Raw genomic sequence first — 144179 nt, 5'->3', positions numbered from 1 at the left:
AGTCAAGAAAGAGCTCTACAAACATGTGGTTTATAGCATTAGCCCTTCTGCTTCTCACTGTACTTGGCATTCTTGCTCCGTGGGGAAGCTGATCATGAATAGTTTTCATCAGTAAAATGAGACCAGGAGGAATGGGAACAAGAATAATAGAATCTAGGGCACTGAGTCACGGAGCATAAGATGAAACCAAAAAAGTTAGCTGCTGATTTGCCACCTCCTGACTTGTTTCAAAAAGCAGAAGTATTACTGATCCACATTTTTTAAAAGAGAGTAAAATGTATACTCTCAATTACATCAGTTGGCAGTAGCCCAATTAATATGTCCGCTCTGCTGACATCTACTATAAGCAGTTGAAAAACTTTCTCTCTCTGAAAAATATTGAGCTTATCAGAATGAATTTTCATCACGGTGCTCAAAGAACCTGTTAGACAAGGTGAAAACCAAATCTAGGCTGATCTGCTCCTCCCTTGATATGTGCACCATGCTCTCATCAATTCTAATGAGAACTGTGACACCTCTGATAGCTTGACTTCACTTTGAATTTATCATTACAAGTCATATAGTCAAGATCAGTGTTTTCTCTGTGAAAGAACGATTTTATAAATTCTGTGTAATGAGCTTTTAACTTGAAAGAGAGGACCTGAGTATAGCTCCAATCATGATTTTAGAGCAAATATCCAAGGAGACCAGCAGCTTTGCCTAGAATCTCCATTAGCTGCCAAGGGATTTGTCTTGTTTTTGCCTGTTTGCAGTAATGAAGATGTGAGCAATTAAAGTTTTATTAACACTTTTTAAAATCTAAAAAAAGTTTTAAGTAAGTCCTATTTTCTTTTCAGAATCCCAGCCAGAGTTTTATACAGCCCTATTCTAGTAGGGCATTATAAATAGCAGAGCTTTAAAAGTCTTATAAGCTCTGTTCTAACATAGCTTGGAGCGATTTCTGTCAGAACTGAACCTAATTGGATATGCCAGATGTTCTCTGAGCATTTTCTCAAGCACAATTTAACCAGGTAAGAAGAAAACCTGTGGCCAGCAGCAGCTTTTCAATTGAAATAGATACTGGAGGCAAGCAGGAAATTCAGTGTAGTGGTTGGTAGAAATCCAGGCAAATGGCATTTACCTACATATAATTTGTGGAAAATAGAATTTAACATGTTCTCACTGCCCAGCCTTGTATATCCCAAACAGATGAGTTTTAAGATAGCATTCATCACCTATAAGGAAGATACCAGTTGGTGACCCTGTCCAGTATGACTATGTATTGCTCCTCCATTCTCACCACACAGGCAGTCATCATTTCAAGGGGCCAACTTAATTTACCTCAGCCTGTGCAGCGCCATGTTACTGTGCAAAACAGCACCAGCTGATGTTTGAGCACAAAGGGAAAATATTTTTCTAACAACAGAAAAAAGCAAGAAATAAGTGATGCAGTGAAAAAAGTTGAGCTTTGCTGTTTTTTCTTTTTTTTTTTTTTCCATTACAGTTTTTCCTCAAGAGCCGAGGAATCAGATTTTTGCTGATGCAGAGATAATGGGCTTAGAGTGTGAGGTAAATAGATTAAGGTATTTCAGTAAAAGATTGTCTTAGAGGCAAGAAGGAGGCATGATGATTCTCTTAGTTCATGTTCATAGCTGAGGAAAGCAGGGGCAGACATCTTGTGGTGAAACTGAATAACTTTTCACAGCACTCAGGAGATTGAGCCTCACTTTACACATTAGAGACTACACTGGTAAGGTATGATGAGAGCACAGGGATAAAAAAAAAAGTAAAAAAAAAAAGTTAAAAAAAAAGTAAAAAAAAAAGTAAAAAAAAAGTAAAAAAAAAAAGTAAAAAAAAAAAAAAAGTAAAAGACCAGATTCAGCCGTGGAACAAGTAAGCATGAAACTGCATCATTTAAAAGTAGTTAGGTCTGTTTACAAACAGATAGATAACTCATCTTCATGTTCCTGAACCCTGCACCCACATTTCTACTTGCAGGGCTTTGCTGCAGAGCTCCCTAGCCGAGGCAGAGCAGAAAGGCCCTCTTCAACAGCAGACGTTCGACAACAGTTTTAGCAGGCCTTCAGTATGGACTGGAATTGCTGTGAGACTTTTAATGTTTTTAATGACACTGGAGAACTAGAGCTGTGATCATTTTGAAGTTTGTGAAATAGATTTTCTTGCTTAATCTTTTTTTCCCCCAATGCAATAAAGGAATGTGAAGCCAAGCAGACTGCTGCCTAAGTAGCGCTAGCAGGAGTATCTTTGCACCTGTATATTGGTGTAACTATGGAGAGCAGAAAAAGGTTGTTTTATACCCTTCCTAAACTGTTAAGCAATTCTACAGAGGTCCAAGAACATACATCTTGCTGTAGTAAAGACAGAGACATTTGGGCTTTTTGGGGTGGTGCTGGAGATGAACAGGATAAAACCCTGTGGTAAGGTTGGAAACTCATACTATACTGTCTAGCCTTAGTAACAGGGTGTTGGTGGGAAATCCAAGTCTCAATCCTGTGTAATTTATTACTTACTGATAGACTAGTATGTGGTTGTAGCACAGAAAGAGCAATCTTCAAGAAAGGAGATTGGATAGAGATAGGAGGCAGTAGTATACAGGCATGCATTTACGGATGGATACTGGCCAGAGGTAATTCAAATTTAGAACTCTAATAATTTTTGTATGTATCCTGAGGGCTATAAACTACTTTAGCAAGTAATTCAGCACAAGAGGTGCTGCTCAGCACATCAAAGCAATTGATGCCTTGCTCTCATATAAACACCAGGTGGTTCAAACTGAATTTTCCACAACCAAATACTCCGCATCTCCATCTGCTTCAAAGCTGTCCAAAGGCTCAGAGCCTTATGTACACAGAAAGGGTGGAGCACATCTGGTCCAGGCATGGACCTCCTGATTTAATTTCCACTGAAAAGAACCTAATTGCAAGCCCCCAAACTGTTCTGCTAGACAAACCAGTGGTGGAGACAATTAGGAAATTTGCTTTGAAACCTCCCTGCTGGCCCAAAATAACAAAGCTGAGAGAAAGGCCTCTGAGGTTGTCTGCTGGATATATTTTTAAACTGGTGAGAGTCTGTGTCTTACTTGTGCAAACAGAATCCTGGAGGTCACACAAAATACTCTGCAATGTAACTCAGTGCTATCCAGAGCACAATGACTGCAATATCTCTTTTGTTTGAACCCTCAGGCAAATGCCTCACAGTCTCAAAATAAACCTGACTTCAAGGTACCTCTGAAGATTTTTTAGGCAACATTTTCTCTGTTGCAATTTAAAGCAGAGTACAGCAAAATGTGTAATCCTAAAAGATGTGCTGCTTTCTCTACCTGGAAATGACCAGCTTAGTACATTGAGCTGGAAGGGGCCAGACCATATTTCTTACCCCTTTCTCTTGTTTCTTCAGGATTTAGTTATTGCACTGCATTTTGTGTCATGTTGTAGCCTTCCATTGCACTCACCAGTAGGCTGTCAGGACAGTACATTATTACACATGCTGCCTCTGGAAAAAGATAGTAGTAGAGACGGGTAGAATTTCCCAGCAGGAACAAATTCTCATTATTTGAATATGGAAAATTTAAAACAAAGTAAACTGCTAGAAGTGAAAACAAATGTAGCAGAAGGAATGTTCCAGTGTGTAAGGTGTGTCCCTCCCTGAATAGCTAGCCTCACAGCCCTTTCTTCTTGGTGCATTCATCCCTATCTTTCTTCCCAGATACCCTTTCTTCTTGTCGGAGGAAAAAAAGGAAGGGAAGCTACTATTAATTTCTTGTACAGGTAGAGGTAGGATCAATGGCAAAGACCAGTACCAGACACCTAATTGTCTATCTGCTGGCCACAGATGGAATGAGCCCATGGGAAGTCCAGCACAACCTATGTAAGTAAGACTAGAGGTTAGTGGAACACTAAGGATGAGGTACATCTTCTCTAACTTTAACCACCTAGAGGCAACCAGGAGTTTAACTTAAGCTTGTTATTGAGCCTCCCTCTGTAATCAATGGGGAAAGGAAGAAAGGGGAAGAGATGTTTCCAGGGGATAATATGCATGTTATAGGAAAGGAAGATGGAAGGAATCATCATTTAGCGACACCTAGCTCTCCAAAGCCTGTTCAGTGTACATAAGCAATGTTAGACTTGATGCCTAAGTTAAATTAAGCGAGATAATTTTTACCCTAACTCTTGTTAATGTCTTCAAGACCCCTTTCAAATTTTCTGTAGTGAAATAATGAATAGCCAAATATCTTTCTTCACCCTCTTGTCAGAGACTGCAGACTGGAAGGGGAACATGTACTTCAGCTATCTGAACAGGCTGGAGAAATGGCCTGACTTGAACCTCATGAAATTCAACAGAAGCAAATGTAAGGTCTTGCATCTGGGATGGAATAACCCCGTGAACCATTACAGTCTGGGAGGTGACTGGGAAGCAGCTCTGCGGAAAAGGACCTGGTGGTCCTGGTGGACGAGGTGAACATAAGCCAGCAATATGTCCTCATGAAAAAGGCCAGTAGTATCCTAGGCTATATTAGTAGCAGCGTATCCAGTAGGCCCAGGGAAGTGATCTTTCCCCTCTATTCAGAACTTGTGAGATGCATTTGGAGTGCTGTGCCCAGTTTTGTGCTGCCCAGTACAAGAAAGACATGGACAATCCGGAGCAAGTCCATCAGAGGCTATCAAGCTGGTCAGGGGCTGAAGCACCCAACACATGAGGAAAGGCTGAGAGAGCTGGAGAAGAGACTGCTCAGGGGAGACCTCATTTCTGTCTACAACTACCTGATCAGAGGGCAGAGAGAAAATGAAGCCAGACTCTTCTCAGAGGTGCACAGCAATAGGACAAAAGACAACAGACAAAAGTTGGAACACAGGAATTCCAGACTAGATATTAGAAAAAAAATTACCATGAGGAAGGTCAAACGCTGGAACAGGCACCTCCATCCTTAGAGCAAAGAAACAAAAGAGTCATAATAATATTTCAGAGCTAATCTCAATACAGATAAATGAAGATAGGAATTTGCTTTTAAGCTAAGAAAATAGGCAATATTGGTCAATATTTTTTTCAGCTTCTGTCCCAATGCTGGACATGCCAACTTTTTGCATGTTTTTTATGTAAAACAAAAAAAAAATATTATCACAGGTAACTACGAATAGGGATACTCCAAGTGTTAAAATGTTAAAAGGAACCAAAACAAAGTAAGTGATAGAAAAAGGAAATTGAAACCTGATACATTAGGAATGAAACAAAGAAGGTTTCTAGTCATAACTAAAATCCCTCCTCATCAACAACTGGTTGAAGGTGTGATCCTTTAGAGGTACATTTCTTTTGTTTTCAAGAAAATCTATTTACAAAAGCCCTGGAATTAATGACATCACACTGTATTGTACAGCCTTATTGCAACTTTCAGCTAATAGTATATATTTGACAAAGTAAAACCTATAAAAAATGAGTTTAATAACATATACCTGTCACTTCTCTAAAACAATGACTTTTCAGTAAATAAAAAAGTAGACATACTAATATTTATGAAGAAGCAGCCACACAAATTTGACAGTCTTTTATCACATTGTTCCTGAAAAAGCCTGTTCAGTCATCCTGTTTTAAAAAATTATATTGAAATACAACATTCTGTTTCCTTTCAGACGCATGATGAAGTGATTCTGTTGAACATTTTTTGTACCCTATCATGAAGTATGTCATAATTTTCCTGCACACCTCTGAACAAGGATAAATATCTAATTATATGTAGGAAACATTTTAAAATATGATATCTAATAAAGAAAGCAGAACAGATGTACTTCCTGCAGTAGCTGCTCTTTACCACTTTCTAAGATACAGGGAGAATGTCCTGCAATTTCAGTGTGTAAACACACCAAGCAGTCATGATTTAGAGAGATTCAAGCAAGATGAATGTTTCTGTGCAGGATGACATGTTTGGAAGTTCAGCAAAAAGCTGTTTAGGTGTTAGTGGTTATCTTAATTGTCTGTTCTGTTTAACTCCGTAGATATACCATAAATCTGATTAAAGGATCCTTTCCCACGGACTTTAGTACACTTTGGCACAGGTCTTCTGTCTTTGCAAGGATTCTAGGAAAGCTGAGAGACCAATGTAAAAATACCAGCTTTTGAATTAAAATGTAGTAACAGCAAACTGTGACCCATGCTTTCTTACAGAGAGCTGAGAAGTTGGGGATGATATCAAAGCAAAAAAACAGAAAGTGTTATTGTTCTGCCTGGACATAATAGTGTGGGTTTATGTTAAAATTGTAGGAGTTTTGAAATAGTGTTGAAAAAAGTCTTCTCTCTCCCACTTCAAGCTGACTCCACTGACATTTTTTTAATGCAGAGGAGTAACCTCTACACGTTAGGAGGGAGTTTTTCAAATTTGTTACAGAAACTAGATGCCCAGCTCCCACGGTATTTCAGAGCATTCAGCATGTAATTCCCTTGGGAACTCTTGAAAATCCCAGCCTGATTTTTGGAAGTTCTATATCTTTCATGGAAAAGCCAAACTAAAGGCAGGGTTTGGCATAGCTACTACCATAAAAGTGACCCAGCTCCTTCAACGACTGCACAGTACATCCCAGAGATGCTGGGAATGGAGAAGAAACAAAAGTTATTTCAAATGAAAATTATTGCACATAATAGTAATCCTGTGCATTGGAAGAATTTGCAAAAGCAATAGCAAAAACAACCGTGCCTTTCTTGCTTAACCTATTGCCAGTATTCTCCACATTTATGTCAAGCAATCATTGAGATTAGGCCACTCTGGCTAATACAGTCTTCTTACATTTTGCATTTATGGCCAAGTGATGCAGTCCAGGAAAAGGTAGCACAGAAAAAATAATGTTTTCTATGAGAGAAAGAGACAACTAATTTACAGGTCAGCAGAACCTTCATGTGTTGAGCCCTGTGTGTGATGACAGTTGTGCAGTGCCAGGAAAGATATTGCATTGGAAAGATGCTGTTTACCTAACTTAAACCAGTCTGGAATTATGGGGTTTCCCACCACCTTCCTGTCACCTAACTATGAATTACCCTTTCATCGTGCGCAATGGTGTCTGAAATGCCATGTTTTATGTCCAATGTGAAATGCTTCTTTGTTGTTGTTTCTTTTAAGTTGGGGACACAGTCAGAGAAGACAGTTTGAGAGGTAGTGGAAGAAGCGGCTAATCCAGGAACCTTCAACAGGAGATGAAGAGTGGCACCACATTTGAGAAAGGGCTACTATGCAGCTTAGACCTGTGGTAACTCCCCTGTTTGTGACAGAGTGAAAGGCACAATGGTTAGTGTGTTTTAAAAGCCATTATCTTGCAGATCTTAGCTGCTCTTCCCCTTGGTTATTTCTTGGGATGGTCAAGAAGACCTGTGAAGATAACACTGATGGAAAATCCAGGCATTTGCAGGCATCAGCAGCTGCAGAGGGGGTCTCAGAAGCTGAGAGTTCATCTGGTGAAAAAGGCAGTAGGGGAGTAAAAAATGGTGAAACAGCTGAAGTAACCTAACATGGGATGACATTAGAAACTGAGTGTGCTACCACCTAACTTCCTCATCTGAAAAATTGGTGCCAGTCTGAACTGTCAGTCTAGGCACTTTCTCTGGGCAAAAGAGAGAGACTGGCACCTCCACAGGGTAACTCCTAGTTATTTTAGATACTTTTCTTAAAATGATTAGAATTGCTGCAATGATTAACTGAGATTAGCTGCCTGAGTCCAGCTGAGATGAATCCTTCCCTTATTCATGTGCAGAAACAGGAAAGGCAGCTTTGTGATTACGTTCTGCAATATGTGTTGGCAGGGCAGTCTTGCCGGACAGCCTCTCAGTGAAGTTCAGAGCTTCCTCCCAAACATATGTTTAAGAAGATAACATTTTTATGCAGGTCTTGCCATCTGAGGAAAGAAAATGACAAACAGCTCCCCCAAATGTGTGGTCTCTTCTGCAAAAATCACTCTGACAAACAAATCACCTGTTAAAATGAAAACTCCCACTTGACAGTGAGCACTTTATGGTGTTGGCGGTGTTTTAACAGACTGTGAGAAGAGCATTAGATGAATATGCAAAGCAAATTTTGCTCGGTCTGCCTGTCAACAAGTCAGAAGGGCCTAACAAGAACAGAAAGGCTGCTTTAGTTAGGAGAGGGATAGACAGGAAATCCTTCACACAGAATGCAAAACACCAGCCAGCCTGTGCAGATAAAAAGCTGTTTGTTTGGATATTACTTTCAGCAGAGAGACAAACCCTAGCATAGTCAGGCTAGACTCCGTGAACACTGAGTTCAGGGAGGACAGATTCTTTGCAGTTACATGGATAACTTGGTGACTCTGTTTTTTTCTGGGGAAAAAAAGAGTCCAGGCAATGTAATCAGATCAGGGCCAGTGTCTGCCTGGAAGACCCCTGGAACAGGGGTGGGAGCGATTAACCAAATTCTGATCTGATTACTTCTAGTTCCCTTGAATCATTCTTTTCTTCCAAATCAGATCTCCTTTCCTCTCGGATGGAATTTCCTGAATTTCCATTTAGAGCACGTGGACAGTGTCAGGAAGCAGTGAGGGATGGCTGCTCCACAGGTGAAGGTGAGCCAAGAGCCAAGCATGATAGCCAGGCTGGCAGGAGCTGGGACCTCACCAGCAAGGAGCCAAGATGCTGGGCCAGCAACACAGGATCAGGATCGGGTCCAAAGACAATGATCAGGTCCTGGCACAGTCCGGTTACAACCCTGAACATCCTCAGTGTCGAGGCAGGTCCAAGGTCCAGCTGGGAAGCTGAGCCAGCAGGTCCATGTCAGAATTAAGGAGGCCTGAGACCAGTTGCAGACAAGCCACTGCACAGCAGTGCAGCCTCCACCTGGGAGCAGCTCCTAGGGGACAAGAGGGGCAGGCCCTTGCTTCAAGCTTTCTTTCTGCACAACAGACGAGCAAGGTTCACAGGTGAAATCCTCAGAGGAGAAACACAAACAAATGCACACTCTTTGCAAAACTCCAAAGCAGGTTATTCTTCACTTTGTTAATACCCTATATGTATTTTCCACAGTATCTGGAACAGTCTTTGGGCACTGACCCATCGGTGAGCACACACTCAATTTTAAGCATGGGTATATATCTTAGTGACATACATACCTTAAGGTTTTATCTAGGTTTCAAGTCTCAAAACCATTATGCTTAGAGCTCCTAAAACAAAGCTTGGTCTCTTGCATGGATCCCAGGTATGCAGACTGATGAAACTGGAAGTGAAGCCAGAAAACTAAAAAAAGTAGCTTGCCCATCATTACAATTTGCATTAATAACCTTTCCATCCAGTCTCTGAACAAATGGTAGGTAAGGTGCTGCCTTGTTCAGGACCACTGATGTATTAAACAGATTTGGTTTGAAATGTTTGTTAGAGGAATTACATTGCAGGCTTTCTAGTTGATTCCACAGAGGCCTTAAGCTTCTATATTTTTAAGCATGCAAATACCTCTTTCTTTATTCTATAATTTATTTGAGTATTCTTACTAAAAGTTTTAATATTTCTTCCTCTCTGAAATACCTGAGTACAGCCTGAAGACTGTAGCACAGTTAGCAAAATGGATTAACTGAGACTTTCCAACATTTTCCCCACTCTGAAGAACATTACTTGCAACAGGCATAACTGACTGAAACAGCATGAAAGCCACAATCAGATCCAAATCCTGCCAGCTTCTTCAGGCCCACAGTGTCTCTATGCTTATTTGACTGCAATTATGGGACTTTCTCCTATAAAAATGCCATTGTTTTTCAAATTCCCTTTTGACTAGACTTTATAGAATGTTATTACTGTTATTGACATTTTGCTACAGAGAAGCCTTATATAAAAAACAGGTCTTCCTGTCACTTCCACTCCAGTGCAGTTTTTCAGTCAATCTGGAACATGTAGGAATGTGAAGTATGAATTAAGTTGCACCTATCATAAATATTGGCCCAAGAAGATGATACTCTAGCACCTAAGGGTAAAGTCTAGACCCCTCAAAAAACTGGAATTAATCTAATATAGAATGGCTGCTTTTGAGTGCAGCACAAAAGCAGGATTGCATTTACTCTTGAAATTTGGGGAACTGCAAATAAGCAGGCACAACTACTATAAAGGCTGGGACATTTATTCCCTAGTCATAAGACAGAGACTTATACAGTGAAAATACATTCAGTTTTCTACTTAGCCAAGAAAAAGATGACTCAAAATGCTTGGATTCAGCTGCTAAAGACTGACATGCTTTTCACTAAAACTTAATTGCTACCTTATTGGTATTCAATAGGAGTACAAATGTGATGGGCCATATGCTGAGCTGATGAAAATGAGGTACAGCTCCAGTGACTTGACCATAACTATTTACACTCAGAACTTTGGACCACTTTCTTTTTGTTATTTATAAAAATATTAAGCATTGGAGCTCTTACTACTGCAAGCCTTTCTGTTACTAGTACCTATGCCAGCTGAGCAACATTAAATAACAGCCCTTGCTAGCTTAATTATGCAAAATACAGTGTTGGGTACTGCTAGCTGAAAATGAGAATCATGATTATGTAGGTCTTTATATAGGATGATGATGCTATGCATTTTGAAACAAGCTTTTTATACATCTTGCTCCTTGCAAAGCATTCTGCTTTGACTGTAAAATGCATTAACCTTAACTGTTCACATTAACCATTTGTGTTAGATAGACAGATCATTATTTTATGTTATTACCCTAACAGCCATTCAAGGCAGAAATGGCACAGGTGCTTTATTCTGTATTATAATAATCTTACCATTCCAGATGTCAAAATCAATCATCCATGTGTACTCTGGATGATTGCAGCTGATTGACTCAGGTAGGGATTTTGAAAATGCACTCAAGAGCTCAGGCAAAAATAGATTTTGATGACATGTTACTGAGTTATAAAGTTCTTTCACAGCATTCAGGATGCTGTGTAAATACCTTAGAATAATACATATTCAAATCAAGTGCAAATACTCAAGCAATATTTAAGTTCTACCCTACAGATAGTAAGCAGATTCATTTGAAAAAATAAATAAACTAGAAATTATTATTTGGAGAAAACAAAATCTTTAGGCAGAGTTTAGGCTGGCAGCAGAATCCATAAGACCGATTCAAGTAACTATAGTACAGTATGAATTACTACATGCATCAGGGAAATTTTGGTGGCTAATGCTGAAGGCTAAAGAGGGTCTTGGGAGTAGCTTGTATAGGGCTTACATTCCCCATCCTCACCTGCACATGCTGGCTCAAGAGCATATGGTGCTTTTTATCCACTCTGCACCTGCTTCCACTTTTATACACCCACACAAGATAAATGCAAATTCTGATTCAAGTCTGACCCAAAACTTTTGCCTCCCATCCAGACATTCTGATCTGCATTTTCTCATCTGGCAACAGGGACTGGATAGGAAATGGACTGTACCATACAAATCTGTAGGCACTCCTGAAAGATGATTTTTGGGTTTATGTTTTTGAATAAAATAATACAGATTTCCTCCCAGGGTTTTCAAAACAACTAGGATAACAGCATGAGCAGTGAGATTAAAAGAAATAAGGACTGCAGAAGAGTCATATAATGAATAATTCTGTGAGCTACCCCAAAATACAAGAGCACCAGCACTGGTGCTAATGAGCTGAAAGACTAGATTTCATAAAGTGCAACCATGGACATTCTGTCTCTGATCTTGTAGAAAATGATTCCTCTCCTCCCTTCCCCTCCCCTCCTCTCCCCTCCTCTCTTCTCCCTCTGGACCTTTGTCTAGCATTAGACTCAATACAAAGTTTGCAATACATGGTATTGTACAAAGATCCTGCTAAGCAAGCTATAGCTTCAGTGAAGCACACAAAGTTTTAAGTTACTAAACTATGTGAAGAGTATCAAATGGAAAACAAAACAAATTCTTTTAGCCCACTGATGGATTTGTGCATTTCCTTCCTGATTGCTGCTGCAGTGTTGAATTGCAAATTCTGCTTATTTGTTTTCACATTTAGATCTTTCTGTGGTTTCACTATACATTAGGTTTTGCACAGATTGAGAGAAATGTTGCACTTGCATCTTTTAACAGCTTAAATTTTGTGTTGTAAGAGTACCTAAAACCAGAAAAGATTGTTGTGACGTGGCTCTGAGACCAATGAGACGTCTTATTGCATTAGAAGGTTAGAATTTTGCAACCAAGTCCATGTGGGCAGAGGTCTGTTTATTTTAGGCTCTCTGTGGACATTAGGTTTGGTACCTAACTGCTTCGTCTCAGCAAGATCTAGAATAAAACCAAAATGAAAGCACAAAGACCTAATCTTTATGGTATTAGGCAGGTAAACTGCCATCTTAAGGTCACCTCAGATACAAGTGCAATGTTAGTCTTCCACTACCGTATATACCCAAAGATTGATGTTTTCATAATATTTCTTGACCCACATTCCCACTTGGAAATAGCTTGTAAACTACTGTTTAAACTAGTAAAAGGCCTAAATTATTTTAGTATGGTTTTCTAAGGAAATAAGGCTTATGGAATCATATTTTGTGTTTGGTGCTCCCATTAAAGGATGGTTTTCCACGCTATTAGACACCAAAAATTTTCCTAGGAGTGGTGGGAAAGCAGGGAAGGGATGAGGAGAAACAGACATGGGAAACTGCAGTTCTTGTTTCTTATGTTTTCATTGATAGGCAGTCTTCTTAGATAGCAGTGTCCATCCTAAATGAGATGACTATAATGCTTGTGCCTTTGAAGAGTTAATGAGAAAAAAATGAAAATGAAAAATACCTTGTCATGTGTCCCTTTGGGAACTTAATAATTAAGGCTGCCATGGGAACATATCCACGTTTCTCTCTCCACCTCCAAATCATACTGGAGTTGTTAAATTCTCTAGAAATTACAAGCTGAGGTGAAGAAAGTGTCACCACAGCCCAGGTCAAAGCAAGACTACTCAGACCCTTAAAGCCAGTTTCTGATGCCTCAGGAAAGCAAATTGTGATGTGCAATTTGGAGGAAAGTAACTGCCTTTCTGTCAAGCTATATCCCAGATATCTGCCTAGAATGGTTTCTGTCCTAGGAAAGCTTGAAGCTACTGAAGGAAATCATTCAAACATCACATCACATTTGAGTATTTATCTTTTTACACAGCTAGTTTTTTTCAGTCAGTCACTAGTTTTCAGGCCAAGTATAGTTCACTGAAGAACGATACACACTTCAGTCCATTCTTACTCACTCATGATCCAGACCCTCTGGAGTTTCCTCAAAATACTATGTGGAAACTGTGCTATGTGCCACCTCACAACCTATGTTTATCTCTTTGTGTGGTACAAGGGTACTTAGCACAGTCAATAATATTTAAGACTTTTCTATAATACTTAGCAATTACATGCCATGGGGCTCTATGCACAGTAGCTTTGCTGCTGCCAGTCATTGGCAGAAAGACCACACTCTGTTAGCACATATTTACTTCATTGCAAACAGCATGGGGAAGCTTGTTTCTTTCATGATCTGTGTGACAGCTGTCACTGCCTAAAGCACAGCTACAACAATATCCTCAGCCTAAGGAAGACTTATGTTTCTTTCTTTTGCAATGGCTCACCTGAGTGTCTGCAGAGACACTGAGCTACTTAGTTTAAAAACCGTGGCTACTACTGTCACACTACTGTACCCCATTCACTCCCTGCAAAAGGAGCCCTGAACTGTGGGAGTGTGCAGGACACCTACTGCAATAAAGAAACTCTCTCATGCAACTCTCCAGACAGTATGGAAAGAGGCTACTGAGCAGGAGACATACAGGCTTCTCCCTCCTCTACCCCACAGAGATGGAGTCCTGATACAGCTAGGCAATGCAATGCTACAGACTCCCTCACTCAGCATGCCACATACAGCTGGTCAGTGGATGCTTTGATTTGTCCCCTCACACAGCACCCTGTACTCTCCCTAGGTACTGTGTACACTCCTGGCCAGCTGCCCAGACTCAGCAGTGTCTCCTGTTAGAGAAGAAATCTGGGAGGCCTTCAACTGGCCTTTCGTAGACCATGGGAGATCTGCACAACTAGTATCCTTGAGTGAAAGATGGTTTCTTAAGACAATGACTCAAAAAGTAGTTTTCTCTGTTTCTTTGCTCTACACGCACTCTGCCTCCCTCAAAGGGGCAGCATTAGTAATGCAACAGATTCATTGTATTCCATTTTAGAAAAGCATCTGTGCTGCTTTCCTGCCAATGGAATTGCCAGCAAAACTTGCCAGCTTCCAATTTCATAGCAGTTCTTAACATTTTCAAACACCAATGAACACCCATTCATAAACTCGAGAAATACTCAGTTCCTCTTCAGGGTACCCATACCAGGCAGTAATTCCCTGTCTATAAGTACCAATGTATAGGAGACACAGAAAGACAAAGGGGGACAGTGTCAATATGGGAAAAGCCATACTATATATAAAGGAGCAATAAATAACACTCCCCCCTTTATGGTAACTTTAACTCAGTTCCTTGACCATTGCAATGAAAGAAAACATCCTTTAAATGCATCACTTATGCCCATTTTCTTTCTCACTTGTCTGTTCTTTTCACTTGGGTGGCATTAGTAAGCTGTCTCCAGCTTCTAAGTGCTGGCTGGGCTCACACCCTCTCTCTACTACTTTCCTTAGCTACAGGCATCCCAGCTCGAGAGATGCTCGCTTCTCTTCTCTCCCCATGCGGACGAAAAAACTCCCTTGCTGTCCTTTGTGCACCTCTTGGAGCGAAGAGATGTTTTGGCAGATTGCTGCGAGGAAGGGGAATGAACGCTTCCAAAACGATCCCCTTCCCTGGATGTACCGTCCCCTGTCCACCAGGAGATGGTGGCAGAGAGCCCCTTCCCTGCGGAGCAGCTTGCTGCTCTGTATTTTGTCAAAAGCAAAATCAGCTCAGCATCAAGCGGACACTCCTTAGCCTTTCTGGTTGCAATTGCGCCCCATTTCTGTGACACTTGTAATCCCAAGACAGTGAATTTCTGGGGTGAAATGGTCTCAGTCACAGCTGTCACAACGCCACTCCAGCTCACAGCCAAACTTGCTGGAGCTCTGAGCCACAGCAGTTTGTAGATGTATGAGAGAAAATACATTTAATTACATGTATTGCATTATAATGGATAAACATCTTTCTTATTGACTGATTCTGTAAGACAGTTTGAGAGACAGAAGGAATTAATTTTAAGTGACTGGTCCATTAATTTCTTGTTATCCTGGTTCTGTTAAATGAAACGTGGATGTTAATATTTGCTAGTGAATGCACATTCAAAAATTACCCTCAGCAGGATTTAGCAGATCCCAACAGCCACTATTAAACTACAGTTACCAGATAAAACACTTATTTGTTCATGTTGCAGAAATGTCTGAGGGTGTATGCATGGGTACGTGTGTGCTTTTTTATATGCGTATAAGTAAATAAAATATGTAAATGAATCCCATTGTCCATTTTAGACATGTTCACTGAATTTGTCTTATTTTGAAAAAAATGAGAGTTCATAAGATTTGAACACATGAAACAATTAACAATAGTAGCAATTCAAAATAACAGCTAAGCATTCTCCATATCTTAAAAAAGCTGAAGCCAAAGTGAGCATTTAATTGCTTTCAATCTCAAAATCTCTGGTCACTTGCACTCCAAGGAGATTACCAGTTGAATGCATACAAAAATCTCCTTTTCCAAAAAAATTTAAATTAAGATTTAGATTTAGATTAGCCCAAGGAGCAAAGCTGTGCACATAAGAAAATCCAGAGGTATTATCATGAAAACAATATGTAAAATGTGGCAACATTCTGCTTTTCATAAAATAGTACAAAAAACTTTGTTAACCAGCTAGTTATCATTTAGGTTTTTCCTAAAGTGTTTTCTCACTCAGATTGTCCATTCCTTCTTTTTAAGCTACTACCTTAAATCCATTCAATCATATGATTGAATTTTTAAAATATATAGTAATGCAATTGGCATTAAAGGGAAAATCATGTTCAGAATAAAAATGTTAATTAGATCTAAAAACGGAATTATACTGCACACTGGTTATTTCAAAGGGATTTTGAATCATTAAAGGGTTATTGTCAACGTAACACTGATGTGATTAAAATGAATAAATATGTCCTGTTGTACTTCACTCAGCATCAACCCACTAAGTAAATCCTAAGCTATTGCAGTAGCTCTAAACCAGCCTGTTTTCTGAAAGTAGTTGTTAAAACACTCTCTGTGATGAAATTACCCACTTCTGTTCCAGAGATAATAGTAATATTGCTCTAGATAATTGGAATACTGACTCCGAACAAGCTATCAATAAATGAAGGTGTTGCTCTGATTCAGCAAAGCACTTACGAGGTTGAGAAATTGCACGAGCTTCAAGTTAAGTTCATTCTCAACCATTTTGCTTTCATGGGGACAAGTTACTCAATCTCTTGCAGGGCTGATCCCTAAAACTCTTAACTGTGCTTAATTGGGACATGGATTTTGTATCACTGAACTCAATTATTTCTCCAAAGAAATCCTGGAATTATCCCTGGTACTACTGAGATGACAGAAGTTGCTGTGTTTCCAAATGCTCACATAAACTGCTAATTCTCTTCAGGCAGACCCAGGGTCTGGCTGTAATGGGCAGTAGGGACCTGAATGGATCTCGGTCTTTCGAATGGGCAACACAAAAGCTGCTGGGGGGCAACAGGTACCTGCAGAGACTTGTGTGAAGGTAGAATATATCACCAGCTGGAGCGCAGTGTCTCATTCCCTAGACTACAAGGGGAATTAGAAAAAAGGCTAGACATTTCACTTGTGAATCACTAAAGTTAGCTGAGAAGAATCCCACTTCGCGGCTCTAACTTAGGCTGTACAGTGATTTCTCTTCACGCAGAGCAAAGGCCTGGGGTAGTAGACCATCTGAACTGCACACTACTCTTGTGAATAGAGGCTGTACTACACAAATATCCAAATCAGGCATCTATACTGGAGGATCTGAAAACAGCCCTTTGCCAGCGCATTGCCTCCATAACATGAGTCTTCTAACTCATATTATGAGACAACCACTATCAGATCCACTCTCTGCACTGAGCAGTCTCGCTGGAGGCAGGCCAGCGCTCTCAGGGGAGTCCTGTTGTTCCTTGTTGGCCTTCAGTCAGACAGCAGCTAATTAAGAAAGCAACTGACTGTTTACTGCTGCGGTCTCAACATATGCACTCAGGGCCGAGAGTTACCATCTTACCATAAGCAGAGCCCTAAAAACCAAATAATGGAGAGGATCCTTCTTCAAAAAATCCTGCACGTAGTCTACATGGACTTTTAGCAGGCATTTTAAGGTAGGTCCTACACTAAAAATACTGTTTTGCTTTGGGTTGGGTTTTTTTTCCAGATTTTGCTGTATTTCACTACAGCAACAAGGAAGAGTTTTCTTCTAATTTCAACATACTTCTAAATTTCTAAAACAGGGAGACTCCAGCATGTTTGGAAATACTCTGCTCCCTTTTCAGCTACTGCTGCAAGAGCAATACCAAACTTGCAAAGCAAGTTTAACAATGTCAGGTGCAACAACCTGTCTGTCATTGGGCTGCATCAGTGCCTGAATGTGCTGTGGCTGGTACTCTTACAGCTTCACAAAATAGAAAGGTGCCAGAGCATCTGAGGGAAAAATGGTCATAAGAGATAAAAAGTAGCCGCGCAGCATGTAAATTAATAATTCTCGTATCCACTGCTAAATGAAGGCCACCTCCTCCTACTCAGGTAACATCTCTTCCCTGAAAGAGCACTTATGTGTTTCTGAAGAAGTGGGAAAAAGGGCAGGAAGCTTCTTCTAGAGATACTTTGAAGAATGGAAGGGGAGTAAAAAAGTCACTGGATGGTTTTGTAAGGAAGGTCAAGCTTAGAAGAGCAGATCCGCAGCTGATAGCCACTGGCAAAGCCTGCTGCTGTCAAGGGAATTAGTACATCCACAAAAAAGTAAAGGTGACTGAAGTGCTCCTGAGTGACCAGAAGCAGATGCCTGAAAGTGTGTAAGAAGAGGCTGAGCAGATACAATACCTCCTTTAAGTATCACCCTATATCCAGCATTTTGCATTTATCTTCTGGTAATTTGTCCAGCCTTCCCTTGAACCCATGTAAATTTTTAACACACAGCTACACTGATAATCTAAAAAAATAGTGTGGGAAGGAGACTGAAGCAAAACCAGTACAATAGGCCTAACTGCATATGCAAACTGTAGCCATATATGGATGATGCAGAATCATAAAACAATCAGGGTCATAGATGAAGGCATGCTGCAGTTTTACTTCAAGCATATTAACATTTAATAACATTTATTGAATTATGCCTTTGCTATACTGTAATATATACTGTGCTAAAACTCAGTGAGTAATCCACTGACAGTCCCTTGTAATAATGTTCCTAAAGAACTTCTGAAAAGCAGCTACTGCAAAATTCATTAGAAATGTAAGGCAAGGGAAGAAGCTAATTTATACAAGGGCAGCTTCTCCATCTTCATGCCACTGCACTTAACAGGGGAATGGGCATCTCAAAGATAAGCAAATGATAAGGAAAATGTTCCAGGAAAGACAAAAAGAAAAAATGGGTGGTCATAACTTACGTTTAGACACATAAACTAGAAACAGGAGAAGTTGTTCAGGCCACTGGTTTGTTTCCAAGAACAAATCAGAAAAAAAAGGCCTATTATGGCAAGGGCCTAGTGTGTATATTAATAAAAAAGAAGCCAAGAGGAGTGTAAGAGATGTAAATGAAGAAAGGAGATTAAAATACTTCATAGAAACTGAAGACTCAAAGGCAATATCAACTTTAGCACATACTTTGGTGTAAGAGGAGTAGCTCAGTGCAAGGAAGCAATTAGTGCTTGTCTTCTGTATCTACACCAGGTGGTGCAGAGCTTTTACTTCCAATCAGCTTTGGTCTGGTCCCCTGGCTGTGGTCTGAAGTTGTCCAAAGGACCAGTCATTGATCCAGGCTCTTATTTCCTTGTTAAGGGTTGGAGTGCACTTGATGCACACCTGGAAAACAGCTCCAGGTTTAATTTTCTTCAAAAGAAATCTAGTTTGCACACACCCAACCACTCTACAGAACAAATCAATCAATGCACAGCTGGGGACAAATGTGAGAGTTTGCTACAAAACCTCACTATTATATCAAAGCAGAACGTAACGTAGACGCAGCCATAGATCTCTGTAACTTGCTCCAGCAAATGTCAAGTAATATAATATAATCTGCTTGTCTTTAGATCAGAAGAATTAGTATGGAACCTCTGGATTAATTGGAGATTGAAACATAACTTTCTGGTGTGAGCATCACTTTCTTGTTATTTTGTGGGAATGGAAAATATTCATGTGAGAATGAGGAGTTTGACAGGGGGACTGTGGAAATGCTACTTTCTATTTCAGCTACTACGGCATTCAAATAAAATTCACAATAAAACTAATTAAACTCTACTATTTCACACCGATTTGTGGACAGACATCAAATTATACATAAACCATTCTGGATAAAAACTTGACCTGCCAAAAAGTTTCTTTAAAAGCAGAATAAATGGAATCTGCAAGGACTGCATAATTCTGTAGTCATTGTTCTCCTTGCTGAGAAGATTTAGTGGTTATTCCCTACACGTCATCAATTTTGTCTGTCACATTAAAAAAGAAATAAATCACTTTTCAGACACATGAGAACTTCCCCTAAGCTGAACTTTCTGTCTCTACAAAGTGTTCTTAGCTTGAAAACGAAATCCAGACTGTGATCCATTCCTCCTGGCACTGAGTCCACAGAGCAGGTTTTGTTTCACTTGTTCTGGGCCACCTCAGGAAAGCTGTTGTGTATCATTAAAATAATGAATGAATAAAATAATAAATGTCAAATTCTAAGTAGAGTTTGCAGAATTTCAGTTTCCTTGTTGGAGACAGCACATCAAAGTCCAAGCTTGTGACTTCCTTGCTCATTCATATGAGTTTGGGATCAGGGTGTATTATTAGACTTGTGGAATCATTTTGCCCATTGTATTCACTGTGTTTAGGTTATATAAGAGTCCATCAATGTTGGTCTTAACCAATCTACAGCACTGGTCTACAATAGGGATTCAAAGGCACACATGCCTGATTTCATAATTGCTGCTATTATTTGAATAATCAGTCCTACATAGCTATAGTTCAAATTATATATTCAAAATTTCTTCGTTGTTATCTGCAAAGCACCAGAAATAAAACTAATTTATAAGCAGCAGATGAGAACATTGCCTGGAAAATAGCAGGATAGGAAAGATGCATCAGCAAGTGGAATTCATTGCTTTGTTTCCTCTCTGATTCAGGATGGTAGAATGTGCTGAGAAACTGATGCCAAAGTGACAGAAAGTGGAAAATGACAAAGCAGAAAGTCTTTATTTCAATATTATATTTTTCTTATCACTTACTCTATGCAAAAGTAGGTGTTTTCAAATTTTAAAGATCATTCTTGGTCAACATGTTCTCCAACTATCTATTTATGAATGTAAGATAATCTTTCAGTTTAACTAACATACTATGCAAACAGTCAGTATCCCTCACCATCAAACTTTTGTATTAAGAAATATAAGCTAACAGATAAGTGGGGAATAAAATATTCTAGGAAAAATTAAAAAGTCTGTGATGCTACTTCTTACTAGTCATCACAGATACTGCTGACTAAAAGAGAACTGTATGAAAATGTTGAACAAAGACAATTCAAACAGGTAACAATTGCAAACTACAGCAAACCTTGCATTCTTTCCTGGAAAGAAAATGAATTCCTGAAAAGCAAAAAAGAATTTAGTTTTTGAGAAATGAAATCTTTCAGCAATCAGAAAGACTTTGTTTCAGAAACACTACAGTAAAGCCTCATAGGAATTCTTCTGTTACAAGTGTCCTTATTTTCCTTCAGTCAGAATCCCAAGCATGATTCCATTTTCCAGCATGTATCTTGTGGGTACTCCCAGTGTAAGCTGAGAATATTCATCAAAATGGGACACCATAGTTCACAACTGGGGCTTTATTTGAATCAAGGAGCCCCACCTGTACAAGAAAACATGTCATGAGGCACCCAAACAACAGGTCCTGTAAGGTACCTCTGAAGTATTCTCAGATTTTTTTTTTTTTAATTTCTGAATTTTTTTCTAATCCTCTCATGGGTGAAAAAATCCCTAATAAGAACATTGGCATAGAATAAGAGACAACAAAGTTAAAGGTTCTCAAGAGGTCATTTGGTCTGCAGTATCAAGTAGACACACATCAGCTCCAGAGAAGTTCAACTAACATGTTTTTTGTAGTTCCCAGTTGTGTGGATTAACAACGGTGTTTAAAGAGACATAACAAAGTCAAAGGTATACAAAATACTACTTTCACTGATAAATCTTCACTTTTCTGCTGTTGTGAGAGCAGTATCTTGAACTCTGGTATCTTTCAGAGTCTTGAAACCTGAATGCTTCAAGACCTGGATTTTTTCTACATGCACACTACAAATCTTCCTGTCAGTTTTGGCCAGGATGGAGAAGACATCTGCTGTGGGATGTGTCTCATGGTGGAGGAAAAAAGATGGAAGATCTGTAAAAGGATGTGGTTATTCAACCTTTGAATGTCAAATATTATCCTCTCCATCACTTTTGACTGACCTCATCCATTCACTTGTACTAAAGTTCAAAAACTTCTGAAAAATAAACAGAGCTGCAGCCTGTGAAAAGATACATGTTTCCGTGTGCTGGTAAAATCTGGTGAAGAGTAACCTCTGTTCACTTTTTAAAGAAATAGTAAATACCTCTAGTAGTGGAATTCCAACATCAAACTCATAGTAACTTGCTGTACATGATCACATCAATCTGAAAAAGACAAGACCTACTCAAGAGCTACCCATCTATGAGTCTTTCTCCAGACTCATATCTTGGCAAAGTAACTAAATAAAGAATAATTGCCAAGCTGCAACAATATGCAACAGCAGCCTGTGTGTTGGATGCCCTAGAGAGAGAGTTCAGGTAAAGGCACAGGACAGAGAGGACTCACGGTAGTCTAAAAAGTAAACTTTTCATGGTCATGGAGATCTCTATGTCCACCTTGCTGGGCTCCTTGGCTCCTTCTATCTCAGCATTTGGGTACTCCTAACTTGTCCATAAAACAGCAAAAACAGAGAACCCAGAATGCAGAAGTTTTGCTTTTTCTGCAGAAGAACTCAATGGGGTTTGAAAGAGAACTGTTCCTCCACCCTGAAATTTTTGCAACGAGGAACCTATAGGGATTGTTATTCTCCCTTCTTCGATCCCGTAGCATGAGACCATGAACTGCTGTGAGACTAACTATGCTATCAACATTCAGTATTGTATCCCGTACTGTGCTGATGGAATCATTGTCCTCACTGAAGTTTCCGAATCCCCCCTCCTCAAAAGTGATCTTGGATGGAAAGGAGATGGTTCAAAGGAAACCAAAGCAAGACTGAGGTGATCCAGTCTAGAAAAAAGAAAAGTGTTTTGCAGAACTGAATGCACTGGTGATACAGTTTTCACCTTCCATTGATGATGCACAGTCTTCATCACCTAAGTGTAAAATATTACAGGCCTCACTAAGGATCAACCAGAGCATGGCATTCATATCTAAAAGACCTCTCTTTCATCATCATCTTGTTTGGAAATCATGCTGTCTTCCCAGATAGGGATCTGATCACAGTGAGCAGTCATAAAAATCATCAAAACAATTAAATATGCCTATTTTTAGGAAAAGACCTTCTTTAAGACTTTCTGTCATAAAAGAAACGTGGAATATAAATACGCTCTATTTCCAGAGACCCATGGCCTAAAAGGATATTAATAAACCTAAATAGTAAAAAACCAACAGGATAGAAGTTTCAGAGACTCTGCAAAACATCTATTACACATGGAAGATATCTAGATATCTTCCGTGATGTGGCAATATAAACTCCTTAGATAGAAAGCAAATATTTTTTCCCTCATTTGGGGTCTTTTTCCACAAAATCATGTCATCTTAGTGGTTTAAAAGGCAGGAGGGGAAAATAAGAAAAATAATCATGGGTCTGTAATAAAAGACCTATGAGAAAAGATTGAAAGAACTGAGAATTTTTAGTCTACAGTAGAGAAGACTGAGAGCATGCTAATTATCTACACATATGTGGAAGCCCATTGCAAAGACAAAAAGAATAATCTGTTCTCCACATTTCTAGTGAATGAGGAAAGAATTAGTGGGAAGCAAGGAAGATTCATTGAGACAATAGGAAAGAATGGCTAACAGCAAGACTGGTGGAACACCTGAACAGGTTGCCTAGGAGACACTTCCATCAGTTATTAGGCAAATAACTCTTAGGAATACAGGGTAGGGGAAGGAAGTAGATGAATCCTCAAGGCTCCTTCCAACCCCTTTTGCCACGCTACTATGATGGCAATCCACTTTTCTCCACAACAGAGAAGACCTGAAGATTTTGGCCACCCTCAGCAAACCACTCTTCCATGTTTGATTGTCACCAGTACTGTCATTGCTGACATTAAAACTACTTCAAAAATTGCTGCTATTCCAAAATTTGCATCTGCTCCTATGCCAGAGCTCTGGAATGCTTCAGAAACTGAGGAGGTGTCTTTATCATAACCAGCAACATCACAGTCACAACAGGAATCAGCTTGCTCAATTAGTCTTAATGTGCTGTATTTGCTTTCCTAATTTAATAGCCTTGCAACCTTTCCTGCAGCAGTCGTTAGCTGCAGCAAGTTCATCAGCTCCTTCATTAGTGCTGAATGGCAGAGTGAGCTGGCAACATACAGAGGCTACTCAAAAGACCTAATTTCCTGAGTGTCACTAATGCTTATTAGTATAGATAGCATTGCTTCCCTACAAAGTCACTCTGCCCTTTGGTGGGATTGGAACTGGGTTACTAAATGACAATTGTTCAAACTGCTATAATTCCAAAGATGGGAAATTCAGTGAAGGAAGGAAAAAAAAGTAAAAAAACAGGGATTTTAATAATATGTCGCTTTCTTCCATAGCAATAGAAGAAAGTCTGGGAATATGCATAAATCTCCAAAGTCTCAAAGGTTCTAATAATGGCCGCTTTTGAAGCTTCCGATTAATATTATTCTAATTCAGTTCCCAATAAGGAATGCTTGAAAGAATTACAAAATAAACCACTTTGCTAAGTTAAAACATCTAAAGCAATTGCACAGGCAAGATTAATCTAGAAGAAAGCACTCATCATCTTCTCTGGACCAATTGGGCATTGGTCATCTAAAATGAGGTTTCCCATGGTTAACTGCTGATTTATTAACCCTAATTGTTCAACATGTAGACATAAGAGAATATATAGAACTAAAATCATGGAACTGTGGAAGTTCACAACTCTGATGTGTGCAAAGGTTTTAAACAAGATATTTTATAAACATAGACCATTTGCTAAAATGTTCTATAGAAGAATAAAAATAGAAAGCAGGTGAACTGTAAAATTTATACTGAGCTGGTTGTTGTTATCCCTGGAAGATGTATGAAGCTCATAGAGACAGTACCCTGAAACTAAGTCCGTAGTTTAACAAGTGAAGCCTGCATAATGCAGCCCCTCCAGCAGAAGAATCACTCCAGCTGTCTGTCAGCCCCCGGGCATTACATATAACACACCAAAAAAAAAAAAAAGAATTAGTTTTCAACCAGATCAGTTCCCCGTCTGCTTCACTGCAACTGCATGAAGGGCAGGATTAATTATTTCAGCACATTTACAGCAACTTTACAACAGCCTAACTCTGCAAAGCAAGGTAAGCCACTTAAAGCCATGTTCTACCTCACTTGTTTGAGCTGAATATCTTATGAGTAGTCAAGGAGAGAGCAGTCATGGATAGAAGTACTTGTAACCTGAACAGAAGTAGAGTATGGCCTTCTTTGCCCTTTTTGCTTCAGTCCTTAGGCTAGAATAAGAAAAGTTCTCTATTCTGTGGGGGTATCTGTGGGCTATCTGCATCTGTGAGGCACTGACAGTCTGAGGCAGCGAGGGAAATCATCAGTCCCAGTGCAAAATGACTGCAGTCAAACCTGATGGCTTGATAAAGTGAAATATGTAGGACGAACCTGAATGGAGGTTTGGATATTGTTTTAAGAGGAACTCTGCTACACCACAATCAACTCAAAGTAGGTGCCAACTAATAGGATTCCTGTGCATTCTAGACCTACGTAAGGATCTTTACAGGTGGCATCTGCCTGAAAAAAAGCAGATTTTGTGCTTGTCCGAAAATATCTTTAGCTAGGACAAGTCACTTTCCAAAATATACTTCCTGTGGTGTAAGTATGGAGGTTGACCACCCTGTCCAGTAAAATCCTATGAACACACAAACATAGGTGCACACACACACCACCACAACCAAAAACAGAATTATTTCAGGATCAAAGTATTTATTAGCTTTTCTTTCTGTACATATGGAAAACAGACACTCTGAAGAGAACACCAGATATAATAGCAACAATTACCTATGCACTGTTCAAGAATACTCTCAAAGACACTCAAGCTCTGGATACAGTTGCTCCCTACTTTTTTCTGTCATGTTTACTCAGTTCCTTTACCTTGATGCATACAGGTATCTGTGTATTGACCAAAAAGAGTGGTTGTGAAGAAAGTTACCAATTTCTGCTCTTGTAAATTATCTTTACATACTTCAGGTAAGGGTAGTTGATGATGAACATATGAACACAATGCTCTTACTGGCCTTTTACTAATTTTATTGGAGTCCTAGAAAAAGATGTATTTATATGCATATGGAAGTGGCTTGCAGAGAACTGAAAAACTGGAGGTGATGGTTAAATTATGGTGAGGATGATGGTCTGAAAGACTTTTTCTACAAAAAGAATTTTCATTTTTAACTATTCAAGTCACAAAGGAGAAACACTTCCAGGTCTTGTTTTCCCTTAGAGTCTCAATGAAGAGTTTAAAAAATGTCAGGGCTAAGACATGACACAAAGCAAGAAACTCAAACTGATCAAATAAAAGAAATGAGATCATTATTCAGACTGCTTGAAACACTTCAGTTGTACAATTTGTTGGTGTTTGATTAGAGTTAGTTTACATTTATTTAATTAAATTATCCACAAGAAATACAATCTGCGTGAATCACTCAACGCTCCTACTCTTTTAACTAAATGCTCGATTAATCTTTCAGCAAAGCTATAAAAGATTTCTGCTCCTGATATTTCTAAGATAAAAAAATGAAGCAGGAAAAAAGCTGGGAAGTGCTCCTCATTCTCCAACCATGAGGCTTTTTATGGTTCTTTGTTCTTTCAAACAGTGTGCACTTTGTTTGTTTGTTTGTTTGTTTGTTTTATTTTGAAGAGACCTGATAAACATTATTATCCTTTGCAGATCACCTCTAGTGAAACAGTAGGTACATGCTGACTTGCAAAACCAAAGCCAGCTGAATCTGGATCGAGACCAGAGCACTATATTGTTTTACATTTTTGCACAGCCACCCAGGATGGTATTTTGCCTGTCTGGACTGAGTGCCAGATGCCAATGCTATTTTGACAATTAACCCTTCTAAAGCAATGGATACAGAAATTCTGCTCAGACATTTGATAAAAATATTATACTGTCTCAGGGTCAAGCTAAAGCTATGGGCCTCAAATACATCTCAGTTTTGTGTCACAGGATAAGTGCGAGTGAAGGAAATAAAAGGAGATTCCATCAGGGATCATGTTTAGACTATCCTTTGCCATCTGCTAATACCCTGCAAAGCACTCACACAAGTCACTGTTTGCAAATAGAGGAAGAAACTACTATTTGTTGCAGTTGTGGTACAGTATGTGGTACCCATGACATGGGTACAATTCACCTCTACTCACTTCAGAGTGGTTCATAAGAACAGTGGCTTTTATTAGAAAAGCTTATAAGGGATTCAGTGTGAATAATCTCTAGAATAAAATCAAGCACTTTTCTGTGTTACAGGTCTCTGGGCTAGGGTAAGTTCACAAAGTTGGGCTTTTCTGTACTATTCTGAAAGAAAAGTGATGCTGACTTGCATTCTCCATGTAAAAAGTACATGAGAATTGAGCCAAAATGTACCCACAGGTATCTTCCAAGGCATCCATTTTTTGGTGTTTGTCAGCGTCTTCAGCAAGAGCAGGGATGGGAGGTAAAAGGACTAAGTCAAAACCAGTACAGCCAATCTACGCACAAAAATTCATTCAGAAGCATGCCATAAGGCCCAGCAGACAGGTGTGTCTGAGAGGCTTTGATCATGTGGGTCCTCATGCTGTTACTAGCAATTGATTTATACCGAGTGAAGATGCAGACAAACTAAATGCTAGTATAGCTAATCTTCCATTTTAAACCCATGTATTACTGGGCTTGTACTTCTTTGCTTAACTTCTCTTGTATTCTACATTTTTCATGTTTTTCTGTTCCATCTCTATGGTACTGACATAGAATACAGATTGCCAGGAGCTGACATCAATCTTCTGATAAGCTGTGGTATTGTACCAGTAAGACACATCAAGAGGGGAAATAAATTTACAATGACATTTTTATGTTTAGCAGCCAGAAAAAGAGGCAGAGAGGCAGAGAAGTCAGTTCACTGCACTACGGAGTATTTGCTGGTCGGCAGACTGAATTCCTTAATGATATTCTTATTAAGTTCTTGCTGCCAAGTGCTGTTTGCTTTTGCTGTCAGAACTGTCTGCATTAATAATGAGTAACTACTTGGAAGCTACTTATGTAAAGCATTGTTTTCATTTCACTACCATAGACAGCATCTCCTGTCTATGGCAGGAGAGAGCACCTTATGAATGAATTCATGGAACAATCCCTCTTAATGCACTTAGGCTAGGACAATGTCTCTATGGACACAGTCATATTGGTTTGGCCTACAGCATCTCCAGGACAAAGGCCTCTAGACCTAATGCACTTTTCATCTCAGTTGTCTTATATCATATTTCACTATGTTTGCAACTGAATTAACTCTGCTGTGAAGATAGTCTATTAGCAGTACTTACGAGAGAAGTGAGCTGAGGTAGTCATGGGAGACCTTCCAGACAAATGAAAACATGCTGAGTAAGCCAATGAGCTACTATAATATGGTCCCAGAGGTAAAAGCCTCTTGGCAAAAGGGGAAGGCTCGCAACACATGAAGTGAGGTTTCTGGGTAGTCTTGTAAAAAGTACACTGTTACCAGCACAAATAAAACAAAGGAAAATGTCTCTCTCTTTTTGTGCACTGCAGTTTTTGTCTTCCTGCTTTTGTCTCAGCATGTATTGCTGCTTTTATTTCCCCCGGTCAATACCAGCTCTATAGGCAGAACATATATATGTAATTTAGACTGAATGAATGAGAAGGAAATTTCTGCCCATGCAGCTGATCTGCTTGCAGAGGTTTGTTACTCTGATGATTTGTTCTATGAGAGCTAGTGCTCTCATAGAGGGCTAATGTTGGAAAGTTGCCATCATTAAAACTCACTATTGGTGAATGCTCTTTTATGGAGGTGAAATCTCGTAACTGTTCATGAATCACTAATACATCTAACCCCAGTAGGTTCAGACGCAGATTTAGCTCTAGGTGACTAAATCGTTCTTGAAAACAGCAATCAAGGGTCTTATTAAGGCTGAACAGTACATACGACAGTTATAGTCCTTCTCATCTGTAACAAGATATTTATGAAGATACAAGTTTAAAAGAGTAAAAAAAGTTATGTAATGATAATTAGCATTGAAAAGGGAGAAAAGCTAAAGGAGAGACCTACAAACCACAAAAAGGAGAATATGTCAATTCTGTCATGGGGTAGTAAACACCATATAGCAGAAGTGCAAAAGGGTAGACTAGAGCCTTGCTGAAACAGAGCTACCAGTACTTACTTACGCCCAACTATGAAATCACACTTGGGTCACTCTGGCACATTGGCTCCAGTGTGCTTGTGTTACCTGCATGTTAGGTAGTTGTACTCCTGCAGGATAAAGACAAGTGTGATTGAAAGCAGCTTAGAAAAAGGCATGGACAAAATGAAGCCATGAACTCCAAACATCTTTTCATAGTGTATATAGAGCAGACTTGCACCCTTCCTAGGATTTGACTTTACTGGAAAGGAGCACAATAATACAGATTTGGTAACTAACATAGCAGAAAAACTACATCAAAATTACAAACTGAAGCCTAGAATACATTTAAAGCTTTACCAGTTTTAACTATAGTTGTGAGAGGGTGTGTGATTTTTTTTGGCAGGTTAGTTCTATCTGACAAACATTTCATGCAGTCCAGAATACACCCTTCAGCTTTTTATAAGCCCAACAATAAGTATCACTCTACTATTCTATCTTGGTGGGTGGGTGACTAGGGAAGCCAGACACTTTTTTTCTGGCACAATTACAACAGGAAAAATTGTCAAGTATAGACAAAGTCTTAGGATGACTGTTCTTCAACCTGCAAGAGGACCTTATTTACCTCTCAAATTACCTTTTTTCTTCAAGGAGTCATTGCATAGTGTGATAACCAGGCTACTCCTAACAAACCATGCCTGCTGTGATGAATCTCCTTGTCAGGGAGCAGAAAGATCTCTCTGCACCCTAAGGAAAAGGAAGCAGGAAGCCAAGCATCATAACACAGTGAGCAGGTACGAGGGCCTGGCCAGCAAGGGCTGAGTCTCACAGTACTCAAGCGAGGTGAGCAGAGCGGGTCTGGTGATGGTAGTCAGCTTAGGCTGAGAGCCTAGATCATCAGTCAAGTCCACAGGCAGGACTGAGATCAAGCACGGAAGTCAAGTCCATGAGTCAGGATCAGGGTATGGATCAATGGGGTCCATGGCCAGGGACAGGTATGGCTGCAGTGCAGCTGCAATGCAGCTCAGGTAGAGAACAAGGATGAGAGTCTCTGCTTAAAAGCAGCTCCCAAGAGAAGGAGTGGGGAACTTTACCTGTAGCTTTTCTTCGTAAGAGCTCTTCTCAGCAAGATGGCCTTGAATGCACTCTTGGCCCTAAGCCCAGGCAAGCAAACCCCAAGGAGGCTGGGGGGGATATGCTTAGGATCCCAACACTCCTTTGGACTTCCAATGTCAGCATTCAGCGTGTGTTCTCCTTCCAAATGGTGATGAACTCTTGGAAGAAATAAGAACAGAACCATGCTTAGAGACAAGGCTGTAATATACTTTAAAAGTAATGATGAATCTGAGTGTTTCATTTGCTCTATGGTCAAAAAAAGCATGTGGCTGTAAGGCGCCTTGTAACCCACTTAGGATACTCCATCTAAGAAAAATGGGAAAATAAATTGCCATTTGGTTGTGTTTAAAAATGAATGGAGATTTTTGCTGCTCCAGTGACATTTGGAAGCTATGTCTGTCCTATTTCTCAGTGATAGATGGAAAAAGAATATTCATTCACACAATCAAAATGAGACAAGCCTTTATTCTTGGTTTTGAAAGCAAATAGACTCCTTGTAAATGAAAAATGTTGAATCGGAATGTGAGAGAGAGACATAGACAGGCAGATAGATATGCTTTGTGTAAATAGAGAATAACAGCTGAACTAGCAAATCAATTCAGATGCAATAACTCATGAAAGACTGAGATAACAGCCTTGTTATGAAGTTCATTACAGAGTCTGTATAGTCATATAAAGTAGTCAACACTTCAGGCTTATAGAGACCACCTCTGCTATTTAAATTATGTCATGCTGATTTTGCTAGCTGTTGTGCAACCACATATAAAAATAGTCCTTACCTCAAAGAATTCACTAAGACTCCAACCTGCAGCACTAGCATATTTTAGGTTGCTCCTTTGTTTTCCTCTGTTTCAGGAAACAAGGGAGAATATACTTTTGATCTAGTCCCAGGGCAATGATTGGTGCAAGAGAGGGAAGGGCCAGGCAGAATGAAAGATGTTCAGAAGAGACCAAGTTCTTCTGGAACCTGGTAGTCATTTTGACAGCTAGAGCTGTTAAGGGCCCAAAAATTGCCTAAAAATTAAGCTCAGCTGAGACTAATAGACATCTGACCTCCAAAGCTGAACCTATACTCCTGTGCCTGGAATTCTTTATGTAATGTACAAGGAGAGTCAGCTAGCTCAGGGTAAAATCCATCTGAACCATGAACTATTAGCTGTTTCCTGTAGTCTTTGCATCATGTAAGTCACGCTCTCAGCAGATTCAGGACTCTCAAGGGGTCCCCCTACACCACACTGACTCATTTACTCTAATGCTATAGCGTGGATGAAGGCTCCACTCACAATTTTCATCTCACTGGGCCTCGTTCAATCTTGCAACACAATTATAGCTAAAGTGGGGGTCACAAGGAATATAAGAGGTTTCCAAGACATGCTTATGTACCAATTGCAGATATAGCTGTTAGCAAGCAGGATACAATTAGCATCCAGCTTATACAATTTTCAGTTGAATGTCCATGAAACTACGAAATTCTGGATTTAGTGGGTTTAATTTTCTTTAATGTTTGTTTTGAACAACAAGAGGAAGTCCTGCATAGAAGTGATGCAGTTTCCCTCAGGACAGCCAGACAAGAATCTGCTTCGACATTCATGGACCCTCTGTTCCCAACCCCTAATTCAGGTTAGAGTGTGACACTGACACCAGTTCATCTGATCACTAAACATGTGGGTTAGCACTGAATTTATAACACATCACTCTTACGGATTTACTCTTTTGAAATTTACTTTCCTTGCTTTTAACTTATACCTCAAGGAATTCACCTGATTTCTTGTGTAAGGCTCCTTACTGACTTGGTAGTGACCCATGCTCATAAAAGGCATGTTTTGTATGTGCCGCTCCTACTAACCTCACGAGGAGTGGAAAGACTGTTAAAAAGTGTATTCTGGAAGAGGGATACCATATTAAATATTGAAACATATGACTCTGGACTGCAACTCTTCAGCTCTTGCCTTCCCTCTTCTTGCAGGATTGGATGAAGACAGTGGAAACTGCTAACTTAAATAAAAATGATTTTTGTATCCAAACTAAGCAGTAAGTAGGCAGATTATAAATAGGACTTTCTTAATTTTACTAGGTTGAAGTAGAATTATATAACTGTATGATAACTTCTGCTGATGGAGATTTTAAATAACATTACACCAGGTCTTATTTGGAAAACTGGATGGCCAGATGATAACTACCCTATTTTCATTTCTAAGTTATTGACAGAGGAGGCACAGCTATTACAATCTAGTAGAGATCAACACCTCATCAGGCTCAAAAGGAAATTAAACTAGTGGAGTCTAAAGAAACTCAAGCATGAACATTTTTTCAGTGACTTGTATTAATTTTCCCAAAGGCTTTACTCACCTTCTTGAAATTGTAAACTGGGAAGATCTTCTTTTTCATCAAGCTAACGGAAACACCATATATATCAAAAGGATTTAAAAAACAAGTCTTATTTCTAGTGATTAATTTCAAATGATAAACCTGAACAGGCTAAAGGTGAAGTATTTAAATGGGTACTTTGAAGATGCGAGCTGTAGAGTGAGTGCTTGCTGTGGCTTTCCTGCAGAGATGCATAAATTCTGTACTGGTTACTTCATTCTGTACTGGTTACTTCACTATATTCAGAACTCTGCCCTCCCATGCTATCTTGTAGTATAAAAAGGAAAGCTGTTTGAGGAAGGGAGTATCTGTGTCTCTGGGGAAAATGAACTCCTGAAAAGCTGAAGAATAAAGTAACAGCTATTAAAAAAAAAATAAAAATCATCTGAAGCAGAAGCAATACCCAACGACAGGCTCAGTCCTGAAAATTGAAAGCTGTGTACTAAGTCATTGAAAATACTAATTATATAACACAAAGAGGCATTACACCAAAACACATTTTCCTGTTCTCCTTTTAGCCTGCCTTTTTCCCCCCTATTTAACTAACAAATATCCATGCCCTTGTGAGTTTCCAAGCCAAGTGGACCAACAGATGGGAAAGAAGCATTTACAAGAGCAGTGAGCCTTGTCTCATAAGCATACGGAAAGGCTAACCAGACTCCTTTCGCTGGCCACATATTTTAGCCATGTTCACAACGCATGTCTGCATGTAGCCTCCAGCTGGAATGCCTCATCCAAGACCACATGCTTTACCAGCTCCTCTAAGTGGTCTGGTTATACCCACTCCACACACAACACAGAACGTGCTGGGGTGTGATGCCTATCCTAAAAACCCAATCAATATCCCAAATCTTTCTAGTGCTCCTCTCCTCTCACTTGTTTGCACGTTTGGGCTCTGTATCTCATTCTTACACAAAGAGCCCTGCTTTAGTCTCATGTTTGCCCAACACCTTAGCTTAGTAATGTGTGGGGAGGAAGAAAACCTGAGCCAGCTGTCAAACGCAAATCTCTAGGCTATTGGCCTTCCTGACTGCTTCTCTATGGCATCCCCAGGACCTTCACTTAGCAGCCCCCAGCTGAAGCTTTGAGCACTTGAACACATAGGATTTATCAAGACTGTCTGTGGGATGTATTAGATGGCATGTGAAAGCTGGGAAATAGCAAAGTTTTTGTGCTGTTGTATCAGTTATTTCACTCTAACAGTAATTTTGTGTGTGGTCTGAGATCAACACAGTCAGGAAGGCGAGCAATTTACTTTTAGGGATTCTCCAGCTCCCAGCGAAGGACAGTTGTCCTATAGACAGCATCGTCACTAAACATAGGCTGCAACAGAGATAGCAATTACTTCTAAAAAGAGAGGTTTCTTTGTCCCTGGTAGTAAACTGCAATTATTTCTCAAAGTGCATGACCATGTTGAAGGGCATCATTTTAGAAGTCCTTGACAGCTGGGTTTTGAGTACAGTTTTTGTCGAGCCATAGCTATTTCTATTCAGAGACCATACAGAGTACTTTCGACCATAAATGTATAAACATAGCCTCTATTAAAGCTAGACTAATATGAAGAGTGTTTACAGGGCAGCCTGTAGATGTATTATAGATTTTATAGTGTCTCAAGATTAATTTAGGTGTTAAAAATCCTAGTATATATAGCTTTACAGGTTGAAATAAATAATAAAGATGCTCAGGAATTTCCTTAGAATAGGACACTAACTTCTAGACAGAGTTTTCTGATGTAGTCTGCAGGTATGCTCATTTTGTTCTTTAAAAAATGAAAACGGGAAGCAATGTCTTTCAAATGCATTGTTTTGTTTTGAAATGTCCGTTGACATGCAGTAAAACCATATAGAAGTCAAATGAATGGCCTGACAGATGGAATATAAAACTGGTTTTTACTTGCACTTGCTCTCTGGTTGGCTGGGTTTTGGAAATAAAGACCGCATGATATGCATGAGTAATCAGAGTCTCTACAGACAAGTTCATTTTGCGTGAGAGTGGGTGCTGTGCAATTGGACTCACTGAGCCAAGGAATGCTACCAAAATGTCATTCATGTGGATGACACCCTTCCTTCCCTTCTCCTACATGGAGTACCGGGTGTGGGCAGAAAAATAGTTCTCAACTTTACTTTAGATCTCTATCACCTGGCATTGTTCTCACACTTCTGAGAGAAATATGACTAATTAAAGCTTTTGCTTTAAGATATTTAGGCATAGCTTTCTAGTTTCAACACATTGGGTTCTTCTCCTTTCCCCTTTCCATATAACTCTCAATTTTCTCCTGTACATTTCTCTGCTTCTGGGGCCACATTTAGTTCTCCCAGGATGCTGGCACTGCCTGCTTTCCTCTCAAGTTTTGCCAGGATCATTAGTAACTCCAGGAACAGCAGAACTAATGAAACCTTGTTTCCAAAGAATTTGTGTCTTATGGTTGGATTGTTTCATATCTTATAAATTGTGAGCTATGATTAAAATATTTCTCACAGTCACAGTGTTCGTATATCTTTCTCTTGCATAGATTCTTTGTCGCTTAATAAGACGAGCATAACCTATACCTTTTTCATGCACCTACTTCCAATAAATGTATAGGGAACTTAACATCCTGAGATTTATGCTATTTCAGATCAAACAAGCCAATGATTACAAAATTACTGGGGGACCAGACAGCTAGGGGAGCAAGAAGACAGACAGACATACAGATACACAGGCACATGTACATATATGTATACAGGCATGTACACAGCTAAAAAAATCACAGCCTTCACCCGCACAGAGATTAGAGCAAAATGTCTAACAACTCATTTTTCTGATATTGCTGATTCTATTCAGGGATCTAGTTTAAGCTATCCTGGCAAAAGACTTATTTTGCTAATATATTCTATGTAACCTGCCAGAAGTGAATCCAGTATAGTTCGCTTGGGGAGTCATTTTGTGTATATCGTGGACAAACTCAAGCATCCGTTGAAATTGCCAGTACCTTGAATCAACACTTCAATTTTCCTTTTAACAGGCACTAGTTTGAGATCTCACTCGCACCTAGTCACCATATCACAGAGAGAGAGGTTTCCAGACTTTTTTGATCTATCTCTCTCCCCCCACAAACCTCAGATGTAAGTTTATTGATAATACACTCACTTTTTCTCTGTATCTTTTGTAAAATCCTTCAAAGCAATCCACATGTTGAAACTTTGGGATCTGACAGTACTTCTCAGCTGTGTTTCAGGTGTATGTTCTGGCTTTGTCTTCAGCCGATTCCTGCCTTAATTCACCATTTGCTCCAAACTATTGCTTCTATAATAAAAAGACATGATTGAATAAGCCAGTAAGAACATATGGTACTCTCCAGGGTTGGCCTAATTGGCTTAGCTTAACTGCCAAGTATGAAGCCCGTGATAATGTAAACTGATTCATTTATAAAACATTCCCATGGAGGCACTGGAATAAAAGAACAAGATAACTTTCTGATAATTATTTTCACGCTAACAGTACAAATGCTGTATGCATTAGACCTTCATTGTCTTTCATTCGTTGCTTTCAATAAGCACTACAGCAATGACTATTAAATCTTTAGTTCCAATGGCAAGCAAAAGGTATACATTTGCACCTAAGAATTACCAGGAATATTTTTATGAATAAGTTTCATACTCCAAAGTTCACAGTGCTTTTATATGATTTGGAATCTATGGATGCACTCCTTTCACCAGCAATGAATTTATATTCTGTATAACAAAAAAATGTAGGGTTTTTTTTTGTTGTTAGGTTTGTTAGTTTGCTTGTTGAGCTACAACACAATTTGCAAATTTGTTTAACAAGTATTCACTTGGGGAATTTATTGTTTATATAAGACCATAAATTAAATTTAGAAGGCAGGAAGGAAAGTTTATTTGGTTAAATCTCATTACCTTCTGGAAAACCTGTCTGGAAATTCCTAGTTCTCTTTACTTCAAAACAGAAATTTGATACTGTAATATTACTGTGACCAGAGGCTATAATTCTAAGGCCTGTAATTGAAGAAGAGAATAAGATTACACAGAAGCATGTTCATTAGTGTCTTTATTCACATGAATATTTCTATTGAGATGACTATAGTCAACTCATATAAAGGTACTTGTATTTGTATGGTTTGCATCTATCCAGCTGTATCTAGGATGAGAAAAACAGTATAACACAAGGACCAACAGCAAAGGAAAATATTTGGGTCTGTGCTTTTGTTTGCTTCGTGATAATACAAATGTCTCCAGTTCATTTTGCATTAGAAGGTAAGGTCTTCTTTACTCCATTTTGTGTAATTTTCCCTGAAAGACACTCTCAGTGAATGGTGAATTGTAGCAATTATAACATTACAAAGATCAAAGAGGTGAAACTTGCACAATGAAAGGCAAAGACACATCTGGCAGTCTGATTGAATGCTATATTTATTTGTGTGGTTATGCCAAATTTAATGCCAGTACTGTGTAGCAGTAGCTACGTTTTTGAACAGAGCTAATTAACCTTGGTGCTGCACTCCACTAACATACCTATTCTGTTTCCAGTACTTAAGTTAGGATGTTCAGAGTTAGCTTGGCTATTTCTCTATGGCAATGCATCGTGCTGCATGTAAGCATAAGCTTTGTGCTGGTTATACCCTCACATGATAATACTTCCAGATGAGGAAGGAACCTCTGTGGGATTCCCTTCACACACATCTCCTCTCACACACCTCTCTTCCATCCAGCAGGAAAAATACTTTCCTGTGGGGGAGAAAGAAAGCATCTGGTACTGGTGAAGTCTCAGATCTGAAGAAACACACAGGCCCATCTGAGCATAGGCCCTGTATTTCCCTGACTCATTTGACCCTCTGCAGTTCGGGCCCTATACACCAATGAGCCTGGACACACTGAGCTATTTAGCAAGAGGCTCTTCTCTTTGTAACTGTTCCATATCCTTCTTCCTAAGGCCACAGAGCTTCATAGGCATGGACCACATAAACTTAATAATGCTTCTATATTACATGTCCAGATATATGTGAGTGTTTCCCCCAGATCAATCATCTTACCTCTCTGTCATTCACGCTAGAGCTAGGGAGACTTGTGGAAAGCCAATACAAGCTTCCTGCATAAGCCACTATTAGTTTTTTTTAACCAAGAGTCCTCAGACACTAAATCACACACATGCTTCATGCGTATACATGCTTAGCCCATCGCAAAATAGGTTTATTCTTGTTCACTTTCTGGGACGGTGATATCCTGGGGAATAGAGACATATTTATGACTGCTGTGCACCATCATACAAAGAAGGCACAAGCCAGCTATTAATTCCAACATGATCTGGGCTGAATCCAACCTTAAATAAAGCTATTCAAAGTCACTGATTTCCCAAGTGTTGTAGGGTGGAACTATGCCAATTAAAAACCTCCAAAGGACTTGGGGAATGTATTAAATGTAAAACAGCAGTGAATGATTAACTTACTTGCTGACCTACTCTAACAAGCTTGCTTCTTTGATGGACAATATAAGAACTTTGGGGGGGCTGTGGTTTCGACTACTCCCAGCTTAAAGTTTCTATAATCAGTAACTTAGCCACAGTCTTCGCTACTTCACTCTGGCCCAACTACCAGAGAATCTTGTATGTCAGCTTCTGCACTTTCAGAATAGAAATAGCATCTCTAAATCTCTTTCCAGCTTTGAAAATATACAGGGTTATCTTCTGTTACCTCAGAGGAAAAACGCATTATCAAGAACAAGTACTTTATGTAGATAATGTTACCAGCCAATCTATGCAAGCTGTTTGATTTACGTTTTTTTTTTCTCTACTAAGTAAATAAATTTCAAAACTAGAGGATAAAGTAAGATTTCCAAGTAGTTTTGTGGTTTCAATGTTCTTGCTGTAAAAAGGAGCATCAGCTTCTACAGAATGAAGTAATCTTGGACTATTCACACATGATTCCTATAGAAAACTGACTACTGTAGGGACTGTACAGATTTTTGAAATACAATTATTTGCTTATACATTATCATTTAATTCTTTGTAAATAGCTGAATAAATCATTAAATAATGCACTAGATGCACCTAATGTCTGCAAACGCGTATTTAAGTAGTTATTCTCATAATATGCTTTGACATTTGTTTGTTTGCTCACATTCACTGGAAGATCTGTCTCTGACTTTGTATGCTTTCAAGGTCTTGGATTGTCTCAATTCTGCATTCATGCGATACCTAGGACAGTTGTGATCCAGTCCTATTTGAAATTGTTTACCACCATCACCATCCAAATGATAAATAATAACTCTTTGAACTTAGCAGGGTTTTTTTTCCTTTTGAGATGCTAATGTTGAAAGAATTGACTCTGTTCCCAGAACTGCATGTTCTCTTTTCATTAGTCTTAGAAAACAACAACAACAAAAAAACTTCTAACTTTCCCTGAGGAGAAACACTGACAGTTTTAACTCATACTTTTTTGCATGCTTTCCCTCCTCACCATGATCTGTTGCTAAAAGTAGAGCTGGCCAAAAAAATTCATATTTCAAACTTTTTTGAAAAAATCTTTTTCACATTTTTTACTATCTGTACATACACTAATGCCATTAGTTTTCCAAGATCATCTAGGGCTATATATGTACTGTTGTGCCTATGCAGTAGGCAAATGTTACTCCATAGAATCAACTGTAGATTTACTAGAGGACGATAATGGTACCAGAAAATTCCTTTCACATAAGTATCATTAGCTGCAGGATGCAGCTGAATTGTGAGGTAAGGCATGCATGACTGTGCATCCTGGCTACATTCAGCCTTGACCAACTCAGAGGCCAAAGTCACAAGAGATGACAGTAGTGGGGTAACAGGTGTCTGTTGATATGGCTGTTTTTTCTTTGTGCATTTTTCAGTGCTTTGCATATCATTTTCTTATCTCATACACAGTAGCTCTTTCTGCTTGGGTCTCAGAGCCCAGGGTCCATTTCTGTTTCCCAGATCACACGGTGGAATGCCAGGAACAGAAAGACATGATCTTCTTACCTGTACTTCCACATGGCAGAAGTCTCCCTCATATGGCATAATGTGGGGATCATGTGCAAATAATGCAGCAGATCTTTTTTTCCTCTGATTTGGGAAAAACAGCTGGCTAATTGCACAACTCTGATCATGTAAGGCATCAAAGAAATATACATTGCAGGGGTACTGTTAATTCTAAGTTCATACTGGTCATTCAGGTAGACAAGCCTGCACATGCACATTTTTTAAGATTTTACAGGCTGTGGTTTAGTGAAAAATCAAATGCTCTCGTAAAGCATTTTGAGAACTAATGATGAAAAGTGCAATATGGGAGCCAGGGCATATTGCCTGCAAAGCAGCCCCAAGAGGATTGCCATTAGCAGAGGTCACTCATCGGCCTGGCTAAGATAATGACTTGAAGGCAGAAGGATGCCTGCTTCTTGATGCATAACACACTCGTAAGAGTCAGCACTCAAGACCATACGATCCCTCAGTCTTTCTCCCAACACATTAGGCAGCCACTACATACCAGCACCTCTGTTATTGATGCCAGTCCTTGGCACGAGATTGTGAATGTGACCAGCTGTATCCTGAAATAAGTATCCCTACTGTTGGCCAACATGTGCCTGGAGAACTCTGTAGTACTTACGATGTACATGCCTATAGTTACTGAGATATGACAGACAAGCTCACCCTCCTGCAGCCTCTGTTAATTTAGACATGCTCTGGGTACACTGGAGAGAGACAGGGATGCAGCAGCTGGCCCTGGTGTCAAGGATGACAAACAGCCAGCCCTGTGGAAAGCATGGTCATGCTGCCTCTCACAGGGTCCAACTCTCCTCTGTCATGAAGCTCCACAGTGCCTCCTGCTCCCTTTTTTCTCCTTTTCCCATCTTCACACATCGCAGCCTGTCTCAACCAGTTTCTGCAGAAAGATTAATCTGAACATCATGCCAGGCAAGGTGCCTCATGAAGGCAGCTTGCCAGAGCTGTGGATTGTGCAGCCTAATTTAAGGCAGAGCAGCTATTAAAAATATCTTGCCTACCCCTAAAGGCTTGTAGAATATGTGTTGTGCTTGTGGATGCCATTATATACCAATATGCTCTGCCACCCAATTTAAGCAAAATTCAGACTGAAAACACTCAGAGTTTAAGCCGCAGGGCTCACCTCAAAAATGGATAGAGTAATATTCCAGTAATATTATCTAGCTTTCATACAGCACTGTTCACATGTAGCTTTTTGATGGCCAAATTTTCTCCTGGTATAAAATTGTTACTATTCGAGTGATTACTTCTCAGATAAATTTGGTGCTTGATTGTGTTTCAAATGATTATATTTTTATTGATATATTTTTCTCCACACAGACATAAGCAGTGAAATAAACATACAAGTAAAGTATGTCAAGTGCAAATCAAAGGAAACAAAAGTCAAAGGAAAGGAGTGGCCTTGTTATTAAAGCACAGGATTAGGCGTTAGGAAAACTCAATTTTCAAGGCTTCCTGTATAAAGTCAGATAATTTAACCTCTCTGGGCCATAGTGTGATACTCTTAGTCATGTTGAACTGGACCTCACTGCATATTTCCTTTGAAGGCTTACACATTTGCCCAACTTCTCATGTGTTTTGACTCCTCATAATAAAGAGGAGTTAACTCTGGTTAACTATGCGGGTCTTTGCTTGATTGAGGTCATAGTTTCTTCAGTGTAAACAGCTCTATCTCTACCTTGAAATGAAATGATTAAAACTAGTCATTTAATTCAACAACACTTGTTCCTGCAGGCTTATCCTGAGGCGGGTGGATGTGAGAAAGAACATCCTGATTCAGCAACTGCATGAAGGTCGTACTACTGACTGGGAAGACTGCGTTACGCAGGAAGCTTTCTGTTAAGTAGTTGTACTTTACAGAAAGAAAAAAACATGTTTTGACATGCAGGAAATCTAGACAAATATAAGCCTGCAGCTTTTAACAAGCCACAAGAACTTCACATGGAAATTGCAGTAGAAATGTAAAATTAATAAACAATTAGAAAGGTCTGAGGGGGAAAAAAAATCCCTCAAACTTTCCATTTAACCCTAATAGAAAGGTGTGTGGAGAGCTGGAAAAAACAGAACATTTCAGATGAGGCAAATGCAGCTTTCGTAAAACACCAAGCACCATACGTCAGGTGGGTGCGCAGGAGCCCCAAAAACCCGGCCGCCACGGGAGGCCACCGGTGGCAGCAGGCCCTGAAAGACTGAGGTGGGGGCACGGAAACGCTGCAGGGGCCTTTCTTTTTCCTGGGGCAAATTCTGGGCAAGCCGAGCGGCCTCTAGCCAAGGGCCCCTCGCTTCTGATTTTGAAGGGACTACGCGAGGGCAGAGGTAGGACCGGCGGACACGCCACCACCAGCAGCGACAACAGCAGCTGCAACTGCAGCGGCGCGCAGCGGCCTGCGCATGCGCCGTGCTAGGCCGCGCCCTGCCGCTACCGCTCCGGCCGCCGTTGGCCGCCGACCGCGGAGGAAGGGGAGGGCCGCGCCGCGCCGCGCAGGGAGGCGCCGCTGCGCGTGCGCGGGCGGTTCCCGGGCAGGCCGGGGGGGGGGGGGGGGGGAGCCGCGCCGCCCCGCCCCGCCGCCCCGCCCCGCCCCGCCGTGCCGTGCCGTGCGGTGGGTGGCCGGCCGCACGGGCGAGCCCGGTGGCGTGCTCGGCTGTGCAGGCGCCCGGCGCTGCGTGCCGTTCCCGCCGGGCATGGTGAGCAAGGGGCCGCTACTGCGCCTGTTGACCGCCATCAACCGGAGGAGGATGAAGCTGCTCATGGGGCTCGCCTTCATCGCCTATGTCGCCTGTGAGTGAACGAGCGAGCGGGTGGGGGGTCGGCCCGGCCATTCGTCCCCCGCTGGGGGGGGGCGCCCCCGGCCCCTTTCGGCGGCCTGCGCCCTGTTGCGAAGCGCCGCAGGGCGGCTGCTGCGGCCTCGCGGGGAAGGGGGCTCGGAGGGGAGGGCGGTTGGGTGGTGTCCCGTTCCGCCCCCCCCCCCCCAGCTTCTCTGGGCGCCCCCGGAGAGGCTGAGGGATTTCTCCTTTTCCGCCGCCTCTCCGCCCCCCCAAAACTTTCCCAAGTCCGGCGGGCGGCTAGGCCGTGGGTGCCCGCGGGCAGCGGGGGGTGCGCGGGGGATCCGGGCGAGAGCGGGGCTCCGGGCGGGTGCGCTGATCCCGCTCACGCGCCTGTGCCTTGACCCCCTCCGAGAAGGCTTTGGTGGGGGAAGACGGACGGGGCTCCATTCTCTCCCCCCCCCTCCCCAGTGGCGGTTGGGGCGACCGTTAGGGGAGCCCGGCCGGTGGCGCGGGCGGGCAGCGGTGCCCGGGGCGGCGGAGCGCGCCGTGTTGGCGGTGCGGGCGGATTACTCAGCGTTTGACCGTCCGGGCGGGCTGTAAATGTGGTCGGGCTTCGCGGTGCGTGACTGGGAGCCGATGTGCAGTGGAGAGGGAAGCCTTGGTCTGCAGGCGCCCGCCGGTGTGAAGCCAGCCCCTCGGCCTTTCCCCGTGGCGCTGGTTGCAGCTCACTCAAACGAAGCAGACTTCCAAAAATAACAGGAAGTTGGGTGGCACCAGAATGAGGGGGCGATCAGATACCGGGCCGTGGTGCCCCATGCAAGAAGGCCGGCTCTGAATGCAAATGCGGCCTCTGACAGCTTTGTGCCAGGCCAAAGGCACAGAGTTACATTTCCCTTTTCTTCAGCTGCGTGTACTGAGCTGTGTGTGTGCTCAGCATTGTGCAGAAGTATTACACATGAATGAGAGGACATGCTGCAGAAAGAGACTTTCCGGGGCTTGCTGAGACTGCTGCAGGCAACCAGCCTTCAAATAGAGCCCCAGGGCTGAGTAGGGGCTGCTTTGCAGGGCATGTGTGCTGGGAATATGTCTCGTGGTTGAGTACGTTGCCTGGGCAAATAGTCTGAGGGGGAGCTGTCTGAATGAGATGTGGCTCAAGAAGTATTTCTGCAGCCACTCCTTAGACCACTCTTTGTCTATGTTGATCTTAATGTAGTAGCTGTATGAGGTAAAGACTGAAAGGAAGTTTTTCAGGACAGGCCTCATGTCTTGTTTTTGTAGAGCTTTCTGGTTTCCTTTGGGGAATTTTTTTTAATTTATTTATTTACTGAGCACATAGTTGGAATCTAAGAGCCTGAGGACAGGTCTAAAGGTACTTGGGTGCATCTTAAAATAACCATTGACAGGGATATTTGTTATGTGACTTTTTAGATATGAATCAAATAGGGAGAGTCTCAGACTTACAGTGTTGTCATTCCTCTTCACTTTCTTGTCCAGATTCATTCTGTTGCGTCTTTTTTCATGTCAGTTTATTTTATGTTAGCCTGTTCTTTATTTTCAGACTTATGTAGGTTTTATGGAGGCAATGAGCACATGAAGAGAAGGGATCTTTGAAGGTTCGTCAGCTTAGCTGAAGACAAACAACTCTTTTGATGCTCAGAAAGACATATAAGTGAGCTGGCTTTGGGGAGTGCATATGCAGGGTTTGTTTAGGATCTTCCCTTTGCATTTGGGAGGAAAAAAAAGGTGTGACTATAGTACTGATTTTGGAAGATGGGTGGTGTTTCCTATCCTGGGAACACAACACAGGAATTTGCTTTACAACCGTATGTTACTGTGTTTGCAAGACCTCATTAGATATTGCTGTTGTTGAAATTAAATGCTAGCTGTAACTCCTCAGAGAATCTTAGATTTGTCCAAGTGGCTTCAGACTCCATGCATACTAAAGCAGGGATGCCTTAATATCTGTTTTTATTTTGAAAGGGTTTTATATTTTGCCGAAAAGGGAACTTAGTACTGAAAACGCTGTTATTGGGGTGGTGTGAAAATACAAGAGTTGAGTGGCAATTGACATCGCCGTGAAGACCTGGTTATTGATTAGATTCTATAGATAGCAGTTGATGTTTGCTTTCTAATCTTGTGGACAGAGATTAGCCTTAAGGGAGGAAAAAGATGGTATAAGAACTTTTGCTGTCTGAGCTGTAAGTATTAGAAGTCTTCTCACTGTTTGTTTCTGGCAGTTATTTAAGATTCAAAAAAATGGGAGGGAAAGAGGGACTGCAGTCAATGTGGCAAAGAGTAGCCTGAAAAGAGAGTAGGTTGGTATCTGATAAAGTATTTTTTTTTGTAAATCTGTCATGTCTAGTTGTGTTTTTCAGTCTTTTGTCTAGCTGTGTAGTGGAATCATCAGTTACAGTTCTGATATCTTCAGTATAGTATGACATGCTGGCAGATGGCACTGCTCTAATAGATTCTAGAGAAACTATTTTTTGTTGTATTTTCTATGGAAGTGATTGTGATCCCATCCCCCTATCCTGAAACTGTACTCCTTGCAATATTACTGAATCATCACTGTGCTCTGCAGTCAGATAATACCAGACTAAAATAGCACAGAATTTGAGAAAACTGAGCTGCTGGTGTAGGTGTATGTGCTGGCACTTTCTTTCTTTCTCAAGTACTCTCCAAATGACTAAGAGTTTTCAGGGTATACACCTCCCTTCCATGAATTTCCATTCAGTGTTAGTACATGGGGAATCAGATTTGGAGCACAGTATGTTATAAAGAACAAAATGCTTAGCAAAGTATTCCATATTAATTTTTATGAGCTAGGAGACAGCACTTTTTGGTAGTGCCATTTTGTGAGCTTAGCCCTGAGAGAATGTTTAGAGCATCTGATCTTTTAGCAAAGTGTCTTATTTCATAAAAGCTTCTGCCTTTGAATGCAAATTTGACACAAACACGCCTAAAGAACTTCTCTATGAGAGTTAGCAAACTAGAGGAAGAGCTTACTAAAGGCAACTGAAAGGCACTCTGCTATCTCACTCTGAAGAGTCACTGAGTGGGTCTTTTAGTAGTTTCACAGTGCAAAGTGATGAATGGCTAGGCTGGCTTTGGTGTCCCTACACTGCCTGTCCATCCCTCCACCACCTTTCCAAGCACTTACGTGGCTGTGCTGTACACTAGGTACAGGAGCTGGTCTGGATTAAAATCATCTGGCACAAAGGTGTTGGGGTCCTTCTTGGGTTGTAAAACCAGTTTGCAGTGTGGGTATTCAAAAAGCTGTTCTGGCTGAGCAGAGGAGATGGTGCAGTGGGGAAATGAGCAGCAGCATTGTCACCACATAGTTTTCAGGTTCTACAACTTGTGTCTCATCTAAGGAATCTTGTTGATTTTGGTTAAAGTCCTACTCTGACACATTCAGGCACTTACTAAAGATATCTGGAACTCTTTTTATGGACTTCATTGATTTCCCTAGTCCCACTTATAGTAAGAAGGGTCCTTGTTTTCTGTCTGGGTTTGAATTATGTCATATTTGGTGCCTGATTTTTTGTAAAGTTAATTTCTATTAATATAAAAAAGAATCATTGCCCCCTTGAAACAAACTGCTCTGCACAGTTTGTAAGAACAGAGAATCCAAAAGGAATAATTCTCTGTAACAGACAGTTAAAAGCTGCTGTAACTTATGCAAATGTTCCCCTGCAAAACTGAACAGTTTAACGAAGGATGCGGTTCCGTTTACCTAATCCGTTGGTCTTTGGCAAAAGGTGATTTTGTTCCCCATCAGCCCAGTGATGAATCTGGAGATCATGTAGCTAGTGAGCTATCTGAATTATTCAGTATAATATTACTCATTTGGTTGGGGGGTGGGAGGGAGAGAAGCCCCATTAGATTGCTTGACTCAAGTGCAGTGCCATCTCCATCTATGAATGCTGCATGGCTCTACTGTGTTAGATATAATGGGAAGCTATGCCCAAAGGTTGAATTTTCATTGCCCTTTTAAAGGGAGAAAATCTTGTGCTAGATCTTTTCTCTAACTCCCCACAAGACACTGCAGGAGTGCTTGTGCTGAGTGAAGGAGGGGTTGAGAACTTAGAGGTGGCCTGGAACCAATCCTTTCATTCACAGGCTGTGCTTGCGTCATCTTGAAGCCATTGTGAAAATACAATTTAAGAACATGAGGTGATTGTAAACACAACTGAAGTGGATTTAATTGTTTTTTGTTGTTCATAGGAAGAGTAATGTAGGCAGACTACAAAGCAGTAACAAATTAAGTACGCACTGGAAAAGATCTAGTGTCATCACAACATGATTAACTTATTTACATGCAGACTGAGACTTAAAAGCATCTACCTTTTTGTGAGATATGTCCATATATAGATGTCTTAAATTCCTTTCTTTTGCAAAATTGTAAATATTCATTCAGCTTTATACAGGCATGTTGAGGACTGTCTTTGTAGAATCAGGACCTTATTTAAGTTGTCGGAAATACATCTGTAAAATGTTGTAGCCAGCATTTAAAGACCAGAGCTTGTCAATCTGCATGGTTTGCTTTAATCTTGATGCTGCTTTAAATAATCTAGTGATGTCTTGGTATAACAAGGGAGTTGCATGTTCTTAGTGAATATAAAGAGCTCTATTTCTGGTAAAGTAGAACAGTTCTCTCTGCTCATTTGTGGATCAGATAATTCTCTGGAAGTATGTCAGTATCTTTTTCTTTCTCCAGGGTGTAAAAAACAATGAATGGAAGGGTGTTGTCATGAGATCTAGGATTAAGGCCTCACTACTTTTACAAAATAAATTACAGGACGGTTACTAACACAACTTAAAAACATGTCAAAATAATAAGATTAAGGTACATCTTGGAGTCTAGTAGCTTGACTTCTCCCAGCATTGTTAGTTTCGGTAATTGTTACCTTGTGTATTGTAAGGTTAGCCATTTGTTTTTGTCCGATTTCCATCAGCTAGGAAGAAGGTAATGTACTCTTTTCAAAATATCAAAGTGGCAGTAAGCTTTTAGATTTCGATCTCACCAGTTTCTTGCATTTTTAATGTCTCATATGCGTTTAAAATGAAGGTGAAATGCTACTTACCATTGTGTTTTTGGTAATTTGAAACTTTTACTTTCACTTTTCATAATTGAAAAAGTAGCTATGAGTTTGGCCCTCTCCTGTTGCTTCAGGCTAGCTGTCTGAAAGTTATTTATCACTGCTTTTGAGAATAGCAGAGCCATTCTTCCTTCTGCAGCTGCTTTACAACTAGCTAGCAGGATTGGCCAAGGAAGAGGTAGGAATGGTCTGATGTGACATCGTGCTTGGCTGCTTTTTGTGTCAGCATGCCAGGGATTCTCCACCAAAAAAAACAAACCCAAAACATTTGCTTGCTGACTTCATGTCTTGCAGAGCTGCCTTTCATATGTGGGTTTATGCAAATCAGTTTACTGTCTTCAGCTCCCTTGCTTCCAGTTCCCTTGCTCATCAGGCTTCCAACTAGCCATGGCCATGTAGCTCATGAACATTTGGTAGACCTTCAAAAGCAGTTCTGAATTTAAGTCAGAAATAAATGGGCTTTAACCATGCCTTGTTAGCCACAGGGTTTTTTTTTTCTTACTTTCTAGACAAATTCACCCTCACAGTTTACAGTGTATCTCTGCTTAGTATTTGTCTTTACTGTGGTCTGTGCAGGAAGTGGTGCTGTCATTTTTTCACTCCAGGACGAATACTGTTGGAGCTTTCATCTTCTTCCCTCCCTGCCCTTAAGCAAAGGGAAAATGTTTGCCCTTTCATTTTCACTGCTTGTTTCCTTTCTTAAAGGCTGATTGACCAGAGTGGAGTTTAGCTTGAACTGGTGGTTTTCAACCTCTTGTCCTTGGACCCCGGGTCAGGGGAGGTGGGATTTACCGTGTGAACTTACCTGAGGGGATTTGTGAAAGGTAACTGGGAAAGGTGAGTTTGTTTTCAGTAGACTTAAATGTGTACTGCAGGGGTCTGTACTGTAACTGAGAAAACTTTAGTAGTCAACAAATTTTTTTAAAAAATGCTGAAAATAATCAACTTGAGTCATGACCCCTCATTTGATTGCTATCCCTCATTTGAGTCATGCCACCTCAGTTGACTGCTCAGGTTCTGAGATTTGACATGTGTGCTGGGGTATAGTCGTTATCTTGGGCGTGTAGAGTATTCCTGTGCCTTTCTAAGTTTCTGGAAAAATGTTCCTCAACTCTTCTACCTAGGTCAGGGAAACAAAGGGAAGACTGAGAGCTAAATTAAGCAGATAGTGCTTCAAAAATGGAAATCCCTTAAAAAAAAAAAAAAAGGAAATGCTTTCGAGAAATCTGGGATGCTGTGTAGACTGGGGAAGGCATGGTTTGTGTAAAACTGAGTGTAATATGTTTCAGTTGCTGGAGATAACAATACTGCTGCTTTCTTTTTGCTTCACTCAAAATAGGGAGATTTGTGCCCAGCAGCCTGTACTGGTCTGTTCGCTTAGAAGGTGCGAGAAGCCTAGGTGACTAATGTTATGTTATTGATACCTGAGGCTGGGTCGTGAGCTCAAAATACTCAGCTGGTGTAAATCCATTTGCTTCCTTTAGTCTGCATTGTATAGTTTTACAGCAGTCAACAGACTTTTGTTCGCTTTTTAATTGGTTGTGTCTGGCTTATATAATGTTACTGATGTTTAAGTATTTAAGTATTAAATATTTAAAACAGCCTTCCAAGCATTTGAAATATACTAAATATATGTACATGTATCTTTACTAGATGTGCCATAATTGCATTTATTTAATCATACTTCAGTCTTGTATAACACTTATCCCTAAATCTGCCATGCTTTTACCAAGGAATTCAATGGCAGGGTTTCTACTCCGGTGCATTTCATAAAAATACTGCCACAATTTTGAGCAGCATCTTTTCAGATTGAAAAGCATGTTGGGTAGAGACTTTAACACCTTTTTAGGAAATACAAATACAAACATGGGAATACAAAAGGAATACAGAATTCCTAAATTTCTGCCAGGAAGGGGCCATTCCTTAAGTTGTTCCTAAGTTACGATTAATAATTATATGTTGTTGTATCCAATAGCTTTACAATATATTCTCATCAATATAATACTTTTCTAAAGCAAATTTAAAGAAATACTGGGATTACAGTTAGGGTGCAGTTGAGGTTTTATTGTTCTGAAATGCAGACTATAAAATACAGTTCCAAATGCACTGACCAAATAATCACTTCCTTTATTACATATCTAATTGAGATATGCGAAAGAATCAAATGCTTGTTTTAATGCATCAGTAACGCTAATCAACATTGTATGAGCTCCTTTTGCATGCTTTTCCATTCTGCCAAGTTTTTCTCTGAAGAGGAAAAGCTTATTTTTATCAAGAGACTGATGCTGCTGAGTGACTGTGAGAGTCTAATTTAAGGAAAAAACCTCTTTGAATGTCTTTGCATCTCTCTGAAATAAGAGATTTGGCTGGAATGATTCACTCTGAATATTCAGATGTGAAGGTTCTGCTCTATAATTTCATTTGTTTCTGCTTGCTGTTTCCACTGATGGTGAAATCCCTTTCTAGCCAATATCATCTTGTCCTCTCCTGTTTGGAAGACTGGAAGAGATAAGGAGGGCAATAAAGGGAAAAAAAGCCCCACATTTTCAGCTAAAATTACTTGAGCAAAACTTTGTAAGGAAGTTTCAAAGCTAAATATTTTAAAAAGGCATGCAACATAGCCATTGGGAAAGAAAATGTTTTTAAAAGAGATTGCATCCATTGTTACACATAGTACAATTGGATCTCCACAGGCATCACAGTCTTGCTTTTTAAAACGTGTTTTAAAATTTATGTGACGCTGAAACCAGTATCTTCAGTGAAGATGTGAGATTGAGTGGTTATTACCGTATGTGCCTTGTGATAAACCATGACTTGGTTTTAATGTCATTTGAAGAAATCTAGACATGAGGGATCATCCTGGGATAACAGACTTCCTTTGAAATTGTTTTTTTTCCCCCACCATCGGATGCCAATAGCATTATTTTTCTGGTTCTCCAGGCTATTATGGATGATTTAGGGCATGCAAGGTTCACAAGTAGTGTAGTAATCTGTGTTTTATAAAAACCTATGCAGTAAGCATTATGAGAGATGACAGACTCAAAGAAAACAAACCAAAACATGCACTCTGTTCCTGTGTTCTCAAGATCTAAAAGGATAACATTTCTTGCCATGAAGTGCAACTGGTCAGAACCAAAGCTCTGACTATGATGGATAAGGAAATGTCCATCTAACTGTGGATGCTCTTTAACAAATTGTATGGGATTTCTGTTTTTCCTTCTTATGTGTGTGACTTGAAATATTTTGGTTTTTAATTCAGGCCAGCCCCTGCCTTAATGGAGTATCCAAAGAACAAATAGCTCTTCGAATGCTCCCTGGAACTTTTTGGAATGTAGCCTGATCATTATACTGTTCCATGTCCATCTTAATTTCAGATGTGGTTTTCTCTTGGAAAATTAAACAAGAGCTTAAATTCTCAGCAATGCAAGTTTATTGAATGGAAAGAGAACCAATCTTTACTCATATGTGACTGTCTTTTGTTGAGGATAGTTTCAAGAAATCTCGGGGAAATTACAACAATTTTACTGTAAGGTTGTGCTTGCCAAATGGTTATAGTTTTATTTCTCAGGGACAGGAGAAAGAAGAAGGATTGGGATTTTCTGAAAACCATGAGGCATTGGTGTTTAGTTTTAGAAATTTAAATACCTCTTTAATAACAAAACTGTGATTAAAGCTTTAAGAAGCAAATATCCTCTTTTCTAAGTTATCGCTTCCTCCAAGTCATGGCATTCTTCTTCTTTGGAAACTGTCACTTTAAAGTGTAGTATCTATGGGAGTGATTAATGCCTCTGGTGTATTTTTAATCTTCACAATACTTGTAATTAATTCTTGCAAAAGTCCTACCAAAAAAGTGATTGTTGCCATTATTTTAGGGAAGGGAAGCAGAAGGAAAAGAGAGAAAAATCCCAGATCAGATGGAACTAATGCAGAACTACATTTTTCTCCTACAGGCCATTAAACTAGGCTTTCATGTGTTTCAGAACAATCCAGATGTTCTGATCTCTTTCCTAAAGGCAACTTAATATGTATTACCTTAATCAGTCATTGGATGAAGTTTACAAATAGTCCTTTTAGAGAATAAGCAGAACTTTTATTTTCTTCCTCTTGTAGGTGGGTGTTTAGTTACAAAGTCATGCTGCCCTCTGTCTAGTCCAATTAATCGTTAATTGTTTTCTTCACTTGCACACTTTCTGTGTGTGTGTGTGTGTGTGTGTGTGTGTGTGTGTGTGTGTGGTTGTGGGGGCATCCCTAAGGCTTGAGAATGGGTATAGGACTCTTGTCTTTAATGAATACCTTTTGGCTTAAAAGGTATGGTGTGGGGATTTTCTTTATTTAAAGACTGGCTTTTAAATTTGTGGGGTGCTCAGTTATGTTAGGGTTTGCTAAAATTGGATCCGTTAGGAGTGTAAGGCTTTGGAAAGCTGTGTTTGTGTATAGCACCTGATTCATGACCTTGCTGGTGTGGAAGTATATTTGACCATCCACATTTCTGTAACTTTTGGTGCTTGAATTTGGTAGGCGTGAAGGAGTTTTATGGTGCCTGTGAAGATTTTTGACTCGGGTTTAGACTTGTAGTTCTGCATCATTCTGCTTGTGGATTTGAGCTCAGGTGTTTTAATATGATGGTATTTTCTTCATTCAGAGAACTTCTTTGCCTGAATGTCCGACCTCCCTTGCTGTAACCTTTATGTAACAATTGTGATGTGTACTGTAGTGCAAAACCATACCTCTGATCCCTTCAGCCTTGGCATAAACTGTACGTGAATGCACACTAGCCAAAGAGAACTTCTTTAGAAACATGCATTCAGAGTTCTTTGTAAGAGTCTTATGTTCAAGGGAGTTTTTGCAGCACCTCTCTCCATCTGTGAAATACTTCACAATTCTTGAAATCTCTCCATGTGGAATTTCCTTTATGTAGTTCATTTTGCAGTTTCATTCTTTTTTGCAGTGTTACAAAAATACTCAAGCTTTCTAGAAATTTAATGGAAGGTCTTTTACTTAGCTATACTTAGCTATGGAACTGTGGTATTAAGCATAGTGTAATGTTTTTGGAAGCATATGAATGTTTTTCTGAGTGCCCCTTCCTTGCTGGGGACACTGAGCACACAAGTAATGTTTTTTCTTTAGGAAGCCGGTTTCTTGTATGCAGTGTGGTTGCACTGTCTTTGCCGCAACACAGCGGGCACAACCGGTGCAGCTGGAGACTCTTGTTTTTTGTCAATTCCTGCTTCACCAACTAAGCCCAGATGTTTCCTGCCGCTACATAAACAATATGGTACCTTTTTGTGCAGGTTTTTATAGCTCAGAAAAATAACCTATTATCAGTATATCTGAGTAATGTATAACTTGATAATTCTATACCCATGGTTGTCAGTTAAATGGTTGTAATTCACTATGAAAAATAGGAGTTTTTTGTTAACCTTATCATAAATATAAAATTATAAAATCCTAGACAGACAGTCAATTACTTTAACCTAGTGCTCAACACTATATCCGTTTTCCCCACTGAGAATTTATTTTGGTGTTTCTGATAAATGTTAAATCCAGTGTCTTATATTAATTTAGATTTTATTGATCAGCTATTCCTAATATAAAACTTCCCTCTGTCCCCTCCAAAGGCGACAGAGGTTTTCTGATACCATCATTGATCTAGTGCCCTCCTGCAGTTTGTTTGATAGTCTGTCATGAATCCATTTGAGTTACTCTTTGAATTACCCTGCAGTATTAGAAGTTAAAAACAGTTCAGTTACTTTTCCATCCCCAAATGGATAGAACAGTAACTGAATTATTGCATTCTTACCTGTGTCCCCCACACTTCTCTTGTTTTGTTTATTCTGTTGCCCAGAAGGTGCTGTGACTGTTGCTGTGTTTTTTTGCTTTCTTGTTTCACTGATACCTCATCATATACTTGAGATCAATAAATAATAATCCTAAAAATACATATATAAAGCCTGAATCTAGGTAAACTAAAATATTAATTTGTCAAACTACTTAAATAGCTGCTGCTTGAGGGCTGAAACATAGCTTATGAAAACTGAGGTCACTTCAGAAGCTTCGTGCTCTATGTAAATATAACTGCATGCAGGCTACCCCTCCTCCTTAAGGCCTAGCGGAATTTGTATGCTTAGACTGAGCATTATCTCTTAAAGAGCAAGTATAGAATGATTTTCTGGAGATATTCTGGGTGCATTTTCGGTGTTGTTTATTGTTGAAGAGTTCCTTACATAACCGTTCTGTGTTAACCTTACTCATCTTGAAGATCTGAGATTGTCAGCTCTCTAGTGTAGCCTGCCTTATGACTTGGAGCCTTCTCATCTTTTCACTTTAGACTACATTCCATCTCCTAGTTAAAAGAAGTAGTGTTCTGATAGTCTTAGTGTAATCTTTTAAACCCTGAACAGCTTCAGAAGATTTTTTTAAAAAGAGTAGATTCAGCAGATAAGTCTTTTCAGAAATAGCTGATACTTGTCCACTGTGCTTTATACTGTGGTTTATCTGCCTAAAAACTATTTTCCATACAAAAATAAATGAGCTTTGTTTGCTTAGTGAGGCATTTGGTTATATTGCTTAGATCCCTTTTGAGTCTGCATCACAATATAAAGTGAGAGAGCTTAAAACTTTTAATGCAGGACTGTTGTGTCACCTCTTTGCACTGGTTCAGCTACTACAAGTAGTGGCCAATCTTTTTATCCTTGTCATTCTGCAGTCTCCAGTTCTTGTGGTTCACGTCTGCACAACTTTTTTTCTAATATCCCTAATAAACAAGTCGAGAAGTCTGGCTTGGTTAATCTGCATTCTGTGACAAATTATGGTTGAAAGAATTCTTGTATGTCTTGTATTATGCAATATAGTGTTGGAATAATAATCAAGTAAATGCATCCACTGACCTGTTTGCTCAGATTATTCCAGGTATAATGTGAAATGTTTTAGTCCATTTTAATTGAATGATTCTATTTTCCACCTTTTTTTGTAGTCTCAAGTAATTTCATGGGAGGTCCTCCCATATTTGTTAACTGTGTTCTGATCACTTGGTTTATATACATGTAATACATGTAACTTTCTTAGATAATTTGTGATGAACAAATTTAATACTGTTTTAAGTTCCTGCTGATGATAATAGAAAAAAAGACTTTGTGTACTATTATATGACACTAAAATGTTCTCTCTCTCCTTATTTTACAGCTGTATGGGGAAACTTTGTCAATATGAGGTATTGTATATTATTTTTGATATTGAATATCTTTAGCTGAAATAAAGTTAACTGTTACATTTCTCATCACTGTGTATCACCATATATCAAGTAGGGAGAAAACAGAACAGCAGCTCACGCTGTTGGGGTGGTTGCTAAGCCGCTGATACTGCTTTTTGAATAAAAGGTGTTCAGTCTCAGAAAGAGTAGTGTCTGTGCTGCACATCTGGCCCAGGATCTAACACATTTTAGCATCTTCTGTTCTTTGCACAGAATCATCTTCTGAGCTGGGAGATGTTTTCAGGCAACTTGTTTAGCCTAGCTGGGCACATGGGCTTGGATTCTGCTTTCCCTCAGCACAGACCTGACGATTTCTTAGTGACAATATAGGCTTAAACATTTAAGAGTAGCGGGTTCTCCACTGCTTGCCATAATTGCACTTCTGTGCTTAGAAACAGTGGTGTGCTTATAAGGTTTTTCCCTTCCAGAATTAGCTGGGAAAGAATCCAGTGGTTTAACTGTTGAAAAGCAAAAAATCTTGCAGTGTGCCCCCCCCAGAATTTTTGCCCTTAGAAGTAGGAAAGCCTAATATACACAAGCAACTTCTAAAGGTTTCCACAGTATTGCTGCTTGCACAACTGTTTGTCCTCTGGGAAAACTCATGGGGAAGAAGTGATTAAAATAGAATGTGAGGAGAATATGGAGACAGTCTGTTACCTACAACAAAGTCTTTGCCCAAAAGGACAAAATATTCCACCATGCTGTTTTACTAGAAAAGGATTTAGTTACTCTGCTGCCATGCTTAGTGGCATAGAGTAGAGGAAGACTGAAGCAAAGCGAGAAAATCAGTGAATTTTCTGGGCACTCTGATTCACCCAGGACAGTTTATCCTGGAATCTGTTCCTACCCTTAGCTGTGCACTTCATTCCTCTTGGAGTTTCCCACACTTGCTGCAAAGAGTGATCAGCTGTTAACAAAACAGCTGCTGAACTGCTGCAGTTTGCAGATGGAGATATCATTTGGGTTACCATGTTATAGTGACCAGCAAACTATGGCAGCTGAGCAACTGTTACATGAGCAGCTGAGCATTTCCAGAGGAAGGGCAAGAACCTCAGAGAGGGGTTTGAGGAGGACAGGTGTGTGAGGTGAGTGATGGGCTCCAATATGTTGGTTCCCTGATAAGCTCTCCTTACGCAGAGATTTTAGCATTAGTTACATGTGCCTGCTTATTTGAGGAGTATTTTAGGGGGCTGTGGGGAAAATGTTTTGTTTGTCTCTGTTAGGAGCAAAAGGTTATTAAAAACTAAACTGTCTAGTGCCAGTCCTTAAACTCCAGGATTTATGAATAAATAATAGTAGGAACCATTTCTGAGAAGACCTTTTAATAATCTGAGGGGATTTCTAAATGTTCCTTAATCCTATAGCAAAGAGGAATGGTTATGTATTCCACAGATAATTCCTGAAAGCTTTTTGAAGCTTTCAGTTTTTTGGGGAAATGTGAAGAATTTACAAGAATTATGTAATACCGTTTCCTCATAATAAACTCATACTGTGTTAACTGGAGGGTTTTTTATTTGCCACTATTACAATAAATAACAATATGTTATGAAAAGGTGGTCTGGGTCTGTGTGGCTCAGCCTAGGAGTTTACTGCACTCCTTACTGATGAGACAAAATGAATCTGTTCAATGAGATTTTTGGCTCAGTAATGTAGACTGGACTAATTTTAGTAGGAGAGTTTCACAGAGGGATATGAAGGGAATCGTTGCTGTAGCTTCTAACAGTGTTGCATATATGTATACACACATATATCTACTTAACAAAGAGCCTTCTGTTTCTTTAGGTGTAATGACTTCTGGTCCCAAGTAAAGGAGCTCTGTTTTATTTGAAAGAACTCTGTTTTATGCTGGATGCCCATGAATCCTCTAGTATGCAGAAACTTACTACTGTAAGGCTTGATAAAGAATTCCCCTTTCTGAGAGAGGGTGTAATTGGGAAAAAAAAGAATTATGGAAACTTGAGGAAAATCACATAGACTAACTGCAAGACATAAAATGAAAAAAATACATATTCTACATTTGTTGACGCTTACTCAAAGGATGTAAACTGCTAATTGCTTAAGATATTTTACACAATTGAATGCTAAATAAGATCAAGCAGATCTGTGCAAGACTGTTTTCATAGGTCACCTTGACATCCTTCACAGTATAGGCTTGGCTTCACTTCATAGAATTAGCATTCATGTGAGAAGTCACTATTGCCCTTCAGATGGTCACTTAAGACAAGCTTCAGTATGTTTTTTTCCTTGTTTTTATAAAAGTTCAAAGTCAAAGCTTAACAGATTTGTCCTTCTCTCTTTTAGATTGAAATTACAGTTGTGGCAATACGGGAAAATGTTTTATTAGCATACTTGTAGCATACAGTAAAAACAGACCCTCAAAAACACATCTTGGGCACTTTCATAGTATAGTTAAATGGAAAAGTGTTTCTGCTAACCCTGTCCTTGGTGGAATAATTAGACACTTTTCTACAATAAAGTGAGTTTTCTCTGTAAAATGAACATCATCTTGAGTGTTACTGCTTTTTCTTGTGGCCTTGGCTCAGTGTTTGCCATACTCTGGGACAAGACTGTAGTTGATTTCAGTGGAGATTGGTCATCCACTTTGATTTACTCTCACTATGTCTATGAAATCAGACTAACTTGTGTTGTTCAAAAGATACTGTTTTAACAAGGAAAATATATTGCAGGTGCATTGTAGTGAATATTGCTTTGTTGTGGATTATTTTTTTTCTTTCCTCTCCAACAGGTCTCTTCAAGAAAATGGGGATCAGAAGGTGGAAAGTAAAATAGAGGAGGTGAGTTTGCCACTTGTTGCAGTCTGTTCTGTTTTGAAGTTTCCATTTCACTCATTTCCTACTGAAATAGATTATTTAACACTTTTCATTACTGTTCATTTTACTAAAACCATTCAAAGCATTAGATTTGTGTCAATACTGCTTTTCATTATAGTGACGTTTCTGATACTGATCAGTGACTCTCCTCCTTTTATATTTTTCCCTTTAAACATTTCTTAGAAGCTGTAACTGTAGAGGTACTCTCTTGCTGCAGAGACTTTGTAGTAGTCACAGTCCTCCCAAGAGTTGACCTTCGTTACTGAACGTAGGACTTAACGTACAAATTCTTTCTTCATCCTTCTAAAATGTTAAGGAGGCATCAGCTTCAGTAGAAATTTGACACTCCCCAAACATGTTTTCCTTTGTTCTTAACTCCTGAACTAATATATTAGCTGTGTTTGTAGGTTTAAACCACCAATGCTTTAAGCACAAGTGCTTGCAATTTCTAAAGCAGACGTGGGTATTGAACACACTAGTGGTTTTGAATTTCTATACCAGTTACCAGTACCTCTGAGTTTCCACTTCAACCTCTGTTTCTTGTGAAATATTGTAAGTGTTTGCAAACAGGACTTTCTTCAGGTGCTTATAGAATTCCAGTGTAACAACAATGAAAGGAAGAATTCAGCAGATACAAATGTCTTTGAGGTCAGGACTACCCCCCCTTTGTGTGTGTGTGTGTGTGTGTGTGTGTGTGTGTGTGTGTGTGTGTGTGTGTGACCATATTCATTTTGAGATGTGTAGCCTACCTAGAGTTTGTATTCTAAAAGATTTATATAGCAACCATTCCTCCAGGCACAGTCAGAAGCCCAGTGTAAGCAATGGAAAGACTGTGTTCTTAGTTCATGTCTTTGCATTCCTGTTTGTTTTTTTTTATTTTGCTAAATACCTGCAACAGGCATTCTGAAAATCCCAGTTGTTTAAGAGTGGTGAAATGCTTAAAAATCGATGGATAGCTCAGAGTTACTGTAAGATCTCTGAGAAGTCAAGCTTTTCAGGATCTTGTTTAAAGCTTTAGTAGTGCGATAACTTGAACAGTCAGAACCAGTAGGACTATTTGAGGGACTATTTGCTGTTCCACAGAGCTGTATGTTTAGTGAATATAAATAACAATACTATATTTCCTCTTAACACAAATATGCAGCTTATTTCATTTCATGAATTTCTGAACTGTCTAGTTCTAACCAGCAGTATTTGTACGAAACAGATATCAAGTGATACCTACTGACAGCTTTAGACTCATATATGGCCCTAAATGTTACATTTCGTGACAGGCTTTTAGTGAACTTAACAAGAGTTTGGGAACTTGTTTCTGTTGTTAGAATTTTGGGTCCTGTGGTAAAGAACTTGAAATTGATGCTGACTTCACTGATTCTCTCTTTCAAAGCTATGAAAATGCAAATAGAAATATTGATTGGTAGGTGAACTGTATTGTCTAGAAAATCTTTTAATAATAATTTCTAAAAGCCAAAATGTGTTTTGCAACATAATTTGTGGTATGTTTTAGTTTTTTTAAAGATAACATTTCTTTAAATTTTCATACCATGTTCTGAGAGAATTATAGCCATTGCACCGGAGCTAATGCCTCTTTCTCTGTATCCACTGAAGTATGTGTATATGCTGTCCATTTAAGTAACTGAGGTTTTACTGATTGTCCTGTTGTGCTGTAGTTCAGTATTATAGACTGTCTTAAACCACCTTGGGCAAGTCACTCATGCTTGCGTTTTGCTAAATAGGAGCCATAACCTTGGATGTTCTTATCCACATTTTGAGCAACTGCATTAGCTCTGGAGGTGCTTTGTTTTCACTGATAAGCTAAGGGAATTCACACTGTAGCTGATTTGCTTTTGGTAAAATAGCTGATCTATATTTTGGTAAAAAAAGTAGTTGAAGGATTTTTTTTTGGCATAAAGGCATAAGCTTTTTGGAGTGTCTTCAGTGAAGCTCTTCATATGAGAAGTATGACTATTTGCTCTAAAGTAACTTCTTTTATGCATGTTTTGTGATGTAAATCTTGCTCTTCAAAGATTAAATATTATTCCTTTGTTTTAGGCTGTTGCACCTCTAAGGGAGAAAATCAAAGATCTAGAGAAAAGGTAAGTTTCTTCTGCTAAGTTTGGAAACTGGTCAAAAAGCAGTTTCTGTTTTGTAGCAGACAGTCCTGTAGCTTTGCACTTGAGATGTGTGCATGTTTTGTGTATGCCCTTGATGCTTTTGGGAACTGGGGCCTTGAATGCCAAGAGACATTAATGCATGTCTAAAATGTTCAGGCTGAATAATCCCATTGAAGTAATTGGGAGTGCTTGATTTTTGTGAAGTTCAAATGCTGTGGAGGAATTAGCTGGTTTAAGTCCTGTTGGTGCAGCGATTACTGTGGTTTGGTAAGTCTAGCTCAGATGTGTACTAAAACTTATTTATTTTCAGTTTCTTGAGGCTGAAACCAGTATGTTTTACCTTGTATTCCCCGTGCTTGTGATCAATTACCATGGTTCAGGTAATGTAGAATGATTTGATTGTGAATCTTAGTCTGTACGCATGCTCTGGATGAGTACAAGTAACAGGCTGTCTTCTCTCAGGGTCTGTAAGAGAAGGTTATAATCTTGAATTCAACTAGATATGATTGAGAAAAGCAGACAAGCTTTTGGGTGAATAGCAAATCCGAAGTTAAACACAAATGTTAAATATGGAGAGCTGCTGTGCCATAGTTCCTCAAGCACTTTAAGTTGGCATAATTGCTTTTTAAAAAAAAAAAAGAAAGAAAAAGAAAAGGGCAGCGAGACGGGGAGAGACTGACCCATCACTCCTTGGCTGCTTGTGTCCACCCTGCGACATCCTTTTCTCGTGTTTATGCCAGCAGGCCCGTTTGTGTAGCTGATAGAATACTGGATGAAGAAACTAAGGCATTTCAATCTTTCTTCACAAACAGCTCCTTCCCACCCCAGCCTGGCTGCCTTGCAGCCATGTCGGTTCTCCAGTCCCAGTTTTCACTTGGACGGATGCTTTTCACAACAAAGAAGGGGCGGGAACAGAAGTGGGAATTGGCAATTGTGACAAGGAAATGGCTACTTTTGACAGTGATGCTATTTCATAGATGATGCTGTTGATGTCCCAGACGAACAGCTAGTAGGGAATCCTGTTTTACAAAGGGCTGAATCTTGCCTTGTCCAAGCAGTGCCGATAAGCCTGTGTGGTTACATATGGCATATTGGTGGTTAATGTGCTGCTCCCCTCGAAGGGGCAGAATCGCGTTCCTATCAGCCAGAGGAACGCTCAACACCCAGTGTTTTGAATTTTGTTTTGCCAGTTTTTCAATGAGCAGTTGCCTTTCCACTGTCCATCCCTATGGTCTTACTAAAAAAAAAAAAAATAAAGTCTGTGTTGATTTTTTTTTTTTTTTTTTTTTTTTTTTAACAGTTGACTTGGAAGATTCACTGACCTGCCACGTGCAGTTTGTTTTAGGAATAATACTGATATAATTGCTGATCTCTTGATGTAAGCATGAGCTTCATGCATGAGCTTCATGGATCAAACTAGGCAATTTATTGACAACATGAAACAAATTACAGACTGAATCACCTGTATTGGTTGCATGTCATACTACCATACCAATTATAATGCAGAAATTGTAGAGTAATGACTTTGTGTTCAGATGAAATTGTTGATGCCTTGTCTTTGTTCAGTTAACTTATTTAATCTTTACTGATAGCCCAGTAGTTCAAGTACTTCTTTCTGTCACTCGCAGAGAACCTTTGTGTTAGCGTATCCTGATTGGCTTTATTATTGTTGTTGTTGTTACTGCTTTTTTTCAAATGAGCATGAAGTTTTTGGGTTGGAACTGTTAAGTTAAACTCTTCTTAGGAGGCATCTAAACGCTGTTTTCGTTTTGAATAGTGTGCCATATCAATGAGTTGTTTCAAATGTCTGTAGCAAGTCTCTAGTAATGAGAGGAAAGAAATAAAATATATTTTACCTCTGTGTGAGCTGATATGGAATTATAACCTATCAAAAGAGTGGGCATTGCTTATTGTTGTTGGGGTTTTTCTAAACAGTGTAGCTGTTTACCTCTGCTGGTCTGATCATGTATGAGATGTTGCTGGTAGTGAATTTTGAATTCAATGTCTGTGTAAAATGACAGTAAATAACTACTTACTATTAGATGCCTAAAGGCTGATCCTGCTTGTTTAAAAAAAAAAAATCTTCTTTAATGATGATGTTTTTTTACCTCTTAAGCTGATAAAATCTGAAAGCGAGCCATGCCCATGTTTTGGGGAAGCAGGAAAGACAAGAATTCTTTAAGCTAGTTTCCTGACAAAGGGTTATTTAAGTCGAGCTAAAGTTGGAAGTTGGATCAAAGTGAGCATTAGGCCAAGATGGTTGCCAGCACATGAGCATTCAGCTGGATTGATTTCAAAATCCTGCCCATTGCCTCTAAGCTAGCCTTGGTGTAAGGTTGGGGCAGGAATGGTTGGGAGTCTGTTTGGCAGCAGTTGGGTTTCATGCTGGGTTAATGTGACCATGTAAGCATGACCTTAAAAATGGAGGAGATTGACTTTTATCTTGCATCTTGTCATTTGGCACTTAACTCTTTTACTCTTCATAAGCTTAAAATTTCGGAGTGTTTTTAACTCCGAAATTTTGCTATGGGTGAATTTGCCTTTCTCTCACAGGAAGGCTGTGTTTCATATGCCTGTATTATGCATATGCACAGCTGTTTCTCATTGCTTCAGCTTGGTTCACAGAAATAAGGTTGCCATTTGTGACCCGTGTAGTGCTATAAGATACACGTGAAGGAAACGCCTTACTTCAGTCTTCCTGTATGGGTAATGTTGGAAGATTCTGCTGCCATATTTCCCCTGTGCAGGAAGCTGAAAATGGCATTCATTCTGGGATGAAAAGTAAAAGGTGTCACAGATATGGAAGCACATGTACTCTGCCTGTGAAGAATTCCTCTTGAGTCAGGAATGCAGGTTAAAAGCAGAGGAGGCCTGATACTTCAGGACCAGAGGTGCAGAGCCAGTTCAGTCCTGGTCTGTTTGTGAGTAGATGAATGTGTATGTAGTCTCAGTGTGAACTCTTGGCTTATAGGCCTCCCACTTGCTACACCCAATTGCACATCTAGGCATGTGGACTAACTGGAGGACAAGAGTAACCGTAGCTAGAGTTCCTTCAATGTCATATTGATGTTTAGTTAAGGATCACCAGAGATAGTGAAATACTGTCAAGACTAAAATGCTATTTACCTTAAAAAAACCAAAAAATAAAACAACACAAAAAAAGTCTTCCCTCTCCATGGAGGTGGTTGTTGCCATATACAGTAGGCATGCAAGTGGGGGAGAGAAAAAGTGATGTAATTCTGTGTGCATAAAAGCATTCAAGCTACTGAGCATTAATTTTAAGCTTGAAAGCACCTAAGTTTCATATGTCACATTTTATTTTAGGATTTATATTTATTTATTTTGTTTCTGATTAAACACTCTTAAAGAAGAAGGTGCAAAAAATTAAGGTGAAAGTAGCTTGAAGACCATCAAAACAATGGCAGTCTAGCCAGTTCTGTGAAGCAAGTTATGATTAGCTGTCATACTGAATAAGCTGTCTGGCAAGATGATTGAACTAGCTTAAAAACAGTTTCTTCAACTTTCTGGTTTTAAATTTTACATTGCTTAAACTTCAAGGAGATTTGTTTGAAATCAGTGGTATAAGTTAACCCAGTTTTTTTTGCTTTTCCAGAGCTTTTAAGAAGGTTGTTTGCTCTTTAAAAAGTTGTCCATCTATTGCTTATTTTTTATTCTCTTGTGATGCTATGCCTAACACTATTACTTCTGCTCTCAAAAGACAGAAGCCCGATGATTTTTTACTAGAAAATCTGTTAGGCAAAATTTTTTAAAACATTTTTTATTACTGGGGGAAGTGCTTTGATTAAGCATACACAATTTCTTATGCTGGCCCAGATTCTTCTTTAGAAAAATGAAGTAAACATATCCTTAAAAGAACTTTCAGAATCTGAGATTGTCAAAGTCATTTTTGACATTTCAAAGACAGATATATGAAAGAAAAAGCATTCTTAAGAAAAAGCAAAGTTGAAACTTAACACATTTTCTTCTTCTTTGTTTTGGAATGTTCTGTAGTTTCACCCAGAAATATCCACCGGTGAAATTTTTATCAGAAAAGGATCGCAAAAGAATACTGGTAAGTTGGTATTTAATCAGGGCTTGTGCTTGGGAAATAAAAGAACTGTGTGGAATGTAATCGGGGATAGAGGATTCATTAAAGACATGAGCAGGAATAAATTTCCGTGAACCTTGTATGGGCTGCCCTGGCTCGGGGGAACTGCTCCTCTTACACTGTGTCAATGTGCTGAAAATATAGCATATAGGTAATAGCCTTGGGCTCTGGGTTGGAGGTGTGACTCACTGATTAAGCTATTGTCGTCTGCTTGTAATATCTTTAAATTGCAATTCCAAAGGTCTGTGCTTCCAGCTGGCTTAAGCTTGTTGAGACTGGGAATTTTTTAGGCACATCTTGAAACTGCAGAAAGCTTATATGACTGATCTGGACAAAACCTAATGATGAGGCTGGAAAAGTAGCTGCCCTGCAGCACTGTTAAGATGCAACTGTAAGTCAGACTGAGGGAGTGTTGCTCCATCTGTTATCTTCTGTGGGATTTCCAAGCACCATGGACATTTTAGGGTGGCAGAAGAGGGCACGTTAGGTCAGGAGGAGGGTTAGTCCAAGGCATTCTTAGGCTGAGCTGTGCTGCTATGTCAGCTTTTAAGTTGTATTTTTGCACTTTTCAAATTAGCTGAGTGCTCAGATTCTACTTGTTCTCTCTGTCTTGGAGACAATATTGTCCCCAGGTTTCCAAGAGGTAGAGGAAAGTAAAGCTGCTTAAGATGTGTAAACATGTAGTTTAAATTTCTGCCTCTTCAGTAGAGGGTGAAGTCTAGGACAAATCCCTGCTAAAGTGCCTATAGCTCTAACTTGTCTGGTGTTCTCTTTTGGCTTGACTTGTCAAAATTTAGAAGAAAAACACTGAGAAGTTGCAGATAGCATATGATTTCCCTTTTATGTTTCCACAGGAGAAGTGGATTGCAAATAAAAGCAAATTTGTCCTCAGTGCTATACAAAACTTCATAAGAAAATAAGTGTTATCAAATTTCACTAGTTTAGTTTTGCAGTGTTATTCTGTCATTTTTATGACAGTCTGAAGGAGATAAACTTGTAGACTACTTCCAACCTTGTTGAAACTGGAAGGTGCACTGAAATAAAAAAGCATAGTCAGGCTTAACTGAAAATTCCTCAATAGTGTGCTCAAACATGCAAGTGTAATAATGTTACCTTAATGTCATGATTTCTGTGTAAAAAAAATAGAAGGTATTGACCATAAAAATATCAGTGCAAGCTCTTCTTGGGTTGTGGAGCTTTTAATACTAAAACTCTCCACTTTGGATATTTTGTTGATGTAGCTAGGAGTCTATTTCTTCAACTGTGGTTGCCAGTAGTTGGAATAAGAGTGTTTCCTGCTAGCCTGGGTATGAACAACTTTGACATCTCTGTACTTTAGAGAGGTGAAATTACCAAAGAGAAAGTTGGCCAAAAGGATGAGTGAGTTGTATTGTCACTTCTTATCTGTTGTGGTTGGTGACCAGTTCAATGCAAACTCGGACTGGTCTTCACAAGCTTCCTGCCCAAGTGGGCAGTTGCAGACTGTTACATCATCATAGTCATCATTATGTAGGAAGAAAAATGTTCTAAATGTTCTTTTGAGTAGTAGAAGACACAGCATCATAGTCATCATTATGTAGGAAGAAAAATGTTCTTTCGAGTAGTAGGAGATAACATTTGGAGGGCTTGTGTAGGCCTTGCATGACACTTGGAAATATGTCAGGAGTAAACATAGGAGCTGGCGAGGCAAGTGAACTTTTGCTGATTTCCTTCCCTTTTTTTTTTTTTTTTTTTTTTTTTTTTTTTTTTTTTTTGCCAATGGTGTGTGTTTTCCTGGAATCTGTTCTAATTTCTGCTTTTCTCTGAATGCAGTTTTTTAGTTTATTACAACCTGGGGGTAGGCACAACACAGACCTGAGCAGACAGCAGTTCTAACTGTTACCTTTGCTTATAGCTCCTCTATTTGCAGGTGTTTACCAGGAGGGGAGGTATTTCAGCTAAGACTAGGTTCTCTGGCACATTCATCCAAGAGAGCTCAAGTTTATTGAATTCCATCCTGCAGAGCATGATTGCTCACTTTTCTGAAGTGACTAGGCAACATTTTCTTATGCAAAGTTATGTTAATATTGTGGATAATAGTTTTGGCATAGGATCAGTCTGTTGTGTGTTTTCTCTGACTTGAATACAGTAAACCAGTGAAAGCATAAAATGAAAAATTTAATATAATTTCCATATGGGACACTAGATGTCTCCAATCTGACTGCACATAGCAGAATTGAACAAGTCTGGTAGTTACAAAAATTTTTAAATGCCTTGGGTAGAGGAAATTATTCAGTAAAGTTTATGGCTTTCAGTAGTTGCTGAAGTTAGCAAGCGCTTTGGCTCTATTACATAATTAAATGTTTTGTATTAATGAGGTCCTTTAAAAAAAATCTGTTTAAGCTTCAGGTGCAGCTCTCCAATTCTGATATGCAAGTGGTTTGTGTACAGTATATGATTTTGGAGATTAATATGTCATTGTGATTTGCAGAAAGTTGTGTTTAGAAATAAAGTGTGTTAACCTTGCCTTTATGAGTGATTACAGGTAGGTTATATAGAAAGCTTCAGTGATAATCATCTCTTCTTTTTTAATGAAGCCTTGAGTAATGATTAAAAAAAAATAATTTACACAGCTGTTTACTTTTCCAGGGGAAATTCAGCTCCTTTTCCAAGTAGTTCTTTGTCTAATACCTGTGGAAATGATACATTAATAAATCTAACATAATTTTTTATCATTAAAAATTCTTACCAATAAAGCAATTGGAAACTTTTCTGCAAATAAAACTGGTTTGTATGGTTTTTTCTTAAATATAACATAGACAGATGCTTCAAGCACTGCTTGGGTTTTTGTTGTTGTTGTTTGTTTCTGTTTTTTCAAAAAAAATTGGAAGATTGGGGATCAAGACATCTTCAGCATGTTTTACTAAACCAGAGACCTATTGGGAAGATGCAGTTTGTCTTCTCTGGAATCCTGGAAATAGAAATAGAAGTAGGGAATTTTATTGGCCCTGAGTTGAAGGAATAGATTGAGGTCATCTACTGGTAATTTTTGTCCTGGTCAGCACAAAAAGACCTATGGAATGTTTAACAAGGCTGCAGCTCCCTTTCAAATCGGGATAAACTTCTGGCAAGAGCTTTTCCATACAGATTATTTTTTCCTTTGTAAGTGGTGGCACCTGGCAAAGGACTGCCCTCCCTCAGTTAGTACCCTTCTCCTTGTCTGTTCTCAGCATTCTGCCAGGTACCTTGCTGTTCTTCACTCCTGCCTGTTGCAGTACAATAGGAGCCCTGAGACTATTACTTCCCTTTAAAGAGCACTTCCCATAAATGCACTTTCCTCTTCAGGTTTGTCAAGGATCTGAATTATATATTGAATCCACTACAGTGAAGCGCAGACAAACCTAAAACAATACTAAATAAACTAAGTAAATGCTTTTCTAAAATTTACTAACACTTAGAATGAGAAGGGGAAACGTGGGCATGGGGTTTTTTTTGTTTGTTTTAGAAGAAAATAGATATGGCTGTCTTCTTTTCCTTTTCAGTTTACCTTTTTGATAGCTTTCTATTTCCTTTGTTTTTTTTTCTGGATTAAAAAAAAAAAATCTGTTAATCTCATTTTTTCAATAGTGGGTTGAGGAAGTGGGTAGGATAGGCTTTGACTAATCCAAAGTGAAAGGATTTCAGCCATCTGCATCATTCTACACACAGCATTTTGTCATCGTAGCACACTTGTTAGATTACTTAGATTCCTTTTTGACGAATTCACCAAGTCTGTTTGTTGTTTGGTTATTTCTGACAGAAAGTGAAGAACAGAGATAATAGCTGAATCACTTTTTCAAAATGTAAATTTATTCATGCAGTCATGTAATACCTGATGCCACACTGGGCTTTTACAAGTTCGTTCATTCTTTGAGAGTAGTTACCTATTATTTCTTTGTGTGTTCTTGAAAATAGCTTATGAATTGCAGAGATGTCTGTTAGGATGTGTCACACAACTTGCAGTTCCACTACCAGATTGACTGTTCCAGTAATGAGTTCAGTAATATTTCTATTTTTACTCTTAAAACTGATCTACAGGAAGGGAAAAAATAAAGAACTTACTCCCTTCTCTTACATCTACTATGGAACAAGAGTGCGAGTCTTTAAATATTTAATTTCTGCTTATTTCTTTATAATAAAACATTATAAAGTTTTAAAACAGGCAGATGTTGGGTGTTGGAGCTAATGGTGTCAGAGGCTGAAATTTAGGATGTGGGTTATGGATACAGTAAAAGAGAGAAGAAATAGTTTCGGTTTTAGCAAATATTTAAAATGGGAGGTCTTCAAAGACTCGCTTTCGCTTAAGAATACCCTTCCTTCCTTCTCTGAAGGATGAAAGAATTCATAGTATGTACTTACAACACTAAAGATGTTTTCCATTAAAACCAGGGAAGGCTGGATTTGACATCCTTGATGTCTTAGAGCTTATACAAAAATAACCTGGCATTCTGTTGTCATCTTCCTGAGAAATAGGAATGGAAGAGAATCCTTTTTGGGTCTTTTCATGTTTTGCTGTGACATAAACAGGCACAATCCAATTTGAAGGAAAAAGGAAAATAATATAATTTTAAAAAGATCTTGTTGATGTGAATAATTAGCTGAAGTTCTAGGCTGACAGTGATGAAACATGTCAAGCATCTCTCTTGAAATTTTAAATTCCCTAAATATTGTGTAAGAAATTTAAACGTGGAAATGGAGTTGTTTCCCCTGCGGTAAGCAAAGATCTGAAAGCTACTGTTCTTCTGTCTTCATGTTTGTGGACTTTGTCTGGTGTTTCTGTAAAAAGAAAAAAAAATTTATACCAACTGTCCTAACGCAGATAACTGGAGGAGCAGGGTTTGTGGGTTCTCATCTTACTGACAAACTAATGATGGATGGCCATGAGGTTACAGTTGTGGACAACTTCTTTACGGGCAGGAAAAGAAATGTGGAGCACTGGATTGGTCATGAGAACTTCGAACTGATAAATCACGATGTCGTTGAGCCCCTGTACATTGAAGGTAAGTAGTCTATGCTTTGGTATCTGCACTTTGTTATGCTTTACCCTCTAAGTATGTTTGTAAAGAAATCCAATTTATGCACAGACATGTGGATTGATCCATCCAGTACCTGTATGCTCTGTTTATTATTAGCTTGATTTCCGTGACCATCACAGGGTGAGAGGTTCTGAGTGCTTTTGTCTTTGAAACAATTCTTTCTTTGTGGTTAGTCAGATAGGAGGAAGGAAATCTTAAGAACTTTGTAATGTGACAATGATTTTGTGGGAACACGGAGGTGATGATAGGTTCCATCTGTCTCCATCCAATGTCTCACGTCCCTGTGTGCACACTCACTCACTCTGTGGCCTAGATGCGTAATGGGCTGAGAATCTCAATTCAGCGTGCAGTTGCACCAGCCTGCATACCTCCTGCAACTCTGTATGGTCAGCTGAGAGAAAAATAAGGTGTTTGAGAGGGCAGGTCAGCTCACTTTTCTTAGCTGGCTTATTTTTCTTCTATGGAAAACAATGCTCCTATTTGAGGTACAGGCATTCTACAGCAGCCTGTAGAATAGGAAGACAACAGTACTGAATTCTCCCAGTTTTCAGAAAAAGAAAGATAAACCATCCCGATTGGAAAAAGTAGAAACAACTCAACATCTAATCTACCATAAGCCTCAGAATTTTATGCTGAATTGCAAGACAGCATTAATAAAGACATATTTACAAGATACATATATATTTATATATAGGCTTCTGAAATAAATCAGCATGTACTGGATCAATGAAAATGTTATTCCGGTCACACTGGAGTTGTGGTGGTTTTGCCTCATTCCTTTAGAACTTTGTAGAAATGTAGTTGTTTCATTTTTAAAAGGAAAAATAAATCTCAGGCTGTATTTTTTTTCCTTCTTGATGTATTCTAATGGATTGAATTTTAAAAGAAAAGATCTCTAGCAATTTTATCTCTTGCGATATTGCTCGTGATGAATCTTGTCAGTACCACTGAAACAGTTCTGCAGACACGTGCTCCTCCTCTGTTCTGACAGTGCGTTGGTTCTGTTACTTTACTTCAAACTTCTGCTTCCACTGATGGTGTAATGGGACTAGGATCTGAGTAATTGGTTCTCTGTTCGCTGCAGGTGCTGGTAGCTTATACCTCAGCCAGTTCTGTCTGTCAGTTTTCCTAATCTTTTCCCTGAAATACCTTCTTTCTAACTGATTGTATTTGGGGCCTCTTCAGAGAACTACCAGTTTTGCTAATGCTGTTGTCCAATTACTGGGCAGTAATGAATAGGAATTTCAAGATGCTTATGCTAAGTCTTCCATGCTCTATGTAATTAAGACACCAACTGCCCATTTCATGCTGATTATAAATTACACTGTGAGATTCAGTGGGCAGTTTACTGAGTTTATTCTCATCCTACAACGGTATAAATTAAAGATGGCATGGTTAAATAGAGACATAAAATTAACTTTGATATTCTGATATAGGGACATGATAAAATTTTATTTTGGTTTTAAAAACAGTGGTGAGTTTATAGTCCAGCATAGGAAAGAGGCTAGAAGGACAGGCTTAAAGAAAAAAAGATGAAACAATGAGGATGGTTATTTTAACAGATTCACGAGTGTCCTCCCCCCCCCCCCCCTTTTGGCATATGGATCATTACATCTTTTCTTAGTTGCAGTTAGAACTAACTTTTAGAATCTTTTTACTTGTGAATAGGACTTTGAATAAATGGGGTCATGACAAAAAGAGGTTTAAAAAATAGGTTTTATCTGAAGAATTCAGATTTATTTGCTCTCATGTTTGAACAAGGTCATATCAGAATATTTAGCACTTAAATTTCAGAGAGGGTAATTAGTGGTTTATTTAGTAAGAAACCTCGTTTCTCATCTAGACAGAAGAATGTGTGCGCTTTCGTTATTGAAAGTGAATTTAGTCTCAAGATGCATATCTTTCACTAAATTTCTTGATGCATTTTTTAGCTTCACAGTGATGCTATGCACGGTCTGTCCTGTTTAAATCTTTCTTTGATTCATGACATGTGGTGGCAAACTGCATTCTTGGATCTAGATCTGATTGGCCCGAGACAGTGGTAAATCACCTAAACACATGCATTTTGTTTCTTGATCCTATTATAACTATAGTGCTGAGTGACTTCCTCTTCCTCCAGTAGGATTTCCTTTAGTTTAGCATTTGGGGAAGATGATGTTGGTAGAAAATTCACAAGAACACATAGCTTTCACTGAGGCGTTTTTCAAGAAGAAAAACAAGGTCTCTGATTTCTTTAATTGAGTGAAAGGAATTTTAGGAATCTTGGAAGGCAGCAAATAGTCAAAAAAGTCTGAAAATAAAATTTGCACAACTTCTTATAACATTTGCGTAAAGCTTGTTTTATCATACTTGAGCCCTGTGTTCTTAAAGTACCTGGTATTTTTAAAGATATTTGTGTTTTAGCCTAACCTTCATGTTGACTTCTAGTACACTAATAAATGAGTTTTTTTGTTCTGAAAAGACAATTTTTTTCCCTAAATGGTGGTCTATAAAGAAAAGGGTCTCTTAAGACTCTTTTCTGAATTTTGTGGTGAAAAGTATAGAGCATCCGTCTTTGTATGCTTATTTTCTACCTCTCATTCTTTACATTCTTTAAGATTAGAAATCCAAAAGATGTTTACTTGAGAGAGCTGCTGCGAACATTGCTGTAAACTTTAGCATACAGACCCACAGGTACTACTCAGAAAACACATGGGTATAGATGCCTGCACCAGTGTCACCGTGGTCTACACACTCTGTGGTAATAGAATTGCATTAAAAACCACCAAATGAAATTTTAGACTAAATGTATGTAGGAGAGAAAAAGTGCACTTCATTAGTTTACATGGTCACTGAGGATTAGTGCTGTCTTTGTTTATACCCAAATTTGTTAGTTATGACCACATGAGAGAGTTGACTGTGTGCCTGTGGGGATCTGTCCCGTTCTGTCCCATTTTGTTCTATTTAATATTATTCGTAATTTCACTCAGCGGCCAAGTCTGTACTTCTATGCTAAAATGTCAGTTTACTTGCGTACTAAACTTATGCAAAAAAAAAAAAAAATGCAGATTTCAAGGTGAAGCCGTAAGATGGCAGTCATACCACAAGGTGGACTCTTAAAAGCAATTAATGCTTCTCAGTCTTAAGCTTGAGGGCTGCTTATCAACTGCCATTGCAACATGCACCTTCTTGTCCACGATAGCTACAGCAGTTGAATAACTCTGCCAGAAAACTTCAGGTAGGTATGCACAGCCCATATCCTACCACTCCTGCCTTTTCTTCCTGCTTCTTTAGCAACCTTTATAAAAGATTGTTTGTAAGGCTTCCAAAGTGATGTATGCACATTCCCTTTTCCTTTTGCCATCTCTTGGATTTGAAAGATGTATCCTCCTCAGCTGGACAATGGGCTAGACATAGAATAGGGAAAATGTGATTTTGAATATACACAACTTCTTATAATAAATGTGACCACAAAGAAACTATTGAAATGGATGGTGTGAAATACTTAGACCTTGTAGTGCTTTATAAGTAGTAAATCGTTGTCAAAGACTTGAAAGGACTCTGTAATGCAGTGCTTATGTTTACAATTTTTTGAGAGTGAATACTGTTACAATAATAATAGAGTAGTTGAAATGAATCAGCGGTCCCTTAATGTTTGGGAAGCATTTCCCTCTTCTTTGGAATCAAGGAATAGTATGCAAAAAATAGCTGTTGCAGTCCCTTTGGCCTCATACATCTGTATGTTAGAGACACACTTCGTGTTTGGGGTGTTTTGGTTGTTTTTTACCACCCTCTTCATGAACCTGAAACGAAAACAGGCCTGAAGATGCCACAGGAGTTCTAGTGCTTTATCAAAATGACTCAGTTGAACTGATTTCATTCTGCTTATCACAGATGCATGGTGTATTTTGAGTGCCTCATCGTTACATCGAGCAAATAATAAAGCTCAGAAAGACTCTCTTCCCTAGAAAAGATGTTCACTGTAGTCCTCAAGGATTATGTTTTTAGTCATAAGTTTCATTTAGAGATTTTTTTTTCTTTCTCTAGGTATATCACACTTGCCACTGTTTTTGAACCATAGGAGCACAGTTGCAGAGTACAAATTTTGTTGATGGCCTCCAACACTTCACTGCTTTAAACATGGAGCTTTCAGTAAAATATCAGTAGGACATTGCTAAAATTGCAATCTGTGTCAGCTGAATGCAAATTAGGCAATTTCTTTTTGCTAAGGGTAATGAATAATTCCATTCTGACATTCAAAGATAGACTCTTTAAAACACATGTGAATGCGCTGCCTATATTATGTAATATGAATAAAATGAGAAGAACAGTGTTTGCATGTGTTAGGTAAGGAGGAACTACTTTATCACTTGTTTTCTGAGGTAAGTTGTAAGAATTGATATGATCAGTTACATAAAGCTAGTCTGTTCTGTTCTTTATTTCTTGATTCCAGCAGTCCAGTTTCTGGCAAGACAGTTCTTAAATGTCAACTCTGTTTTCAGTAACTGTTGTGAATACAAAGGTGGTTTGGGTTTTATGTTGGGCTCTTGCAACTTTCACTGAAGAGGTTTCCAAATGATGAGATAAGAATACATTTTGCAGTCTGAGAAGTGTTAAAGGTGAGCACATGGCATACATAGTGGTAAGGAGATTGGCATTTAGAGTTTTCAGAATCTATGAAGTCATTATTAACATGCACATACATGTATAAAATAACATTATTTACAAAACTGTAATAGATCATTGGCTTGACTGGGACTAGCTGCTTTTATTCTTAAGGGCTTTGCTGGTTTTGTGGGTCTGAGTTGACTCTTTTTAAATACAGCTTTTAATTTATTATGTGAGTGCCTTCAGTATGTTGCTCTTTTGGACAGCTGTTTTTGTAGAATTTTGAGACATTAATGTCCATTTAACTGATCCAGAATTTCATAAGCTGTTTTTATAAAAAAGATCATTGCTGCTTTTGAGTACCTCCATCCCTGATCTTCATGCCCCTCGTCTTCATTCTGTATGCCAAATACTTGCTTGACTCAACTTGATGGCTTTTAACTTGTGCACTTAGGGTACAGTCATGGCAAGGGAGAAGGCAGCATATGCCACTTGATGTCGTTTGTCCAGAGCCAGGTGCAGTGGTGCCCAGGTCTGTGGTGAGGCTCTCGAAACCCCCAGGAAAAACAATATGACAAACCTTTAGAAAGTTGCAGTTTGCCTGAAGTTATCAGTAGAATAGATCGGAGAGTGAATCATTCTGGGATATCACAGAGCAGTGTTTAGTAAAATATTACTGTTTTGGCTTCTGGAAGGCTGCTCTTTCACAGGAAGAGGGGTTGTAAGCTGGTTTCTTTTTTTGCGGGGGGGAGTATTTTGGGAGGCAGTGTTGCTTTTAGTCATAAAGAAAACTTTTTTTTTGTTGTTTGTTTGATTGTCTTTAATCTTCAGGTAGATGCAGAATGTTTCTGGTCAGTACAAAGACCACAGTGGTAGAGAGGAGGATGAATGACAGCCTGCCACAGCCAGTACTTAATACTCTGCAGTAAAAACATAAAGTTGGCACAGATTTAATATCCTGGGCTAAGATAGAGTGCCATAGGATCATTTTCTGCTTCATGCTTGTACAGTAAATACATGGCTCTAACCAGCTCTGTCAGCTTTGTTTTTAACATTCAGAAAATAATACTGTAGAAGCTGATTATGAATTTGTATTTCAAGTCATTTATTTCCATAAATAGTTCAGTGCAGTAGAAATGGCTAGCTTCACTGTGTCAGCTGCCCTGGTCTGACCAACAGTAAGGGAACTGGTGTAGCTGTTCTTTACAAGAAAGCCCCATCTGTGTAAGCTGTAACAGGTTGCTTGTACACTCCTGATCAAAGCTTTCCTGCTTAATAATTATTTGCTAGCTGGTGATGGATGCAGGTACTTACTGGACGTAGTGACCTCCTCAGTCTGTTGTGGTCCTATAACACATGCTGAAGTTAGAATTTGAAGATGAAGGTCATTCCTAGCTTTATCTTAGGAAAGGTGCTATATACTACCCTTAATATTCATTTTGGAAGCACCCAGCATGCACACACTGATACATCTGGAAAATAAAGATAGGTGATGCCAAGAAGGGTGGTTTTACTGCAACATGTTGCAAATGTGAGTGGTTATGTTAGTCTTACTCTTTTAGCATTAAGGAAAACTCAAGACTGAACAGGATTTAGGTATTAGATTCTGTATCTACTAAATGATAGTGTCCTTTAAGCTTTTTCAGATTAAAAAATGGACACAACTGAAATTCATTTTAGTTGTTGATCTCTAAAGATTATCTCCAAAACTTTATTGATGCTGATTATAGATTTATTTATTCAAAGATGGAATTGCAAATAACAGGTAACTAAAAGGTTAGAGATTTTGTTGCATCTCATCACATGACCTTGTCTTTTTCACAGTGTAATTGGTGGCTTGGTTATTAATGCCAGCTTCTAGCTCTGCTTTTTGAAATTGATTTGTTTTTTTGCTTTTTTCAGCGTAAGCTGTAACTTGCAAAATTTACTTTTTTTTTTGTTAAATGATCACTTATGAGTGGCAACTTAATGTTTTCCCACAGTAGGTGTTATACAGATTCTCCATTCTAATCTGTAAAAAAAACTAAATCGACACAAATACAAACATAAAAACTCAAGCTTTGTCTCAGTTTGACTAAAGACTTTGGTTAGAATAGTGCATTTTCTGTACACAAGATAAACTTATGCTTTGTTGTGGTCCTGTTCAGCTGACACACTTGCAACTAAGTCATTTCTATTTGCAGTGTCTGGCTCTGCTTGAGAAAAATCTGTGTGTAGAAGTTTTAAACTTGCCTTTAGATTTTTGGTGCCAAAAAGTAACTTGCCTTTAGGTTTTTGGTGTCAAACTAACTAGAACATAGTAAACATATTTGCTTAAATTTAAAACTTTCCTGGATAACATTTCTTTATTTTATGACCAATCTCACTTCCCCTGCTTGGTAAGATTCTTGTTGTCATGTTCACAGTGGCTTACAGAGTTCTAGCCCCCAATATGAGTCAGCAGTAAAATTCTGGAAGTTTATGTGCTTTTTTTCTTCTGTTATGGTCCCTATTTATATACTTAAGGCTTTGCATGTCCCTGCACACAGTCGATTTCCAATTTGCACTATGGCTTAATTGCAAAGTCAGCTCAAGGCTTCTTAGCAGGCACAATTAAACGTTGTGAAATCTTTTTTCTTCACTTCATAAAAAGGGAAGAGGAGTGGAGGCCAGCTGCAAGATGCATTTGTATTGTATCTTCCTGTAGATGCTCCTCGCAGTCACCCCAAACTGTTAGTCTTCTGAAAAGCAGTAGCTAGGCTAGCTTTCCACAATTCTGGCTTGCATAGAGTTTAAGTTGCATGCTGGCTTAAATAGCTTCCTATTTTGTCTATGTCAAAGCATATACGTAGCTTGGCTGACAACCTCCTGTGGCTTTTTTTGTCTTGGATGTCTGGCTTTCCTGATGAAATTCTGAGGGAAAAGTACAGAGTTTGATTGACTCTTCTGCACTATGTGTTCTTCAGACCTGTCAGTTTAAAAAAAAAAAAAAAAAAAAAAAAAAAAAAAAAGAGAGAGAGAAAGAAAGTGGAACTAGAAATGATTGTACTTCTCTCGAGATCCTGAGCTTGATAGCACCATTAAGTGACCCATTTGGGTAGAAGCTTGCCTTTCCACCTTCTTGAAAGGTCCAGCACTCTTTAAATGTTTTGGAAAACAAGCAATGTTTTGAGCTGGTCTAAAGCTAGATACTCTAAAGACTTTTTTCTGGGCAAGGGAGAAAGGTCCTGGCTGGCTCCCTGCTGGTTTGATCTAGATGGCCATGTGCCACTTGGCAAATGCCCCATCTTCCTTCCATCTGCTAGTTCTGCTTTTGCTAGAGCCTTTTCTTAGAGAAGAGGTCTGTTTTTGCCATTGTGTGTAGGGGAAGAAGCATGTTGAGGCAAGCTGTGGAGATAGCCACATTGTGGGCAAGTAAAGCCCTTTTTTCTTCTGTTTTTCCTCCCAGCTTCTGTGCTCTAAAGCAATTGAGAGCTGGGAAACAAAGGGAGGAAGAAGGACCAGAGGAAAGGGAGTGCTTTCTCTTTTTTTTCATCCTGTGTGTTACACTTACCTTTGCATCAGAAATGAGATTTGAAAATGATAAGGAATCTTTGGGGTTTGGGGGGTGGTTGCACTTGTTTCTAGCTAGTAATTACCTGTCCATTTGGATAATTACAGGCTTAATTGCATCTTCATGAGATAAGAAAGACAGCTTTCGGCCCTGTTCATCTGCATTGCCATATGCTATTATAGGAACTGTTCCTATAGGAGCTGCTGTGTGTCAGAAAATTATAGCAGGTCTTGAGAAAGGGATGAGGGGAGGCAGGGAAGTGTTTGCTTCTCCTTTGACAGAATGGGTTCAGGCAGTAAGTGTTCTGATGGACTTAAATACTTTTGAAATGACACTTTCTCTCTGCAAAAACTCCACCGAAGCCTATCGAAAAGCAATTTTAGAAAGGGCTGGGAGAGAGCAGGTATAAAGAAACAGCCAAAGACCAAGGTCCGAGCCCACCTCTGGGGTGGCCGCAGGTGTCTTTAGCTGTCGCTTGCTGTTTCATTCCTCTGAGCCACCTTGCTTGAAGCAGTGTGTATGCTGCCCATGAGCAGCAGTAAATGCATTCCCTGAGCATTTCTTTGGTCAACTTTCAATCTACCTGTTTTGTTTGGTATCATGACAGCACTGTGCTGCGATGAAAGGATGCTTTCATGCAAAGACATATCTTGAAATTTTCATAAGTTTCATTTATATTCATGGAATAATGTGGCAGACAGAATGCTGACACAACTGAGTTCTTTGGGAGTGTTGGCAGTACTTTGAATCAAGGCTGAACTGGGAGCTTGCTTCCTGCAGCACTCACTGTCTCAGACCCTCTTTGGATATTGTTTTAGTTAAGTTAATACAGGTTGCATACTGTGAAAAGCTCTCTGATACTGCACTGGATTTGATACTGCATGGAAATGCTTAATTTATGTTGACATGATAGCAAATAGCAGAGCAATCTGCTCCATCACATCACATTTTTCTGCATTTTTTATGCAAGAACAGGTCCTCACCAGTGTGAAACATCTGCTTAAATTTCATCCCTCTAGCTCTCTGGGCTGTTTTGAAATCTTGTAGGCTGCTGGTCCTTTCTGCTATAGAGACCTATTTGAAAACCAAAGAAATCATGGCAATATGTAAGAACTGGATATGTTTTGTGGCACCTGCTTGAGAATACAAACTATCAAATGTCATTACTCTGTCAAGATGGTAAGGCTTATGGGTGATGGAGTCATGTAGATCATCTTAAAGCTGACTGTGTGTTTATGCTGACAGTTAATTCTTCTGCCTGATAAAATTTGACTTGAAATAATTTCTCTGTATGTTGGTGACTGTTGATATTTTGAATTTAAGTAGTGAATAACATTTAAACCTGAAAATGTAAACCTTCTTACCTGGCCCTTTTCTATCACGGAAACATTCATTATTTTTCAGGATTTCTTGTGTTGTGTTAGAGCAATTTTTCCCCCTTCTTTAATATTTGGGGTGGCTGATAGAGATTTAGTCATGTAGCTTTGGTACTGTAGTTGGACCTGCGGACACTTTCTGCTGATGTGGAAATGAGAGATAATCCCAATTGTGACTGGTCTTTGCACTCAGCCAGTGTGGAGAAAAGGGGAATGAATGTGGGTCAGCCTGTCATTGTGTAAAAAGTTGTTGCTGGAGGTCACAGTCATGTATTTATCTGCAAAAGGCTGTCAGTATTGGGAAGCAGAGAAAGATTGGGTGAAACAGAAGACATGAAGGATGAATCAGGTAAAAGTAGAGGAGATGAAAGGAGGATGTTTTCAGCTATTTAGCTGTGTAGTCATAGTCTTGTAGGTATCATGGGAGGCATGAAATTAAGGTGGATATGTTAATAACTCAGTGTCACAAATCATATGAAGATGTAGTGTGGGGTGAAGTTTAACTGGTCTTTTGAACTTGACATGCCTCCTACAGATGAGCCACTGCAGTCAGAGGAAGTGTGAACATACCCAGTGGATTTAAAAATATCAGTCAATCCAGAGAAATGTGAATATATGTGCAAACACACTTCACAAAGATTTGGAGAGAAGGTAGATTAAATACCACACATTGCGAACTTTGCCATTTTTTTTTTTATTTTGCTACAGAACATGATTGTCTTAAAGGGGGTATGGTGTTTTAATATGAAAGATGCACTTGTGTTTTGGATGCTTTTATCTACTTTAAAATTTTTGGTTGCTTAAAGAATTGTTGAAAAGTAGTAAATGCATCTGACATGGATAAAACAAGCTACATATGTACAGTCACACTAACCGTTCTGTCTTGATGTTAGGGAGAGGTAAGGATGTGTGCTTGCTTTGTCAAATGAAACTGGGAAATCAGGGAATAGGAGAAGTCTTTAACAGAAAACATATTACTCTAACATTTCAGTGTTGTCTCAGCTAGTTGAGAGCAGGTGGAAACTTAATATTTGATTATTTTTCCTATTAGTTGTACCTTATATGCAGCCTGTGCTGTAAGCAAGTGTAATTAGATTTAAATGGGAAAAAGGAAAATTTGGAAAGATTTGGGCCTTTTATTTGAAAATCAAGGATGCTTCTATCACATTTTTGGCAGAATGTTTAGTGTAAAAATGGAGAACAAAGTTCATTATTTCACAGATACTGTGAAAGTTGAACCCAACAGAGGGCTGCTGATAATCAATTTGTTGTCCAAGAATGGCATTATGTTTTGTATTGGTGTCATTTCCTATTACTTGTTAATTATAAAACACCTGGGAAGATACTTAAAAATATTTATTGTTTTGAGTGTATCACCAAACAAGTAGTGTTCTGTTCCAGGGCAAGACAGCATTTTAGCACGCCTTGCACAACACTGTCTTCTATCAGAATAACAGCTAGCTTTGACTTTTCCAAGTTCCTTAGGATTTCAGTGCCAGCTCTTCTTAAAAATGCAAATTTTCCTTTTGCAGCATAAAAAAGGAATGATTTTTCCCTTTTTTCCATCCTTTCACCCTGATTCTAATTTTCACATAATGTTTTGATTCCTTCTTTTGGATGACATTGGTGGAGGATTTGTTCTTTTTCTTTCTTCAGTATAGCTTGCTGTGTCTCAATTGATCACATTTTGTTTAGTTTTTTGGGAGGTTGGCTTATCCATGTCTCTCGTTTAAGTTGTACTGACTAACTATGGTGATATTACATACAAGACAGAAAGACATATTTCTAGGAGTTGTAAGAAAGGCTTAAGGGTTGAAGTTTGTTAAAATTCTGACACTACTTGTAAGAATATGTCCAGTTTTTGTTATTTTATTGATTTCTATTATAGTTTTTTAAAAAAGCTTTTTCCATGTAGTAGCTCAAATCCTTGCATTCTTGTCTCATGCAGTGAAATTAGCAACCCTGTTATGCTGAAGCTGGTTAGGGTTAGGCTAGGATTGGCCTATGACTTTGACTGTTACTGGTATTAACAAGTATCTTGGGGCTCTTTCAGGTTTCATGTTTAAGACTTGATTGTGATGTGCTGCACAGCTTGCTGAGGGTTTTTTAAGTTCCTTAAATTTACTGGGGCGAGCTGTTCTCACTGAAGTTCTGAAGTGAAGATACCAACTTGCCTATTAGAAAACCAAAGTTGAGCGAAGTCATGCTTGTTTCTTTGTATCAGATTCTATTTAGGAAATCTATACATGTCTTCCTTGATAGAAATGCTTGACAATTGAATGAACAGAGAGCAAAGCAGGATTCATATAGCTTAAGATAACAGCAAATGAAAGTAGAAAAAGGGAGAGAGAAAGATGTCCTGATTGATGATATGCCTGGCCTTTGAATTTAAAATCTGGTACAGCCTTGACTATCTCTTCTCTGTCTGCTCTCTTGTACTAGAATGGTTGTTAAATTAAGACTGCTAGTTTCTGATCGTCTATACTCATGACACATGATGTACCCATTTAACTTTGTTACACCAGGCTCTACTTTGCTGTTACATGAAATATGTATTTTCTATAGATGTTTTGAATCTTTGGGCGTGCCTATGCTGTGATGACAAAAATGCAGCAAGGTAAACTAGTTAAGAATGGAGGCCTCATGCTACCTGTGCAGTGGGTTCAGGTTAGCGTACTTTAAGTTAGCTTAGGCATCAGTATACCTTTATCGATTGTAGGGTGCTGTTCTAGTTTGTTCATGAAATGCATTTCATAACTCAGAGGGGGAAAAAATCTTTATATTGAGGATTGCATTTTTTGAAGAAAGCTGAAATGCTGTGTTATCCAAAGTACAATATAGAACACCAGTGGAACAAAGGCAATAGACAGTGGAACAAGGACAAAAGTTAAATGCCTGTATCTGGGCATGTCCTCAAGACATACCTATTGAAATATAAATGTTATACCAGTGCCATTGATACTTCACTGACAAGTGGCTTACAAATAAAAATGTACTATTTATTTTTCTGAAAGGTTCCTCCTCGTCTGGGAAAATTTATCTGCCTTTTTTCTTGGGATTCTACTTGAGAAAAGTACTCTGAAGGCTGGTAGTCACTTAACAGACATGAGGGGAATAAAATATTGCGTGTCCTTCTGCAGCTTCTAGCATGGGCTCTGAAGTACTCATAAGTAAAATTTTTGCAAGTGGAAAAATCTCAGCACCCCAAATCTCAACAATGTCTCAACAATGTTGTTATACATTAAACTTTAGTTTTTGTTTTACTGCAAATTAAGATTTGCCGTTGGTTACAATAGGTTTTCATATATGTCATCTCTAGGTAGGAGTATAGTAAGTGCTGGGTTCCAGTATTAGGACAGGCAAAAATAAATACTTGTTTCTTGACTCTCTGAGGCTTTCTCATTTAACGTGAGAATACACATGTGTGTGTTTAATTTACACAGGAAAATAATGGTGCTTTTTTTCTTCCCCCCCCCCCCCCCCCCAACTCTGTAGTGGACCAGATCTATCATCTAGCATCTCCTGCTTCTCCTCCAAACTACATGTATAATCCTATAAAAACATTAAAAACCAACACTATTGGGACATTAAACATGCTGGGTGAGTTGAAGTCTTTTTTCTTCTTCTTTAACGTTGTTAGGCCTAATATCACCTAGACAGAGTTTGGCAGGGAGGGCAGCCGAGTCGTGTGTGTGTGTGTGTGTGTGTGTGTGTGTGTGTGAAAATATAAATAGATAGATAAAAGATTCTTTAAGAAAAATAGCGTTTTTTCCCTCTTTGAAGATTTAACATTAACAGCAAGATTGAACATTAACAACACTACTCCCTCTTGTGCACGTCTTGGCTAGCAAATGCTGCAAGGACATTTAATGTCTAGCTTCATAGTAGATAATTACGAGGCAAAATTCTTAGCTTTGGCTTTTGGCTTTGGTTTTGATGCTGTTGAGGAATGGGCCTGTAAAGAGAGCCTTTACTACTTTTTATTCACACCTTTAATCTATTTGACATGTGCTGCAACTTGAACTGGGCATCTGTAACCACAGAAGTTGTTATGAGGCAAAAAACCTTTTGGATCTTCCTGCTTCTGAGTTTCTCATATAAGATATATGCTTTTGGGTACAATTCAAAGAATTAAGTGATTTAGAAGTTACTATGCTACCAGACAGTTGCACAGCCTAGAAAAGAGTTTTGTTTGCTTGGATATGCTAACTTTAAAGTCACAAAGTTACTGGAATGCAGTGCAGAGTAATCCCAAGTGCTGGGTAGATTATCCAGGCTGTTTAAAAGGGGCAATAATTATAAATGAGGAAAAATATTAGGTTTTGTCTTGTAATAAGTTATTCTGTATCTTCTCTCTCTCTTTTTTCTTTTCTTTTTTTTTTTTTTTTTTAAGTAGTCATCTTTCTGATTTTGGTGATCATGACATTGTGTGTTGCTTCAAGATCCTGATTCTGTAACAGGAATGTTTTATGCTTGCTTGGTCTTTATTTAGAGCATAACATATTAAGTTCTGGATATTGGTTCAGTGTAACTTCTAGTCCCAGAAGCAAACACATCACACACGGTGTGTGCCGTTCTACTGCTTGAAACTGGGAGCAACAAATGTGATTTGCAGCTAGATTTAACTAGTGGGGTAAAATGAGTTCCCTTTAAAAGCATGTTTAACCATGATCAGAGTAAAGCAGCAAACACAGCTGAAAGATTCTTTCACTTGATCAAATTATGTTCTTTTTCACCTTATTTTCCAAAATCTAGGGTTAGCGAAACGTGTTGGAGCACGGCTGCTACTGGCCTCTACATCGGAGGTATATGGAGGTAAGAAAGTTAAAAGCATTGTTAGAACTCTTGAGGTATTACTAACCGAAGGGTGTTTACAAACCCTCTGATGGATGATAGTGTGAAGATGATATATTTTCATCACTGTCTTACCTTGATTTCTTCATCAAGTCTACTTCTCACAGTTTAAAATGTGGACACTAGTACTTGCTTGAAGTCTTTTGTCAGAGCGGTGGAAACAGGCTCTGACCGTTGTCTGTAATGTTCCTACATCTTGCTTTATAACTTTTTCGTAAAGGCTTTTGGGGGAATTTTGAATGTTGAACTCTGATTTGAATCAAGAATGAAGTATTATGGTTACAGTGAATAATCTTTCAGTGAGTGGTGTTGAAATGTAATATTTTTTAAATACATAGGCCAGAGAGTTGTTCAACTACATAACAGTAGTGATCTACTGAAAGATTCATTACATAGTCACCTTTTCTGTTGATCATTTAAGATCATTTAAGTTTTGTTTTTCTCCACAGATCCTGAAGTTCACCCTCAAAATGAGGATTACTGGGGCCATGTGAATCCAATAGGCCCCAGAGCCTGCTATGATGAAGGAAAGCGGGTTGCAGAGACCATGTGCTATGCGTACATGAAGCAGGTATTAAAGTTGTATCAGAGTGATTTTTCTGTAACTGTGAAGGCCAAATATACAGCAAAACTGGAGTGTTACATGTATTTGGGAATATAAGAGAGAAAGAACATCTTGAATAGGAGCGTTTATACTGTAATTGCAAAATCTGTTTTCTTTAATGGGGAAGTTTTATTGCTCCCATCTGTTGTGATATTTCAGTTGAGTAGCATTCTCCAAGAAAATGTGCTTTAATCATCTCATTAGACTTGTTATGTCTTTCAGTATCATAAATAGTTTTTAGATGAATTAAACTGAAATGACCTTACTAATTTGGGAGCCAGATAAGAGTTGCTTAAAGTTGGTCTTGTGCTTAAGTGCTTTGCTGAATTGGGCCATTACTGATAAAAGTGGAATGTTTAATGAATGTTTAATGAATGTACTTGAAATCCAAATATATGGGTAAAAGTGAAGAAGTTCTTTAATGAGTATTCATATAAGAGCAGACTACTTTAAATCACTTCAGAATGTCTTCAAATTATTTAAGTATAAATATAGCCTTTAGTGAAAGATATGAATACTCACTTGTAGACTTTTTTTTTCCAGACAAATACATTAATGTGAGGATAAAAATGCATTTTGAAAATATATTTATGAAATGATGCATGCCATCGTCCCTGGATTTGATAATCAACAAGGAGAAACTTATCGTTAATTAACTCAGCATTGACTTTTTACCTGCGTGTGAATCTTTTCTTATTTAATTGCTGCTCAGTCTGGGGGACTATTCTACTGGAAAATGTGACACATTAAAGAAAACCATATCACCATTTCTCGGATTTCACCCTTGTATATTAAGGCTGCAAACACCATCAAATGTAGTATATTCTACAGAGTTTTAAACCTTTAAATGATAAAATATTAAATACTTTTTAAAACCTTGAAAACAAAAGTAAATATAATTGGTAAGAATTTGGGGGGAGGTATTTTAACACAGTGGATGTAGTAATTTTAATCTATCTCTACTGTGAGATAGAGAAGAAAAATCTCAACATTCATATCTCCTTTGCTCTGCTTTAAATCATTGAAGGTATAATATGGTGATACTACTGAACAAGAGTTCAGGCTGTTGTAGCATAGCATTCCTCCTAGGTTTGGAAATTTGTTCGCTGTTAAGTATTACAGTTTTTATGAGAAATCCTTGTGCTGTAGAGCGTTGAATTTTCTGTGAGTCTGTGGTGCACACCGCACTGTCCTTTTAGGGGAAGATTGTAGGTCATTTTGGAAATTGTAGGCTGTGTCTTAAGGCCCTGGGACGAGTCATAATACTATCCCATAAGTCTTAGGCAGGATTTACAAAAAATAGTAAAGGCTTGTAAAATGGAACTTTGGGGCACACATGCATTGAATAAAAACTTGTGATGTAAACGAACTCTGCCTAAGGACAGCCCTGTGAGATCCTTCCTGTGCTTTATTACAGACCAGTGAAGTCTGCCCAAGCTTGTCCTGCATCCTTATATATTCTGAAACACTGTCGAGTTTTTTCACAGTTCGGATGTTATACTGTTATAAGGGGAGGAAACATTAGCTTTTGCTAGTGTTGCTAGCTAGTATCTGACTTCTACTCTGAAAATGGATGTTGTGCTTTAAGAGCACTTTTTGACAGGAGTGACCTAGCCCAAAAGAACTGAATGTGCAGGATTTCAGACTCAAATATTTCCAGAATCTTCTAAACTTCAGTAAAAAGAAGAAACAAGCAAACTTATTTCTGGGGTTTTTTGGTGATTTCTTCCAAAGTTTTCCATCATCATGCACATTCTTAGATATCTTAGATAACTAGTCATACTTTCAAAAACATAAAATAGAAATATACTTCCAAATTATGCTTCCAGATGGGCTGTTTAGAGTCAGAACAATTCTTGATTATATTCAGAGCTGATTCTGTGTACACAGTTGTTGCAGTTTCTCAATAGTGTCCTGACTAAGACCTTTTCAGTGCTCTCCCTTCTGCTGGCAAGGTTGCTCTTTCACTATTTTGACCCTATGAATTAAACATTGCTTGACTTTGGTCTCCTGTTTGCAACAGCCTTCCTTTGACAAGCCCAGCAGGCTTGTCATCAGCAGTACTTTCTCTTCAAGGAGTCCAGGGGCAGTAGTAGCATTTTCTTAAAAGGAGAGGCGAATTGCTGGGTTATATGGAATATTTGCTGGAGAATTGCAAGGTTCACAATTTCAAAGCATATATACAAGCCCATCTCATCTTGTGTGAAGCACCTGACTGTGTGATTTGAGAGTGTATTTGCTAAAAGCTTTTGGGAGCAGCTCTCCCTCCTTAAATTAGTGTGGGAATATTGGTCAGCTGTGCTGCTCAGTGCTTCTGTCAGTCACATACAATTGAGTAGAATAAGTCTAGGTGGGGTTACCCTCCCTGCTGCTTGAACTCTTCTGAAGTCAGCGGGAGCTCTAGTTCCTTGCTCTGTTCATTTGACAACTAAGCTGCATTCCCTGTTTTAGACTTCAGTACCCTTTTCGTGATCTCTTGCTCAGTGCTTACTAGCACTCCCTCCTGGAAAGCCTTTTGCAGTTCACTGTATTGCCCCAGCAAGGTGCAAGGCTTAGCTTTGAAATGCTTTGTTTATTGCTAAAAACAACAGCTTATCTATCTGTATGCTTTTTTCAATCTGCACTTCTGTCTTTGCCACTATTCTGCCTATCCTTCTTAGTCCTTCCTGTGCTTTTTTTTGTGCAGATTTCATCTGTGGTGTGTACTTGCAAATGTGATATGGTTGCCCAGCTAGTAATTTTGCTTCTCCACAAAAGTAACTTAACGTTCTAGTTTACCAGATAAGGTGAAACTAGAATTTTCCAAAATGAGCGGCAAAATGAGCAGCTCTGAACAGCAAATAAGATCTTGTGGACACATAGGTGGAAAAAAAGTGCCCGTGGTGAGGGTGGAGGTTCAGCACATAGTATTGCGTTGTCATTTTGTGCTTTGTTTGGAAATTGCCATACCATGTGCATTTAGCTTTTTTCAAAAAATGTGATTGAAATGATGGAGCTACCTGGGAGTCTCTATGTACATTCCAGCTCTGTGGCTTAGTTTAAATACTAGTCAGAATCTGACACTACCTTCATGGCAGGAATCTGGTATGTTTGCTTAGGCATGTTGTAAGTGGAAACGCACACCTTTTTAAATGCTTAGTGTATTAAAGGTGTTCTGTGAACTAGATTTAATTTCTCCTCTTTCACCATTTATCTGTTAAGAAATTCCCCACACCTGAAGCAACACTTCAGATCACCGTGGAATGCTGCAGGGAAACTTTAATCTCCTTCCATTTATTTATTTTCAAATAGGTGTGACTTTTTCATACCAACTTCATGTGGCTTTGCAAGCTTAAGTGGTAGCAAGTGGACTTAGTTGTACATGATATGATGTGATAGTTTCCAGATTGCCTTTTTAAGCATACAGAAGTGAATTGACAAATACTAAGTGTTACCATCTTTAAGTAGACATGAGTTACACTTTTCCTTATAGAATATTTCAAGATCAGGACTGAAAAGACTCCTTGTGCCAGAAAACTTACTAGCTAACAGAAAAAAAGAGAGAAGGGCATGTTAGAGGTGAAGTTTATTGCGTTCATGTGAGAGGATAACACATACAAACCAATGTCGAAAGCTGTTAAATTTGAAAGTACAATGCAATTGCAACCCTAGGGTAATTTTTTGTTTTATATTATGAGTTGCGCTTTTTTCTCTAATCTTTAATTCACAGATTGGTTTCAATAATCATAAAAAGCCTTGATGCAAACTGTAGGGATAATGAAAACTGATTGAATTACAACTGCAAAGGTATTGAATAGTGAATAGCCAGGTAGTTATTAAGTAATTAGATAGAAAATACATAGTTATGTTGGAATAAAGCAGCTTGCTCCGAAATGTCTCCTGGGAGTTTATCCTGCATTCTCTAGTTATTGCTAGCTGTTTCCTCCGCTTGATAGTCAATATAGATTTATTTAAGCATTCAGCAATTTTATTTTGGTATTGTCGTATGAAGTTTGCTAGCAGATTGCTTAAGACGATGCAGACTTCATTCTCTTTGTGGAAGAATGGAACTGAAGTACTTGTGCTTCTGACAGCATAGGAGGAGAAAAAGAGAAAGCATTGTGTCTCGTCAGGGCAGTAGTCAAAAGCTCAGAGAACAGTCCTTTAGTGCCAGAGATGACGATTACTGCTGAGTACGTATCAGGCCAAAACTGAGTAGGAATGTTAAAATATCATGGATCTCTTTAGCTTTTTAGAAGCCATGCAAAAGTTTCACATCCAGGATTAGCAGGTCTGAGGTGAAGACTGGAAAGGAGAGTCTAAAATGCTAACATATTCTCACTGCTGACTGCGAGAGGGCATTGACAGCCCTTAAGCTGCAGGTGTCATCACCACAGGTAGCGTTCAGTGTTACCTGAGTAGTTGTATGCCAGGTCAATGAAATTCAGAAAGAAAAGAGAATTGGACACAATTCCTTTCCTCTGCGAAGTTTGAAAGGTCAGACACTCACAGTTGTATCAATATTCTCAATAAATGCAGTGGTTTCATTGAAAAGATCAAGCACTGTTTGTTAGTCATGTTTTTATCTTTTTAATGAACTGGCTTCACTTTGCTGAGAGAGCAGGTGATGCTAGTTTCAACAGTAGTAACTGCATGGCTCACAAATAGGCTTTTTTACTTTGGAAAAGAGAAATGTCAGATAAAAATCACAACTTCCCCATAGTTCAGTAAAGCCAAGTCCTGCAAACTGCAATAGTTTGGCATTCAGATACCACCAAACTTTTGAAACTGGTTGGTTCTAGTTTCTCTCATGCGGTCCTGCCATACTTCTCTGTCAGGCTGTTGTTTTCTAAAACCTCCCAGTATTTCTGCTCCATACTGTTGGATTCATGGATTTACACATTTTCTGATGAACTGTCAGAGCTGTCTGTAATTTTATTTGCTGTGTAGGAGCTTTACACCTGAACCACGGTATCATTGTGTTTGGCACTGTAAAATGTGGGAGTGGAATATTGTCTTCCAAAGTTAAGTGTAGTCAATATCCAGTTAGAGGGAGTGAGCTGAAAGGAAGGGGGAGAAGCAGAACCTTGTAGTATCTAAGGCAATATCATAAAAATGCAACCTATCATTTCGTGTCATTAGTAGTAGGAATCTTTCTGTAAAGTGGAGGATTTCTTTACTAGATTATCTAACTTGGGTTGATATACCTACCTTTTTGGACCTTCCTACTGCAAACACGGCAAGTATACAGTAGGACAAAAACATATTCTGACAAATCGTTTTGTTTCTACATGCTTTATGGTGTTAACAATTGCAAAAGAACTTTGTACTGTAGACCGGGATAGAAGATTGTCTTACAGTGAGATTATCAAAGCCATGGATTAAACAAATACAGCAGTTTCCCAAAAAAGGCTTGAATGCTTCCTATAATCTTTGCTCTGGGTATTTTTTGGTTTCCCTACTGTTCTGTAAGAAGTCCATTTTCTGACTTTTCCCTCGAGTAATCATCAGAGAACTCAGTTCTTTGTTCTTGATATTGCTGCACTTTTTGGCAAGTTGAATTCAGAAGTCGGGAAGACTCTAAGCTTCCCCTCCCCACCCCCCAGTAAATTTAGCCAGTATTTGAATAACAACATATACATAGTAGCATTTGTCTTCTGATTCAAACAGTATATTGTTTTGACACTTTCTCAATTTGGTCAGCATCTTATCTTTATCTATAAGATGGCTGCTATGGCTCTAAAACCATTGTCAGGGCATTGTCTTATGTCCGTAGCTGCTCTTGTTGCACTAATTCATGAGTATTACTCTCTGCAGGACTCTCCATCACACTGAAGTCTAAAATTAAATTGTTCAGACTCTGAATAGTTGTTTGTCTGCGTGTATTCCGGGCCCTTATTGGAAACTGTGTTAAAGTTCTCATTTTGCCCACAAATCTGGGAGATTAATTGACTTTGCTGTTGGGGTTTCTGGGGAGGAGTTGGTCGTAGTTAACAGGATGTCGATGTTCAAATAACCGAGCATGGGAGTGTACCCATCAGTATTTGTAGGCAGTTAATGCAAAAAAGAGTAGAGAATTACTGAACATGCACAAAGGATCACCGGGAGGTTTTGCTGAAGTGAAAAGGGAACACTTAGGTCACATGTTAAGTTCCTGACAATGAAATATATTCATTTGTGGAAGAGTTTCTTAAGAGAAGATAGATCCTAGTTTTACAGGCACGTGTGAAAATTCAGCTGCATACTGCTTGTTTCCAACCAGTACAGGAAAGCAAGGCTGCTGCTGCAGCCTGTGCGGTACCAGAGTCACTTTTTGGTCAGGATAGTTTAATTAGTTATTTTTATCTTGGGGCCCTAGCTTGCAAGGGCCGTATTTTCAGTGCTTGTTATTAATGAATGTATCTGGAAAGTCCCTGTGAAGTACAGTCTCTCCTTGGAGGAGTTAATGTCCTTTTAGGACAGAGTGCTAGGGAAAAAAAAAGAACAGGAAACTGTATCAGAGTATATTCTGTGATACAGTGGCAACATTGGTAATGGTTTCAGGATGTGATGCTGGAAGCATACATTTGACATGTTACGCTACAATGCTTTTTTAACTAACTGCAAATGAAGAGCATGTTCGTGATTGCTGCATTTCTCAGGGGCAGGAACTTAGGCTCTACCCACAATAACACAGCAGTGTAAAGATGATGTGAGGTTATTTTGTGGCAGCACTGGGTGGTGTTGCTTGGTGATTCCTGTTTGTCACCAGTAGTTAACATCTAAAATGTTAGAGTGCTGCTCCTTTCATCATCCCATCTGTGAGTGCTAATAGCACTGCTTTCACAAAACTCCTTTGAGGATTGATTTGTTTATGAATCACTTGGAGACCCAAGAGAGAAAATCAAGTTTTCCTGAAAGTTTCTCTTCTGCTTGAAGCTACATTTATTTCCAAGAAAACTGTTTCTAGGATCTCTCCTGAATGAAGTGTGTGTGTGAGCTGCGCCCTTCAGCCACAGACGTACCACTAATACACTTCCTGTACGCACACCCCTGCCTTCCTGGGAAATGGCAAAAAATAATCTAATTGATCTGGTCTGTCTATATCTAGATAAGCCCCAGATGGAAGTTGTTGCTGGAAGGGCACTATTGAAAATGTTAAAGTTCTTGATAAAGGAAAATGCATGTGCTAAAATCATCAGCAGTGCTAGTGCTGATTTAGAATTTGCATTACAAATAGTGAGAATTTGTGTAAAACATCATGCTGTATGCACTGTATTTTGCAGTAGGGTTGATGAGAGGTTAGAATTTTTCATGGTAAGAAAACAATGCATTTTTAAATCTGTAAGAGAGATTCTTAAGGAACCTTGTGACGGAGAGGTTAATTTGCACTTTTAGGAAGAAAGAGATTCTTAATAAAGAAGTAACATTTCTTTCTCTTTGCCCACAGGAAGGGGTTGAAGTGAGAGTTGCCAGAATATTTAATACCTTTGGTCCTCGAATGCACATGAATGATGGTAGAGTTGTCAGTAATTTTATCCTGCAAGCTCTCCAGGGAGAACCTCTAACTGTAAGTAATGACCTCTTAGTGATGTGATTAGTCCATTTCCTATATAACCTATACTCCCATGCTGTGAAAGAGGCTGGATTTTAGAAAACACTGAGGTTTTCCACCTCCAAAAATCTAATCTCACAGTTTATCAAGCTGAAGTGTACAGAATTATATATGCGAGGATGCACTCTGTCAGTGCTACTGCTCTCCCTTTCCCAGAGAGAAATAAGGCTACTGGTTGTAATGTGAGTAAGTGTTTTCAGTCATGCTGAACTTAAATTTCTGTCACAGCTCTTCCATGGGAACAAGTCATGGCAAGATCCACAGCAAGCAAGCAATGTGTTTTGGTACTTCTTCCTGTTGAGGAACTTTTTTCTCTCAACTCTTTTGGGAAGTTAGCCATCTAAATGGCTTTTTGTAGGATTGCAGAGCAGCCAAAATTTTTGATGTGTAAAATAACATTAAAGGCCCTCAGGCTACATCATGTATTAGTAAATAAAGTGGGCCAGGATCAGTTTTTGTGACTGTAGACAAACTAATGTGGCAAAGCCCTCATCTATACAACTAAATTTTCCTGCCTCCGAACAAGTCGCCACATCCAGACTGTCTGTTGTGAATGGTCCTTGGCTCTTGCTAATGCTTAAACAATGTCACAACATTGTCTGGGAGAGCAAGAGCTGGAACGGGCCAAAACAGTGCCAGAGACGCTGCTGATAATTCAACAATACAGACCTGGCCTATGTCCTGCTTCTGTTTAGTTTACTATTGTAAAATAAAGGGCACGTGCAATAAAAGTGAGAGGAGACATCCTAAAACAGGGAGAACAGTTTGTAAGTTGAGATCTGCTGTGCGCCCCTGAAAACATTTACAGTTTGCTTGATATACTACAGAAATTTCATATAAATTCATTAATACTGCCTAGATTTGCAGAGCGAAGTAATCACTGAAAGGTTTATGAGCTCTTATTCTGAAAGACAATTATAAATGTTGCTAAGTGCCTCCACAGCCAGCTGTTTTGAGATTGAGATAGCATTCTTTCTACTGGTGACTGTAAATCCAGAGTTCAGCTAGGACTTCCTGTAGGAAGGGAAGACAATCCAGCAAGGGAAGAGAATAAAATTTTTGTAGCAGTTCCTGCTACTGTGATTTTTGCAGAACAAAACCTGAAACTGGAGAGGGTATTTAAGATTCTATACCAAAGAGTCTATACGATGGCAATGAGTCATGCCCTGGCAAGAAAAGGCTTGGTGTCATGTAATAGATCTCACCTATTTTAACTTTTTTTAATACATAATATGCCAAAATATGGCTGCCCCTGGCAGAATTCTTGTAGCAGACACTACCCTGCTGGTTGGGTGAAATCTGAAATTGAAATTTGAGAAAGTTCAAATTGTGTGTATTCTGCAAAGTGATATACATCATCTGCCTTAAGTACACTGATTATTTTTGAAAGTTTAGTCTTCTCTAGAAATCAGCCTTTGCTTACTTGCGTACTGCTTATCAGTGATTGCTATCTTAGGCAATTTTCTATTTTTCAGTGTTACCAGTGTTGGGTCTTGGCTACTCTATTATTCCTAACCATTGTTAAATTGCTGATTTTGCCTTGTGTTTATTTCATAGTAACAAGTCCGTTGTAATCTTAATGCTCTTTTCACAACATCTCCTGAAGATTCACTTTTTCCCCAGAGTTTTAGTTTTTTCTGCAAAGTACTACCACTGTTCAAATGTGGCTGTGAAAGAGTATGGCTGTGATTTTCTGATGCTGATGATGACTTAGTGGCCAATGTTGACTGGATGCATGATGTGATTAGTGTCAGATAAGTTGTCATTAAGACTGCAGGTCTCTGTGGCTCAGTGTTAGGTAGCTGGCAAAAACAGTGAGCCCAGCTTGCCTAATCAGTGCTGATCAGTCTTTTCAGCACTGAATAGGCTAATTGCATGACCACTTGTGTTTAGTCCAGGTGCTGGGGAAAGAAGTCTGCCACTTAAAGCTTGTATGCCCTACCTATTCAGAAATAAGCACTTGCCTACCTAATTTCTCAGGAATTCTGCTGCTTCTGTGCTGGAGCAGTGATATTAAGCAGTTCAGAGGGAGGAGGAGGAACGGGAATCATCATTTGCTAATAACAATCAAAAGTAAACTCTTAATTTTTTCTTTGGCTAGCATTTCACATTTTATACTACTGTATGCTTGTGTGAAAAGACAGTACCATGGTTTTCCTGTGGGAAAATTTGCATTGAAATATGATCTGAAGTGGTTTGGGACTGTTGGATGCACTTCAGTAAACTGATTTCCTCCTCCTTCCTTAGATCATAGCAAGTTTGAAGTGAATTATTTGTATTATAATGATAATCCATTTCTTGTCTATACATTGGCAGAACTACTGTAGTTTATTTGCAAAGAAGTGTTCTTCAGGCAGCAAATGTACCTAAGACTTGGGGTGTCTACTAATTAGCAAGCTTTGGGGACGAAGGACCTGTCAGCATGGGTGGCTGGAAGGACCTATGGGGTCATTTTTTTAAGACTTAACTATGTTCCAAACGTTGTTCCTTCTGTCCCCAAAGCAAATAGTTGTGGAAAACACAAAGCTTTGGCATGGATACACTCTTCAAATGTGAATGTTGGGCTGGTCTCTAAGCAACCAGGGTAGTTGTTTGCCCAAAGACTGCTTCGTTCTTTCCGTCTGTTTGATGATGCCCTACACTTGGGACTGATGGGCAGCACTTTGGGGTTGTGGGATGGAAGGAATCTACCCTATGCCAGCCCTTTCTTGACATGACATTGCACTGCTGCAGGCAGTCGGTTACATTTTGTAGCAGATTGCCCAAATCTATTGCATTAGCTTAAAACAGAACAAGCACACAGTGGACCATCAACCCCGCTTTCAAAACACCCAAAAAAGCTTTTGAATTCCTGCAGAAGGAGTTTCATCTTCTTACTGCTTGGGCTTCTCCCAAAAGCTGCAGGGTGAGGCTGGATCTGTTTGCTGCAGGGCACTAAGCAAATACAAGGAGGCAAGAAGATGGTTCTTCTTGCTTTGAGACTTTTGTTCCTTGTAGGACTTGCTTGTATCAAAATATGAGTGTAACTGTGTACTGGTTTATTGGTGGCATCCTGGGAGCATTAAAGTCTGAGCCTCTAAATGGTGTTTAGAAAGCTTATCTAGCCTTCAGAAGGTACTTTGTCTTCCCTGTTTGTTGCCCTAGTGTATGTACAGAGCTATTCCAGTATTTGGTGTTGAAAATGTGAGTGTGTTGGGGTTTTTTCCCCTCATTCATGCCTAGTTTCTCAAGCTTTATTGAAAATAGCCATGTATCTTTTATAAGTAGAACCGAGTGAGAACAATCACTGGAACTTCTGTGAAGCCTTACTAAATATGAAGACGTTATCTAGTTTTAAAGTATGCAATCCTTGGGATATTTCAGAGTGTCAGTAAGATAAGTCTGGAGTCGGGGTGGGGGAGGAAATATTGAAGGCTTTGCTTTGTTCATGTTGTTAACCTAACTGCCATGCCATCCAGACCTTATCAAGAATGTAGCAGAGGATAAAATGCTTTAAACATTTTGCCCAACATCACTGTTTCCTTAGGAAGTAACTATCTGACATTACTGGATATGAGAAAAGAACTGAGGGTGAAATTGTCTCACTCCCCCCAAAATATTTTACTGTTGTATTACTAGAGAGTTTGGCTGACAAGAATACCTAGTATTGACCTTTTTAGAAATCAAATGTATTCAGTCTCTTTTGGTTCAAAGTAGTTGTTCAAATGGAGTAAATTAATCTTGGAAAGTGAAAACAAACTCATTAATTATTCTCATTTAAGAAATCATAGCCTATGCAGATGTGGTCATTGTTGCTTTTTATTGTTGTAAAGGTTATATTAAGGCAAACTGGAGAGGAGGAGTGTTAGAAACCACAGTATATTCTCTAGCCATTTCCTGCATTTAAGAAATATAGCCCAAAGGATGACTTTTTCAGGAATCATGCACACAGGTAACTTTGTTCTGCAAACCTTATCCCACAAGGTAATCGGGGGCAAGTGGGAAGCTCTGTACTTGCTTATATAAAATCTGCTTCCTATTTGCTCTGAGACCCTAGTGACAGTCTGCTGGCCTCTCGTGGTGCATTTCCCTTTGGAAAAGTATTTCTAATGTAGCAAGCTAGTGGTGAGATGTATGTGTCCTCACTTAAGCTAGAGTGTTTTCTCCATTTAAATATACCTAATGATAGCTTTCAGATTTTAAATACTTATATTCCAGGGATTTCAATGCTGCCCCCAGCAAAGCTTTGAAATAACTCAAACTCATAATTATGTTTTCATGTCTGTTTTAGACTTAAACAATTTGGTTGCTCCGAAGTGTCAGTACATAATCTGAGGGAAAACTTGCTTTTTCCCCAGCTGGGTTTCTAAACAAATCTGTACAGGTGATTTTGGGAGTCATGTCCACTAGAAATTCTGCCACCTCTCCTTTCCACAGATACTAATATTTAGAGAGTCACTTTTTTGGGTGTGGTGTTTTGTTTTTTTGTCCTGAACTCCTTGAATACTAACAGTAGTATTTTTCTTTTTATTTTATTTTTTCTTTTCCTTTTTTTTTTTTTAAGGCCACTAACATTTGGTGGTTTCTTTGAAGCTGTCTTTTCTTAATAAGCAAAGAAGAATTGGTTGTCATAACCACATCTTAATATTCTGAGGTTGTTTTAAATATTTGGCTTTTTTTTCTGACTGAGTTCATGCTGCAGCCTCTTTCAGTGCTCCAGAAGAGGACAAAATATCGCTTTGTCACACATCTCAGAAAATGTTTCCTATGTCCAGAATTCTGGATTAATCTGATGCATAAGAGTATATTTACTGGAGACGCTTCCAACAGAAAGACCTTCAAAGAATTGCTGCTATGCCAAAGGCTCTGTGAGCACATCTTTGTTGGTCCATGTAACATGGGCTTTATGTCCCAGGTGTTTCTCCTTGGGACTTCTAGAATAGTGAAGAAAGAGGGGAAAAATAGACTTTCATGTTCCTCTAACTTCTCTAATTTTCATGTATTTTTAGGTCTACGGACCTGGAACTCAGACAAGAGCTTTCCAGTATGTCAGGTAAGTCTTGTCTGTGCTGTCTGATATTGTTTACTTAGCCTGATGGTTCTTCGAGCTTGGTCAACTTGGTATAACACAAAACAAGTATGCACTTGCATTTTATTCTAAGAAATAAATTGTTTCCATCCTTAGGACAGCTTTGCTTTCAGAAAGGAGGCATTGACTATTTTTTAAAAATCTTCAAGAAACAAAACATTATTTGCTTTAGAACTTTGGATTAAGGTGTTAATGTGCTCTTCCCCTCGAGGGACAGCAAGTAACCAGTAGGTTTGTCATGCTGCTTAAAGCCTCAGTGGTAAGTCCTTGCATTTTAATGCAATACTGCCACCTTGTGTCTTTGGAGGGGTGCTATGGTCAGCGTGTGTGCTCCCTGCTGTCAGAAGGAAAGGGCTGAGGGGTTATTGGTATAGCTAATATTTACAGTGTAGGCGAGACTAGAAGGTACTTTTGCTAATAAAAAAATGAAAGAAATGATGCGCAGAACTCTTTGTTCCAGTGTATTACTTTCTTAATACCGATTTCTATGTTAGTCTATAGCTAACAGAAAGCTGCAATGACAGATCGTTTAGGTCAACTGTGATTCTGTTTTACATCTGATTTTTTAGAATTCATTGGAAAACATCTGCCTCTGATTGGAAGAATGCTAACTGCTTTTCATTTTCAACTTTCTGTTAAAGTTCATGTAGCTTAGTATGTGGTGGAAATTATTTCAAGATTAGAATTCACTTGTATGAGGGCACTTGATTTTGATTTCCTTCAGAAATTTTTTTTTCCCTCCTGGTGGTTAAGGTAGAATTGCCTAATAAAACTGTAATCATAGGAGTCTGCAAATTCAAAGCGTGTTTTTTTTGTTGTTGTTGATGCAGAGGGACTGTACCTAGAGTTACTGGGTTTCTTTTTTGATATCCCTTTCTTCTAAGGCTAGAAAGCTTGAAAAACAGAACATTTCAAATAAAGGCATAGTCTGTAAGCACATGCAAAATTCAGACAGTGAGCATTACTCATTAAATTTATTTCTACACGTCCTTTTAAGATAGAAGCCAGCATCCTCCAAAATGGAGAACTTCAGCATTTTCTTTGCCCAGCATTAAACTTCACGAGACTGTCTAAATTCTGCTCATTAATTTCTGGCTAATGTTTCAGTGGTTTTTAAGAACTGAAAACAGCTTTTGCAAAGACCTGAACTGACATTGTCTATTTAGTCAAATACTTCGGAATCCAAGGTCATGCAGGACTACTCTGACTTGTTTCCCCTTTTCATTCAAAAACAATTTTTTTTTGAGACTAAGGCCTTTTTTTCTTACAGGAAACTAAGAAAAATCTTTTAAAATATATGCTTGATATTTGAAAATCTTAAAATACAATTATATAGTAAGGATTTAGAGAAAACTGAAATGGGCCATTTTTGTATGTTGAGGTAACCCTTGCTAATCAGTTTCATCGACATTTGTAATTAATATCACTGAATATATTTAGTGCCATGAATACATTTGCATGTACTGTATTTGTTTTAAATAACTGCATTTGCACATGAAAACCAGTAAATACAGCTGGTTAGTCTAGTTAATTTTGAGCATTTTATTTGATTTGGGCAAGTAAAAACCTAAGGCTCCCAAGAGAAGTTATACCTTCTAATCAGGTTTGTGCTAATGATGAGGAATTCTAATGTTTTGTTGTTGGGGTCTTTCTCAAACTGGTGGCCAAAAATTGACGTTCACAATTTCATACATGTGTTAAATGGCTGAGGTTAGCAGCCTACATCAAGCTCATCACATTACTGAACTCATTCTTAGAGCTGATCCTGTTTGCCTGCCGGTGGTACAATTCAGAGAGCTGTCTGGTACATTTTGATTTGTTATTCTTATGACACTTAAAAATCAAGGAAGTTTTTGTGCCAGAACATAAAGTAGAAAATATGCCATTTCAGCTATTCTGCATGAGTATGTCATGTTAAAAATAGACAGGTATGAGAAAAGAATGATGACAGAACAGGATCCTTTCTAGTATGCAGCATTCTGCTTATGAAAATCATTAATGGAAAAAAATAAGGAAAAAGATAAATTAAAAATACACCTTGAGCTCCCATTTTAAAGTTCAAAACACATAGCAAGTGAAAGTCCATTTCCTTTATATCTTTTATTTTCCTTTTATATATAGGTCAAGTCCCATTCTCTTTTCCTAATTCCCAGGTACACTTTTTTCTGCCTACATGACCATGACCAGTTTGAAAGTACAAGATTCCCAGACTTGTTCAGAAGTTAAACTTTGTCCTCAATAGGATTGGTTGCATGAATAAAAACTTTAAGATCAAACCCTTGAATTAGAATTCATTGAAAATATAGTACTGTCTTTGTGTTTTCTTCCAAAATGACATTTCAAGCACTAGAAATTCTTTCTCTGAGGGGGTTTAATATAAACAATAACAGCTTTTGGAAGATTTTCAAAGTGACGTAATAGTTAGCAAACTACAAATCATAGTAGCTGTTGGTTTAGAATTGATAGACACAAAAATAATGCAATACTTAAAGTAACATAATTGTGATTGCTGTTACGATGAAGTCTTGACTGCCATGAGATAAAGGAGTTTCTTATGTTGTTCCTGCTAGCTAGTTAACAAAGACTGAAAAATAACTAATAAATTCAATAAGATTTTAATTTTAAAATAGTTTATTATGGTTGATAAAAGCAATGTTAGCTGCTTTATTAATTACAGGCATTTCATTTAATCGTACGCTTTCTTGGCTTTAAGATACTTAAGAGAAAGCCAAACCTGTAATTTGATCTTGATGTCTACACATACTTCCCCTGAAATTAGCAGTATTTGTTCAGATACAACAGTCCATCTGCACTGATCAGATTGCAGTATTGAAGTCTGTTTCAGCTGAATAAGGTGTACATTTTGTTCTGTCTTGCTAGCTAAACTACAGTGCCAGGCTTCTGCTGTTGGGTTTGGGAAGAGGAGGGGGATATTTTGTTTTGTTTCAAAGAAGCATGCTGCACTTCTAAATATTGTTCTTTCCCTCTGCTGAATGCAATAATAGTGATGGTAGAAGCTACAGAAACACATATCTGTTCAAAGTAGCCATTGCTTTCCTGGTAATAAGCCATAATAAAAGGCATGTCCAGGGTTGTATGTTTGTATGTCCAGGGTTGAGCTAATAAGTCTGTTGCAATAACCTCAATAAACTTTGGGTTATTTTGTTGGAGAGAGGGGAGATAACACCACAATACTGCTTTAACAAACTCTGTTTAAAATTTTTTGGAAGGAGCAAGCACAAACCACAAACTGCAAAGCAGGCAGTGTTGTCTTGTGCCTCTGCATAAAAAGCTTACTGTATCCTGTTTGAAATATGTTGGAAATTGGCCTCTGAATAAGCAAGCACTTTGGGTACTGGAAGAAAGAAGAAAAGTTACTGTCTTTCATGAACATTTTATTTCTTGGTTTTATCTTTCATATGCTCAGAGAAATTGTATCCAGTGTATTGAAAACATAATCACCCTTTAAAACTAACCTTCAATTCAGGAAATTTTATGTGGTAGGGACTGTGGAGCAAACGGGCAAGGAAACGTGGACGCATTGAAATAAACACTGTAAATCTGATTTCGGCATTCCTCAGCTGACTGGTTTGCTTTACTGGAGTTCTGAAGAGGCAACTTTTCTTTTTAGATGAGATCATTATAGGGAAATGGGATACTGCCTCAATCTGTTCTTACCTTTTCATAGTGATCTTGTGAATGGTTTGGTGGCCTTGATGAACAGCAATGTCAGTAGTCCTGTCAACTTGGTGAGTATGAGAGTTCTACCATGTTGCTTTGCAGTAGCCAGCATTACCATCACCTCTGTTTTCTTCCTTGTCACTGATGCTAGCTTCTAGAAGAAATAAATGCAACAAAAATGTTCTTTCCATCAGGAATAAAGCCTATATCCTCTTTATAAATAAGAATACTAAGCCTGTAGATGTTGGGATCTGGTAGTTCCAAGAAAAGAGAAATTTGCTAGATTTTGTTGTTTGTTTTAGCAATAAGATTCATGTAAATAGAGTATGAAAAACAAACCAACAAAAGTGGGGGGAATACACAGAGGAAATGATTGAAGCCTTTATTTTTAAAAAGGCACCAAAGGAGTACCTAGGTTTCAGTAATTAGAAATCACTTTATACTAGCCTTGGTTGGAGGAAAATGGGATAATATTGGATTGTGTAATTTTTTTAATACTAACTTTTTTTCCTGAAAATAGAAATGTTTAGTTTTTATGTTCAGTATAATGTCTAGTTTTTTCACAAAGCTGAACATGACCCTATTAGAATTATCTCATGTCAGAAAGTTGGCATGTCTTAAGGTGTTTAATTGCTGTTGTAATGAATATTCTTCCATTTTTAGGGCAACCCAGAAGAGCACACTATCCTAGAATTTGCCCAGTTAATTAAAAAACTTGTTGGTGAGTATAAGTCATTCTTCAGTGAAGCTCATGAAGTACTTACTGTTATGTGATGATTGTTAACTTGACTAGTGTGTGTAATACAAGGGTAATTTAGTTGGTCTTTGGATTTCTTAATAACTTTATCAAAGGCCTTTAATTGTATCCTCATCATATAATTAAATATTAATCAGATAATCAAAATCCTCTTTCAAATATATGTAAAACACTGCATGAACAGTAGAATGAATACGTTGTTTCTGTGTATTTGGGTGATCTATCCCAGTAGTTTTATATATTGTTTATGCAAGTTAGTGGGTTATTACTGGCCAGTGAAGAGACTTTCTCACTGCATGTTGTACTTATTTCATTGAAGTTGTATAAATTCTTGGCCATCTCCTTCCTCTTCTACCCCCCTCAACTTTGTTAGGTTGTATGGGAGTAGAGATGACAAGTAACTATTATTACACTCTTATGTAGTGTGTTTGTCTCTTAACAAAAATACAGGATGACCCCTGCATACATACTAGACAAAATGAGAATACTGATTTTAAAGGTTTTTTTAATCTTTTTGGTACAAGGACAATACATAAATGTAATGAAAATTCATGAATGAAAATATCTTGCATAACTTCCTAGTTGAAATAAGGACACTTCTGGAGTAGATTCAGCCAGGTATTTCTTCACAGTTCTGCAAGCTCTTCTCCTTTAATTATCATTAAAAAGCTCACGCTGTGGTGAAAGTTGTTCTCTAACTTTCGCTGATCTACCAGTGATTCTTCCAAGGTCTGAAAATGATTCTGTCATGGGCTCTTGGCACCTTCCTTGTATGTGGCCAGGAAGAAAACACTGTGGCTCTCCCTTCCTCTTGCTCTGAGATCCATAGCAAATCAGGCTCCCAAGACTGGAAGTAAATGTCTGTGCTCAGTCTTCTAATGTGGTTTCCTCATGAGATGAAACATACTGATGCCATTCGGCAAAGATTTTCAGTCTGTAGGTCCCAGCAGTGCTTCTGAGGGAGCTACAAAAGGCACCTGAGAAAGGCAGGTTCAAACGTACAGTACAGAAGCTGATGCACGTGATGATTCTAACATGGGAGTCTTCCCACAGGAAGAAAACATCTGTGAGTCTGCAGATTGGGGAGGAATATTCAAAACTACAGCAAAACTACCAAACCCATCTGGCACATAAAGTAATTGTTACCTCCCTTTGCCTGTTTGCCCACAAACAACTTGGTCTCTTTCACTGTGCCTGGAAAGGTCATTTAGTTCTACATCCATTAAATCTCTCACAGTTAGGTGACACACAAACAGTTTGCTGGATTTTCTCAGAGAACTTGTCCTGTCTCTGTATGTTGTCATGAGGAAAGCCAAGGACTATGCTGGATCTTTAAAAATTAGACTGAAGAATGTGGGCAAAGAGGAAGCGAAGTCCTTCTCCAATGCAAAAGTGCTCAGTGACAACTGGTTCACTGAACTGTTTTACTCAGTACAGCTACATCTGTGAAAAGCATTTCAATAGCAGGAATTATAAAAGAGAAAGCTGCAGAGGGACCTGATGCTTCAACAGGAAGGAAAGATGTAAATGCGAAGTATAGTGAATTGAGGATGGTAATGTACAGTCTCTTGTTTGTTAGGCAGTGGAAGTGAAATCCAATTTCTCTCAGAAGCACAAGATGACCCTCAGAAACGAAAACCTGACATCAGAAAAGCCAAGTTACTGCTTGGCTGGGAACCTGTGGTATGTAAAATTGTATTGCTGTTGTGCCCAAAAACATGGTGAGGAGAGAGGGTATTCTAATGTATTGTCCAGGTCACATGACAATAATATCTTTTAAGTTATCAGAATATCTGTTTAACAGGACAGTTGTTCATAAGGCTATAAAGTGTCTGGAGTGTCTCAAACATTGCCCTAGCTCATGATTCAGAACCTGTTAGGTAAGATTTTATGGCCTGTGCCATACAGGAGAGCAGATCAGCACTGGCATTTCTAATGACTTAAGTATAAAAAACATTTGTAGGATAGGTGTTTTAACTTTTTCACATGCATAATATTAAGCGGCTGCCTTTCTGTAAGCTTGATATGTCCTTTGGAATATGTGGTACGTAGTAATAAGAGCTAATGAACTTGCTGCGGCTGCAGGCCTCATTCCTGTTTTGCCGTGGTAACACAAGTTATGAAAGGAGAAATCTGATCTTATTGTATCAATGCTATTTAATGAAAATATTTTTCAAAAATCTTTAATTTTTAAGATGATCTGCAACATCATTGCAATTTGGGTTGGAAGGGAGAAATGTGAGCAACAGAAAAATGTCACCTCTTGTTAGAGTACATTTAAAGGGAAATATATGAAATTAAAGAAAAACAGACTATGAAGCTAACGTGAGATAGCTGACAGTTTTATTCTGGCAGATTGAACTAAACCAAAATAAGGTGCTCATGTCCTGGACTTACAGTTATCATATGTGGAGATGTGCATGGCTTGTTCTGTGTGTAGGTAAACTTGAAACATGCTCAGGTTTGGTCTAACTTTATCTTACTACTCCAGCGATTCCTGTTCACCTCTAAAGGTTAGTTATCAGCCATCTGAGATGATGTCAAGTTTGTGGTTGTTTTGCACAGATAAAATGTAAGAAATGCAAAATGTCTATGATCGCCATTTTTTCCTAATCAATCTTTCTAGTAAAGTTACTGTGCATATGTTTAACCGAGCATAGCTGAAGAGAAGAGCTGGTTTGTTTGGGAAAGGTGAGGCCCACTTAATCCCTGAAAGATCATGACTTTCTTAGCCAGCTCCCCTTTCTATCTAGGTTGGTGGTTTGTAGACTTTTTGGGGTTTGCAGACGAAAACCTGTCCAGGCAAGGTGTGGACCCCTGTCTAGTAAATGTAAGCCTATTAAGAGCAGGAAAGTCTAGCTCCAGACCACTTCAAAAGGATTCAGAAACACCAGAGATTGCCACAGCTCAAGGCACAAGGATGGAAAGTGCTAAGGATCACAAAAGGTGTTTAAAAGTTAACTTTGATATACTTCTGACCTTCTATGTTTGGGGTCAAAATTTACCTTTAAGTTACAGCACTATGTTGGCACATGAAGTTGTAGGCAAATCTTTTTTTTTTGTGCTGCTGTTTTATCCTCTTGTATTGATGGTATCAGCAAGAAAGGCATGTGGTGCCTGAGAAAAGTGGTTAATATTCTTGTTGTTCCTGTCTACAAACTGCAGTATTTAAATACAGGCATAGAATATGGAGAATTACAATTATTTGTATAGAATTTAAAAATAAAAAATGAGGTACTAGCTCATAATTTGTATATCTCTTTGTGTGTGTGTGTGTATTAGCGGTGTACTTAAACTTTTTTACCGTTACAGAGGTTCTGTGGAAGATGATCGTTGTTAATTAAAACCAGGAAGGGCTTAAATTTCTGTATTTATCTCTTTTCATGTGTAATGAAAGAATTTTGTAAGTCTGTACACAAAATGGACCAGTTATAACTATTTGATGCTAACTTCGTTATTTTTTTAAACTTACTACATCAGAAAATATATCTGATGCTCGAAAGCTAGCATACAGTAGCAGTACAGAGACGTAACCAGTATGTGGTGCTGTTAATGCTTATACTGGCTAAAAATTAAAGGACTTTATAGCAGTGTTGTAATAGCTGTATTAAGAAGATACTATTGTGAAAAGAGCTGATGTGAACTTGATGATATGATTCTCTCCTCATTTTTGGGAACAGGTCCCATTGGAAGAAGGTTTGAATAAAGCCATTCATTACTTCCGCAAAGAACTTGAATATCAGGCGAACAATCAGTATATTCCCAAACCAAAACCTGCAAGGATGAAGAAAGGAAGAACAAGACATAACTGAAGACTGTTAGTTGGACAGGAAATTCCCTACTTGACATTTGATGGGATGTAATTTTTTTCCTTTTCTTTTTTTTTTTTAAGAGAGACTTTGAAACAGGTATCATGAAGAACAAACTGGAATTTCATTCTGAAGCTTGCTTTAAAGAAGTGGATGTGCCTAAAAAAAAAAAAAAAAAAGAAAACCCCTTCCCCTGCAAATCTTGCCTTGCACTTTTTAAATCTGTCTTTTTATGTAAAATAGAGTAGAAGCATCTTTTAGTATCTTCAAGTTTTATATCTTGCTGTGAGATCATTTTGTTGTGACTGTCCTTGACAGTTTTATTTACTGGTTTCTTTGTGAAGCTGAAGATGAACACAAACGGGATGGAAAATGCCAATTTATTTATAAAATGGGTACTATAAAATATGAGATGTTCTACTATGCATAAGAAAAAAAGTGAGTGGTATTGTCAGGTGAGAGAAACTGACAGCTAGTATATAGGAGTTTAAAAGAATTCTGTATGAGAGCTTTATGTATTCTTTAAAAGAGAGATTTTTTCAAAGGTTTAGTTTTAGTTGTACACTTGAATTTGAGATATTTTCATTGATTACCATGGATAAGGATATTTTGAATCACTACTGTGTTGTGCGTACTCTGGGAATAAAGTTAATGTATTATTGGTTACAGTGGTCGAATACGCTATTTTAATAAAATATTGAAACTTCTATTTTCCAGCTTCAGTGTTTTCACTGTAGGTACTTTCATTACACATATATGTGCATATATTGTATGTTGATTAGAAAGTGACAATCTGTAAATAATTGTTTCAAAGTTAAAAACAGTGCTTTCTGTCTCTTAATAGATAGATTGGAAGGCCTGTAGGATGTCTGTTGAAATAGATTAGACAAAAACAAATCATGATTTGTTCCAATTTAAGAAGTTGATAATGATATGGAAGTGTAAGATTTTCTTTAAACTGTAGGTTACAATTTCAGCATCCCCAATTGAGGAAATATTTCTGTTTTAAGTGTTTTATTGAATTGCCAGTAAATGTTACAACTTTGATAACTATGTCTGTCATTCTAAAAGAATTATCAACACTCAGTTCCCCTTATTTTTAACAGTGACATATATCTAGGCTTGGATACCTTGGAGGAAGGACTTACAGAGGCTTTCTTTAAAAAGTATTTTGTCTTAGTGCCACTCAAAAATGAAAAACCTCATCAGTCAAAATTGAAAAATCTCATTGAGTGAAGCGACTTGACTTTATCTCATTAAAGCTTTGTTTCATTAGCTTTTGAGTGTCTTTAGGTTGTTTGACAAAGTGGGAGTTACCTGTAGAGAGGACTTACGCCCCGACCTATGGAGGGCTCTGTGTGCAGCGTGGTATTTAGGCCCTTATGTCTGAGCATGCCACCTCCCAAAGCTGGAGGTTCCTAACCTCCGGGTGCTTGCAGTGCTTGGAGGCTCATTCGGTTTGTCTGCTGAGGTTCCATAGGACTTCAGGAACGATGCAGCTGCTGTGCTCACTCGTGTCCCCAATCTGGACCAGGTCTGCAGTGGTCCTTTCAGGGCACAGCGGTGCCTTCCCTGCCCACGTGCTCAGGTTTTCTGCCAGGTGGAGAGCCAAGGAGCGTTTCCCTGTCTCACCTGAGAGACACTTGCCTCCATCTTGTCACAGCTTAGCAGCTTGTGGGGGTCTGCTTTTTCCTTGAAGCCTTTTTCTTATTACTCTGGGCACTTTTTGCCTATGAAGGTGCCTGAAAAGTATACCCTGATCTGTGTACTCCTAGTCCAACCTATCGTGACTGATAGAGGCACAGAGTACAGCCTGTCTGGATACTAAAAAGAACAACTGGATATTTGTGGAAGTAGCATTGACTTCTGTAATAGTTTTGCGGCTACAACTATCAACATCCCAGTGCAGTTTTTTAACCCTAACCTTTTAACCTTTTATGTTTGGGGGAAGGTGCTCTTCCTCCTTATCTTTTCTCCTCATCTGAATTGTGCGATGGGATGCAGAAGGGTTCAAAATCCTTTCTTTAAAAAGAGGTAACGCACACAGGATGCAGTTTGAGTCCAGCAATTAGAGCAGCCATCAAGAACAGGGGAGTTGTGGGTTTCAGCTGTTGCTTCCAGGAGTGTTTTTCATTTAATCCAATGACTTCAATGCCAAATACGTGAACTGTACTGGAACAAGCATGTTTCTAGAGACTGTAGCACAAAAAGTGCATTTTCAAAAAAATCTTTGGGGAAATCTGAATGTTTGGATGCTGATGTTATGAATTTAGAAGCTTTTTAGATCACTGCCTGACCTTCCTCATAAAAGGAGCAAATCAGACAGAGGACAAATGGCTGGTACTGATATAACCCATTTGTGAGCATCTGGTATGCCCCCCAACAGGGCCCGAGTGACAGACTATGTTGTCTGACAGACTGTTACTTTCCTTGTACTGCTTTTAGCTTTTGGTTCAGTTCCCATTCTCTTCCTAGTGTCTTCCAGAAACAACTGAGATTGCTGTTGCTCTGTGTGTTTGAATCAGGTGAGTGGTCTTCTAGCAGGTTCAAAAGGCATGAATTGTGGGTGTTTAAAAACAGTCTTCTGGTGCATAAGAGGGAAAGTTCAAGGTAATTTCAAGTTTTGTCCTGTCTGAGCTGAGCCTGAGAGAAGGCTGATGAGGTATGCTTTGCAAACCCTCATGTTGGTGCTCTCTGTTCTGGCATTACACTTTTCCACAGGAGAAAGAAGGCATCAAGTTTGCAGGGGACCACACATGAGAAACAGCTGCTGCCTTTCCAGAAGAGCCACCCTTGAGGAACGAAGGTGGTAGAATACAAAGGTAGCAGGACTGAAAGCTTGGAAATACAGGATGCTGAAGTAAATGAAGCCAAACCATGTTCTGATTTCCATGCCTGAACACAATGTATTATTTGCACTTGTTCTCAGAAAATTTGAGAGTTAGCATTTTCTGCTGTCATTTAGCTGAGAAGGCAAGGTAAAACTAACATGACCAGAATTGATGTGTCTTTTCAGTCGTACTTATCTGCACCAAAGGGCAGGTGTTAGATGCAAGTCTTTCTCTCTTGGTAGGGGATATGCAATGTAGCAGAGGTCTGTGGTGAACCAGCTGGTGCTGGCATGTCAGTCTCCTAGTAGGAGAGGTGTGCAAGACGTTCACTACTATGGGCTGATTGAACCTCCCAAGGGCCACTTTAGCAGCCTGGAAGTTATCACAGTGTGAGGTCCATAGGTATTCTTTTTTTTCTTAAGCTGATGTTATGTTTCTGTGAAACCCACATCTTATATTAGGCAAAAAGTCCTCGGGTAGAAGCACCTGCCCCCGCCCACCTCCGTGTGTGTGTTTTGTTATAAGTAGGAACTTCAAGGCAACAAAGGCCAAAAAGAGAAAATACAAAAAAGTATAATTTAGACTGATGATGAAGAAACTATACCTGGAGAGGAAGAGGATCTTTTGGGTATAGCCATGGGAGAGTATATGACTGGCTGTGGGGGTCACAGCCACAGTTCTGTGGCTTGAAAAAAGTGATGTCTCATGTATTTTCAGCAAAGGAGCCAGGACTGCCATGTCAGTCTGACTGACTGGTTGGGCTGAGGCCCCCAGACTCAGGTGTGTGACATCAGCGGGTCTTGAAAAACTAAAAGCTGGACCATGGCTAAACTGTTCCTGTTCTGTAGGAAGGCACAATGAACAATTTTGGTGGAGGGGGTTGCATGATGTCAAAGCCAGGATGGCTGGGGATGATGTGAAGAGCTCTGTGCAGTCTGCACAGCAAAACAGAAATGCTGCACCTTTCAATTTCTCTGGGTTTTGATTGCTTGGGATGCAGAGTTTTGTTTGCATCTTGGGGCAGAAATACTCAGATGAAGTTTGTTTAACTTAAAGGCACTCCATAGATATTTGAAAAACAGTATATTAAACTTTTTTTCTCCAAACCTGTGATGACTCACCTGTATTCTTTGTAGCTTACTGCATGTGCTTTTGCATTATTGTGACTGCTGAACTCCGAGTCAGCTGGACTCCTCCACAAGAAAATGGGTTAACTGGGAACCTTCAGCATGCAGTACAATGTAATGAAAAAGATAGTTGGGCTTGGGGGGGAGGGGGGTTTGTTTTTTCTTTCCTAGAGAAGCCGGAAGAGGGATTCTGTAAAGTTTTCTGTGAGTCCGCAAAGCATGGAAAGCTGCTGGACTGAGTCACCCTGCAGGAATGGACACAGCTTACAAAGGCCTAGGAGGAATGGTTTTTATTTACACCACTTGTTTTCTTCTGCCTTATTTAGCAGGTCTAAATTCCCAGTTGTTGTAAATTCTGGGAAATGATAAAAATTATCAGCACAGTTAAAACATTGCCAAATTCTGTTCACTTTTTTGATAGGACACAAAGTGGAAGTATTCTTCTAAGAACAGGGGTTTTCCATCTATGCAAGAGTGTGTACTTAAATCAGAATAGATGGCTCTTCCTTATTTGGAGTAAAGGGCTTTCTACCCTAGGAAATGCACCAGTTTAAAATGGTTTAACTGGCAAGGCTGCTTCTAAGTGTGAGTGCTCCAAAACCTAGAAGAAAGCTGATTTCTTTTGGAGTATGTTAGATAAGTGCATATTTTTGTGTGCAGAAGAAAAGCAACTAACATGGTTGTTCAGTCTGGCTCCCCCTCCCTGGAAACATTCCTGCAGGGAGCTGGATAGTGCTGGGCTGCTTCTCCTGGACACCAGTCCATCACACAACAGGGGCTGTAAAAAAGATTAGGAAATATACTCAATTACGAAAGAAGTAGGAGAAGTGTAAAGACTGGCGTTACTACAATCCATGCTTTGGAAACTTCCTGTAAGCTTTAAATTACAGACAGCTAAAGCATCCTTGCTGCCTTTCTTCTGTGACAGTTCTGTAGCTTGTGGTACACATTTCTCTCTATCCTGACACTTCCACTCCAAAAATCATGGAACTAACCAGCCTTCCTCACCTGTCCCTTCCCAGTCCTCTACCTTTGCCAAACTTGAGGAGTGCCTCCTCCCACCAAACTGTTCCTGAAACCCAGCAGAGCTGAAATCTCCCCCTTACTGCTTCCTCAGGTTTTCAAAAAGACTCTCTCTAGAGCAACAAGGGATAAAAAGCAACATTGCTGTTGCTGTGGTAGAAAAGTTGGACATATTTTTGGGTCCCAAATGCACTCAACCACATCCACCCCATTTAATCCACTATACTTTGTTAATCAATCCTGTCTCTGACAAGCTTTCATGCTCAGCCTAATGTGTACAGAATACAAACTGAATTGGGGATAGAGACAACTTTATGGTATGAAATTAATGTCTGGTGACTGTGTTGGATAGTATCTGATGCTATCATCAGTATCTATGAATATATAGGTCCTTCATTTACATGTGCTATTTTTAAATGGCTTGTTATTTTAATCCACATTTCAAGCTAGACTGAAAGCTTACAGCCAAGTGAAAAGGACACAATAGGGAGTATTCATAAAAGCTAACCTTTGCCTGGGAGCAGTAGGGGCCACTTAGGCTAGGTGCTCTGTATCTCAGCTGTTACTTCTGAAGTTAGGTTCCTGCTTTGGACCCTTGCCTTGGAAAATCCATTCTTTTCACAGGCTTTAGAGGTAGCCTTCCTTGCACTAAATTGCTTTTCAATTGCTTTTGTGAACATCTGTCTCCTTGCCCCAACAGGGGCTGTAAAAGTGCCATATCAAGTAATTTGCAAAGGCTGTGTGCCATACGTATGGAAACAGCAAGGGAGGCAACAAAGCAACATTTCAGCTGGGGGGAATTTTTTTTTCTTTTCCCCTTGGAATAATTGGGTTTATTTGACACAAATCTGAATGAGCAAGCACATCTGAAATATATTGGCTCATATGATATATGCCAAACTGGATGATGTAATAGAATTGGGCAATTAATTGTAGGTAAGCAAATGAAAAAGCCCTTTAAAAACTGACTTCCAGTAGTACACTGCTTTGGAATGAAACTTGCCAACAAACTCTACCAAATAAATGGAAAACTGTTTATTTTATCAAAAAAGCTTTATTTCTATAACACTTATATATAGTGTACTACTAAGTAACCATAAAAAAAAGTCATATTGCATCTCGCAGTTCCTTTATTCTTGCTGTTTTATGTGAATAGCTAGTAGGAAAGCAGCATCGTTGACTGAGGGAAGACTCAGCCAAGCTCAACACAGCCATATAGATACTAACTATAGCAGGGTAAATGGCATTAGTAATCATCATAGTTGACACCTGCTCCATGCCTGAAGGTATGTGGATTTCGTGGACCAATTGGTGAATCTTCATCGTAGTGGTGTTGGTAATATCCACCATAGTATTCGTTACCGCCCCGGCCTAAGCTTGTCCAGTAGGAGGTGTCATCTTCAAATTTCTGCAGAAGAAAAGAGAATACTTGCTTTCCAAACCTGAAACTTTACAAGAAAGAGTGAAACAAAAAAGGTACAAGAGGTTCTTTTTGTCTGTTTCAGAAATCCTGATCCTTTGCATATTTGATAAAACTAAATGTTTTGATCTAAGGGGTTTTGTGACTTGCACCTACTTTCTCTATGGGATGTATCAGTGCTTTGAGTACACTAATAAGCCTTAATTGTCCTGATCAGCCTCACCTGGTACCCCCAACCACACCTTCTGTCCACTAGAAAGTGCTTAAAACGGAGAGAGCCTTCAACTGAAATATGCACTGGCACCTTTCATATTTCTTTTACCTTTTCAGTGCTGGACTATAAAAAAAATTTCAATATTTTGTACTTCTCCATTGCCCTATGCCCTTTAGTCCTGATGTCCCTGGGTGCAAAGTGGGTGCAACAGGCCTTTGCTTTGTGCCTGTGATGTTTCTCCCTCATTTTGCATGGGTGAAAATGAACATACAGTACAACCTTCTAGCTGTAGAAATGTAGTAGGCAGTTCAGTTCTGTATCTGTTCACAACAGCAGAGGAAAAAGAGTGCACAAGAATATCAAATAGTTGCCAAGCCAAAGACTTTCCATCTGAATGACTCTTTGGAAATATTTTTGGCTGAGACTTGAAAAAAGTTTTGCAAAATACACAATGGGTAAGTATGGCCTAAGTCCCTTCTAAAACATTGCTGGAACAAACAGTTATTTCATTGTTAAAACTCTGTCTTATTACTCAAGAAAACCTACGAAGTGGATTCATTGTATCCCACAACAGGCCGCATCTCATTTTTCTGAAATGCAAACAGACACTCTCAGAGGAGAATGCATCTTATCTGCATGGCATGCCGTGTTACTTACCTCTTAGTAACTGCCTACAGCCTCAGTTTCTGAGGTATAAAATCACTTTTCCTATTTTTCCTATTGTGTGTTGGGTATAGCCAAGCGGTTAAAAAGTAGTTTTTATCTGCATAATGTCCAGAAGCAACAAAAAATCCATTATTTCAGTCCAAGCAAAGGATTTTTTTTGATTATTCCAGCTTTGAAAATGAGTGCATTCATCTCGTAAGCAATCCACACAGTATGAAGGTCTAAAATGTACTCCAGCTTGCCTGTGCCAATTCAGTCTCATTAAATATATTCATGTGGCTGACAAAAGCCAAGAATTGAACATCTATAACTATTTCTACCTCTTATATATGTACAAATTATTCTACACACAGGACTGCAAATACATGCACATTTTCCCCTTTATTTCAGTGACCTATATAGCAGAGTTTTGTGAAGTATGCATATGAGCTGGAAACTCTCGATTCCACTTCAATGCTTTTACAAATTAACTGCTTTAAAAAATATATCCTTGTCATGTGAAGGGAAGTTAGCTGCACATTATCAAATAGTTTTCCTTTCAGATTTTAGAGTTGAAGCATAGCTGCCAGTGCTCATGATGGTTATGAACTGACCACACTGTGCAGGCACATGCATATCTTATGCAATGTTAGTACAATTTTATTGAAGAATGTCAATCAGGCCCAGCTTGGTATGGATTTTAAGGTGTGTTTAAAAGCAAACTGATTAGGTTGAGACTACCAAACTTCTTACCTGAACTACAGTTGATTACGTCTATTTCTTAAGGTAAACTTTGTTCATAAATCTGGTTACAATTTATTAATTCCAAGTTGAGTAGAAGGCAAGAAATCCATTAAAGCTTTTTAATAGCACTTTCTCTATTAATAAAGTAATGTGGAAATTTCTAACAAATACTGAGCTTGTATTTCTGTGCAACACGTACTACTTTAAAACAAAATTATAATATCGAATTTGTGAACAGAAACAGGCTAGCTTCTCCCTAGGCAGTATTCCTTACTGTTACTTACCTGTGTGCTCCTATGAGTATGCTTCTACACTCACATCCACTTACTCTGAACTCTGAAAAATTCTTGAAAGTTTTGTACTCACCGCTTCATCAAATCCCAAGTACAGGAACTGCTGGTACCACTGTTGCACATCAGGTTGAGTTCTGTCCCATAGCTGGCGCTTCTGACGTTTCAAGCTGCTTAAGAACTCTTTGGCCTTGTTTTCTCTCACTGACACCTCAGGCTTAATGGCAACAGGGGCTGCAATTAATTCCCCCCAAAAGACATGCCAGGAAATTTTTAATCACCCTGAAATGTATTACACTAAAGACACTTTTTTCATTATGTCATCACTTTTGTGCTTGGCAGCACTATGTGTGTAACAACAGTAAAAATTGGAATCATCAATATAATAAGTTTTCTCAGCTACTGTCATTCTCTTGCATTTTTTATCAGCTATTTTGATCTCAAAGATACAAGCTAAGTAAGGCATTTAAACAAATAAACCAAAACTGACAGAGCATATACAACATTATGTAGTGCCTAAGGATGCTAGAGAAACACAATTTATTTGGGTGAAGGGAGGCACACACAAAAGTGTATATATGTATTTCTGAATCTACTGTGTAAACCTGTAGCTTTGAAATAATGAGTGTCACTAAGCACTGTATGTCTGAAAATAACAACCATTGCCATACCTCAGGCTTTCATAGCACATAACTTGGTGAATGCACAAGAATGTCTTCAACCTGCCAGCCCCAGATGTGCTATTCCGCTTGCGCCATGCATAACAAGCAGGTTGTGTGCTGCTGCTGCTAGAGGAATTTACCCCTCTGAAAGGTATGAAGGTGATGACTGGCTAGCCACATGCTAAGAAGACAAGTTTTCTCATGTTGTTGGTATATGCTTGCTCTTCCTGAGAAATAACGTGTGTGTGTAGAGCAGGAGGAACATCTTGGCTTGAGAGGGTTCATTGCAACAAGGGAGAGAAAAGGGATATGGACATGGACGGGGATGGGGATTTTCAGTGGATGTGGGGGGAGAGGCCCAGGCAAAAAGAGAAGGAGGGTGGAGGTGAGAACACTACTGCAATAGGAGCCAGGCAGCATCACAGGGGGAGGCAGAGGACTGCAATTGGAAGGAGATACAAGACAGAAAATGGTAGGAGGGAGAGATGAGCTGTTACACGAATAGCAGGAAACAGCATGCTGCCCTGTGATGATGAGCTGGAAACTTTGATAGCTTGCCATTCACTTGAGCTGGGTGATACTACTGGGAAGCAGGACACTTGAAATGTCACATAAATGAGAGTCATGCAAGGGACAATGCCAACAAGGCAACCGGTACTGTGCGCTTAGCCTGCTCTTTTGGAAAAAAGGTGAGGTAGACTGCCCAAGTGCAAAGAAAACTGACAGAAAGTCCTAGTGCACAGCAGTGCACCAGGACACACATTTTAGGGTTGGCAAGAAGTGTGGATGAAAGCACAGGAAAAACTCAGAAGTTAAGAAGACATGTAGAAAGTGGGAGATTTGCAGTCACCTCTGTGGAGGTATAAGTTCTTTGCCTCAACCACAGAGCAGACTGAGGGGAGGCAGGTCACTACCACTTCTTGGGTGTTTCAGTCTGCCTCTCCATCTGCTGTAGGACTGCCTGTCCCCAGCCGGCTCCCATTTCCATCCCCTTTCCTCAACTAGTGAGCCATCCACTGCATCTGTGTACTGGGCCCTCAGCCATATTCTTTCCCGCGGAGAGAGTAGTCTTCCAAGAAGGAAGTATATGGAGGGCCAAGGGGACACAGGGAACAAGTTAATGCATAACAAGCAATTCTAATTCGCATATTTTCTCCTCTGCACCTCAGATATCAGTATTTCCACGGGTTGCAACTCCTTCAGAAATCCTGTGACCTCCCAGAGAGTAAGAAAGAAATGTCGTGACTACTATGCATACACTGGGAAAGGTATGCATTATGTCCTGCTAAATGATAGTTAGACTTGCAGAGCAAAATGTAGGTCTGCTGTGTAAGCCCATGAATCCTTGTTTTCAGCTGGTTGGCTTTTAGTGTTGAAGGGGAGGGATGCTGTGAGAAGCATAGCCTCCAACATTGCAGATAACTATTCCAAAATAAACAGGGAGGCACCGGCTCCACAGAGTTGGCACTGTATGTGTAGGAGTTCTGGGTGTGATACATAGCAAGAGCGTCTGTACACTACCAGCTCTAAACTGGTGTGTGTGTCTGTACATACATATATATATGTATGCACGCGCACACACACACACACACACAGAGCTATATACTATGTAGTAGTGTGTGTATGTGTGTGTATATATATATAGAGAGAGAGAGACACTACTTCTCTGATTACCGTCTTTGAGCTGGAAATACAATGACAACCACATTTAAAGTTTTGATCCACGGCAACTGAATTTTTATCAACAGAAGAATATGGGAAAGCAATTTTCTGTCTCTTTATTTACCTTCTCGTTTTTGAAGCATCAGTTTAAGCTTATTTCCTCTTGAACCATCTAGACAAGCAAAAATAAAATGCATACTTTAGCTATCAATTTTATTTAAGAGGAAAGAAACAACAAGAGCAGCAGCAATCATACGAAAAATACAGAAGAGATGTTATAACTCCTGACTACCAGGCAAAACTCTGAAGCAAGTTTCCATCAATGCCTCTCTCAGCACCAGTTTCCACACGCATGTTTAACATGTGCTACAAGAAAACTTTTATTGTTCCAGCAGCTTTTCCCCAACTCATCTTGGCAAGGAACCCTGATACTGGTCTTGTTCACCTTGTGCAATTATTGTATTTCTCAGCAGAAAACTGCTACTGGTATTACTACAGTGATACAGTGTCCAGGGTTGCACGATAATCCTGAAATACTCCTGTGGCTGAATGAGTGGCATGCTAACAACTGGACTTAAGGTTTTCCTCCCAGTCAGTCTTAAAAAGTGTCAGACCTGTCATGCTGCTAAAGCAATTCTGCAGAAGGCACGCGGTGCTCTGCGCGAGCTGCGGCGGGTTTCGCAGCAAGCCTGCGGGCGTCCCGTTCTTCTGGAATGCGTTATTCGCTCAGAAAAAGTTTTCGTAAGAAAAAAAAGATGCTCGATTTGCACAAATTTCTCCGGAGTGACTGAAAACGCTCCCCCGCGGGGTTAGCGGGCCGTTTTACCTAAGCTGCCTGGGGTGAAGCGGGGGGTAGTTTGTCCGCTCCCCCCAGGATTTGGTGCCGCTTCCCGCCCGCGGGCTCCCCGCGCCGCCGGCGGGGCTCGGGCTGCCCCTGCCCTCCCCTCCCGGGGAGGCGACAGCCGGGCCGGGGCGACGCGGGGCAGCCGTGCGGCGGCGGGACCCCTTCCCTCCTCCTCCCGCCGACCGCGGCGGCCCCCCTCGCCGTCCGGCGCTCACTCACCGGGCGCCGCGCAGAGCAGCAGCAGCAGCAGGGCGGCGCAGCAGAGGGCTCCGCGGGGCCACGGCGGCGTCATGGCAGCGAGGTGCGCGGCGGGACGCGGCTCCCTCACCTAAGCAGGCGCGGAGGAGGGGAGGGAAAAGGGCGGCCGCGCCCCCAGCCGGGCCCCCGGCCGCTCCCGCCCGGCGCGGAGGGGAGGGCAGGGGAGGGGGCCGGGCGGGGCTGGGGGCGCGGTGGAAATGGCGGGGGGCGGCCCCTGACCGCCCCCCGCGCGCGCTGCCCGTCGGCGTCGGGTAACCGCCAGCGCCAACCGGCGCCCGCGCTGCGCCTGAGGCGGCCCCGTCACGGGCTCGTGGCGCCGGCTCTGTCCGTCTGTCTGTCTGTCTGACCTCAAGATCACCTGCAATAATGGAAACGAGAATGTATGCCGCCATCAGACTAGGTATTTGGTGCCTCAGTATGCCGCGGATCACCTCCCGCCAAAAAGATTTTTGAAGGGAACTCACAACCAAAGTTACTCTCAGCATAGCATTTAACACACAGTCCCTTGCCAAGCGGTATTTCGGGTTTTCCATTCAAACCACATTTAATTATCTGATAAGGCAATTCTTTCAGTATGTAATAGTCTCTCCTCTGCGCTGTACACAGCAGCTGTTATCTACTATAATTGCGGGCTTAGGTGGTTTTATATCTTTTGCACTTGAACGTGTAGTTAAATATGTTTCTGTAGTGCAGGACATGCATCCTTTTGTTTAGTATTGCACTGTTTGTAAATTCCTAGCAATATTTATTTTTGCTGTTACACATAATCCAGTATAATAAGTAAAGACCTTTCAGTAGTTCGTACAGCTTTTTGTTACACAAGAAATTTAAAAAAAATGAGCTGTAGTATGTCATTTACCATTTCTCGCTATATTAAGCCAGTTCCTTGGTTGCCTGTAATACCGGATGAAAATCGAGAGCTTGTCTTGGTGCCAAAATTAATCAGAATTAACCAAATGTTCTTAAGGGTTTTTTTCTTTCTCTCCTTCCTCTTTTCCTCCTCTGTCTCCTCTCAAGTCCACACAAGCCTGCAAAGCATTTTAACCAATCTGCTCTAAAAAGTTGCATTTATTTTTCTGCATATAAATGAGTTTAGCATATAGTAAAAACTGCAGAGCCAAAATCCAAAATTACAAACTAATTCCCTGCTCAGTGGGATCATAACCACAACGGTTCCCAAACTTACTCTGTATTTTCCTATTTCAGTTTTAAGTTTCCCTCAGCGAAATAAGTTTCTCCCAAATTCTTTCTCTGCAAATGTCAGAAATACCCAGATTAAGCCCAGCAAAATCCTAGTCCATCTTGGACAGAAACCTCTTTTACTTGCAGCAGAAACCCGGAGCACTCAGGAGGCCTCTGAAATCTTCTCGCCTCTCCATGAAACTGTGCTACAGTACAGCAAGGAATGCAAGATTTTTTTTAAGAGAAGGAGAGAGTAAGCAAGAAAGAGCTCAGCTGTATGACCTGGTTTTGAGAAAAACAGTAAGCGCTGGGGTCTCTGCTGCCTGATCCAAGGGTTGTTTCCACACTGGATGTAGCTGAAACATAAATACGTATACAAAAACACACATGCACACTTATATATCCATACACATGTATATATTCACACATTTTTATATATGTGGGGCGGGGGGGGGAAGAGCCATGCAATGGTGTGGCAACCCCCTGTTATATGATGTGGAGCACTTTTGTGTTATTTCAGGCAAGGCTTAATTGTGTGGATGGGACAGGGCTGTAGGCCTAGGTTTATAACTCACTGTAAAATGCAGAAGCAGAACAAGGACATGCTGCACTGTGGGCAGTTTCCCAACTGATCAGGAATCCTGATCACTGACTTAACACAGCTTCAGGTGGCTACTACTGAGTTCCCCATGAATCTTTCCTGTTATGAAGAAAGTACTTGGAACTGCACCCAAGCCATTTTCCTGTCTCCCTCTGCCTCCAGGTGCTCGGTCCTGTGCCTCATGCTAAAGCTTAGTCCTCCCTGCTTATCCCAGTTGTAATGACAGTGGCAGCAGAAGGGCTTGAAAACACAATGTGATCACTGTAGTCCAGCTGCCCATTGCTTTCTGCAGGAGCCATGGTTTCAATGCAGGAAGGGTGGGAGAAAGCAGCACTTTCTAGATCCCTGTGATTTAAGCACTCACATAGGAAGCAGTTGTTCCAGGTCCTTCAGCTCCCCCCACCTTCCCCCAACGAATTCCCATACAATTGAGAACCAAAATTAGTTTGGTCTTTTTGTCACTGCTTTTGAAAGTTCTTTTCTGTATAGCTCAATGTTTCAAGTGTCAGCAGTCTTTATGTGTAATGCAGTGTGTTTCAGCAAAAGCCAGTCTTTAGAATCAATGGGTTCTTTCATTAGTTTAACGTTGATACTCTCTTTCCTAAAACCATTTAGGTTTTTTTGGGTAGCTAGTTACAGAATATAGCCAGAAGGGACATAAGCAAAGAGTGCATATATATGGCTACATGAAACGTACATAATACAGGTCATTTATAAAAACAGGAAAGCAGCTCTTAAGTATTTGCAATCCACTGCTATACTGATAATGGCAAACTAATATTTTGTTTGGTTAGTTTATAACCAAACAAGTCTTGCATGTGAGCTGCTTCTCTATAGAATTTAAGATGATGCTTGGAGCATCTGGGCCAAGGGAATATGAAGCACAAAAGCTCGTCAGTACCAAATATATCACCATGGCTCAAGAAACTGCCTCGATAAAATGCTATCGCGTGTAACTCAGAGAATGTATTGACTCACGTGCAAGGTTATTGTAGAAAATCATTGCTCTGTTGGTGGAAGAAGTGATTGACAGAAGAATATAATGCTCAAGGTTAAACTGAGTGCAGTGTCTTTCCAGAGGAGGTCACTTTCTCAGTTCAGAGGACAGGAGTTTTCAGTGTAAACTAAAAAAGTTGTTAAAAATATAACACCATTTCTTTTCAAAGACTGTTGAAAGATGACTGGTATTTTTCCAGGAGCAATCTTTGGTCTTTATTTCTATTCCAGCTTGTTTTAAGCACTAACACATTGTTACCCTATTGTTGCAGCAAGAAATATTTTTCTGCTTAGCTTGCAACTATCGCATCTTTATTAGTATATATTTTCAAATAAATATTCATTTTTATTCACGATCACTCACCATTTGGTACCCCCTCTTGGTATTTACCATTTAAAAACATTGTCACTGTGTGTGCTACTTAGATACTGCAGGGTTTTCCAGGATTGTCTCCATTAACAGTGACATTACGCTCTTCAAAATATCCTTCTTTTCAGCACAGAGGATTTAAAGGATTGTCTTACAGTTTTGTCTCTGCTGTGGCGCGTCTGCTGGTATGCTAGTGTTGGGAGTTTTCTGTCGACATTGCTGCATAGCATCCCAAATGACACCAGCTAAGCAAGTCTTCACCAAGGGGAATTTGTTGCAGTAGCTATGTTATACTCTTAGTCAAAAGAGCTGACTGGACAAATTTATAGTTTAGACTAAGGTCCCAAGAAAATGACTTCCATATCTGTACAGAGTATCAAGGAAATCAGTGTTCAGCAAAACATTATCAAACAGGTTACAGATGGAGAGTGAAAGGGAAGTTTTGTGTACTACTCTCAAAAAAAGAGGGAGAGAGGAGGAGTGCAGATACGGAGTTGCTGAGACAGAAGCCAAAAGAGTCTGACTAATTTCATTTGGTTAAATGTCTTTTGCCACTGCTGTTGACAGTGCTAAACTCTTATTGTTGAAATTTTGTTGAAAGATGTTAATTCATGTCATCTGCAGAATTGTTCCACAGACAACTTCGGGATTAGGACCGGTGAGCAGGGCCTCTTTCAGACACAGCGTAAAACTCAGTTAAGCCCCTTAATGTAATAGAGACAGCTAATAGAAGGGATGCCCACGGCAGGATAACAGGATGGAGCTGGCTCGTTTCTCAGATTGCCCAGCATGGGTCTGGAATATGGTTATGCAAGCCTGTGTGCTGAGGCAGAAATTTGGGAGAAATCCAACAGAAAGCCATTCTGTGCCTGACCTTGAGAAAGAGGCAGAAGCCAGGCAAGGAGCTCACTGGAGCTGTAAACCCAAGGAATCCTGATCACTGAACCTACTGTCGGTTTGCATTGTATTCAGAGCGTATAGGACTTTGTGTACAATTTTTTTTCTTGGTAGGCAAATAAGATTCTATCTGATATTTTAAATTTCTGCCACTCACTAAATGTTTGCCAACTGCCTGGGCAACTCTGTTTTATCTGTACGATCTTGAAGTTTATGCTTAGTGTAGCCTGTTTAACCCACTAGCTTCTAAAATGAGCTAAGGTGACATTGACCTGTGTGGCTGTTCAGTTGATTTGAGCTAAACAAGGAAAAAATCTCTGCCCCAAAGCACCACTGAATTTTTAGGTGTCTGAATCAATTTATCATTATTGTACATTTTGACTAAGAAAATAATTCAGCAAAGAGAGATTCCTGAATAGCAGAAATACCTTTGCTTTTGCTTCTGATCTTAGTAGCTGTTGAGAGAAGTGTGTTATATCCATTAACATGTAAGAGATAGTATCAGTATTGCCATTCTAAGATACTCAGAAATTCAGACCACAAAAATCATGTTAAAAAAAATTCATCTTAGGTTCTTTCCTTCTTCCTTTCTTAGGCTTCATGATTTCAAGATTTTAAACACAACCATGTTATTAAACAGTGTGTACGAGATGCTTATATAATCACAGGACTCCAGAAGCTGGATCTTTAAGGAAAAGAAGCACAAAATATAATGAGACTTATGATAAAATAGTGAGGTTCGGCATCAGCATAAACTTAAATACATAGATGATTTGGAAATTGGCCAGGAATTGCAGGAGATGATAATATTTTTATTTTGCAAAGAAGCACCCTGAAGTTTTTAATGACCCCATCTGGTCAAGAACATGCCAGTGCTGAACGGTGTTCAAACACACAGACAATTGTTATTTTCTGTTAATAAGGTTTTTACAAAATATCCCAACCATATTGCCCTGGTAGCTAGCCTTAGGGTAGAGGCACTTGGCACTCCAAATTGTTTTCTGTCATCTGTTCCAAGAAAACTGCAGGAGGCATGTTCTTCTTCCAAACAGAAGGAAGAACATTTAAGTCTGTTATTTCCAAAGCATTTTGAGTTTAATACTATTTCTTCTACTGCTCTGAAATGCTCCTGATAGTGATGGAACCAGCCCCAAATCCCAGGTGAAACACCTTTGCTTTAGGGAAAATTTCTGTTTGTCACTGACTGAGAGTTTTGTTGACCTTGGTCCATGATTCATGACTGACAGGCACAACAGCGTTTCATCCACTGCACCTGCTTGGTGCTAGCAGCATTACTTTATCCATATTATGAAAAAACATTACTGTTTATATTTTCAATAGAAAATGTCTTAAAATACAGTATTTCATTTTTTTTCCTGTGCTCAGCTACTGCTGATACTTATAGCAGCTTCTGGCCGAGCCTGTCAGATACGGAATTGTGTCCTTTGGTCTGTATGTTCTCCTCCATTTATTAGCTGATGGTAGTTTGCTGCCCTCACTGTAGAATTAACTTTCTTGTTCTTATAATAAGAACAGTGAGAAGCAGGTTAATTCAGCAATGTTAGCTGGCCACAACTGCTCCCTTTCATTAGATGACATACCATAGAGGGATATAAAATTCTCTAGGAAATCCTCCTTTTTCTCTTCCACTGCCTCCAATGTATTTTTACATAAACTGAAAGAAATACAGCAAGTCTGTGAGTCAGGTCTTACTGAAAAAGAGATTGAGAGGGACTGTTAAAATGTGACTTTTCACCACAGAATGATTTCTTTCAAATACTTTCATTCACTGCTGTCTCTTAGGGCCCTTCTTTTCATGCTCAAAACATTTTTTCTGAACTCTTATTTCTGAGCTATTTTTGACTTGTATTCATTCCCTTCTTTTATTACACACATCCAGAATGCACGCACACTGTGTTTAAAAGAAAAAGAATCTGCAAATACTCCAAGGTTAGTAATACAAAGCCTGAAAGCCTTAGTTTTAGCAATTTGGTTTTAGCATCTCTCTTCCTACACATTATTACTATCCTAATGGTTTGTACACCCTTCTTTTCTTTCCCCCAGATCCTGGACTTATTCATGGAGTAGGTGGCACTCATACGAAGAAAAGCTATTTGACATTGTGCTATATTCTGTTGTCAGTGACCAGGCTCTAATCACAGTAATCAGACCCTTCCCTGAAGGGGTTGCTGATGTTCATCCACAGCACTGTCAGCTCCTCCATCCCAGGTGCCGTGGTTCCCCCTTCTTCCCAGGCCATGGCCCACCTCATCACAAGACTCTTCTTTCCTGCCTCGCGCTTCGTCAGAAAACTGGTCTGGGGACACAGCACCCTCATGTCAGCACCAGTTACCAGGGCCTGGCAGGACCATGTGGTACCAACTTAGGTTGGCTCCATTCATGTGGAATCATGCGCCAAGGGTTTTAGAGGCTTTTCTAAAGAGAATAGAAGGTAGGTAGCAGTGCAGCCTACACTACAGCCTACAGCCATGAGTGTAATAGGCTCAAAAACATGGTGTGTCATTGATGAAGCCATTGTCCTGCTTCTCTACCCCAAATAAGTCCTTGTGCTCTGACTCTGTCCCTGTTCCTTCAATGTCTTCCCCAAAGCTCACATTTTCTCATGTAGAATTTAAGTCTTTACTCCCCTGGTTTCCCATCTCAATATCCCTGCTTAACCAGTCCTAGCTTTCCTATCTCTCCCTTTCTCAGCTCTGTCCCATTCTTCACTCCCATTCTTAGTCTTGTTTCCCTTGCTCAGCTTTTTCCCCTGCCCTACCCCTCCTGATCTTCATCTTCTCTCTATTGCCCTGACTTTCTAAACTCGTGCTCCCTGTCCCTAAGGCCCTAATCCCAATGTTCCTTCTACTCCCACAATCTTAGTTACACTGTTTCCAATCCAGATTTCCTTTCCTTGCCTATCCCACTCTACCCTACCTGTCAACCACCTTCTGCTCCAAGTTTAACCCCTCCAGACTCCCAGGTCTCCTCTGCAAATCACTTCCACTTTTCAATTTGTACCAGGTAGCTGTTGTTTCTCTCCTGTGTATCTGAGAGCACAGGAGAGTGATTTAGATGTCCACAAGTACATAAACGTCACAAGGCTGAATGCTGCTTTCCTTATGCTCTGTAAAACACAGGCATCCCTAAACTTTACTTTCTCTCCCTCCCTCAACATGCCTAAGCTGGGCCAGAGGAAACAGTAAGAAGAGTTTATCGCAAGCCCAGCCATTGTCAGACACAGGCACTTTCACCAGGGCTGAAGGAATATACTCTCCACTTGGGATTATGTGGCCCTAACCCCCTTCCCAGAACAAGGCATATATATCTGTTCCTTTTTAAAGTATGAAACCAGAGAAGGCAACCTTTCCAACACACAGTTAAGCAGGTTATGATTAATCAGGTGCAAATTGGAGTATGGCTGGAAACCAGTTCATGCTTCCCTAGGCAGCTGCCTTATCCCCTGGCCTGTGGACAACAGCTAAGTCAATGTGGTGGCTTGCTACCATCAAAAATGAGAAATTGTGCTCCTCCTCTCTTCTCCCCTGCTACCTGGTCCTCCCCTCTCCAACTAGCACTGGCTCTGGTATTTTTTGGAGCCAATTCAGTGTGCTAAACAAGCAGACCTCTATTCAGGTTTGCTTTTGGTGGGTTCGTTTTCTTCAGTACTAGTGATCTGTGATGGCTCAGATAGGCGGTTTGCGAGAACTGGGGCCAAGTAAGAGAGAGGTGGGAGAGCATGGCCAAAAGTTGGAATAGGGTGAAACTGTTGAAACAAGACTTTAGCTTTTTTGCTGGAGGAGGCTGTTATATCCACCCACCTCAAGGAATAGCAGACTGTAGGCTGCAGTCAATATTCAGTTATTCTACACCAAGTGGACCAGTACCAAAAGGAGACACAGGGTTTCAGCACTCCGTTAAGAACAACCGACTTCAGAGAAAGAAGTGATCTGAGTCCGCTGAGCCTATCCTGCCTGAGCACCCCAGTCAGATCGCTTCCTCCTTCTGTTTTGGTTGAGGCTCTACTGATGCCTAGAAATGGTCCCTGCAGATCAGATCAGTGGTGTCCACCACTATCTTCATGACACGTTAGCTATGAATCAGATTCCAGATTGGGCAAATTTGGGCATGCTCCAAAGTAGATTTCTGCCTGCCTAGGGAAGCTCATTAGCAGAACCAATGGCTTGCTGGGGCAGCAAGGGGCTTGTGGCAGTGACCTCTTAGCTCTAAGCAAAGCTGCCTTCCTTGTGCCTCAGTCCCGTCACCCCCAGCAGCCTGCAGCAAGGCACAACTGCCCAGATGGCAGGGCAAGCCCTGAAAGTCCCACCTTGCAACATCACCGGTGTGGACACAATCCTCAGGGAATTTTACCTGCAGTGACACAGCAGGTGCTTACTGAATATAGGCTTTATTTTATTTTATTTTATTTTCCCCAGGAAGATTTTAAATTGTACGAAGTAGGGGCATTTTCATGGGGAAGTAAAAGGGGACGCTCCCTGACAGCGCTGCCATCTCTTGCCTAATTCGAAGCCCCTGCTTCAAAACTGGAACACTGCCTGAAGACTGCCAGAATTTTTTAGCATGAATGAAACAAACCATTTTTCCCGTCTGCCTTCTCGGAAATAGAGGAATAACATGGGCTGAAGTTTTAAGTAGCAGCACCACTCTGCCTGAGGCAGGCCCCTGGCATGGAAAATTTCTGCCCAAATGGTAAAAATACAGCAGTCATACTCAGCTAAGAACAGGTGCTCTCTCTCGCCTCGGTTTTGAACCTGAGGCTTTGGGAGCCGTAATAACAGGTGGCACATCTCAGCTCTGAGTGGGATTCTGAGGTTATCAGAGTAGAAACATAACTTGTCTTTCTGATGTTATCATATACCACCTTCTACTTCTTTTGATTTGCTCTGTTGCCACTTTCCCTGGCTCGGCTTTATATATATATCTGTGCTTTCTAGTGTCACCAATGCCCTGTCTAAGCCTCCTCTGTGAAAAAATCTAGGCCTCTGTTCCTTTGATGTTGGATTATGTTTCTGATTTACAGTTCAGTTTGTTTCCAGAAGAGTGCACTTTTTGTAGTACTTTCCATACTGCTGCTAAGTAAGAGATCATGACATCTTTAATCTTCTAGCATGAAATCCCACTGCACCAGGCTGTGCTTGGATGCCAGTGACTTCAAATGGAGTGTTTACTAACCTGGCAGTCCAATACTGCCCGGCTGCAGAGTATGGAAATTTGACAGGAGAGTTTTGCCTGTTGTGATCATTTAGCCTTCTGTCCTGCAGATATTCATGCACATATTTAATTTTAATCATAATAGCACTATGGAATCCCATTTCTTTCAGGAATATTAAATTCCTGTCTGCTGCTGCTATACCCTGATCTTGCAAAATACCATAGTACAGAAATGTAGCTCCTATGTAAATGCATGCATTTCATCCACAGCTCTTTGGGTTTGTGTGGTTACATTTTGTGCGTGGCAGAGGGCAACTCTGCTGTGCTCTGGCTGGGCACAGGGCCTGACCCGACTCACAGCAGGGCCCATTAGCTGTGTCCTGAATGCATGCAAATAGGCCTGTACAACTTGTCAGCTAAAGCTGCTTCTCATTCACCCAAGCAGAGGAACTTCCCCACATTTGTTCATTTAGGCAGGCCCCTAAAGTTCCCACTTGCTTCTCTAGGCTTTGGCATAATTGGTCTTAAGCACTGGAGCTATTGCCATTGGGGGTGGCTGTAGCACAGAGGAGCTAATACGCTGCTCTCTGCAGCATGCTGTGGCCTCTCAGTCAAAAATGCTCTGGTGAGTGAAACAGCCCAATTTTGAGCTAGATTACCCAATGTGGGGCCAGATCAGATATGCTACCATCCGATATGCTATCAGACACCAGAAAGCTAATCAGCTTCAAAAATGGGAATTCTGAGGCTGCAGTTCCTGAAGGTGGGGTGAGCAATTTAATAGCTTACTGCTACCAGAACCGGCACAAAGGTATTTTGCTTCCTCCTCCTCTCTCAAAGTCTGTCACCATGAACATTTGTCTACCCCTCCTTTTTTTTTAATGAAAACTGCCTCTTCCATGAAACGGTAGTGCTTTTTATTTTTTTAAAAAATCTTTATACTGTTACATATCTTCTTAGTGCACATCCTACACTGCAGATCTATAGTACTTTTCCTAAGCATAGTGACTTCCTTTCTCAGTTGCCTTCAATAACCAGTCTCTGTTGCCCAGTATCTTCCTCTGAATATAAATCCTGTCTTTCCGTTAGGGCCACAATGGAAAGATACTGTCACCTGGTAATTATTATTGAAGATGCAATGGCTATAAGTCTAATATTTAGTGGCTGAGTATTATTGATAGCTGGGGAGGCCCTGAGTGGGCTAATTGTTTGTATAGTTACTCTTTGGCAACACTCATCTTTTCTCTTCCTTTTGTGTCCAGACTAGTGTTTAACTATGTAGGAGTAAGTAACATAAAGACCAACTCTTTGAGGAGTTCTTGTACCTTACAGAAATAGCACAAGCACAGCAATGACAATATGATAGAGCAGGAGAGGTTGCAAAGTGGTATATGATTATTTTCACTCAAGTAATAACTAAGTTAAGAACATCTTCTTGAAGGTGATCATTTAACAAAATTTTTCCATGCTGATTAATATAGATTTTCATGTCCAGATGGTAACAGTACATCACACGCAATATAACTTTGCTGTTGATAAGCACTTGTCAGTTGGAGACAATAAGATAGGGTGCTTGATGTCTTTTTTCAATGAATGGAAAACTGGGGGAGCACAGAGGGTTCATACTTTGAAGTGTGAAGCACCCAAAGTGGGAGCACGTTTCTCAGAGGCCTAACCTGGAACTCTTGTTGAGCAAATTTTAGGTATCTGGACAAGAATCCTGGTCCTGTTGATTCATATGCAACATTTGCTCTTGGTTTTACTGAAGTCAGCATTTTATCCTTGATCATTTTATATGAAATTTTTATGATGTGGTCTGGCTTGGCCCTTTCATGAGAAATATTGCTACACCAAAAAAAAAAAAAAAAAAAAAAAAAAGAACAACTCTCCTCCCTGCAGTGTATCCAGATCAGTGAATCATTACCAAGCCACTAAATATGCCTATAGAAAAGCTTTTCCACAGTAGTAATCTTGTGTGACTTCTTAATTAATTTAGTTTGTGCTTAAAATAAGCCATACTGAAAGGCTTGGAGAGCAAGGAGAAAAATACAAAGCAGAGAGAGGGCTTTTTCTATTTAGCTGAAAACATGTGTGTGTTGTAAGGTATATATTTTAGTAAAGAAGCAAAAACACTCAAATCTCCACTGCTGTCACCATTGCTACACAATTCCCATCAAACCTACATTCTCAATATCCGAAGCAATCAATCAGTCTCCTTTAGCCCTGGAAAGTTCCTACTGCCCAAGGCACAGATTAATTTACTTGTAAGAGCACAGACAACTCTAGACAAGGCTAAAGAGAGAAAAAGTAAAACAAAGGCTGACAGGATTCTTACATGTTGGTTTCATTATGGACACATTCCATCTCCTCTTATTTCATCAGAGCTTTCTCTCACATATTCATCTCTGGCTTCCATTTAAACAGCATATATTTTCATTTAAAAATAAGCTTTCACATAGAGAGAACTAAACTCTTATATGTAAGTAAACGATACAAAACAGAAATGATATTCAAAGATCTGAGAATGTTATTAGCAATATATTGGAAAATGCTTTTTCACTTCCCAGGCTGTCTGAACAGCTTTAGGAATATATTATCCAAAATTATCCAAGGATTAGTTTGTGACAAGGACAATTACAGTTACGAAACATATCTATTTCTTTTGCTAATATTAGGATTCTGTGCCCTGGTGATGTTTACACAGATAAAGCAGTCTGTTCTGGAGTGCTTATAATCTGATTGGATGCATGATAGGTTGAGAGTTTAATTTCAGAGGAAAAATACCAGATGAGTGTTAACATGCACATGGAAGGTACAAGACATTTTTCTTGGACAACACTGGAATAACTTAAGAAGGATTGCGTTGGAGTACCTCGATCTTTCTTAATTAAGGGGAGGGATTTTTTCTCATTAAAAGTCTCAGTTGCATGCTCTCTTCTTGATCTTGAAACATGGGTTAGTACAGGGATGTCTAACAGTCTGAATTATGCAGGTGGTCAGAGCAGGGTGATCTCTTCTAGGCTTAAAATCTCTCACACCTCTCTAGGATGTGAAAGGAAGAAGACAGGTAGTAGCACAGAGTTTACATTTACAAATCATCTATGAAACTGTTCCAAATATATACTAAAATGTCAGCTAAAGCCAACTTTCCTTCAACTTAAGCATCAGCGAGTTGATATTTGCCTATTGATTGCACATAGTGGCTTACGAGGGTATCTGACAATGGCTGATTATAGTTACAGTGCTACAGAAAGGAGAGGATATGTAGGAAAGCATCAAAGCAAGCAAAGAGGGGTGACATAAATCAGAAAGACCAAGGGGTAAGAGTGATGCAGAACTGTGTATGGTCTTGATGATGAGGACAAGTTACATTTACTCCCAGAAGTAAAACACTTGTGCTTATGCCACCTGCTGAGGAAGAAAGCTGCACGGCAAGGGGTAAAAATATTCTCTAGAAAGCACAGACTTAAAAAAGAAGAATGTGCATTTTCCCATTGCTACATTGAGATCCAACCATAAGACTGGCTGACTGCCATAGACAGGTACTAACATAAGGGCTTATTCTTTCCATAACTGAAAATCCAGGTTTGACCCATGCTCTGTTGATTGTACGGGCTTCAGCATCTTTCCTCAGTAATCACACTTCGTGATCAATACTTCCAAAGGCTATTGACACAGCTAAAGGAATCCTATCTGTGTATATCATAGATGAGATTTGCACCTCTGTATATCATCATTAGGAAGAGGTCGGTCAAGATGATCTGCATTAGCATTCACAGGGAATGAAGCCATATTACAAAAAGGTGTTGAGTATGAGGTCTCTAAATAAGACCAGAATGGATTTATTACAGAATGTCAGTGTGTTGCAACATCCAAAAGAACATTTAGGAAAGGCCAGCAGAGAGAAGCCCCAGAAAATATCAGACCCCGCACAGTTTCTTTCAGACAGCCCTTCTGTACATCATTAAGTCTTGTCTGTAGTAAGTCATGCCAAACACAGCATGAGAGCATTTCTGTATTTCATCCTCTGCAAAATAAATGTTCTTTCCTATTGTTTTTTTAATGAAAGATGTTTCCCTTTGAATCTTCAGGCACTAGGATAGGTCATTTACTGTCAGCTTAACATTCTGCATATATATGTGTTTATGTGAATGCACATGAATAAACTCCCTTGTTCGAAAATGTTTTTTTAAGAATAGTTCCTGTCCACTATTGTCTCCAGTGACTGGAGAGAATTCAAATACAAAAGTCTAACTGGAATTCTGAGCAAATGCTGAACAAAATGGACATTCATAGTAAAAGACTGTTGGATAGAGATTTTGCATTATACCTGCCCTGTATGCAAATCTTTTCTGACATATTGTAGGGATGTGCTTTCTCCTGCTTAGACTCCTACATTTTATTTGCGTTTCAGTCAAGAAGTCATGATGTGGTGAAATGAGAAGACAATAAAGGCGGGTCATTTATCTGTTGGTATGTATGTTTGTATCCCCATATTAGAAAATGCTACAAAAAAACTTTTTATTTCTTCAAAAGTGTCAAAACTTCAAATAGGTGATCATATAAATCTCAGTGACTGTAGCCAGCAAGACTGCCAAAGGAAAACAGCATCTCCCTCCATCTGTAGAAACATTTGGAATCTGCTAACTGGCTCCATAAGATTTTATTTGAAAGATTCTCCATAGCCTCTGAAATGTTCATGTGTTCCAGTTCTTTCCCTAGTAATCACCAATCTTTTGGTCCTCTGCTAGGTATTGTGCTGCACTTATTAAGGGACAGGTAGTGCTCTTACACTGTACTCAACACACTTTGGAAAAAACTAAATGGGAGACATGAGCATTGTCTCTGTGTTTTAAGGTCTTCCCTAAAACAGTTAGATTTTTAAAAGTGCTCAAAGCCAGACTTATTCGAGAGAACTCCTCTCTGTTAGGCACCCAGGCCAAGCACAGAACTTGATCACAGCAATGGCCATGATAGTTTTCCTTTTTCATTGAGCTAGGATCAGGATTTCACCCGAAGTCTTGAAAAGAGTGCAGTTTGAAGAGTTTAAAAGAAGTCCATGCCCGATTTAACCGTGTACCTCCAAACATGAGATGCAAAGCGGGCTTCATTGACCTTTCTGACCAAACTTCTATTGCAGCATTTTCCTGCACAGCCATGTTAGCCAGGGATGTGGTGAGTTGTGATTTCTGTCCATTTTAATCACTCCAGCAAAAGCCTTTCCTGGCAATGCAGTAACATGAACAAAAAGGTGCTGCAGCTGCTCTGACATGCATGTGCCCTAGGGGTAGTGTGCATTTCTGCAGTACAGTTATGATTGTATTGTTACACAGGCAAAGTACTCCTATAGACCTTGCTCTCCAGGTTATCTGTACTATGAACAAGTAAAACACAATCTTGGGAGGGAGCTTAGCCTTTACAAGCACATTAATTAGCAATCAAATTTGAGGATAAAAAGTATACTGCATCCACTGCCTTCAGCTTGCTTTCAGGAATCATGCTAAAGCTGAGCTACTCAGTCAAGCTTGCTTTTGTTAAAAATATCCTCTCTTTATTCCCCAAACATGTTATTCTTAATTGCACCTATAAATTACTTTTTCAGTCCTTTTGTGCAGCAGCATGAAAGGCAACCTTTTAAAGGTAATCTGACAAATCTATAAAAGTACTTTAACCATAATGCATCACTGCTACAAACTGCAATAGGACAGAATACTGAGCTTTCATTTAAGTAAGTGATTTTTAGTTGTATTCTTGGTGGTCAGCTGAAATGGATACAATATTAAGAAATAAACAATAGCATTACCTGGTAAGAAACTCTGCTAATATTCCTCTGTGTCCACTCACTATCCTTTACTTCTAGTATTTTTAGCCACTTTCTTAGGTACTGAATGCACATTCACACACACATGCACACAAACACATGCATGGACATGCGTGCACATACTGACAAAGAGCATTCTTACAGCAAGGAAGATACCCTGCATGAGCCTACAGATAATTGAAGGCTAATACATTTCTTTACAACATCCCGCAGTTGTTCTCAGGGCAGGAGTAAGACATCACAGTAATTTTTTCATCTGGTAGTATCTAAAGAATGCTGACATGTTTTTGACATTCTTCCCATTCCTGCAGCAAACAAATATTTTATCAGTTTACCTTTAAAATAATATGCTTCCTGTCTCCTTTCCAAATGCCTGGCCAGAAGAAATGACCTTTTCTGTCACAGAACAAGTTTCTCTTTATTTAAGCATTTCTTGACTTCTGAAAGTAGGGCAAGAAGCGACCAAGATTCCAAATGCTGGAGTCACCAGACTGGTGGTGAAGCAATATGTGAAAGGCACATTTATTCGATTTCTCATGAATCCCAGCCCCTCTGCTGCAAATGTCTACTAAGCATTCTATGGGCAAAGTGTGGAGAATCACATTTCTGCTTAATCAGGCCGGCTGCCTGGAGAAAGATGATTGCAAGCAGATGTACTCGTGTTCTCATGTAAAAAGAATTCAGTCTTTTGTGTAGGCTGTATGATGAGCAACAGACTTCATGGAGTATTTTCGTGTTCTTTAATTTCTTGCAGGTGTTGGAAGCAAGTATATTCTGGTACAGCAGAGCTGAAACTGAGCATCCAGTATATGTGTGTAGGAATGACACACCTAAGGTTAGCAGAAGGGCCAGAGGGAGAGAGCATGACCTGCAGAGCTAGGCAGACCTACATTTACTGAAGGAACATTTACTGAAGACCTCTGCCTTGTGAAAGTTGTTCGAAGTAAATGCCCAGCGTGCTCAGAAACTCTCAAGGCTGCAACATTAAAACTATGTTTTGCTTCCGTCCCAATGTTCTTTACCTATTGTTATGGAAATCAAGACAGAATAAACATGACTGAAATCAATAATATCAAAATAATTTCTCTGAGTCTATAACAAATCAGGGACAGACAAGAAGCGTAGCATCTGCATGACGAAGTTCTGCTTTTCAATGAGACATCTCAGTAACCTTCTAAATGACCCAAGCAAATCGCAGTCAATCCATTTAAAAAAACTTGTGATGGAGTAACAGCTGTATTTTGGAGGTTCATGATATATTTTTAGTGCCAGGACAGCTAAGGCAAGATATGTATCCTGAGGTTCTGTGGAAATAGATATACCCTTTGGATCACATCTCAGGATGTCTGGCCAAATGGTGGTATACATTTGTGACCATGGCATACCTGGAGCTATGATGGCTAAGCAGCTGTGATACACAATCAGTAAGAGCCTGTATACTCCCACACACAGCTCACCTGTCAGCACTGCTCTAAAGGCAACCAGTGAAACATCCACAGTCATGCAGGAGTGCTGAGATTTTCGGCTGTGTTTACTGCAGCCACTAGGAAGTAACGTGATCATGCAGACCTCAAAGAATGCACCTACGTGACTTGCTATTTACTGTGCAAAACCCAATCCACCTGTTGTAGGCACCTAAACCTAAAGGAAAAGACCTGGAAGCCTCCAAAAGCCTTTATTTATTTATTTATTTATTTATTTTATTTTCATGTTCACTGACTCCACAGGAAACATCACTTACTTTTAGAGTTCTGCTGTCCTAGGTAACTAAAATTTAGGTTCAAGTCTGGTCCCTGAGGCTCAGATTCTATGAACATCTTTTAACAGCAGTGATGAGTTAAGCAGTAGCCCTGCTTTTTCCCACTGTTGTGTCCGCCCGCACAACTCTTCATATAGACATGCAGTGATCCATACTAGCAAAGTGACTTTAGCTGAAAGTACTCTGGGGGAAAAAAGAAATCCAACCCTACCTCCACCCCCCTCTCACTTTTCACCTGGATCTGCTCTCTGATCCTCTATCACTGATTGAACAGTCAGCAAGCACAGTGGATAGGAGGGTACAAGGCAAGAGTGAGGATGAAGTTACATGAGACTGAGTCACTCTGATGGCTCACTACCACGGGCACCCTCTGAGTCTTCCCTCATCCCGTCTGGTAGCTGCTCTCACTGTTTACGTTGTCTTGGCTCTGACTTCATATTGCTTCACTCAGCTAGTTTAGCTCACTGAGCTAGCCAAAAATGAACCCAACAACAGAAGAGGATTGTTTTCTTAGCTGGCTTAGTGAGTTGAACTCAGCGATGCATCCAACAAGTGTCTGACTTAGAACAAGGAAGGACACTGGAATGGGCATCTGAATTCAAGAGATGGTGCTCTCCTTTTAGTAGCGGTGAACTGTGAGTTTGTTTCAGCCATCCGGTAGAGCATTATCCCAAGTAAAAGAGGTGACTTAAGAAGTTTTGCCACCAAATGTGGCAATGTAATCACAGTGGCAGCTAATGACTGTGCAATCAGGCAGACTGGATTCCAACCATTATTTAATTATAGGGTGATAGTAGTCAAATGCTTTGTGATAAGAGCTGTAGGAATATATAGGGAGCCATGATGCCTCTTGCAAGTATTCTTTAAGAAGCTGTCGTGAATCTTCTGCCTGATTTGCAGGAGGTTGAAGACACCTCCACAGAGATGCCTATTCACAAGCTACTTGATTTCAGTACCTTCAGTATTTTGTTTTGCAAGGACTTTGAAATCCCTAGCCCTCTGCCCTGCCCAGAGGTCTTGTCACTTTTAATTGAGTCATTTCCCTGCGGTAGGTGCAGAGCAGCCAACCAGAGCAGTTTCAGGAAAGAGAATCTGGTCCTCAGGAGGCTTTTAGGCTGAGAGGAGAAGTGAAAAATCTGCCACTGGTATCAGTTCTGTAGCAATGGGAAGAAAAAGGGACTGCAGCAGCTTGGTTGCGTTTTATTGTCTTGCTAATTCAGACTTCTGTCACTACAGGATGTAGTACAGATGTCCCTTTCTGTCCACAAGCACTAATCTTCATGAACATTTGTGTCTGGTCTCCGCTGCACACAACTCTGAGTATTTAGAGGCTGAAGCATGTGCCAAATGGTTGCCCTCATAGTTTCATACCTCTGCATGAGTAGAGTCACTCCTCCAGTGTGGCCTCCACACCTGGGGCATCATATGACTCTTCTTCCTCCTGTTGTATTACACCTGATTCTGATTAGGGCACTGATCCTTACACTTTAAATGTCACAAAGAAGGGGATGCTGAGGAAACACAACCCTTTTCCTTAGGCCCTTATGTACAACTGTATGGGTAGGGAAAACATGTTGACAGGCTGCCTGAAGCCCATTTGTCCAGGAGCTTAGCTGCAACCCCTTCCTGGCTGTTGCAGCCAATAGCACTGGTACCCAACCAACATTGTCTGCTGGTATCTCAGAGTGCCAGGCCAGGAAGGGGTCTGGTACAGCTACATGGTATAGTTAAATCTAAAAGAAACCCCAGTGAAGCTTGCTAGCGAGAACAATGCCAGCATATTCCAGTCTTACTCCCCGATTCAGTCACCTTCCATAACCTGCACTTCCCTGCCTGGCGTGTGAATATTTGTCATCTGAGTCACATGTCAAGTCACATATCAGACAAAAACTTAATTCTTAGACTGTCTGGATAAAACAGACAGGTTGCAACTCTGGGAGAAATCTTCCACAATCTGGTAACTGAAATTTCAGCCAAACTAAAATTCTATGTAAAAGATTTTCTGATTTTATATACAGCAGCCTTTCAGGCAGTCTGTGATTACTTTCTGCATTTTCATAATCCAAACTTTCCTAAGTAGACCCAGGGTTCAGGATAGTAGTTCTTAAGCAAATACTCCAATTGAGAAGTATAAAATTTTGAACACTACAACCAGTTGCCTGGATTTTTTTGTAATAGCTAACAAAATAAGGATTATGAAAACAGTCATGAGATGAATCTAGTAAGACTGGATGAGAATTTTGCCTTGGTAGATAGCATTGCATTATTAAACCAGTAACTGGAGCAGAAAGCTGCTTTTAGACAGATGCAAAAGGAAAAAAAAGGGGGGGGGGGTTGAAGCGTCATTAGTCTGAATTACTGGAAAATGGGCAGCAAACTGACAGGTAGCTTCCAGCAAAGTTCTGTGCAACGGTTTAGCAGAACTTTCCTAACTAAAGCACTGAGATAAATTTCATTCTTGATCACTAAGAAGGGCTTAGACATTAGCCTGAGGAAGCTTTGATATTTAGAAATTTGACGATGCAGCTGTATTGGGGAAATCTCAGCAGAGCATGTCTGCTTTTAGCACCATGGGAGAGAGACAAGAAGGGAAAGAACACAAATCCTGTTCATTGAGGTATCTTATTTCACATTTCTTGATCCATATTATTTGAATAACATGTCAGTCTAGTCATCAGATAGATTATTTATTTTTTACATTTGTGTTTCTGCTTTGTGTTGCCTATAACAGCTATAAACAAATCCTACATTTATTGAGCTATATAGGAACTAAACTAGCTATTTTGGGGAAATTTTTCCTGTTTCCCTACAGGCTCTGCCTCTTTTGGCTGCTCCCCCTGCCTCCTCACATTCCAGTTACAGATCTGTTTATACAATTGTATTTCACAGCCTGTGTACCAATAACTCAAACTGGAACACATTTATACATCTCTCTCCCTTATACTAATACATGTACTCTCTTTTGTGAGGACACCCCAGAGCTCTCAGATCTTACCAATATTTTGTTCTAGAGATCAGCACACAGGTATTTTGGTGCCAGCTTTATTCCATACACAACTACAACAGCATTTTGGGGAAAAAAATCCCAGCAACCCCCCTGTCCCAATTAAATAACTGAATTCTATCAAAATCCTCCTCCCCTTCAGACTACAATGCTTGTCTAAAGCAGATGGCCCTATAAATAATACATTCAAGGAAACCTGATCAGCCTTCTATGGGATACACTTGAGCTCCTGTCTCTCATAATATCATCACTAGATTAGCTCTGGGAATTCTTTTAATTTAATCCTTTTAACAGGTCATGTGTGCGAGAAGCAGCGACTGAGAAATTAGACACGTTCAGTTGGGCTAAATAGTGCGCAGTCCAGAGCGGGAGGTGTCCGCTCTCTGCTTTCCAGAGCTTTCGCCTCCGTGCTCAGCTGCCCGACTCCTGGCTCTTGAGCTGGTGCAGGCAGCAGGAGGTGCCACTCGCACATATCCACGCATGCTGCCCTCTCTTAGAGCAACTCCTTTATGTAAAATGGCAGTGATACCTAACCCTGGTGGGCCTCTAAAACATAGAGGGGTCAGGGAAGCCCAAGACTGATATAACTGAACATGGAGAGACTGGATAAGAAGGCTCATGGGACAGAGTGGCAGAGTCATACATGGCCACAGAACCTAGCAGAGAAAACTGCACTCAGAAGCAGTAAAGTATTTGCTGTCTTTGGAATTTGAAAATGTCATATTTGTTTTAGCATGTAAGACATAGAAATCTATAAATGCCATTTTCTTTGTCTTGAGTACACTTTTTTTTTTTTTAATTACTGGATTTTAAGCAATTTCTCATAGATGCCCCACAGGATTTATTCTCTCCCCCACTCAGTCTCACTCCAGGGGCCTGGACAGAAATACCAAAAACCAACCTGATTTTGTGGGCCCTTCTTACAGTTACCCTAGTGGCAAGGCCAGTCTCATCCCTCCTCCTCTTTTCTCTACCTTGCTATAGCCCTAGGTCCACACTGCATTTTCTCTGATGGCAAATCAGCATAAGGGCAGTCCCAGCATGGCTGGTCAGATCCTTTCCATGCTGAATCTCATCTTCACAACTGCCATTGCACTGGGAAAAGTGTTTATAGCGCTGCTCTGTGAATAGCATCACCAAATTGTCCCTAACTAAAATAACCTCCTTCAAAACAAAGCAAGCAAAGGAAAACCTCTATTTTCTATTGTTAAGCTGGAACTTCTCAAGGGCTTGATGTGCAGGGCTGTCAGACTTGATGTGCAGGGCTGTCATCGAGTTTTCATCCACACAATTCAAGCAGTAGCAAATTGTGGTTCGGGGCAGGAAAACAGTGAGCAAGACTGGAAGGATAAGGGAATGGGACTGTTTTGAATGATTTCCCTGCCAAGAAAAATGCACTGCAGACCTACACGCTCACACTGCACTCCAGGCATGCAGTTATGTTTTTAGTACGGTTATCACAAAACAGTGCCGTGTAGCATCCCATCACGCCCCACACCCTCTTTACCTGCCATTCATTCCTTCTGTGGTACAACCCTCTGGGCTGTGCTAGCTCAAGTGCTTCTACAGCTGCCCAGCAAACAGGCTCAGGGAGTTGACCCAGCTGAAAAGCCAGACAGGTTTGCACTAGCTTCCCTGCACAGATCCTCAGATACTTGAGCTAACTTAAAAGCAGCCAGAGGAGAAAGTGTATTTGCAGGTGAGAGGGAGGCAGATGAGTGCAGGGACTGCTTTTCAGCAGGGCTTAAATGCACATCAAACCACAGTCTAAAGTGTGTTGCAGTTGTTTGTGGGCATGTGCTCCAAACTAGATAAGTAAAATGATCTGGGTTAAAAACAAACAAAAAGGCCAAAAGTGTTTTTTTGTCCCAGATTGTTTTCACTGATCGAAGTTTAGAGCTCCTACTGCTCCTCTGCAGCTGTTTGATAAACCTCTCATACTGGCTCTATCAGGGTATAAATTACAGCATAGAGCCACAGTCTGATCTGTGTTGTCACACAGACTACAGTGGGCAAACTCAAAGAGCCATTTTCAAAAGGTTTGGAAGCTGCCCTGTTTCTTTAAACATGGGACTGGAAAAGAAAAGATGGGCTTGAGTCCTTATGTGGAAATGCCTGCAGGGTGCAAATATTTTAAAGTAGCACTGCTAAAACAGACTGACTTTTAAATCATAACAAATCATATTTTACATTTCTCTAATGCCTTTCATCCTATGTTCTCCTTACAAACATAAACACATTAAGTTCAACAACACATCTGGCAAAGTATTGTGCTGTGTGGGAGCTTTCACATCCCAATTTGGTAGATTAGCAAACATATGGGAGGGCAGTAACTCCCCAGCCTGCTTCAGACAGGATATCTGTGGCAGATATTGGAACATGACCAAGATCTCTTGACCATCGGCCTTATGCTTGAGTTGGAAGATCATCTTTCCCCTATAGCCCTGCTGATTTATTTGTAAAGAGAGTGGATCTTAGATCTGCTCTGATCAAAAGTAACTTTTTTAGGAGGGAAGTCTGCACAGGACAAAATAAAGACAACTTTTCCAGCTATCATTTTTAAGGAATTTAGTGTCTATGCAATCCATTTGCAATGCTGAGACGTTACCCCTTTAGATTTCTGTCTCTTACATACCCTGTTGGTATTGTACTGGAAACTGATTGTGAAGAGACACATTCACTGTGTGGCGAATCAGAATTTGTTATTATCACCACCCCATTAATTTCCACACACATCTGCTGGAGTACTTGTTTCTGCCTGTGTCTCACATTTATCTTCATCTAATCCACTTTTTACTGCCCTTGTCTTAGTGCCAGCAACTATCATGAGGCACCGTAAACACTTGTTAGTTAACTATTTGAGATCACCAGCTTTTCAAAGCCCACATTATGCTAGTTTTTTGAGTTTAGGGTCTGCAAGTTTAATTTCTGTGATATTACAATTATTTAACCACATTATGAAATAATGGGCAAATCATCTACGAGTACCCAGAGCTTGTCTTAGTTCCATGGCTGTAGGAAGGGAGAGGAAGTCTGGGATTTTCAAGGAGGCCCAAGGAATTAAGGAGCCCAGTTCTTACTGGATGTAATGGGGCTGAGATGCCCTTAACTCATGGCAGCTTCTTTTGAAAAGCTCAGGCTAAATCTTTTGTTTGCTGAGCAAACAAGTCAAGTTGCCAGTTCCAACCACCCCAGTAGGACATTTTGCACATCCTAAACCACAAATTAAGGCTGTGGTTCACCATGCATTTCTTCAAGTCCAACAGCAGCCTAAGCACGCCCTGGAAGTCCCAACCCCAGCTGCCTGATACCACCTCTCCCTCACCTCCTGCTCTGTTCCCACAGCACAAGGAAAGCAGGAAGGTGGAAAGCTGTTTAGGCAGCCCTGCTATCTCCTAATTTCTCTCAGCCACTGTCCAAATAAGACCCATCCCCAGCAAAGAGGCAATGTTACTTAAAAGACCAGCTCTTGTCCAGCTCTCAAACATGCAGACTTCCTATCTGCACCTATTCCCTACAGGATAGCTAAGGTTAAAATGTTTTCTGCTGAATCAAAAAGAATTTCTCCCATACTACTTGACAGCCTCTTTTCCTCCGTCAAATGTAATTAGCTTACTCCAATTAAAGGGCTGTAGCCAGGCTCAGCAGGAAGCCAGAGAAGCCCACTCCTTAACCACAGCTTTTCACTTCTGTTCAGATTTCAGACAGTTTAAGGCCAGAAGGACCAATCTGACCCCTTCCCGGGCACTGAATTGCATTTGCCATCTCATATTTTGAGCCCATGAGCAAAGCCTGGCTTAAGCAGCTTCGGAGGCTAAGCTGTTGCCAAGGGGGGGGGGGGGGGGCAGCAGCAGGCACTGCATCCCAATGCCTTGAGGTCCCTGCCATGACTGGAACCAAGTGAGAAGAGATACTAGCAGGTAGCCTGTGGTCTATATCACAGAGACCAGCAGAAGTTACCCAAGAGTTTCTTCAGGTCTAGTTCCACATCTGGTAATTGGCTAGATAAAATGTCACGTATGTGAAAGAACTCAATACCATCTTCCAGCACCACATTGTTCTTTGGGTGTCCTGTGATCTTTCCTGTTCAGATTTATTGTGCCCAGTTGTAGCTGTATTTCTTATTTCTGCCTTCATATGCACTATGCATCCAGCCAGTTGTACATTGACTGGAAAAGTATTTCTCCTGAACCCCTTGGGCAACTGCATGAAGCCTGGAGGCATGAAAGTTCATTGTAATAATGGTCTTAACAGCATATGTCAGTGTTACCCACATTCTGATAGCAACAGAGCTCACTCCAACTTCTCTATGGTGCAAGAGGGAAGGAACAAACAGGGGAATCATTCTATTTTCATGTCTATAGCCACCCACAGAAGTGCAAGTTATATCCATGTGTCAGTACCACAATGTCCCAGAATCTCCTCTACTGCAAATGATGCCCCATAGCTTGCTCTGTCTTGCTTAGTTGCCCCTCTTATTGTGACTTTGTTAAAGTCTTGTGATACTGATTTTCAGAGAGCAGCATTTTGAAAGCGGCATGAGTTATCATAAAGTTACAGGGCTGCCCAGTGCAGTCATGAATGGTCACCTCCCCTGTTCAGAGATTCTGACATCCCATTAACTTCAGCAGTAGGAAATTACATCTACTCTCAAGGCTGAGTGTGTCTGACTTCAATTTCTACCCTCCTAATCTTGTTACGCCTTTGTCTGCAACTCTCCATTCCCTTAGCGGATAGATTTTTCTATGTGTAAGAACATAAGTCACCTCTCAACTTCCTTCTCAGTGAGAAAGTCAATCTGTGTATCTGAAGTCACATCTAGAAAGGTTTGTTCTCCACACCTAGAGGCATCCTGAGTGTCCTCCTGTGAACTCTCCCTATTATATCCTCATCCTTCATGCCGTGGAGCACAGAACTGGACCTGTTATTCCAGAAGTGGTCTTGCCAGTGCTGCATACAGAGGCAAAATTGCGTATCTCCTACTGTTCAATATACGTCTTTTTATGCTACTGAGGCTTTCCAGAGCATTACCCTGGAAAGTCATGTCAAGAAGGTTATTCATAATGACTCTCACATCCTCTAATAAGGAGTCCTTAAATTTTTCAAAGTTGAAATTTACCTCTATTTTAGAAATATTCAAGCGTGTTTTGGATGGTGATTCTTTAACTAGGCATTATCCTTTCTTAGTAGCCTGTCCCTTATCATCAGTTTCGTCCACTACCTTTTCCACTGTAAATTTTATGTTACAAAATAGGTTGATCGTAACACTTATTGATTTAAATAGTAGATGAAATTTTCTTGATTAAACTTCCTGATTTTTTTTTTCCTGCAGGTGTTCTTGACTATAGCTAAATATGGGGCTTATCTTCAAATCTGTTTCTGGTGGTGACTTAGATTATAATGCTCATTGTCATAATGATGCTCCAGGCTCTTTCAGTGTAGAAGACAAGACTCTTGCTCTGCATGCCAAAGGTAGATCCCAGCAGCTTGTTTAACAGCAATTTAACTTCTAAAGCTAAAGTTTAATTACTAAAGTGACTGAACATTTACCATGTTAATTAGACAGGGTCAGCAAAATCTCATTCAAATGAAGTGATTTCCTTATTTCTATTTAGATATGGATCTGTTTGGGCTTCAATGGATTCTACTGTGAACCTTTATATCCAAGTCAGCAAAACTGCCTACAACCTCACCTCACCCAACCCCTTTCCTTTCCTTTCCTTTCCTTCCCTTCCCTTCCCTTCCCTTCCCTTCCGACCCCCCAGGTTTTTGCCTGTGTCAATTGCGCAGTGGTTCTCTTTCACTCCAAATGCACAGCCCTATTTGAAACTCACCGCATCTGATGAACGTCCTCCCACGAGCCTCAGAAGGCCTTACCTGAGGCTCATGATCTACACATTATGTCAAATGCAGACAACTGAGGTATGTAAATAATATAATTTCCTGCTATCATGTCTTATTTTTGTTCTCTTTTTTTTAAAAAAAAACATGCAATACAAGCTGTTAATGGAACAAATGATGTGGGAACATAATCTGTACACTTGCAGGTTTTCTGGCTATGCTTGCAGCTTCTCCCTTCTCACCTGAAGTGCCAAAGCCCTTGGGGTGACATCAGAGTTGGGTTTAGTGGAAGTGATTTCTCAGGCTGGTAACAGAGAATAAAAACTTCAGGAGGGGAAGAAGCAGAAGGAGAATGTGAACATCTCAGAAATGAGTGTCTTGTTTTTTATGCAAATGGTTGTGTTAATGAAAACCAAGGATAAAAAGTAGCCCAGCAATTTTGCTTACAGGTAGTTTATCTAAAGAAAAAGGATTTCAAAGTTCTTCTTGAAGTGTCATCTGGGTTTCATTATCTCCATGATAATATCTACTATATAAAATCTGTTCTTTACTCCTTGCTGTTAATGATTATGAATGAGTTTATAATTCTTCATTATGCAAAGAAAACGTGAACAAGTCCCACAGTCTGAACACAGCAAAAACAACCGTTTTTAGTTTTTATTTGTTGGGAAAATGTAATTTGTCCAAATTTGAAGCTCAATATTGAAGCTCAAAAGAAAGGTCCTGCTGAGTTTGAACCAAGCTTTTGTTTATTTTCCCATTCTTACTTGTCATGAATTATTATTTAATATTTGCATTGTTACAGCACTCCAAAGCCCCAGACTCAGCATCCCATTGTGCTGGGCACAGGATAGATGCACATGTAGACAGGTTTTTTAAGTGAATGCGCACCTAATAACTGCTGGAGCTTGTGGAACCGCATGTGTGATGCTCCTCACCCGCCATGTTTGGAGTCCCACAGTCATGCCCAGTCACCTCAGAGTTAGCAGCTTCCACGCTGACATGGATGAGGAGAAAGGTCACATCTCACTCCAGGGACTGCTGTGGGGCAGTGATCACCGGCACCCGGGAAAGTGATATCAAACAGCAAAGCGAGTGGTTGGTGACATTGCCAATAGCTGCGACCATTTGTCCAGTGAAAGTGCTTCTCAGCAGTCAGTCTGTGAGCCAACAAGTTTAAAATTAAGCATGTGCTTCAAAGTGTTGCTGAACATTTTAGAATGAAATGCTGAGACCTGGCACCAATCATGTAGTAACAGTCTAGTTCACACTTTCTGGACACCTGTGTTTATATATGGTTCTTAAATTCTGAGCTCACTAACTTCCTTATCAGGGCCAAAATGGATTCATTATCACAATAGGTTCAATCTAATTTGGTTGGGGAGTCACCTTTTAGGAGAAATTCTTTTTTTGTTTGATTCATTGTTTTATTTTCCGCACTAAAGTTAGAGGAAATGTGAAACAGCCCTATCAAGTATTTCTAATTTTAATAAATTAATCCTCTCACTATAGAGTGATCAATTATGGGACACTCTGTGAAGTGTACTTGTGCATTTCAGAATGTCTGAAGTTCATTAGCTATTCCACTAGAGTTACGAGTTAGTGAACAACATGAAGGAAATGTGTTTGGAGTAACTCTTTGCAACTCTTGTGTTTTTAGAAAGGCAGCTAACAATTTACCATTCCCTTCTTTTTAGTTGTTTTATTTTTCATTTGAAAGAGAATGTAATCAGCTTTTCTATTAAATAAAAAGATGAGGATAAAATTCCCATTGTTAAATCTGGTCTAGTGGCATCTCCTTATCTCCACATAACAGTTGTTTTTTTCTAAATCTTCCATTTTCCATTATCCATGTGTGTATTTAGGACTGCTTTTCTATCAAGATTTCTCTAAGGCAGCCCCCTAAAATTGCTGTGACAACATTTTGCCTCCTAGTTTCTTCTGTTATTTGGTAGACAGGGGTAGCTTCCTTTCTTTGACACCAGTCAAGAAGCCAAGCAGGGCTCGTCATCACTGGACCAGCATTCATCTTTCTGTCTCCCTTAGACTCTCTGTGAAGCTACCTTGACAAATTTGCCTCATGGTTCCCTGTGCCGTTGACTTCCCAAAGGCCACTGAGATGCTGAGAGAGACTGTGAGTGCAGTGTAACAGATAAGTCTTGTCTGTCACGGCTAATGATGCATTCAGATGACTTCACCCTGTGAATCCAAGGCAAAACCTTGTAGAGCCATTTGGGTACCTCTGTCTCAGTCCTTGCATGTACTCTGATAATTTGCATTCCAGTGCCTGTGCCATAATAAAAACAGAAAGAAGCTAGGCCTAAGATTAGAAAGCAGTGAATTTTCTGACAGCCTCTTGTCTCCTGGTCAAGATGGTAATACAGCCATGCACATTTATTAAAAATGTCAAGTGAAGATGTAATCACTTTGCTACCCACACAGCTTCTAGACTTCCATTGTTTGAGAGACTGCATGATCCCACTAGATGGAACAGATGTAACAAAAAGATTAGCAGACACGAGGAGGTA

The 144179-nt window shown here is 39.7% G+C and overlaps 2 protein-coding genes and 1 long non-coding RNA gene across 4 annotated transcripts; 2 read left to right on the top strand and 1 right to left on the bottom strand.

Annotated features, from left to right (window-relative positions):
- The first annotated feature begins 41764 nt into the window (after positions 1-41764).
- UXS1 (UDP-glucuronate decarboxylase 1) lies at positions 41765-104997 on the top strand. 2 transcript variants are annotated; one of them, XM_026103196.2, is made up of 15 exons: positions 41765-42002; positions 54274-54301; positions 57087-57135; positions 59224-59267; positions 63297-63357; positions 68231-68411; positions 81438-81542; positions 82698-82757; positions 83246-83367; positions 90809-90928; positions 95962-96005; positions 99730-99790; positions 100386-100443; positions 102059-102162; positions 104160-104997. In XM_026103196.2, exons 1-15 carry the CDS (start codon positions 41906-41908, stop codon positions 104289-104291), a joined length of 1266 nt encoding a protein of 421 aa, XP_025958981.1. In that variant the 5' UTR covers positions 41765-41905; the 3' UTR covers positions 104292-104997. The 2 variants fall into 2 exon arrangements, with proteins under 2 accessions (XP_025958981.1, XP_064359119.1); XM_064503049.1 differs by lacking the exon at positions 81438-81542 and having other exon boundaries at positions 41769-42002.
- A 5306-nt stretch (positions 104998-110303) lies between these two features.
- ECRG4 (ECRG4 augurin precursor) lies at positions 110304-116160 on the bottom strand. Its single transcript, XM_026103140.2, has 4 exons — positions 115970-116160; positions 115031-115078; positions 112659-112816; positions 110304-110677 (listed from the first exon to the last, which is right to left on the bottom strand). The coding sequence occupies exons 1-4, from the start codon at positions 116040-116042 to the stop codon at positions 110516-110518; spliced, it is 441 nt and encodes a 146-aa protein (XP_025958925.1). The 5' UTR covers positions 116043-116160; the 3' UTR covers positions 110304-110515.
- Positions 116161-116252: 92 nt separating this feature from the next.
- Positions 116253-132102, top strand: LOC112984994 (uncharacterized). Its single transcript, XR_003259635.2, has 3 exons — positions 116253-116408; positions 129641-129699; positions 131802-132102. It is a non-coding gene; the product is annotated as an uncharacterized LOC112984994 (long non-coding RNA).
- Positions 132103-144179: the final 12077 nt, after the last annotated feature.

This window comes from Dromaius novaehollandiae, chromosome 1 (genome assembly GCF_036370855.1).
Source record: "Dromaius novaehollandiae isolate bDroNov1 chromosome 1, bDroNov1.hap1, whole genome shotgun sequence".
Taxonomy (NCBI): Eukaryota; Metazoa; Chordata; class Aves; order Casuariiformes; family Dromaiidae; genus Dromaius; species Dromaius novaehollandiae.
The sequence above is the reverse complement of the archived record's forward strand: the minus strand, read 5'-3'. Positions and strand labels throughout refer to the sequence as shown.

Bases quoted from the DNA above. Each gene is read 5' to 3' on its own strand.
- UXS1 (XM_026103196.2), top strand. From the start codon at position 41,906: ATGGTGAGCAAGGGGCCGCTACTGCGCCTGTTGACCGCCATCAACCGG. The intron at 42,003-54,273 runs GTGAGTGAACGA...CTTATTTTACAG, and splicing joins CTTCATCGCCTATGTCGCCT to CTGTATGGGGAAACTTTGTC. The intron at 68,412-81,437 runs GTAAGTAGTCTA...CCAACTCTGTAG, and splicing joins TGAGCCCCTGTACATTGAAG to TGGACCAGATCTATCATCTA.
- ECRG4 (XM_026103140.2), bottom strand. From the start codon at position 116,042: ATGACGCCGCCGTGGCCCCGCGGAGCCCTCTGCTGCGCCGCCCTGCTG. The intron at 115,079-115,969 runs GTGAGTGAGCGC...TTGCTTGTCTAG, and splicing joins GCTGCTCTGCGCGGCGCCCG to ATGGTTCAAGAGGAAATAAG. The intron at 112,817-115,030 runs GTAAATAAAGAG...AATTAATTGCAG, and splicing joins GATGCTTCAAAAACGAGAAG to CCCCTGTTGCCATTAAGCCT.